The 142,911-nt window shown below is 53.0% G+C and overlaps 1 protein-coding gene across 1 annotated transcript; it reads right to left on the bottom strand.

Annotated features, from left to right (window-relative positions):
• Positions 42,514–132,323, bottom strand: NUP210 (nucleoporin 210). The gene is made up of 40 exons (XM_021069388.1): positions 132,032–132,323; positions 117,898–118,034; positions 115,750–115,881; positions 109,644–109,740; positions 107,834–107,984; positions 106,593–106,725; positions 100,897–101,055; positions 100,293–100,361; positions 98,720–98,826; positions 97,593–97,733; positions 96,581–96,718; positions 95,513–95,668; positions 93,696–93,894; positions 88,924–89,069; positions 84,879–85,100; positions 82,864–83,037; positions 79,249–79,441; positions 78,658–78,764; positions 77,042–77,146; positions 76,853–76,954; positions 69,758–69,886; positions 68,440–68,567; positions 68,205–68,340; positions 66,796–66,858; positions 66,453–66,632; positions 64,054–64,134; positions 63,031–63,162; positions 61,668–61,826; positions 59,038–59,129; positions 57,260–57,434; positions 55,443–55,618; positions 53,371–53,591; positions 52,076–52,212; positions 49,572–49,695; positions 48,541–48,687; positions 46,875–47,125; positions 45,793–46,009; positions 44,100–44,195; positions 43,934–44,017; positions 42,514–43,819 (listed from the first exon to the last, which is right to left on the bottom strand). Exons 1-40 carry the CDS (start codon positions 132,202–132,204, stop codon positions 43,716–43,718), a joined length of 5,673 nt encoding a protein of 1,890 aa, XP_020925047.1. The 5' UTR covers positions 132,205–132,323; the 3' UTR covers positions 42,514–43,715.

Here is a 142,911-nt window from a genome sequence, read left to right as displayed (position 1 = left end):
CAAGCCTCACCCTAGAGTCCCTGAGGGGCAGCTCTGCCCTGGGCATCCACCCCAGGGAAATGCTCCAGAGGGTCTCTGGGTGCCACGCAGGAGGATGCCATCCACCAAACATCCCCTGCAGTGGAGGCAGTTGGGCGTCCATCCCCGAGGGAGTGGGTGGTGGGGTAAGGGGTCGCCAACTCTAGAGCTCTGGAGGGTTCTGATCAGGGAGAAGCCACAGATGGGTGCCCCAAAGCGGGTTCTGGCAACAGAGGATGCTCTCAGGGCACCTTAAAGGAGGGGGGATGGGCAGGGACCACAGGGGTCTGCCCTGCTTGACCCATGGGGTCCAGAGAATGAACACGCCTCAGGGTACTACACTGGGGTCTGGGTGGGGTATGAGTCCTGAGCTCTCTGGGTGAGGGCCCCTCAACTGAGGCATCTCTCGGAGAAGCCAGCCCTGTGGCGGCAGCTGGTGACAAGGGGATCTGCCCACAGGAACCCTGCGTACAAATTACTGTGTGCACCAAGGAAGGACACAGAGTGACAAGGACCCGGACAGGCAGGGGAGGGCGGGGGAGGATGTGGGGCCGAGGAAGAAGTAAGCAGACAGAGCCAGCCAGAGGCCTTGGCTGGACGGCGATGATAAACACACCAGGACGCCCGGGTCTGATTAACTCACCACCTCACCCACACGGAAGCCAGGACAGGAGAGGGAGGCCATGCCAGGGCAGGGAACAGAGGTGGGGGTAGGGTCACACCCTGTACATGGCGGCAGGGTCACTGCGTTCGAGAAGCTTCCAACACAAATAGCACCCCGAGTCAGGAGCCACCAGGGCCCTCAGAAGTGGAGTTAATAACTAGAGCTCTAGACGGAGGTTCATCACTGTCAGCCTGAGTGCTGGACCCGTGGGCCAGGCATGGAGCCCCCAGGCAGCCCTGGGTGCCCAGAAAGGGGCTCCTCCATGGGGTGGCGGGGGAGTGGCAGGCAGGTCTAGGGGGCCCAGGAACAGCAGGAAAGGGAAGGAAGGCCAGTCACATGATATCCATCACTTGTGAGTACTTCCTGAGGGCCTACTGTGTGCCGGCCACTGGGGCTTCAAGGGGGAGATGACAGGCAGACCCTGCCCTCATGGAGCCCATGTGCCTAGGTGAGCAGAAAGGGCTGGGTGGGGACGTACACTAAGGAGAACCAGGCGGGAAGCATGGACTCCAGAGAGGGAGGGAGGGAGGCAGCCAGCCACATACCTCTGGGAGCCAGAGCCAGAATGCTGCCCTGCCACCAGCCCTCCCCTCACCCCCGCTCCTCTGGACAACCAGACACTAACACCCCCCAACCCGGGCTGGTTATTTGGGGGCTGAGTTCCTGTGTCTAAAGGTTTCCTGCTCATCAGTATAAGACCCAGCATTGCCACTTGCAGGTACACACCAAGAAGGACGGAGAGAGGGTCCCAAAGAGATATTTGTACATGCGTATTCATAGCACACTATTCACAGGAGCCAAGAGGCAGAAGCGAGCCCAGTGTCCACTGACAGACGGATGGACAAAGTGTGGTCCATTCCTACAACTGAATGTTAGCCTTAAAAAGGAAGGAATTTCAGACACGTGTGGCAACACGGGATGAACCTTGAGGACATTGTGCTCATGAAATAAGCCAGTCACAAAGGACAGATACACTATGATCCACTTATATGAGGTCCCTAGAGGAGTCAAATCCACAGGCCAGAGAGTAGATGGTGGGGTCAGGGGCTGGGGGTTAGTGGTTGATGCAGAGAGAGTTTTAGTTTGGGAAGATGAAAAAGTTCTGGAGATAGATGGTGGTGGTGGCTGCACAACAGTGTGAATATACTTAATGCCCCTGACCTTGACACTTAAAAATGGTTAAAATGGGAGTTCCCATTGTGACGGAGCAGAAACAAATCCAACTAGGAACCATAAGGTTGCAGGTTCAATCCCTGTCTCGCTCAGTGGGTTGAGGATCTGGTGTTGCCGTGAGCTGTGGTGTAGGTCGCAGATGCAGCTCAGATCCCGCGTTGCTGTGGCTGTGGTGTAGGCTGGCAGAGTTAGCTCTGATTAGACCCCTAGCCTGGGAACCTCCATGTGCTGCGGGTGCAGCCCTAAACAGCAAAAGCAAAAAAAAAAAAAAAAAGTTAAAATGGTAAATTTTATGTTATGCGCATTTACCAGAATTTTTAAAAATAAGGTAATGTCCTTTCAGGGAAAAAAGTACTTGCATACACAGTAAGTGCTCAACTAACACCTGTTTCCTGCCAGCCTCCCCCTCTCCCTCAGGATAGAGAATCAACTGCACAGAATTAGGGCATAGGCTCTGGCCTCACTAGTCAGTGACAGAGCTGAGCACTCAGCCGCCAAGCTGGGACACGGACCAGGGGTCCCTGTGGCCCAGCCCTTCCCTGGATTTGGCCCTTGTCCCTAAGCCGCTGGCCAGGGAGGCCTGCGTGCAGGAGCCAGCAGGACTCATGCTTTGAACAGGATCCCTGAGATCAGAAGATTTGCTGGAGTCGATATAAATAGCCCAAAGCTCCCGGCCTCTGCTGCTAAGCTGGTGGTGTGTGCCTGGCAGCCAGGGGGGACCCCACAAGCCTGGCTCCAAACTCACTTTCCTGGAGCCCCGCCCCACAGGCCCAGCACCCTGTGCTCTCCAGACCTTTAGTTCAGGTGGCCCACCCCACCTCCCTGCCCATCACGAGTTCTCTTTCCAAACTCAAATTGGTTTCTAAACCAAAGCAGACTCATCAGCAGGCTCCTGCCCTGGTTTGCTGTATAGGGACTTAAGGAGCCAAGTTGCAGAGGGGCGCACCAGGGTGGGTGCACCAGGGTGGGCACACCTGGGGTGCCGAGGGAGGGGCAGGGCTGGGCGCAAAATCTAGGAACACAGCCCAAGCCCCAGACGCGCTTTCACTGGATCCCGATCATGACTGTCATTAGCCTCAAAGTCAACCTGCAAATACAGCACCTTCAAAACACGGAACAGAGGCATTTCCTGAGGGTACAGAAGCTCCCCCTTTCCCCTCCCTCTCCTTCCCTCCACCTCTCTCCCATCAGATGGTCCCCCTGAGGGCTGACCTCCGCCTCTCTGCACCAGCATCCCCCAGCCACATGCTGGCACCTATGAGGCCTGGCAAGGGCTAGTCACATGAATGAACACCTGAAAGAATCAACGGCTAACTCAACACGCAGGAGAACGCGGAAAGATTAAATATGCACAGTCGCCACCAGTCTCTCAGTCTGTCTCTGTCTGTCTCTCCTGGTACCATCTTCTCTGTCATTGTCTCTGTCTCTCCCAGCCCTGCAGTGTGAGCAAGAGGACCAGAGGGCTGTCCCTTCTCCCCTGGGGAAGTCGTGGGAGCATCAATTCCAGTGCCTGAGGAGGGACGCAGGCCCAGAATGTCTTCCCCCTGTCCCCAACTGTCCCAAAGGCTGCCACCTGCCCCCTTCCTGGCCTGAGCAGCTAGAAGCCAGCCAGTCCATAGACTCTTCCCCAAGAGGACCCCGGGTCTCCGTGACACTCCAGGCGGTACCCTATCTGTCACCAGACTCCCACCATTCCCTGCGGGCCAGACCAGGGGGCTTGGTTTACCCTCCACCTCTGTATCTCACACTGTGAAGTAATTGCTCCTCATCAGCTGAGTGACTACATTTAGCATCTTTCCCAAGACAAGGGGCCTGGGGCCCACTCCACTCCCATTCATTCAAACACTGAGGACTCGGGCTCCCAGAGATGTGCTCAAACATTTTCAGGACCAAGAGGGATCAAAAGAAAACACAGTTGACCCTTGAATAACACAAGTTAGAGCTGTGTGGGCATGCTTCTAGGTGATTTTTTTAAAAAATAGCAAATACTACAGTACTACACAATCCACAGTTGGTTGAATTCATGGATGTAGAACTGCAGATATGGAGGGCTGATTGTACTTAGAACACAGATTTTCCAACTGTGGGGAGAGTTGGCACTCCCTAATTCCCACGTTGTTCAAGGGTCAGCCATACATTTACATGGACTTAAACACATGGTTTTATTCTCTCATGTAAGAGTCTGAAGGTGGGAAGTCCAGGCTGTATGGGGCAGTTCCCTCTAGGTTACCAAGAGCTACTTCCAGCTCACTACCCACCTATCCCTACGGTATGGCCATTGTCCTCACAATCCAAAATAGCTGCCTAAGCTCCAGCCATCACATTCTCATTCCAGCCAATAGGAAAGCCAACAGGTAGGAGAAGCAAAGGGCAAAGGACCCACCTCTTCCTTTTAAATACATTTCCTGGAAGCTATATGCCACACTTCTGCTTACCTCTCATTAGCCAGAGCAGTCACATGGCCATATCTAATGACCAGGAGGCTGGGAAAGCCAGTCTTTAACGTGTCTGGCATCATGGCCATATAACAAACAAGTTTTAGTTAAAGGAAAAAGGAAAGCAGATGTTGGGAGGCAGCTATCCGGGTCACACGTCCTCCCCACCCAGGCCAGGGATCATCCCCTTTCTATCTCCAAGACACCTTTACTATCTGCCCCAGAACCTCCCACATAATGATGTCTGAAAACTCCTGCATGTGCTGCTGACCAGCTCTGTCTCCATTCTTATGCCCACTGTCCAGGTGAGACTTGCCCAGCCTGCTAGGATGAGGCCAGACCCAAACCCAGACCTGCTTGCTCCCAGCTCAGCAATTTTTATTACTCAAACTGTGCTTGGCAAGCTGGGCCACGAGAGGCCCCTTGGCCCTGACCTCCTCATGGGATGGAGTCTGAAACACACCTGCCCTGGAGGGGACTTAACTGTGGATGTACCCCAGGGCATACCCCAGGATGCGGTGCAGGTCTGACTATACACCAAAGCTGGCCTTTCACAGAAAGAAAGCTGAGCTCCACCTGTGGTGTGGCTGGGCTGGCTGAGCTCACAGGCCCTGGAGGCCCAGACCCTGGCCAGGGTCCTTTGTCATTAAACTGCAGGCTCCAGGGTGCCCAGGTAAGGTGCACAGAGCAACCCCCCAGCGCGAGTGGAGGAGGGTGTGGTCTGCTGAAACCAAATGAAAGCAAAAGACAGCCACTCAAGGAGAAGAGTGTTGAGCTCCAAGCTCCAGCTGAAGTTGTCACCTTGAGAGAAATCAAAAGCCACCCCCTCCTAGAAGGACACAGGCAGAATCAGGATATGGGGCCCCCAAGGGCAGGCGAAAGGGGTCGTGCACCCACCTGGGGCTCCCTATCCTCCTCCCTGACACCTGCCTCTCCCTCTTCATGGGGACACAGGCCTGGAGGGATCTGCTTCGGCACGGGCCCCAGGGCCGCCCCAGCCCATAGACGCCCACATGTAAGGAAGCTTATAAGCTCTGCTGGATGGGGCCTGGAGTGCCAGCTCCATGGAGGGAAAAAAGCCACCAGCTTTACATACAAACAGTGCCCACAGAGCAGACGGGCGGACGTGCAGACACAATAAAAGCCTCCTTTCCCATCCCTCTGGCTCCTTCAACTGAGGGGGCGGGACTTTTAGCATCTGGCGAATGAAACTTGGGAAGATGGTGATGATCAGCCCCCACCCCAACCGCACCCTAAATGCCACCCTCGCCTTCAAGGACCAGCATCAGCATGTTTCTTAAACAGGGAGGCCACACCCCACAGAAGCCCGTCCTGCAGCTACTGTCCTCCAGATCCATCCCCGTGCTCTCCTCCAGCCTGGGGCTGGCAGGTGTCTGGGGGAAGAGAGAGAAGGGGCTTACTGAGTCCTACCTCTGGGGAAGGAGCCTTCGCCAACCTGGCTCAGACCTCTGCCAGCAGGACCACCCTCCCCAGAGGCCACAGAAACACAGAGGAAGCCAGCTCCCGTCACTGTCACTGCCCAGCCATAGGCAGAGCCCCAGAGCACAGGCAGCGGTGGGTCTTGGGAGCACAGACACGGAGCACAAAGGAGAGAACACGGGTTTGGGAGGCATACTAGGCCCAGTCATGTCAGGCCCTGCCACTTATGTACTGTGCAACCCCAAGCAAGTTGCTTCACCTCTCTGAGCCTCACTTTGTTCATCTGTAAAGTGGGGCCACACAGATTAAAGAAGGAATCAGCAAGCACACAGCACAGGCTCAACCAATGCTTACTTCTGCCCATCTCACAGTGGGGACCCCCGAGCCAAGAAAGCAGCTGCCTCAAGAAAAAAGCAGTGAAAACACAGCCATAGTTGAAGCACCAGCCTCCTAGGCTTTTAATGAGTCTTCCCTGACTGAGGAGAGTGTGGCTGCACATGCCCACAATAACCAGATCTGCCCGTACTTATTAATCATACGCAGGCACTACTGCACAAATGTCATGTGTATCACAAAAGAATCCAAGAAAAGACACTGAAGGATGAAACTAAATGATCAATGGAAACAGACTCCCACATTTTCCCCTGCACCTCAAAGGACAGCATCCTTTGCCCCAGGGATGTGGATACTCCATGGTGGAGATTCTGGAGTTGTCCACGTGACAATCATGTAATTATTTTAAAAATCTCATTTTACACTGGGGGCAGGGATAAAATGGAGGTTGGGGTTGGTTACACATACTACTATGTACCGAACAGGTAAGTAACAAGGACCTACTGTTAGCACAGGGAAATCTACTCAGTACTCCGTAGTGACCTATATGAGAAAAGGATCTGAAAAGGAATGGAAATACATGTATGTATAAATGATTCACCTTGCTGTGCACCTGAAACTAACACGACATTGTAAGTCAACTATATTCCAATAAAATTTTAAATAAAATATTGCATTTATTTTTTATAGAGTAGATTATTTTTTTAATTTTAATTTTTATTTCTTTATATATATATTTTTTCTACTGCACAGCATACTGACCCAGTTACACATATTGTATACATTCTTTTTCCTCACATTACATGTTCCATCATAATTGACTAGACAGAGTTCCCAGTTCTACACAGCAGGAACCCATTGCTGATCCATCCCGAAGGCAATATTCTGCATCTATTTACCCCAAGCTCCCAGTCCCTCCCACTCCCTCCCCTTCCCCCTCGGCAACCACAAGTCTATTCCCCATGTCCACGATTTTCTTTTCTGTGGAAAGGTTCCTTTGTGCCACATATTAGATTCCAGATGTAAGTGATATCACATGGTATTTGTCTTTTTCTGACTCACTTCACTCAAGATGAGAGTCTCTAGTTCCATCCATGTTGCTGCAAATGGCATTATTTTGTTCTTTTTTATGGCCGAGTAGTATTCCATTGTGTAGATATACCACATTTTCCTGATCCAATCATCTATCAGTGAACATCTGGGTGGATTCCATGTCTTGGCTATTGTGAATAGTGCTGCAGTGAACATGTGGGTGCATATATCTTTTTTAAGTAGAGTTTTGTCCAGATATATGCCCAAGAGTGGGACTGCTGGGTCATATGGTAGTTAAAATATTGCATTTTAAACGTAAGCAGTTTGCTAGGAGGGTACCCAAAGGGAGGTGGCACCTGGAGCTGCCAGATGATAGAGGGGAGAAGCAGGCACCCAGGCACAGCTAGTCAGACACCAGGCCCTGGGGGACTCAGTGCTGCAGCACAAATACAAAGAGGAGGTTCATGCCAGCGTGTATCCAAATCAAGAAAAGTTCCAAGAGGAGAATGGGTCCTTACAGGACATGTGGGGCTTTCAGAGGCAGGAGTGGAGGGGTGGGAAGGGTGTCCAGCCAGAGGGAACAGCATGAGCAAAGGCACAGAGTGTGAAAACCTCACATGGAGTGAGTGGCAGTGAGTGATGCAGCATGAATGGGGCCACCAGCCACCCCACCCAGGACAGGTTTCTGAGCAAGAGGGAACCTTCAGGAAATGCTGTGTCTGTGCCCAGACCACCTGAGAAGAGGCAGGAACAGAAAGAGGAGGAAGGACACACGCCTCCTTCTCTCGAGCAGCAAGCAGGGGCTCCGCACCACCCCCACCATGTCCACAGCCACCTGTGCAACAGCCCTGCCCCCTGCAGGCAGGAGCAAGTCTGTGGGATCCCCAGCCCCGGAGGATGGCTGCTCCCCAGGCAGGAGAGGCTGCTCAGAAGGCCCAGTGCAGGGGGAGTGGGCAGGCAGGTGCTCTTAATTACCGTGATCACTCAAAACACACCAGCAGCGATGACTTCCTCTAGACCCCTGTCCTGCTCCCTGGATGTTTTGGCTGTTTTGCCATGTGGCCAGAATTAAAACACAGCTCGGGGCAGGGGTGCTGCAGATGGGAGTGGGCAGGTCCCTGAGCAATGGGGAGTAGACTGGCCTGCTCCAGCCCCTCCCAGGCCCCTAGTCAGGCAGAAGGCCTGGGAAGCACTCTCACCCCCACTGCCAGGTTCCCGGTGGAAGAAGAACACCATTCAGGCACACAGCACCCATGGAGAATGACCCACCAGGGACAGGACAGGCTGCCACACCCTATGCAGAGAGAGGAGTGACACTTTTAGCAGCCTTAGATGGGGGAAGTGACAGTTCAGAGCCTGGGCACATGGAATGTGGGGGGCTGAAGGCTGAAAATCCTGGCTCCTCCTCCCACTGAGGGTGGGGGCCACTCCCCTCCCCTTGAACCTGGCCATGTAGCAGACGTGACCATGTGGGAGTCCCAAGGTCAAGCCACAAGAAGCCTCACATCTCCCACCTGGCCTTGGAGCACCAGCTCTGGAGTCCCTGGGCCACCATGTAAGAAGCCCCCTCTCCCTGGAGGCCCCGCGCCAGAGAGGCCACTCACAAACACTCTGGCCAAGCCTCCAGAGGCTCCACAAGTTCCCAGATACATGAGGAAAGATGTTTTGGACCCTCCAGACTACTCCATCCACTATTTGAATATCACTGACAACACAAGGAACAGAATGCCAAACCAGCTAAGCCCTGCCCTGAGCCTCTAGATTTCAGAGTAATTTGTACTCAGCCACAGATAACTAGAACATTGAGTCAGTCACTCACTCACTCCCTCACTCATTCATCCAACACATACTCATTACAACCTACCCTGAAGCAGGGCTCCTTACAAAAACAGTGGAGACAAATAACTCACTCCCCATGTGCTGAAGGGAACTTCTGGGCTGGTTCCCCAAGCCCACCCAGTTTGTCTGGGTCCACACCCATGTACCCCTCTCCCTGATCAGCAGCTCTCCCTCCTGGAACCCTCATTTCTGGGGTCACTGCCAACACTCCGCCGTCCAGTCCCCACCCTGCCTTCACTCTCTCTTGGTGAGAAGAGATACATAGGATGTTCGGCTTTGCAAGCAGGTTTATTTTTTTCTAAAAGGACTCCTAGATCCTAAAAGAAACAAAAGAATGAAAATGGTGCACCAGAAAATATCTAACACAAAAGAAGCTAGGACGGGAGGAATGGAGGAAGAAAAAAATGCATCATATACATAGAAAATAAAATTACAGAGGTAAATCCTGCTTTATCAATAATTATATTAAATATAAGTAGATAAAACACCCTAATTACCAGGCAGAGACTAGCAAAATGGATCATTAAAAGAACACATAATCCAGGAGTTCCCAATGTGGCTCTGCAGGTTATAAAACCAACTAGCATCCATGAGGATGCAGGTTCAATCCCTGGCCTCGCTGAGTGGGTCAAAGATCCAGCATTGCCATGAACCAAGGATGTGGCGTTGCTGTGCCTGTGGTGTAGGCCAGCAGCTGTAACTCAGATTCAGCCCTAGCCTGGGAACTTCCATATGCCATGAGTACAGCCCTAAAAAACACACACACACAAAAAAAAAGCAAAAAAAAAAAAAAACCCACACATAATCCAACCATATGGTATCTATAAGAGACTCACTTTAGATTCAAAGACACAAATAGGTTGAAAAGAAGATGATGAAAAAAATATTCCATGCAAGCAGTAACCAAAAGAGACCTGGAGTGGCTATACTACCAGACAAAATAGACTTTATGACAAAAATTACTAAAGACAAGGAAGGCTATTTTATGATGATAAAAGGGTCAATCCATCAAGAAAACATAATAACTAGAGTTCTCTTGTAGCTCAGCAGGTTAAGTATCTGATAATGTCACTGCAGCAGCTCAGGTTGCTACCATGGCATGGGTTTGATTCCTGGCCCAGAACTTCCACATGCCGTGGGCAAGGCCAAAAAAACATACTTTCATACCTGAAACTAATACAACATTGTAAATCAACTATACTCCAATAAAATTTAATTTTTTAAAAAAGACATAATAATTATAAACACATAAGTACCAAACAACAGAACCCCAAAATATACAAAGCAAAAACTGACAGAAATAAACAGAGAAAGAGACAATTCAAGAATAACAGGTGGAGATATCAACACCCCACCTTCAATAATAACAGAACAACCAGGCAGAAGATCAACAGGAAATTGAAGATGTGAGCAACACTATAAACCAACTAGACTCAACAGACACGGGCAGAACACTCCACCCAACCACAGCAGAACAGATGCACAGTCTTCTCAAGTCCATGCAACCTTCTCCAGGACAGATCATATTTTAGACATTAAAATGAGGCTCAATGCATTGAAAAGGATCAAAGCACACAAGAATGTTCTCTGAGCACACTGGGCTAGAATTTAGAGGGTCTCCTAGAATGTCTAGGTGACAGCTCTCGTAGGCTCATCCTTGCTCAAACCACGGCTTTCCCCCCACCTACCTCTGTGTGCCTCTGTTTCCCCACCTGTACAATCAGAATAGTAATGGTACCCACCCACAGAATGAACAAGTCAGGCATTAGTACTCATTACTGACAGAGAGTGGTAATAACAACCCCTTACATTCCATCCCTGGGTGAGGAGACATTCATTCACACAACAGGTTATGACTTTCAAAACACCTTCCCTCTCGGTATTTAACTTGGTCCTCACTGCAACCCTGCAGGGTCACCTGTTCATTGGGGAAAGCGGACAGGGGTGAAGCCCCAGTACAGTGGTGTCTATTGACAACAGGTGCCAGGGAAGATGCAGTTCAGTCTCTGGGGGGGGATCAAAAGGGGTGGTCAAAATGGCCCCAGACACTCCTTTCAGGTGGAGGATTTTACACACCTGGAAGTGTGAGGACGGCTAAGCTGGGTGATAGTTAGGCCTCCAAGTCCTGCCAGAGCTGGGAGCAGGCAATGGGCTGGGGGCAAGGTGGGGAAAACATTCCAGAGGGCTCTGCTTTGTTGTGGAGAGTCTTCCTTCTGTTTTAACAGCATTAAGTCTCCACAACTTTAATCCAAGTGAAGAGGCTGGAACTGAGGGCTACAGGGATTGTGATGGCACATCTTACAAAGTCAGTTACATGAGATGTGGAGAAGGTAGGCAGATAACAGAGAAATAAATGCCAAAACCCAAGTCACCTGATTCTAAATCTCATGACTCTTCTCTAACATCAGATTTCTTCTCGCCCTAGAAAGAGGGAGCAACAGTGATAAAAACTGGCAGGAACAAGAGGTACGCTGCATGTTAAAGATTTAAACCTCACAACCCCTCTCGGAGGAAGGTGATGCTTTCTAACCTCATTTTATGAGGCACAGAGAGGCTAAGAAACAGGGGCAGCACAGCCAGAACGTGGTGGAGGAAGTGTCCTGACCACTGCTCTGTCCATGTACTACATATGTACCCCGCCCAGGAGCCATCTGGAACCCAAGCCACCCCAGGGGAGGTGAGCAACCCTGCTGGGCTGCTCCTTTAGAGGGGGCATAGGTGGAAAGAGCAACAGAGACCAGGGAGAAGCTGGGGCACCCAGCCCCAGGAACAGCTTGGGTCTTAGCATAATTGGCGCATTTGAAGTCTAAGGGCCCAAAACACGGGTCTTCTGTCCTGTCCTTTGTGAATCTTGCCTCCTCCAAGGAAGGCTAAGCTTTTCACACCCAGATTTGTTCACCATGCTACCCCTACCCTGTAAGGTTGAAGTCAGCTCTAAGCAAGGGCCCTGGGCCGTCTGGGCCTCACCTGGCCCACTGTTCCCAACGACAGGCCTGGCACCGTCCCCAACAGCACCTCCCAATCCCAAACCCACCGTGTACCCGCCTCCCTGCCTCGGTGCTTCCACACATGCTGTCTGTCTACCTTGATTCCACCCTCCTCCTCCTTGCTCCTCAAGCCCTAGCTCAAACGTCACCTCCTCCAGGAAGCCACTGCCAACACCCAAGGGTGGGCATCTGCTTCCTGCTCGGGGATGCACACCACTTGGCCCCACTTCCTACCCCAGCCCAGGATCTCCACCAACTTCCACTTACAGGCTTCCATCCCTGTTCTTGTGCTTCCAAGAGGAGGCGGCGGGGGAGCTGCTGTTCAAGGGCAAGGATCAGGCGGGGCTGATGCCCCAGGAACAGTCAGTGAACAGAAGGAGATAGCGGGGGTGCCGCAGTGCCCAGCCTGGCTCCCAGGGCACACCAGGCGCTGTGTAAATGTCAGCTCCCCCCTCGACGTGGTTCCAACACCTCACGGATGGAGAGGCACGTAATAAATACTGCAAGACTTCACTGTAGAACTGGGGCCGGGGTGTGTGCTCTGCCTGGAACAGTTCTTTCAACTTGAAAATGTTCATAATAAAACGCTGGGGAAAAACGATCCTCAAGGTCACCCTGAATGCCCTTGTCCTCCCCAAGCCACCATTCAGGGTGTCCTGCAGTACCAGGCACCATGCGATCCCTTGTTCTGAGCAACCCCAGACAGGGCCGCCTCCCCACCTCACATGGGGACACACCTCGGGGACCCAGGGCAAAGCCTGCCTTACTTGGAGGGCCCTCCTGCTAGCAGGTGACTGAGGGTGACAGGATCCTGCAGACCCAGGCAGGGCTCAGCGGCTCAGGTATCATCTCAGGGCCACCTGGAGGGTCCCCACAAAGCTGGGGAAGTTGGGGTGGGGAAGGCATTTGAAAAACTCAAGGCTGCAGCTCTTTAAGGAATAAAAGATCAGCACTGAGCATGTGTAGTAACTAGTCTGGCATCTCCGCCAACATGTCACCCTGCTGAGGGGGAGCAATCTGACTCCAAAGGCCTCACTCACCTCCGAATTCCTGACAAGGCTGGCACCCCATGAAGCTTGGTTTGCAGTTGGGGCAATTTCTGCTGCAGCCTGGCCCTCATCTGCAAGGGGTGGGGGTGGGGGTAGCATGTTCGGGGACAACTGAATTCCAGGCCACCAGCATGGCCCTGGCCTGCCTCACGGCCTCATATGCAGCCTCTGCTCCATTGCAATGAGGTCAGTTCGCATCCCCTATTCCAGTTCCTGCCACACGCACGTCTGGCCGGTTTGTCTTTCTGCTGCTCTGAGGCAATTATATGGATAACACTTACCCTGACAAGCTCAGAACGGTGCCCTCCCCAAGTCAGGCAAGGCATGGCTCTTTCTTACAAAAAAAACAAAGAACCAAAAAATGAGATCAACTGTCAAAACAATGTCATAGACAAAACAGCTGACACTCAGCCACCAAGTTGACCAAAAGTGCTGATGCCCCCCGACTCCGGGGTGGCTCACGGAGTCCAAACGCTCCCTGGCACAGTCTCGGGGCGTGAGCACTCAGAGGAGGGCATGAGAGCAGGTCTTGACTCAGGTTCACACACCTCCTGCTCCCTGCTTTTCTCAAGCTGAGCGAGATAAAGACACAGTTCACGCTTTATTCTCCGGGTTGTAAAAGAATAATTCGCTTAGCTTGTCAGATGGCCAGGAGAGCTTCAGAGAAGTGCCTCCTCGTCCTTCTACGGACTCTACCATCTGCTGGAAAAATAACGGCTTGCCCTGCTCCTGTGGAGGTGAACATGTTTCGTCCAAGCAGGACGAGGCCCTCGAGCCTGATGTGCCCCATTCCCAAGCAGGGGATGTCCTCCCAGCACAGGACACTGGGCTCCATCTTGGCCGGGAGAAAAAGAGCATTATTTACCGAGGACACAAACACAGTGTCTCCCTCTGCCACCCCACTGCCCCTACCTGTGCAAATCAGACAAGCCCTCCCACCTCGCTTGGTCTCGGTGCCCCTGCTCCCTCTGCATGGGTCAGGGGAGACAGGAACAGAAGCGGCCAGGACCTCACACCCTGGACTGCAGGGCTGGGGAGCTGCTCTGAAGAAGCACGTGCTCAGAGGCTCCTGGCTGGGACCCACCCAAGGACAGCTGCTGGCGTCACTGCCTCTGGCCACCCCCTCTTCGCTGGCCACCCCTGGGCTTCCCTCGGAACTGACGCGCCCCCATCATGGTTAATGTCAGCACAGACCGGAGGAGGCTTGTTTGGAAAATCAACAGAATGTGAATGCCACTAGAAACTCCCCCAGAGTGAGTCACCAGCTCGGAGCTTCAGAAAAACGTCCTCTCCAGTGATGTGACAGCACTTGAGGGCTGGAGGGGACGAGAGCGTGACGGAGGCGGCTCCAAGGGGCCCCCTCCCCCCTCTCCAAGCTGGTGTTTACTTCCACCAGGAAACTCCAGAGGAGCAGAGGCTGAGAAGGTGCATCTCCTCTGGCCCCTGTCCGCTCCACAAGGCCACCTCAAGTGATGCCAAGGGACGACCAGGCCCAGATGACGAAGGCCTGCAAGACAGCACAAGGACCAGGCACGCTGGGTTTCCTCCAGTGTGGAAGGCTGGGAGTCATACAGGATCCCAGGAGGTCACCTCATCACCAGTTAGCACGAAGGCCAAGTGGCGGGGGGAGGGCAGGGGCCTGGACCAGACTCCGGAGCCCCGGTCCTGGCTCCACCACTGGCTAGGTGGCAGGGCTCAAGCCAGGCAAACAACCTGAGAGGCAGTTTTACATCAGCAGAATGGGAGAGGGCAATGGTTCCTGCCTTGTAGGACTGCAGGGGCCATGAAATGAGCTGGAAAATGCAAAGCCCTGGAACAGTGCAGGGCACACAGGACACCCTTGTGGCCAGAGCTTAACATGCTCACCCTGCCTCCCAGGCATCTGGTCTGCTGCTCGTTGATAGCAGCTGCATCTGCTGAAGTTCAAGCTGACTTTCTAAAGGAAGCACAAGGATCCTAATCAAGCCTTCCTGCCTTCGTCCACTCAACAATATCTACCGAGCACCTATTATGTGCCCAAACTGCTAGTGGGGCAGGAGGGGACAGTGCTAGAAACACCATTAGAATGCAGGTGACTCAACACTGGATATGAATTCTGATGTCGGAAAAAAAGTAATCAAATACCCAATGTAACCAAAGGCATCCTATTTCTTTCCTGTTATTACTATGTTTTCCCCAAAGCCAAGAAACTCATGCAAACAGGGGTTTAAAGATCTCTGGGCCCAGGAACCCTCCCAAGGACCCCTGCAAGGAACCTTGGGGAGGTGGCACAGATCAACTGTTGTCTCAGTGCTAGTTTATCCAATGGCATCTATCTGGACATACCCCAACAGGACACTGCACTTGCCAGGTACCCAGGGGTGCCCTGTCCAGTGGCCATGGGGCCAGGGGCTCCTGACTCAAGCTGAAGCATCAGAAGGCTACTTAGGAAAAGGGAAGCCAGGCCCAGCTTAGCGTGACAGGCTCACCAGACACTCACCCACAGGGGCTGCTGTCTGCAGGCAGGGGGCCTGGGAGAGGGTGCCTGCAGTCCCAGAATATGGGCGCACCAGCACTGGGGGAAAGTGGAGTGGAGTTGCCCAGCAGAAAGTGATCCCCATTCCATGGCCGTGCACTGACGGTCATCTCGAGAAACCCCCACACAGGGGGTCTTGTCTCCATGACAGGTGGCCAGCCCCTACCCCACTCCAACTTTTGGATGGTCATTCTCCAGGGTGCCAGCTCCCTACTCCATGTCTCCCATGTGGACACTGGGCCCCCAGAGGTCTCACTCAGGTTCAGGAAGTTCACTCACCTCCTCCTCCTACTTGTGCTCAACTGGCCCCAAAAAAATGAGAGCCTAGCTGACAAGAATCTGCCATGCATTAGGCATGTACTGTGTACAAGCTTCCTCCATGCCCATGATTTTCCCTTAATCCTCTGAAAAAGCATGGGAGGCAGCTATGATCATCACTGTTTTGTGCATGCAAAACCCTGGGGCAAGTGCAGAGCTGGCCCTGGGACCCGCTCATCTGCCCAAGTCCCTTGCTCTGTGTGGGCTGTGTGCTCGCTGCAAGTCTTCTCCATGCTCCTTTTTGGTCTCCAGCACATGGTTCCGCATACAGCAGACACTTCATAAAAACTGGCTGCCCTCAGGGCGCTGGTTACCTCATGCTCTTAGGCATAAATCACCTTGCTCCATGGATGGGCAAGGGCCCTCAAACCCAGGTTAGAAAAGCAGTCATCAGCTCATCCCCTCCAACTCTGCAGCAGCTTAAACCCCACAGATGTGAGAAGGCACGGGCGTGCCACCAGCCCCATGCAGGGGTCCTGGGGCAGGAGGGGGCTGGGTAAGGAAGCAGATGAGGGAAAGCAGCCCAAGTACTGTCTTGATGGGGCCCGCAGTTCTGTTAATACAGTGGTGTCCCACAGCCCTACTCCCAGGTCCGAGAGCCCCAGCACCACATCTCCCAAAACTTGTCAGAAACACAGGCCTCCAGCTGCCCCAGACCCACGGGCCCGGATCTGCATTTCAGCACAGTTCCCGGCACCCGAGTGCACACACAAGCCTGAGAAGTGCCTCTGAAGCCCGGGAGAATCTGCCACTGTTTCTCTTGAAAGGAATGCTATCCTAGAACTGAGGCCAGGCTGACACAGAGCCGGGGACTCAGGAAACGAGCCCCTAGCTCCCTCCAAGGCCACCATCGCCCCCAGCAGCCCCTCAGACTCTTCCCTCCCACACCTGGTCACCAGCGGTGACTTTGAAGGGAAAAAAGGAATCCATCCCCATGGTTGGTGCTGTGAGGCATCTGCCTACAGTGTGTCAATGTTCCCTAGGAAAGCGGGCAGCACGTCCCTGTCCTGGTATGTTGCCTCCCCGAGCAGCTGATGACCTCACCAGGGCTCTTCCCTAAGTCCTTGCCTGGGGAGTAAAGGCTCAGGCCCTGCAATTAGCACCAGATGACCCAAACTGCTGCGGAAGGGACTGAGTGATCAAGAGGGTCTCAGAGACACCAAAGAGCCAGAGGTGGAGCCACAGAGGCAGCAGCGGGGTCTCTCTCTCTGTGATGCCAGCTTCAGGAGTACCCCATGTCTCCCTTCTCTCTCCCAAGATAAAAAGAACACAGAAGCTTGTCACTGGCCTGCCCCCACAGAGCCACCAGCCTCACCCATGCCCTGACCCATCCTCAATACTCCTCCTCCAGGGCTCACCAGAGCCCAGAAGCACCCAAAGCAGGGCAGCAGGAGGACCCCAGCCCCTGCCCCCCAGGGACTCCCACCTTCCTTCCAGGACCACAGCCTGCACAGCCCAGTCTAGGTCACAGCTCTGCCTGGGGCACTGGAGGCATGGGGTCTCTACTGACCAGATGACCAGTTAACCACACCTGGACTCCTGGGAATCAGAACGCCCCCCTCCGGCAGGATTTTGGAGTCAAGTGCAACTTCTCCCCCATCATTTCTGAATCTTCAGGACATGACCTCGCCACCCCCGACCCAACCCACCCACGCCCACAGCTCTAATCCGTGAAGTGTGGGCTAGTTGGTCCCAAAGACACAGGGGACAAAGTGGGGAGGGGTTAGACGGGGCCCAGAGCACAGAGGAACCCCGTCCCAGCGGCCACTGGAGCCGTGGTACTCCCTGCCTCGCCCCACAGGGCGCCAGGACTTCTGCGGAGAGGGGCCGCGCACACTTCGGACCCACCAGAGGCGTACGGGCGGCCGGGACCGCGAGGCCAGCTCGGCTGGCCAGTCCCGTCCCATCCCATCCCCAGCTTAATCCCTGATCCGAAATAGCCCCGGGTAATCCTAGGGCGAGGCGGGAGGAACCCGGAGACGCGGAGACGCGAAGGAAGAGTCAGAGGCGTCCAGAAGGAGCAGAGCTCGGCGTGCCCGGGGCTGGAGGCAGCACGGAGTCCCTTGGGGAGGGATGCGACCCGCAAGTGACCCCGGCCCACTCGAGAGCGGGCTCTGCGCCTGCCGCGCCCCCTCTCCTCTGAGTCTTGGGGTCTCCCGGCCAGGAGTTCTGGCCCCGCTACCCAGAACCCCAGGGCTGCCTCCGGACAGTCCCTTGTGGCGGGTTGGACCCTGCATCCGAGCTCCTGGGTTGCAGGAACCTGAGTTCCGAGCCGGCCGGCAGCGGAAAGCCGGGCGGGCGGGAGCGCTGGGCAGCGCACCCGAGACCCTTTTCCTGAGAATTCAGTCCCCGGGAGACCGAGCCCCAAGTCGGGCCGCGACGCCGCGGGGGTACTCGGGGGCGCCAGGGATCTCCTAGCCGGCACCCTCCCCGCCCAGCCCCGAGGGGAGTGCCCCCCCCACAAGAAGTTGGCGCGCCTCCGACACGCCCGCCGCCCCCGGTCCCCACTTACTTGTCGCGGCGGCCGCCGAGTTCCGGGATGGCGCCGAGCGGCTGTTGGCCGGGGCCAGGGCCGGGGTCGGGGCGGCGGGCGCACGCGGCCAGGTGCCGCCGGTGCCGCTCCAGCAGGCCGGCGTTCTCGCGGCTCAGCCGCGCCACTTGGCGCTCCAGCTCCTCGATGCGTCGCCGCCGGCGCGCCAGTAGCTCCTGCTGCGCCGCGACGATCCGGGTCAGCTCCTGCAGGTACTCGGCCGCCTGGCCGGGGGGCTCGGCGGCGCTCGCCATGGTCCCCGCCTCAGGCGCGTGTGCGGCGGGGCGGCGGCGGCGCAGCCATGGCTGCGCGGCGGGGATGGCAGCTCTGCGCGGCGCGGCGCGGGGCTCTGCCCGGGGGGCGCGGCGCGCGGGGCCGACGCGGCCCCGCCTCGGCGCCCAGCTCCCGCCTCCGCCCGCACCCGCCCCTGGCGCCTCCGCGCCGCCCGATGCCCGCGGCCCTACGGACGCGCCAGGCCGGGTAGGGCGCGGAGCTGCGGCCGCCGCGGGCGGGCGAGGAGTTTGTAAAGTGCCGGCTGCGACGCGAAGGGAAGGGACGCCGGAGCTCTGGCGGCGGGCGCGGGAGGAGCGGGCAAGAGGAGGCGGCGGCGCAGGGAGGGCGCCGCCTACCGGCCCCGCGCGCCAGCCCCGCGCCCGCTCCCGCCTCCGGGGTGCGACTCTCGCCTCCGCACCTCCGTCTGAGCCGCTCAGATGCCCAAATTTCTCAAAGAAGAAATTTGGCAAAATATGGCTTCCTACTACACATTATCAGTCGACGACTGGGGTGTGAATAGGAAAATAACTCAAGAACATATAAGCACTTTGACACGTTTTCTGATCCAAGTCTCCTAAAAGGCAGGGTTCCTTTTGTCGCACCAGCAAGTTTCCCTGACTGTCCCTTCCGCTTTCTAAGCGGTCAGTGGCCCAGAGGCTTCATGATGTGTATGTGGACCGGCCGCCAAGGCCCAGGCAGGCACCTTCCACTCACACCCGACGTCTGGCCTGATCTGCCTGTAGGCCAAAGACCCAATTCAACACTGGCATTGAGACCTTCAACAGTTTATCTTGCCTCTGAGCCTCGGTTTCCTCAGCAATAGTATTTTCTATTTCTTGACTTTTAAGAATCTTTATCATTTTCATACTGCAAATTTCTTTAGGGCTAATCTTGTCATTTTTCTATCTTCTTGAAGAGTTCAGTTATTTCCATGGTTTCTTGTTCTCTAGCAAATCCATTTAAGGCTATAAATTTACCTCTGGATAAAGCTTTAGCTCCATCTTGTAAGTTTCTAACACTTTGTAACCATGTACCTTGGGATGATGTGGTGTCTCTTTGATAAGGCTGGCATCCCACTGGCTTTGATGAAACGTGGTATCCAGTACGCATGTTGGTTGATACCCCTTTACCTCTGAGGGAGGATGGATGGGCCTTGCATGGATAGACCTCCAGACCCTCTGGGGCCCAAATCCCTCTTTGAGTGGTCCCTGGGCAGGGCCTGTGAAGAGGGAGAGAATGGCAGTGTGGCTATTTAGAGGTCCTCAAATTCACAAAGCACTTTTACTGGGGTACTTGTGATATTCTATAAATTAATATTATTTTTTGGAGTTCTCATGGTAGTGCAGCAGAAACGAATCCAACTAGGAACCATGAGGTTGCTGGTTCGATCCCTGGTCTCGCTCAGTGGGTTAAGGGTCCAGCATTGCCATGAGCTGTGGTGTAGGTCACAGACACCAGTTGGATCTGGCATTGCTGTGGCTGTGATGTAGGCCGCCAGCTGTAGCTCTGATTAGACCCCTAGCCTGAGAACCTCCATATGCTGTGGGTATGGCCCTAAAAAGCAAAAAAAAATAAAATAAATATTATTTTTGTAAATCCTGTAATTATCGTGTGACGGGCACAATTATGTCATATCCTGGCTGTATGTCTAAAATGTGTTTATCTTTTCAGTTTATACATTGAACATATACCAGCATTTTTACAATCCTGTTCTAATATGTTCTAAATTTATAAAGGTACTAACAGCCTTCTCAAAGGTATATGGCCTTGGCTTCTCTTGCCTTATTTGGGAGACCTGACCCTGAAGTCAGGCAGGAGGTCTCTGCCAGTTCGGGAGTGAAGGAAATTCAGGTCTAAATATTAGATCACGTGAGTGAGGATCATGGAGTGAGAAGGTTATTGGGTAAGGAGGAGCAGCTCCCCCCGTTTGCCTGTCCCTCCGTCCTCGTGGATACTAGTCAGATTCATTTTCACTGAGCCACAAAGGGAACTCCATGCTATTTCTGTCTTTATCATCTTTTTTTTAATTTTTATTTTTATTTTTTTTGGCCACAGCCACAATATGCTGAAGTTTCCAGGCCAGGGATCAAACCAAGCCACATTAGTGACAATGTCAGGTCCTTAACCCACTGAGCCACCAGGGAACTCCATAATCTTAATTTTTAAACAAGGGGCTCCCATGTTCCTTTTCACTGGGCCTCCCACATCATGAGGCCAGTACTGGAGGAGTGCAATGTTGCGCCAGGAAGCAGCGAACCAGGAGAAAGCAGAGTCTGGATCACCTGCTAGTTCCCATGGTGTAAATGCTATCTGGGGACATGGGGGAACTCGGAGCTGGGAGGAGGTACAGACAAAGCAAATGCTCAGCCTGTTTGAGATTCAACATAAACCTGTAAGCATAATGCATCAGCAGAGAAAGAATTTGGCCTTTGGGTCAAAGAGTTTGAGAGCTGGAGGCAAAGGTACCCACCACAGAGGCCTCCACTCTTACCCTGCCCCATTCCAAATGCCCACACACCTCTGCCACACACATACCACTGCCACATGGGCCTGACTGTGGAAGATGATCCAGCAGGACCTGCCTTTCCCCAGCTCTGTGCCATGAACTTGAACCTCTGGCTTTGATCCCCACCCCTGGACCCCAGATGCAGTGAGCTGATTGGCCTCTTTCAGAACAAAGGACTGGACTCTGGACTCTTGGCCACCCAGATGTCACTTACGATCCCCCCGTGTAAGCCCATGATGTAAGGACACTGATGGGCAAGATGGCAGATCTGGACAGGGAGGAGCAATGCAGGGTGCTTTGACACAACTGCAAAACAAATCAGTGAAAACAGTGCTGTCCATTTTAGACACTGCCTCTTGTTTAGAGTCCCACAGGGTACAACAAAGGAGAACTCTGCAGTGGACACTGTGGTGGCCGCCTGTGTCCCCACTTCAGGACCAGCTCTCATCTCCTACGGCCAGATGATTCGGCATCTGATGGCTCAGAGCCATGTCCCTCTTGGGTAATTGCCCTGTGCCAATGTAATCTGCATCCCCCAAGGTTACACCCTGCTTCCCCGCGGACAGGCAGCACCTGGTCCATGCAGGGGTGCAAGGGCCTGGCCCCCTTGTCCCAACTTGGGCAATGGTGCAGGGTCATCCCAGCTCCAGAGTTCCCAGGGGGACCCACTGAAGCCTCAGCTGGGACTGGCCAAGTCCAGCTTCTCCCTGCCCAGCAGTGCTCCTTCATGCCTGTGCTGGTGTCGGTCCCCAGAGCTCCCCCAGTAAACCTCCTGCAACAGACCTCCTTCCTCTCTTCTCCCTACCCTGCCCACTACTCAGACCTGGTGGTGATTTACAGGGTTTATATGCTGTCCTGGAACTCTAGACAAAGTCTCCACGCTTTGTCTAAAGAGAGATTCTAAACCTGACAAACCAGTAATAGGCTTTTCCAATACTATTACCACATAAATACAAAGCCAAGGAGTTTAAATTGAACTGCAAGAAAAAAGATGTAGCTATGCCCGCGAAAGAAAGTAAAGGTAACAAAAACTTTTGAAGAGACAGAGGAAGGGGAGGCATATTATAATCATCTATTAAATTTTATTATTATTATCCCCACTCAGCTTCTCAGTAAGACCATCTATCTTTTTAATTGTACCATTCGTTGTGGAACAGTCGTTTTTCTTCTTAGAAACCTTCCTCTGTGGGCTCTCTGACTCATGGTTGTAATTTGGCCTGGCCGCCTCCTTGGCCTGCTACACAGCTATCATTGGAGATTTCTTGGCATTGCATTTCTGGATCAGGTCCACGCTTTCTTGGATCCCGTGTATTCTCTTTCTTAGATTCATTTTCTATTTTGCTGGGTACATCCTTTAGCAATTCTCCCAGAGACAGCCTGTAGGGAGGTCAGTGAGTCCTTATGTGTCTGAAATGATTTATTTGGCCCTCACACTTAATTGACAGTTTTGCTGGGTATAGAATTCTGGGTGAAAAATCAATTTCCTCAGAAGCTGAAAAGGGTTTGCTCCATTTTCCTCTATCACCTAGTGCTGCTGCTGCTAATCTTATATTTGTTCCTTTAAGGAATAGATTCTCTTGGTGGGGGGGGGGAGGGTACTGCACCCAATCAGGGCTTTTGTAAATATGGTAAGGGGCATATCATCGCAGTGATGGTTGGCACACTGGTATTCAGCAGGCGAGGGCCTGGGATACAGCATGCAGGGAAATCCCATCAAACAAAAATTGCCCCACTCAAACTGCTAAAGAAAAGAACAAAGTTGGAGGACACTGTGTGACTTCAGGACTTATAAAACAAGAGTCATCAAAACAAGCACTACTGGTGTAAATCTTGACCAAAAAGTCAAGAGAAGAGAGGTCAGAAATAGACCCACATATACTTGAACAATTGGGGGTTTTTTGCCACGCCCACAGCATGTGGAAGTTCCCAGACCAGGGATCAAACCTGAACCACAGTAGTAACAATATTGAGTCCTTAACCACAAGGCAACCAGGGAACTCCCAATTGATTTTAACAAAGATACCAAGCAGCCTTATGGGGAAACATAGTCTTTCAACAATCTTGCTGGCACAATTTGATGTGCACATGTAGAAGAATGAACTTCAATATGGACCTCATAATATCTACAACAATTAACTTGGAATAGAACATAGACCTGAGGAGCTTCCGTCATGGCTCAGTGGTTAAAAAATCTGGGTAGTATCCATGAGGACTTAGGTTTGATCCCTGGCCTTGTGCAGTAGGTTAAGGATCTGGCATTGCTGTGGCTGTGGCCGGCAGCTGTAGCTCCGATTAGACCCCTAGCCCGGGACCTCCATATGCCGCAGATGAGACCCTGAAAGGCAAAAAAAAAAAAAAAAAAGAAAGAAAAAATTGGACTTCATCATGATTGAAAAAAAAAAACAACTTGCTCTTCAAAAGATACTGTAAAGATAAGGAAAAGACAAGCCACAGTATGCAAAATGTACATTCAACAAAAGACTTGTATGTAGAGTGTATAAAGAACACTTACAATTTAATAACAAGACAAATAACCCAATTAAAAGAGGACAAGAGATGTGAACAGATATTTCACCTAAGAAGGTATACAAAATGGGAAATAAGCACACAAAAATATGTTCAACATCATTAGTCATTAGCGAAATGCAAATTAAAATCAAAACTACTTATATGTGACACCAAAACCATAAGGAACAAAAGTAAAACTAGATAAATGGGACATCAATGAAATTTAAAAACTTCTGTGCTTCAAAGGACATCAATCAAGAAACTGAAATGACAGCCCTCAGGGGAAAATGTTTGTGAATTGTACATTTGATGAGAACTTTGTTTCTAGAATATATAAAGAATTTTACGACTCATTACTTTAAAAAACAACCCATTGTAAAAAGGGCAAAGGATCTGAATAAACGTTTCTGAAAAAATATAAGAAACACAGGAAAAGATGGTTAACATCATTGGTGATCAAGGAAATGCAAACCCAAACCAATATGAGATATCACTTCACACCCACTAGGTTAACTAAAATTTAAAATACAGACAATAATAAGTGTTGGCAAGGACACAGGGAAAGTGCACCCTCATACGTTGAGAGTAGGAGTGGAAGAGGGTACAGCTACTTTGGAAAATAATCTGGCAATTCCTCGAACATTTAAGCATTTGTATCATATGACACAGAAATTCTGCTCCTAGGTATATAGCCAAGAGTCTCCAGGGTGAAGGTGCAGCCAAGGCAGCCTGCTGCTCCAGCTCAAGATGGGGAATGCTTCAGAAAAAGCACATACCAGCTGCCAGCATTTTAAGGGCAGGTGATTTCATACAAGAATCTAATTAAGGGTTCTCCTGGGACTGGCCCTTCCTGGCTGCAAGTGTCACAGGTGGATAGTGGCAGGGGTCCCTCCCGCAGACCGGGCTGTGGATTGTCAGGCATACCCTACAAATGAAGAAGCTGAAGCCAAAGAGGAAGGACTTGCCCAAGGCCACTCATGGTGGGCGGGGGTGGGTGGCAGTGGATCTTGACCTTGAATGCCAAGCTCTGTGTTGCTTCTCCCTACCCTGCCCCACTTCCAAAGGTTTGTAGATTTTTCCACAAAGCCTCACCCTGAGGTGAAGGCTAATTTCATACCCTGCAGAGAAGGTACAGAGGAGAAAGGTATGAAGACACACCACACAGCCCCTCACTCCTGGGCATCTGCGTCCCCTCCTCCACTCCACCCCTCTCTGCCCTTTTTTGCCTTGGACGCACCATGTGTTCCCACATCTCTGCACTTTTGTACATGTTGTTTCTTCTTCTAGATACTCCTTCCCCACACTGACAAACTCCTATGCGTCCTTCAAACCCACTCCAAGTGGCACCTCCCTCCGGGAGCCCTACCTGGCTCCTCCAGCCCATATTGGAGCTACTTTTAGCTCCAGGGGCTTTTCCTCCTATTGTTTTTAAAAGATGGCCTTCAGTTTGGTGGGACTGTGGGAAAATAAGCACTAACTGTCAGTCATGGCTGGGGTGACAATGGCATGTACTCCTCAGAAGACAAGTGGGGAATCGAACTGTCCTCCAGGTTTGAAACACACATACCTTTCTACCCAACAATTCTGAGTTAGGAATTTATTCCACAATAAACCCACTCTCTAGCTCCAAGGAATCATGGAAATTCCATTCTGCGGAAAATCTGCAGCCTCAGCCATGTGTGGTCTCTATGGACTGACAAGGGTGACCTTCAGGATAAAGGAAGTGATGAAAGTCAGGCACAAGATGGTCAGCGTGGGCTGCTCCTGGCAGTGAAAATGTGAAAAAACATGCAGGATTTTGTGCTTGAATGTGTACAGACAATTTTCAGAAGGATACACTCCAAATAATGCTAAAGGTGGGTACCTCTGGATTTTTATACCTCCTCGTGTATATTTTACCTTTTATAAAATAACAATAATCTAGGGGTGGAAAGAAAACTACCTTGGTAGGCTTTTGTAAAGTTCGGATTTGTTTTCCATACATATGTATTACTTTTCAAAATACAGCCGTAATAATAAGCACACTGAAAGGGAACAAATAACCTTGAAACGTGAGGTGTTCTATTCTCTCTGCACATCTTCCTCTCACCTCAGTGAGATTCTGAGGACCAGGACTGAGTCCCATTGATCCCTGACCCTCCAGTCCCAGGAACTGCCACCAGGAAGGGCTCAGGAAGTATCTGCTGAATGAGCAACTGAGAGGATCAGCACAGGTGTCCTCCCCAGAGCCTGAGGGCAAGAAGGCACATACCCAGGACTCTGCCATGCTCCTAGGCACGCTGAACCCTCACTGGCAGGAAGCAGAGGCCAGGTGACAACGGGGGGCTCTCCCCCAGCACATGCTCACCCCTACCTTGGTCTCACCCCTCCCCATGCTCCAGCTTACCTGGCCCTTTGTTGAGGAAGTACAGACAAGGGGTGGTAGTGGGGAACAGTACAGATAGATGGACACAAAAACCACATGATCTTCTCAATACATGCAGAAAAAGCATCTGACAAAATCCAACATCCATTCATGATAAAAACTCTTACCAAAGTGGGAATAGTGGGAACATACCTTAACATAATAAAAGCCATTTATGACAAATGCACAGCAAATACAATATTCAACAGAGGAAAGCTGAAAGACTTCCTGCTAAATCTGGAAGACAAGGATGCCCACTCTCCCCACTTTTACTCAATATAGTTTTGGAAGTCCTAGCCACAGCAATCAGATAAATAAAAGACATAAAAAGTATCCAAATTGGAAAAGAAGAGGTAAAATTGTCACTCTATGCAGATGACATGATCCTATATGCAGAAAATCCTAAGGATGCCACACAAAAATTACTTGAACTGATGAATGAATTCATCAAAATAGCAGGACACAAGATTAATGTTCAGAAATCAGTTGCAATTCTGTATGCTAACAATGAAATATTAGAAAAGGAATATAAAAAATACAGACAGATGGACAGACAGGCAAAAAAAATGGTGGAAAGAGCCAGGACTTAGAACTCCTGTTTGGCCACCAACTTGCTAATAAGCCTGAGCCACTCGCTGTCTTTGGCTCTTGAGCCCCACTTAACTCATCTGTAAATGGAGCCTTCTGTCCTGCCTGTTCTAAGGATAGATTGAATCATGCATGGCAACATGTAGGAAGTGCCTGGCACAGGCTAAGAGCACACAGCCTCATCCTACCTGTCTCAGACTCCCGGGTCCCTGCCACAGGGACTTATCAGCATTCACAAAGACCAAGTTAGAATATAGACACCATTAAACAGTAAACATTATTAGAAAACTAACTATGTGTGTTAAAAGTATAAAAGTTGCCACTATAAAAATAGAGACTGAAAGCATAATTTTCAAAGCAGTAGAGGGGGAAAAATAGAACAAGGATAATTTGATCAATTTAAAAATTAAACACAATGAAATTATGATTAATTAAAATAAGATGGCCAAGGAAACCCAAAGAGTTAAATAGTACAATAAAGATTAATGTCTTCCACTGCCTTATCAAAAGGCAGAGACTCTCCAAAGGCACTTCAGGATTCCCAGCAGCACAAGTTTACAAGAGTTAAGGGAATTCCCTTGGAGTTCCCATCGTGGCTCAGTGGTTAACAAATCCGACTAGGAACCATGAGGTTGGGGGTTCGATCCCTGGCCTTACTCAGTGGGTTGAGGATTCAGCGATGCCGTGAGCTGTGGTATAGGTTGCATATGTGGCTCGGATCCCGAGTTGCTGTGGCTCTAGCATAGGCCAGCAGCTACAGCTCTGATTAGACCCCTAGCCTGGGAATCTCCATATGCTGTGGGAGTGGCCCTAGAAATGGCAAAAAGAAAAAAAAAAAAAGAGTTAAGGGAATTCCCATGTGGCTTAGTGATAAAGAACATGACTAGGATCCATGAGGATGCAGGGCTGATCCCTGGCCCAACTCAGTGGTTAAGTTTGCATTCGCAGCTCAGATCCTGCCTGGCTGTGGCTGTGGCATAGGTTGGCAGCTGCAGCTCCAATTCAACCCCTAGCCTGAGAATTTCCATATGCCATGGTCAAAAAAAAAAAAAAAAAAAAAAAAAAAAAGCTCAGTGGTGGTTGCAGTTCCTGCCAGCCACCTCCAACCCACCTCACCTGTCTTTTTTTTTTTTTTTTTTTTTTGTCTTTTGTCTTTATAGGGCCACACCCGAGGCATATGGAGGTTCCCAGGCTGGGGGTCTAATTGGAGCTATAGCTGCTGGTCTACACGGCAGCCACAGCAACACAGGATCCAAGCCACATATGCAACCTGCACCACAGCTCACGGCAACACCAGATCCTTAACACACTGAGCAAGGCCAGGGATCGAACCTGCAACCTCATGGTTCCTAGTCGGATTTGTTAACCATTGCACCATGATGGGAACTCCTCAGGTGTCCCACTTTTTAGGAACAGGAAACTGGCCCTTCACTGGTTCTACAATATGGCTGCTTTCAGTGACTCTTACAGCAGCTGCACACAATCCCCCAGGGGACTGGAACCTGGTTTCTCGTCCTCAGGGCCAGGCTCCTGGAGCCTGTGTGCACAGAACATAATATCAGGACTCAGGCCTGTTCTAAGTGCTCTCGGTCTACTGCCTGCCAGACAAAAATGGAAGACAGTGATCTGCCCTTCGAAGAAGGGGAAGACAATCAGAAAAGGGAGTCTTCAGATGGTCAGCACTAGAACTTATCTGGGCTGACAATCCTTTTGACAAATGGGGAGGCTCAGAGAGGGGGAGTGATTTGTCTGAGGACACAGAGCATGTTAATAGCAGCCTATCACAATCCTGAATTTGGTCATTCAAATGCTGCTTTCATGAATTTTGCCATCACTGGGTATACACTAAACACATATTTAATTTTTATCTTTACCTTTTTAACAGAAATAGTTCTAGTTTAAAAGTTTTTTCTTTTGGTTTTTTTTTTTTTTTTTTTTTTGGTTTTTTTGTCTCTTTAGGGCCATACCTATGGCATATGGAGGTTCCTGGGCTAGGGGGCAAATCGGAGCTGTAGCCACCAGTCTACACCACAGCCATAGCAATGCCAGATCCCAGCCACATCTGTGACCTACACCACAGCTCACGGCAATGCTGAATACTTTAACCCACTGAGCGAGGCCAGGGATCGAACACACACCCTCATGGTTCCAGTCAGATTCATTTCTACTGCACCACGATGGGAACTCCTAATTTTAAATTTGCAGCAGACAGATAGTTGGGTGTAAGCAGAAAAAGCAGGACATGGGCCAGGAGGCAGGAAACCACACGTTTTGTAAACAGCAGGGGTCTGGGGAGACAAAGAAAAGCAGAAACTTCCAGACTGGCAAGAAACCACACATTTTGGTGGTAAGTGTCCTAGAGGCAGACAAAGAAAGGTAAGAAAAGGCGGGAATCTCCAGCCTCTGAATTTACCTGTTGCTCATTATGCTCTCATTACGGTAAAATTAGCCTTGCAGATAAGAAGTTCCCACGATGGAGGGACGCCAAAATACTTTCAATCAAGGCTAAGTACGGACACCTATGGGAAGGTGCATCGGGAATGAAAATCAGGGAATATGAACCCCAAACCCCTCCTTCCAATGAGTGTTCTGCCCATTCATTTGCATGCCCCTCAGAACCATCTGCCAATGACACGCAGGGCCGCTGCTAACATGTTGCTCCCCGCCCCCCCCCGGGGGGGCATATTCTCAATTAACTAAATCCTTGCTTTACTTTCTGCATCTGCCTGTCTCGTTTGTGAATTCCTTCTATCAAGAGACAAGAACCGGGAGTTCCCGTCGTGGCACAGTGGTTAACGAATCCGACTAGGAACCATGAGGTTGCGGGTTCGGTCCCTGCCCTTGCTCAGTGGGTTAACGATCCGGCGTTGCCGTGAGCTGTGGTGTAGGTTGCAGACGCGGCTTGGATCCTGCGTTGCTGTGGCTCTGGCGTAGGCCGGTGGCTGCAGCTCCGATTCAACCCCTAGCCTGGGAACCTCCATATGCCGCGGGAGCGGCCCAAGAAATGGCAACAACAACAAAAGACAAAAAAAAAAAAAAAAAAAGAGAGAGACAAGAACCTTTCACCAAGAACAAAATGAGGAGTTCCCGTGTGGCTCAGTGGTTAACGAACCTGACTAGTATTCATGAGGACTCAGGTTTGATCCCTGGCCCTGCTCAGTGGGGATCCGCATTGCCATGAGCTGTGGTGTAGGTTGCAGATGCGGCTTGGATCCCGTGTGGTTGTGGCTGTGGCTGTGGCCAGCAGCTGTAGCTCTGATTCGACCCCTAGCCTGGGAACCTCCATATGCTGTGGGTGCAACCCTAAAAAGACAAAAGACAAATAAATAAATAAATAAAACTTTGTTATCACTTGCCATAATTGCAAGGTAATCCATAAAATAAAATAGAATGAAAAAAAAATTATTTATACTTAGAAATTGCTGTCCTTCTACACTGTGAGTGTGGGGCCTGTTCTTCCCAGTCCTTCCTGGGATCAGGATCGAAGGGAAATGAACCCTCTGCCTCTCACCCCATGATGGTTAATGCACTTCTGTCCACACCCCCCAAACAACCCTGGAGACTTCGCCACAGGTGCATCAGGACCCCACTGGTCGGCCCTAACCCTCACAGCCTCTGCCTTTTCATCTGTAGAATGGGAATTAGAACATCTACCACTGATGGCAGAGGCCATGGGTTTCCATGTCAACCACCCAGCACAGCACCCTCCTATGAGAGCCTTGTAGTTATTGTCACTCCGCTGTCTGGGCAGTTGTGGTGGAGGGGTGGGGGGAGCTCTAACAACCATCCCCCTGGGAAGACCAGGCCCAGTGGGGTCATCTCATCCAACCTTCCCCTTTTACAGACGAGAGCCTGAGGTAGCATGTGCTGGGCCCATGAATGTGTTTGAGAGGGGAGTGGGGGAGGGAGGAAAAAGACACTCAGACGGATGTGTCAAAATGAATAAACGTTTGATTAAATATCCATGGAACATAACATTCATCAACTAGTCAATTGCATCTCAACTCAGCACCGTAAATTCTATTTAATGAGGCATGTGGGTACCTCTTAATGTGTTTGTGACGCAGTATGGATATGGCCAAACAGGGCCTGGTGGGAGGCTTAACATAGCCCTGCCACAAAGATGGAGCTATTGCCAAAGAGCCCTCCTTCCTTCCTTCTCTCTTTCTTTCAGTCATTCAACAAGCATGGAGTCTGTGAGGCCAGTGTGAAGGGCCTGATTCTGCAGAGGGGGGCACAGGGTCACCGTCTGCCTCTGAGATCCTGTCTGGAACTTGATTCCCCATCTACCACTACCCCCAGGGCAGGTCCCTCCTCCACATGGGGAAACGTAGGCCTGAGGAAGCAGGGCTGGCCAGCAGTCACAGACCTCTTTGTGGGTGGCAGAGCAGGGATGAGCACCCAGACTTCCTGGCTGTGCCTCCGCTGGAAGCAGGCAGGCCTGCATCCCCCAGGACCCTTGCCTGGCTGCTCATGAATATTTATGCTGCTGACCCCAGCCTCCCTCTTCCAGAAGTCTGCAAGGAAGCCCATTACAGATTTGTGTGGCTCTGACTGCATCTTTAATTAGGAGAACAGGGTTGTTCTAATTTTAACATCCCCCGTACTACCTCCACCGCTCCCCCCTCCCCCCCGCGTTTCTATAAGGGATGTTTTCTCCTCCAGGAGTGTGACGCAGCCCCGGCTCTCCTGTCTGGTACTTGGGCTGAGTCATCTTTTGGAGAATTCTCCATGATGTGGGTGACTCGAACCACTTGTTCTGGGGTTCCTGACAGACACTCTCCCCATTAAGCTAAAAGGCCCACCTGCTCAGCACCTGGACCAGGCTGGAGGCCTTGACCCTGTCAACCATGACCCTTACAGTGAAGTCCAGTGGCCTCCTGGGCTGGCCAAGCCTCTGCCAGGTGCTGACCCTTCCCCCAAGCCCCATCCGGCCTAAGACTGCCAGACAAAACAGATGTTCCCAGTTAAATCGGAATTTCAGGTAAACAATACAGGATTTTGTTTTTTGTTTTTTGTTAAAGGGCCTCACCCGAGGCATATGGAAATTCCCAGGCTAGGGTTTGAATCGGAGTTGCAGCTGCTGGCCTACAGCACAGCCACAGCAATACCAGATCCCAGCCCTATCTGCAACCTATACCACAACTCAGGGCAATGCCGGATTCTTAACCCACTGAGTGAGGCCAGGGATCAAACCTGCCTCCTCATGGGTACTAGTCGGGTTCTTAACCCACTTAGCCACAATGGGAACTCCTACATGACTTTTTATTTATTATTTGTTTATTGCCTTTTAGGGCCACACCTGCAGCATATGGAGGTTCCCAGGCTAGGGGTCGAATTGGAGCTACAGCTGCCAGCCTATACCACAGCTACAGCAATGCAGGATCTGAGCTGCATCTGTGACCTACACCACAGCTTATGGCAATGCTGGATCCTTAATCCACTGAGCGAGGCCAGGGATCGAATCTGCAACCTCATGGTTCCTAGTCGGATTCGTTTCCACTGCGCCACAATGGGAACTCCAGCTTTTTAGTACAAGTATGATCCATGCAACATTTGGAATATTCTCATACTAAAAAAAAAAAAAATTTTGCTCTTTATCTAAAGTTCTAATTTCAGCCATTTTAATGGCTGCCCTATATTTTTGTTTGCTAAAATCACAACCCTTCCCCAGCCACATTGCCCCCGTTCCACAGTCAGATCTGTGGCACTCCCACCTCAGAGCCTTTGTACATGCTGTTCCCTTGGCCTGGAATGCTCCTCCTGCCCCATCTTTGCTGACCCCTTGGCTCTGACATCTACACTCAAGTGTCGCTGCAGAAAAGTCTTTGGACCACTAAACTAAAGCAGCATCCCCTCCATCATCACTCTCCCTCTACCAGCTTGTTTTACGTTTCTTGTGGCACTTGGCACCACCTCCAAAACCGTGCTAGCTGTTTCTGTTCCCTTCTGTCTCCCCCACTGCAGCATCAGCTCCATGAGAGAAGCTGAGTCTGCCGGGCAGAGGCCCAGGCACATGCATGTCTGGCGGATGTTGTTGAATAGTTACAAGCACCCTGCAGATGTTTCTTCTGCCCACACTGTAGTGGAGGAAGCAGAGGATCAGAGCAGTGGGTGACCTGGCCTTGGTCTCCAGCTGGCCCTTTACAAGCCAGGAACTCTTCCCAGTACTTTCCATTAACTCATTGAATCTCACATCAGCCTCATTGATGAAGCACCAGTATTGCCTCCATTTCCCCATAAGGAAACTGAGGCACAGAGAGGTTCATCAACTTGCCCATGGTCACACAGCACATGAGAAATACAGTCAGAATTTGAAGCCAGGCCTTCTGTTTTCAGAGCCTGCACATAGAAAACAGTGACCTGGTCCAGCACCTCCTTTAGTTCATTTAAATATAAACAGAAGCCCTGCCCCAGCCACTCAACCTCCACCCTCCCCTCACCTTTGCTGCACCCCTCCCAGCTATGGTCACTGTCCACCCAACATACACACACAACTCCTTGTCCTCTCCCTGGTTGTCTTTGCAAGTGCCATTCCCTCTTCTTGGACCTTTCCTTCTTTCTCATGTCCACCAGAAAAACTGTTCACTATTCCACCAAGACTTCACAAGGGTCTCCTCCTCCAGGCAGCCCTTCCTGACCATCCTCTCTCCTACACTGGGCTGGGCCTCTTCCGAGCTCCCTGGGCACAGCTCCCCCTCTGGCCCTGGTCTGCCCATTGGACATGAGTCCTGGGAGTGCAGGGAGGGGTTGGAAGCCTCCTTGGGCCCAGCACCCAGTGCAGGCTGGGCTGAGAGGTTGAGCAAAGTTCACGGTTGTGAGACCCATCCCTCTCATCAGCAGGGAGCTTCAACTACATTTGTCCTTTCTGTCCTCAAAAGGACTTTGGTCCCCATCCTGGGCTGTGCCAGGCTGAGTGGAATGGACCCCAGTGGGGCAGGGATGCCACAGAGTCAGGGTGGATGGTATCAGAGATTAAACCTGGGTTAGGATTTTGGCTCCACCACTCTCACGACCCACCCAGAGAAAAGCGCATGCCCCTATCAAGGAAGCCACCCTAGGGAGACGAGCAGAGCTGTGGGCAGAGTTGTATGGCAAGGATGTTCACGTCAGTGTGGCTATAACACTGGCACACTGGACACAAGCTGAAGGCCACCCACTGGGGACGGGATTAGTGACCCATCTCTTCCAGGGAGCTGGCCTCTGCTGACATGGGCGGCTCCATGCTGCCTGTCCACATAGCCATTGCACACATGGTTCTGTCTGTCCTCATCACACTTCCTTCTCGTCCCTTAGATAAGCCAACCCAGGCATCACTGCCCTGCCCAGGACAAATCCCCCAGCAACACAGGGCTTGCAGGAACCCTTGTATTTGCAATGGTCCCTGTGCTGGTGTGTTTCTTGGTTTACCTTTTCCCCCATGTAGACTGAAAACGCCACAAAGGCAGGCATTGGCCTATTTTGTTCTCTCACGTAAACCCAGAGCCTAGCACAGAGCCTGACACTGCAGGTGTTTGGCTGGCTGGAGGTCTAAACAGCTAACTAATGGATACAGTGCAGTTCTTACTGGCATGAGAGGATGCCCTTGCTATATCTACATGCATGGAGAACACAGGCACATTGACATCTCAATAAGAAAACCAATGCCGTGTGTGTGTGTGTGTGTGTGGTGTGTGTGTGTGTGTGTACAGCCAGCCGGGACTTTGGTATCTCATGGTCCTAATTCCCCATGAATACAAGAGATGATTGGATAAAAAAAAAAAAAAAAAGCCTCGGGAAGAAAGAACAGCAAATTGAAAGCAGAGTTAGCAATCAGCAGAGTGGCTATAGGTGATGTTTCTTTTCTCATCTGTTTTCTACTTCAATTAACTCCGATTACTCTGTAATTAGAAAAGGGCATACAAGTCACCAGGGGGGGGTCTTGTTGAAATGCAGGTCCTAATCCTGCAGGTCTGCGGTGGGGCCTGGGCCTGCATTTCTAAGCAGCTCTCTGATGTCCACGCTGTTGACCTGAAGACCAGAGTTTGAGTAGTTAGGCTGTAGGGTGTTACAGGGAGAAGGAGGAGAGGGAGGAGGAGAGGAAGAAGAGAAATTGCTGAGGAGGTGAGATCTGTGCCCCGAGGGAGGAGGCAGGCAGGGGAAAGAGGGGGAAGAGACAAGCCAAAGGGCAGACCGCTGCAGCCACAGGGGCTGCGGAGAGCATCCCTGGCTCCAGTGAATGCGGGGTGTAGGAGGCAATGAGGCAGGCAGGGTGAGCCGGGACTGGAGTGGAGTAGCATTAGGAGCCCTCCTCTGACCGAACATCATGGTCTGTGGTCTCCTTAGGCCTAACTCCCACCTGTCTCAGATGTTCCCCATCAGGCAGAAAGGCGGGAGCTGCCCATCTGAGCCTCACATGCAAGCTGGTTCAATGGGCTGACTGCCTGCCCAGCTGGCTCAGCTATGGCTCCAAGGTTCAGCCTCGCTCCTGCCAAGAACAGGGAAGCCACGGGGGGTGGCAGCTGGGCTCCCCAAGGACTGGGCTCGCATTGGGTCTGCTCCCCCCCCCCGGGCCTTTGGGAGCCTGGGCACCTGGTCAGAACTGAGGGGGACGATGACGAGCCCCATGGAGGGGAGGAGATTGGCTGGATGGCCAGAACAGAAGCAGAAGCCAGATGTGGGGTGGGGGATGGGGGACAAGAGGTGGGGGTGGGGGCAGAGCCTGGTAAAAGGTCAAAGGGGCAGAGGCCAGGTGGAGGGCTATTTGCCCCAAATACAGCCTGGCACCTTTCCCTGGACAGGGCAGTCGTGCTGTCGGCTACCACCGAGGGGATTCAACTCACACTTGCCGCTAGAATAACCCCGGCCCGACTCCAACCCTCACAGTCCATGCAGGCCCCCTGCACGGCTCCCTATCCCCACAGGAGAGGTTTCACAACTTCTCGATTATTCCCTTGCAGAACTTTGGTAAAACGCTATTCCCCGCCCCCCCGCCATCCTTTCTACGTTGACATCTGTAGTTTTCAATCCTCTGTTTAAAGGGATACTTTTATTAATAGGAAGCAGAACATATTAAACATTTTACAGGCTGAAACAATGAAGTGGACCATAATTAGACGTTTATGACAGGACTTCACATAATAGAACTTAATCAAATTAAGTAATCTACCTAGAATCAGAAGTTACACATTTCACCGAATGGGTCTTATGCATTTCGTATTTTGAAATGTGAGAAACCTAGAGAAGAGTCTGGTTAGATGGGGAAGCGTGACCTTTGCTGACCTCTCGCTGGGTGTCCTGAGGAGGACAACCCAGCCTCATGGGTTGACAGGGGCATGGTCCAGGACTGGGAGAGATGGGAAAGCTGCTTTGAATGTACCGACCCCCAGTTGTCCCAAAGCAGCACTTCCCACAGCCCCTAGCTTGGGAGCTGAGAGCTTGTTGTCCCCAGAACAATGTGTCATAACTCTCCTCCAAGTGGGAGAGAATTCGAACCCAGGCCACCAACAGTTCCTCCCCGCCTCTGAGTACTGCCCCCACAGAAGCCTGGAAGTTTCAAACTGGCCCCTCCACTGAGATGGTTCTGATGCCCCCTCCTCCTGGGAGCCTCCTCCAACACCCCCCAAGATCCCTCTCCTGAGGCTGCAGTTCCTTCCACCCACAAAGGTGTTGGGAGTCTCAGCTCCCTCAGCACCTCCAGAGGCAAGCCCCGTCTGACTCACTGTTCTGCCCGCACCTGCCAGCTCCTGGGGAGGCAGGGCGTGGCGAAAGGATGCCAACCTCTCTTGGAGGCGATTACAGCAACTCACCCCTGCTGGCTTAGGCAACAACACTACTGACTTGGCAGCTGACATGAATCTGCCTGCAACTCAGGTGCCCAAGAAACAGCCCTTGATCCTTTTCCTCTGATTTACACCACGTGCATCCATTCCCACGGATGGGGAAGGTCATTTTTGTGGATCCTGAAACCTTGACAGAGTGGCTACACTTATACACGTAAACATCCTCCCTCTGCCCACCAATCCCTCACAGGCCGCCCCTGGACCCTGGGGGCAGTTGGGGCAGGTAGCTGGGGCTGCAGCATTTGCCAGCTTTTTCTACCTTTAAGATGCTTCAGTCCCAAACATACGCTTTGGAAGGGAAAAAAATAGACATTGTAGAGTTACAGCATCTTTTAACCACTCCTTCTGTCTGTCCATCTAATCTGTCCATCTTCTAATCTGTCTGTCCATCCTGGGCAAGTTGCCAGAGAAGTCAGTGTCTCCACAACTTTGGTTATGAGTGAAATAAACCCAGTCCTTTCCTGTCTCTAAAACAAGAGGCTTGGAGTAGATTAGGGGGTATGATACCAGCTGACTGGCTGAGGCTTCCCAGAATGCTGGACTGTAGAGAATCCTAAGGCAGAGTCCTGCCTGGGCAGCAAAGAGTGCTAGGAGCGATTAGCAATGTCTGTCAGGGCCAGAGGTGGGGGTGCATAGACACACGTGCCAGAATGTTACTATTTATGAAGAAATTCAGAGATTGGAACCCAGTGGCCTTAGGGCAGGTTTCTTGGGCCCACACTTTTTTTTTTTTAATGTTTTTAAACTTGAATTTTAATTTTATTATTTATAAAGTGGAAGGTTTTATCCCCCCAAAGCTAGAAGAATGGGTTCCACTGGGCTTGGTTCCTGCCTGGCAGCTGGAGGCCTTGCATTCAGATGGCCTGTGTCCACCTCCAGCCCCTTACACTTGGGACCACCTGTCTGGCCCATCATATTCTCATTTGTGAGCCTGGATTTGATGACTGATTTGCTTTAGTTGGCCTAGTGGGCGGTGATAGGGACTCCCAAGGAATATATCCTGGACCCCCAAGAGTAAGGACGGCTGCCTCCCTTCTCCAGGGAGAAAAGGGTAGAAAAGTTCACATTTATTGAGCACCGAGTGTTTGCTCACAACCATACCAGAGGTTTTTAATACAGCAGCTCATAAATCCACACAGCAAACCAACAGTGGAGGTCATGTGATAATTACCACTTTGCAGAGAGGTGATAGGACATGCTCATGGTCAACGTCCCCTGTCTGGGAAGTGGCAGAGGCAAAGGATCTACCTCTGTCCTTGGCCTCCTGACTTACCTGCTCTATGCAGAAGGACGGGGCAGTGGGGACACAGGGGGCACGCCCCAGGGCCATGATGCCTTAGCACAGGGAGCAAGGAAAAATGGCAAAACAGGATTTCTTTCTCCTAGATCAAATAATGGTCTTTGTTTGCTTTCAGTAAACACTCCCCCTATGCAAGTGCTCACCTGATGAGTCTGCTAATGAAATTCCCTCCAGAAGTTAATTTGCTAATTACATACAACATAAAACTTAACACAATGGTAGACGATCACCAAACCCACGGTCCTTGCACTTTCTTTTCTTCCTTTCTCTCTCTTTAACTGAGATTGCTCACTTTTTGTGAGATTGGAATTGTGGATCTTGGGAGTTCCCTGGTGATGCAAGTAAGGATCTGGTTGTCACCGCGGCAGCTTAGGTTGCTGCTGTGGCATGGTTTCAATCCCTGGCCTGGGAACTTTCATATGTCAAGGGCACAGCAAAAAAAAAAAAAAAAAGAGAGAGAGAAAGAAAGAAAGAGAGAGAGAAAAAGAAAGAAAGAAAGAAGAAAGAAAGAAAGAAAGAAAGAAAGAAAGAAAGAAAGAAAGAAAGAAAGAAAGAAAAATTGTGGATCTAAACAGGCTTCTGGAGAATTAACCACAGGTATTGACATGTCCTCATTACCTATGTCACTGCTCTGGGCAGGGGATCTTTATCAGCAGAAGAGTGAGGGCTTGGTGTGCTACTCAGGTGGCCCCTGCTAGTCCCTTCTCATCTCTGGACCTCAGTTTTCCCATCTGTACCATGAAGGAGCAGAACTGGATTCACGGATTTCAAATATTTCTTTTGGAAGTAAAATATCAATATATAAAATATCAACATATATCTTAAATAAAGAGCCACCATGGATCAATAAGAAAAAAGACCACCCATGATTGCTTTACAAGAATGACCTTGACTTTTGAAACCTCCTTTCACACCTGTGGCTTTGCAGCTGCTCCCAGCAAAGGTGGAGTCTCTTCCAGAGCCTTCTTTCTAGATTCAGACTTATGTCTTGTTTTGTCTGAGAGACTGGAGAGCCTGTGGCTGCGCAGCTGTCCCAGGCCAGCCCTCAGGGGGCTGTGTGTGCTCCCACCTGCTCTCACTCCTGGCTGTGACTAGGAGCAGAACATGTGTCACCCGGGCCACTGGGGCTTTGAGAGGATGAGAGATGTCTGGGCAGAACTGCTGCCAGCTGAGGCCAAACCCCTGAGCAGTGATTCATGTCGGCTGAGTTAAGCCCCTGAGATTGGGGTGGGTAGTTTGTTACACGGCAGTAGCCAAGTGATACACTGAAGGCAAAAGTGAGTGTATGATAGGTATTTTATAGGGGTGACAAAGAAAGAAGGAAAGAAAAGGGAAACATTTGGGTGGAGGACCCCCAATTCAGAAGGAAAATATGAATGGCCAGTAAACAAACAAAAGCTCTTTCTTGTGAGTAATCAAAGCATTTGAAGCAAATTTATAAAATGCTGTTTGCACTTACCAAACCAGCAAAAATAAATACACATGGATGACAGTATCATGTGTTGGCAAGGACAGGAGGAACAGAATCTCTCACAGCCGGCTGGTGGGTGTGACGATTGGAACAGTGCTTTGGAAATGAATTCAGCAGCATCCGATCACATTGGCAATGGGCCTGCCCTCGGCCCCAGCTCTGTCCCTTGGTGTCTACCTCTGGCCACTTTGGCTGCTAGGCCCACGGAAGCTCGGACAGGGCTGTTCACTGCAGTGCTGGTCAGTACAGCAAAAATTCTATGACGGGAGCAAAGAATTAAATAGAAATGCAGCTGTGTGCTAGGCTAGCACTTGACACCTAAGGGAGAAAAGCAAGGTGCTGAATGTGACAAAGGACCACCCGTTACTACATAAAATTATAAAAAAGTGGACAAAACCATCATGTCTTATTTACTGATTCTTATTAACAATAATATTGTTTTGGAAGGATGTGCTGCAAATCTCTAAAAGTAGTTGCCTCTGACAAGGAAGGGGGAGAGATCAAGTCCTATTTGTAGTTTTTTCACTTGTCTGCTTGTTTTGTTACAATACCACTGTACCACCACAGCCAGAGCCCAGCAGATGTGCTCACAGCTGCCCACATCCAATGGAAGGTGTGGGTGGGGGGCTTCTCCTATCATTCCTTGTACTTCCCCATATTGAATTTTTCTTAAGAAAAATAAAGCGACCTGAGACAGGCTGGAGCTCAGCTGCTCTGAGGGGCATGGGTGCAGCCGCTCCAGATGGCTTGGAGGGTGCTGGGGGGAGGGGCACTTGGGGTGAAATGGTGTTCAGTGGCCACCTGCCTCCCCCTGCCTGGCTCCTCCCCGCCTAAACCCACCCCTGTCCCCGGGCCTGAAGCTCAGGGTTCCCAGAGAACAAGAGCCCCAGGAAACCCACCTTCCCTGATTCCTTCATGGGACTCATTCTTGTTTTCTTTTTTTTTTTTTTTTTTTTTTTTTTTTTTTTTTGTCTTTTTGCCATTTCTTGGGCCACTCCTGCAGCATATGGAGGTTCCCAGGCTAGGGGTCCAATCAGAGCCAGCCTACACCAGAGCCACAACAACATGGGATCCAAGCCACATCTGCAACCTACACCACAGCTCACGACAATCCTTAACTCACTAAGCAAGGCCAGGGATCGAACCTGCAACCTCATGGTTCCTAGTCTGATTTGTCAACCACTGAGCCACAACGGGAACTCCATTCTTGTATTCATTTAACAAACCATCCTGAGGGCCTTCTTCCCTGTGTGGTCCCCACTGTGAGGGACACATAGAGGGTGAGGCCTCCTCCCAAGGTAGAGGAAACCAGAACTCAGGCCACAAAGGCCCAGCGTCATTCTCCGAGGCTGCTGCCTGAGTGCCTGGCCTGGGCTCTGAGCACTGGGTACCCTTCCAGCCTCTGCCAGGGCCATCAAGAAGCCCCTTCCAGCAGGATGGGCTGAAGGGGCAGATCTGGGCAGGACCCAGAACAGAACAGGCTGAAAGAAGGGGCCATGCAAGGCCACAGACACATCAATCAGACTTGGTGATGTGGCAGAAACCAGGGTTCAGCTGGAATGGAATGCACGCCACACTTTGTTTCAGTCGCCTACACCTGTAATAACACTGCCTAACAAACAGTCCCCAAAGTCAGTGGTTTGTAACAGCCATCATTTACTCTCATGGTCATGGATGTGCAGGTCAGTTAGTCCTTATTTATTCTGTCAATGGCAGAAATGCAGGAAGGGTGAGTGGACACTGACAAGGCCTTTTTAAACCCAGGCTCTGGACTGACACAAGGTCACTTCCACCCACATTCTGTTGGCCAAAGCAAGTCACATGACCACGGCCAGCCTCTGTGGGGGCAATGCAGCCTCGGGGGAGGCCCTGGGAAGAGGGTCCACTGATAAGAAGGCTGGGGGCTAGAGAAACATGCAGTCCTTCAGTCTTCCCCTGGAGCTGCTCGGGGGTGGCGGAGGAGCCAGAGGTCAGGATGGTGCAAAGGGATCCTGATTCCCCTCTCTCCCCAGATGGTGGGCCTGCCCCCGGCCCCTTCCCCTCTAAGCTGCATACCTTTCCCACCCACCTGGATGCCCAGGTGCTGGGGTGTCTCATGGCTGGTGTATCAGATTTTGAGATGTATGGCCCCTTCAACCCCCAAAACAGGCACAGAGAAACAGGGAGAGACAGAGTTATTTTTTAGCCAAACTTAGGAATTCTGGAGGAAAGAAAAAATCTATGTGCAATACTGTATTTTTAGCGCTAAATGGTGCTAAAAGCATTTTTTGGCACCCTTTAAAGAGTGAAAGTTGCTTGGTTAGTTTGGGAACAGCAAGCTGAGCGGCTGCGTGTCACTGGGCTTTGTCAACGCCCTCGCCCCTGGCCAGTCTGGCTGTTTCCAGCAGCACATGCTTGAAGATGATGGTGACATCTGGGGACAAGAAAGCCCAGACCTCTCACCTGTACCCCTGGGTACCTCTCCAGCCCTCTCAGGCCCCAGAGTATCTGAGATGGGTAAGGGAAGGGAGCAGTCATCAGGGCACCAGAGAACCAACTGAGCAGATGCTCAAACCTTCCATTTTCATGTGAAAGAAGCTGAAGGGGTTGACATCCTGACACCCAGGTGACCCTGAAGGATTAATGTATGTGGGCATTGTCACCTCCATGGGCTAGGAATGGCCATGAGAACCAACTCCAGCCACGGGTAAGGTGGGAGCTGTCTGCTGAGGAGCCTCCTGGGAAAGAAGTCCTTGGACCTTGGAAAGAGACAGGGAGAGCTTGTCCCTGCTCCTCTTCTGCTGGATCCTGCCACATCTGCTTATGCTGTGATGTCCGGCTCCTGGAAGTCCTCTTGTGTTGCTGAGGGGGGCTGCCTGAGGGCAATGCAGACAGACGTGTTTTGAGTGCTCATTGTGTGCCAGGTGGGCCCCGTGCTGAGCATACATCAGCCAGATGCTTCTAGGTCTTCTGGTACATGAGCTCTTGGAGACATACTAGAACCAGGCCTGTTCTCACCCTCAAAGAGGTCCCAGCCAGGGAGGTGCAGTGGGGCTGATGATGGCCACACAGCATGGGGAATGGCAACAGAGGTCTGGGCTGGGGGACCTCCCTCCTCCAGCCCACCTGCTATCTCTCCATCTCACTGTCTTGTGGGCAGACACCACGGCCACCTGCCAGTCCCTTGGAGGGAGGCCTGGGTGTCCAGCCAGAGAAGGGAGGCCAGCAGGACGAGCTGCTCCCCAAGCCCACACGATGAGAAGCAATGTCCCTAGACCTGGGTCAGTTCTGGGCAGGACAGATGTGATTCTGGCAATAATCACACTCATCTTAAGAAACTATATAGAGCTTTATTAAATAAATCAAGTAGAAATGCACCTATTTACATCCAAGTTGTCAGTGTGAGCTCAAGTATTACACAAGGCACAATTCTTCCTGTCTCCAGCTTTAAAAACGTAAACTGCATGACCCAGCCCCAAAGGACAGGGGTGAGTTCACACGGGCGGCTCAAGGTCAAGGCGGAGTCCCTACAATAGGGTCCGTGGGTCTGGGGAGGGCTCAGCTGCTGCATGGACAAGGGGCTGGGAAGGAGGGTATTTTCCAAGTCCTTCCTCCTTCCAACGCCTGGAAGCTGCCTGGTTTCTGTCCCACGGGCAGCAGAGGCTCAGATCTGCTGGTGCTTTGTACAGAAGGAGGGACAGCTAGCACGGGCTCTCTGCACCTGGGAGGGATGAGGCAGCTTCTCGGGACAAAGGAGCACAAGGAAGGGCCCTGTCCCCAGGCCAAGGACGTCCCCGAGCTGATAGTGGAGCTGGGACAGGGAGGACGAGCTGGGCCCCACAGACCGTTCCCCCAGGGCCGAGGGCAAGTCCATAGCTGGAAACAAAATGCCACGGGACAGCTGCCTGTTCGCCATGGCCCAAGCGGGGTGGGAGGCCCGGCTCCCAACTCCAGAGACGTCTCAGGTGCCTCAAGGCTGAGCTGGATGCCTGGCCGCGGTCCTGAGGGCCCCTGTGCAGCGATGGGGCAGCTGGACACTCATGTCTGCTCGCTGCCTTCATGTCCCAGCAGGAGCCAGGCTGGAGGAAAGCCAAGTTTCCAAGGAAAAGAACACACACAAGTAAAAATGTCGTGACAAAGTCCTTTCCCTGAGACCACTGCTGTCATGGCATCTACGATGAGTTCTCTGCAGAGCTCCTCGCTGTGCCAAGCCCTGAGAGGGAGGGATTCTAGACACTCCAAGAAAATAAAAGCCCAAGCGTGCATTGCCCAGAAACCCCAGACAGTTAAGTAAAGGAATGAGCCAAGGTCTTTGCCTTTGCAAGATTTTGAAGCAAAATAAAAAAAACAAAACCAACCCCCTAAACAACAAACGTTAACCCCTACATATAGGAATCAGCTAGCGAGCGGAGCCTGAACTGAGTCTACAGGATGAAGAAGGGAAGGCGGCTGGGAGCCGGGGCTCGCTCCAGGTTAGACCCAGCTGGCCTAGCCCCCTTGGTGGGGAGAGGCATCGGGGCTCAGCCACGCTGCTAGTGGGAGGGGTACGAGGGGCTCCACAGCCCCGATGGGGGGCTGGCTCGGCGTACAGGAGGCAGTGCGTTGAAAGGCGTTGGTGATGGCGAGGCAGCAAAATCTACGGTGGAAAGAGATGCAGTGAACAGCGGAGCTAAGGGGGCATTTGTGCAGGGCCAGGCCTTCTGAGACGTGGGGTCCACCCCCAGGACCCCTCTGCTGGGCGGCCACTCACAGTGGGGGCTGTGCCGAGGGCTGGCTTGTGGGGAGAGGGCCGGTGGCGCTGCAGGCTCCCGGGGCGTGCATACCGTGTGGTAGGCTGCAGGACGGAAAGATGGTGAGATGGGGGCTGGGGTTGGGGAGGAAGCTGGGGGCGGGGGGACAAGGCATGGCTGCCTCACCTATGATCATGACCGCAGTCCCGGCCAGCAGGGCGAAGAGTGTGAAGAACATGACTTGGTAGGAGTCCAGGAAGTGCTGGAAGAGGCCAGCGCCGTCTGCAGTCCGTGGAAAGACAGTTACCGAGACCACCGTGGAGCCCTCTCCAGCGTGTGGTCAGAGGGTGAGGGGCCCGGGTGAGAGGCCTGGTCACCATGGCTTCACCTCCTTCATCCCGGCCGCTTGAACCCACCCCATTTGGCCCAGGACCCGTGTCCATGGCAGGAATGCTCTCCTCCTGAACCCCTCCTCCGCTTGGCAGGGAGCCTTGGCTTCTTCCCAAGAAAGAAGGAAGGAAGGAAGGGGCCTGTCTGGGGGGCCTCTGGAGGCCAGGACTGCCCCCAAAAGCCAGGGCAGTGCTAAAAATGCCACGGTGAGTTAGAACCATGAAAAGGGAGGTCGAGGGTCAAAGTGGAGATGGGGACCCCACTGCTGTAGGAACTGAGGTCCTGCACTGAGGGAGCCCGGGGTCCTCTGCCTGGGGCTGCTCCCCTTGGAGCCCCCACCTCGGGGACGGCCAGGCCCCCTGCTTCCTCTTCCACCTCCCCCAGCCTCGCCAGGCTGTGCTGAGTCAGGATGCATGCTTGCTAGCAGGAAAGAGGTGGTGGCCCCCTCTGGCACTCTGACACTGGTCCCACTTGAGCCCACTCCCAACCAACCCCGGCCACTCACCTCCCTGTGCTCCGGAGGCCCAGGGTCCTCATGGCCCCTCAGAGCCCCGCCTCTCACCTCCACACACCTCACGGTCCTTGTGACCACACCCTCCCCCAGACCCAGTGGAAGCAGCCCCCGTGAACGGTCCCCTCCACCCAACAGAGGCCAAATCACCCCGATGTGCCCCCCACTTCCTCAGCCACATCTTCAGACCCGGTCCATCCTCAGTGAGCTTGTAATCTGTGCCCTCTTTGGGGGTGGGGGGTGGGGGGCCTCTCATGAATCTGCTTCACACAGGGTCAGGCACACAGCAGATGCAAAGATATGACTGCAGAATACAGGCTTGTGTTCACAATAAAGCACCTACTGTGTGTGAGGTGAGCCCTGTTCTAAGCACTGTCCTCACCTACCGAACACAGTTGGCAAGAGCAGCAGCAATCCTAATAATCACTCATATTAATTACGACACAGGCTGATAGTCGGCAATAGTGCTACGGAGAGAGGAAGAGGCAGGAGTGCAGGCGAGGGAGGCTTGAATTTCCCATGTTATGAGAAGGCAACGTTGGGGGAAGGTTTGGTGGAGGTGGGGTATTGGTTAGGGGCTCTCTGGGGAACAGCATCCCAGGCAGAGGGAACAGCTTGCTCTACGTGCCGAAACAAGGAAGGAGGCCAATGTGGCTAGAACAGAGTCTGCAAGGGGATCCAAGGGCCTTTGGGGACATTGGAGGGATTTGGCTTTGCCCCCCAAGGGAGGGGAGGGCCACGGCAGAGTGTTGAGTGGAGGAGGGGTGCAACTGGTCACATTTAACAGGACCCCCTCTGGCTGCCATGTGAGCATAGACAGGGGGACAATGCCTGCACGCCTGGGGATGGTGACTCACTCAGGGATGTTAGCATTTCTGCCCCTCCAGCCCTCAGACTCCCTGGTTTCCACTCCCAGATGGACCACTCCGCCCCTTCCTCCCACCAGGTCCCTCCCAGAGGCATCATCCCATGACTCACGAGGACCCGGCCCCCGGCGATCCATCACGAAGGCCACAGTGACTGGGATGGTGATGGCCTGGTTAGTGGTGGGGCTGGAGAAGGTCAGGGTGGTGGACAGAGGCCCCTGGCTGCCAGCTGCGGGGTCCGAGACACCAACTGTGTAGGTGATGAAGCTGGGCAGCCCCAGAGACTTCTCCTTCACGAAGGCCAGCACTGCAGGGGACCCCGATTTCACCTGGGAGAGACATCAGGGCTGGAGGAGGCACTGACAGCCTGCTGCCCCCCCACCCCACCCAGGGCTCACAGGAGGGTGGGGACCCTGCTAGGTGCTGCTTCCTAGGCTGGTCATGAGGTTTGGGCACTTCTAAGTGTCAGTGTGTTACACGCAAAGGCAGTGAAACACACTGTCTATACTGGGGTGCTTTTAAGGGAAGGACAAATCAATATCGAGGATTTCTAATTAAGAACTCCTTAAAAAATGCTACATGGATGCCAGTGATCCCCAAACACTGGCTTCCCAAGGAAGCAGTCAAGCCTGGGGCCAGGCAGACCCTGGGCCACCAACAGCCAACTCGTCCCTGTCTTGCTCTGAGGACGGTCAGCCACGTTTGCCGCAGGGAGACCAGAGGAGCTGGCGGAGCCGCTGGCGAGCCCTTCTCAGTCACCCTGCCAAGCCTCAGGATTGGGACGTCAGGCTCCCTCCACACAGTGGACGGAGGCCTGGGCCCAGAGATGAGACTGCAACTGTCCTGGGTTATGCAAAATCAGTACTAGGCTGGGGTTTGAGCTGCCCTTTCTGCCCCAGGTCCACGTGCCTCCCTGCACTGAGTTCATTCGGGGACACGTGACATGTCCGCTGGGCAGGTGCTCTGTGCTAAGTGCTGCCCCCACACCGCACTTCCTGCTGAGGAAGATCAAGAGCGATCATGAGCATTCACTCCATTTCAGAGGCTGACACACAGCTGCAGTGCTATGGAAACAAGGAAGGGGGAAGGTTTTGAACCTTTTTAAAGGTTTTAATTTTAAAGAGAGGTGCTCCAGGACCTCCACCTCCACCTGGTCCTCCCTGACCCCTTGGCTCCTGCGTGGACACCACTCACCTCCAGGTTCTCCAAAACCTCCATGGCACCAAAGACCTTGACCTCGGAGCTGGTGAAGTGGTTGCTCAAAAGGATTTCAGCTTGGTCAGCATAGAGCCCTGGGCTGAAGGGGACCTCAGCCCCAATCTGCTCTCCGGAGGAGGGGCTGCCCAGGATGGAGGCGGTGACCAGCAGTGCCGTCCTCCTCATGTTCAGGTGCTTCAGTTGCTTGTCTGTCAGCCTGAGCATCGTGATAGAGCACAGGTACCGGCCTGCAGAGACAAGGGCCTTGATCTGCCTGCTGCCCCACCCCCGGCCCTGATGCTGTTCCTTCTCTCTGCCTTTCTAATGGCAGGACTCCTACACATCCTACACAGCCCAGGTGAGCATCACCTCCTCCTCTTCCAAGAGCCTCCTGGGTTGTCTCTTTTCAATGCACTTGACCCACCTGGGACAAGCTTTCTGTGACCAGCACCCCCTGCCCCACCGTCTCAGAATCCTCCATTCCCCAGATTCCGGCTCCACTAATGTTTCCAGGGCAGGAACGCCTGGTCCAGCTCAGCATCTCAGGGTCCAGCCAGGCTGTCTCACAATCAGGGTGAGGAAGTGGTGAACAGGTGCCACAACCCTGTGCTGGCTGCACAGCGAGCAAGGCTGACCCCTGGTACACTAATGGCCGTGGGCATGGCAGGAAGTTCTGGGTTGGAACTACTCGAGGTCCTCCACTGACCCACAGAAGGTACATGAGCTCAATGAACACTATTGAGCAGAGCCTTGGAAAGCTCCGCAAGCCAGGAACCAAGATGCCATGTCCTGCCAGCCAGGGGCCCCTAGGTGAGATGGCTTCCTTTGCCAAGTGGGACCATTCAGGTGAATACACAGAGCCTGGGACCACCTGTGCCCACTCTGCATGAGCCCCAAGCTCAGGCCACCTGCAGCTGCCCTCAGGATGCACATCCTGTCTGGTAAGGATAAGCAGAGGGAAGGCTTCTCCTTGCAGCGGGAGTGCAGGCTGGGCTCCCGGTGAAGGCGGGGCTGCACCTTCTAAACAAAGAACGAGACAACATGCCAATTGCACATCCACTGTCATGCTCATGATGCCGGCATGATGCTGGCCATCCCATTAGGACGTGGTGTGAGCATGAGCTGAACCCTGCACTAAATAAGCATGTCACAGGGATTGTCCTGAGAGCTCACAGCGTTCTGCGAGCTGGTGACACTCAGGCCACTCCACTTGGCCACCTGCAGTGCCTGCCTCCAGTTCCCGGGTTCATGGAGCAGTTCCATCCCCCGCACACTGCATGGCCCTTGACTCCTGACAAAACACGAACCCTTCATTCCTCTCAGAGCCCTGTAGGCAGGCAGAGTAGGGCACTGTCCTGCCCATGTCACCTGCAGGCCTGAGCTGGGAAGGGTATGAAAGGCCTGGGACCAGGCTCTCCCACTCAGAATCCCGTCCTTTCTGCCAGGCATAGGGGGCTGCTGAGGAGGCAGCAGGACTGGGCATCCAAATGCCAACCCCTCCTGGCGACCACAGTGAACCCGAGACTAGGGTGATGACCTTAGTCCCTGGGCAGGGCTCCTGACAGACATAGCCCCTCTGGACAGACGGCCATCCTGAGCCACATGCACGGAAGACAAGCCCTCTGTGAAGGTCTGTGTTAATGCCCAAACCCTGCAGACTCACCCAGAGCAGCGTCAAACTCTGGTTCAGCAGTGAAAACCTCCCGTGCTGGGAAGTCGAAGACATCCTGCTCGAACTGCAGCTGGCAGCTGAGAAGGGATTCTGGGTGCAGGGCCGCAATGCCTCCCACCTGCGCTGGTGAGCACTCACCTAGAAACAGAGAGAGGAGATGCCTGTGGGCCGGGCCCTGCCCTGCCTGCAGTGCCCCAACACAAGGACACAAGCCGGCCACCATGGAGGCTGCCTGGCCAACCGGACCTGAGCTCGCATCCCTCCCAAAGCTTTTTGATGGTGTTGAAGTTATAAAGCTGAGGATGAATTTTACGGGGAGGGGCCCTTCGGAATCAGAGGCGATTTCAGCCTTTGTTCCCAAGCCGTGTCCAGCAGCATGGCAGATGGGTCAGGCCCACTAACACAGGGCGTCTGTTCTGTCAGCAAGGGCAATGGGCCATTTACTCCTGGACATCAGGAGGGCACCAGGTCCCCACTAATACCCTAAGCATCGTTCTGGCAGCTGCACAGTACTGTCTGCAGCCCTGGAGCGGGCAGAGAGGGGACCACAGGGCATGAAGCTGCAGCAGGACAGGAACAGTGTGTTTGATTCCAGCAGTTAAGTAGCTTTTTAAAAACAGCCTGTATTGATGGCTTCATTTCTGGCAGCTGCTGTCCTGGGCCGTGATGGGCAGGGGAGGAAGTCGAATGTTCTATGCATGACTTGGGAGAGGTAATTACGAAAATTAGAATTGGTGGCCAGGCCTGCTAAGCCATTATTTTCTGGGTGTGTGGTGGTCAGTGGCTTTCTTTACTCGGGGGCCCTAGGTCTGGCAGTGCAGTTTGTGGACCGGGCTCTTTCAGCTTCTGCTCCTGGAGACTCAAGTGTCTAAAGCGCTGGCAGGGGCAGGCCAGGTAGGGCTGAATGCTGTCTCCAGAGGGGGAGTAGGAAGAGTAGACAAAACCCATCAGAAGAGCCTGAGCTGCCTGCCCCGCTCCCAGCCTGGTCTGGGCCACCCAGGCCATCTGACCCCTGACCATACCTTTCAGGTTAGAGCTCCGCTCTCCCACGGTGATCATCACTTTGGAGGCCTCGCCCTCCTGGAAGCCAGTCTGGACAGGGCGGACGTATTGGGCCACAATCCTCTGTGAGGTGCTGACCACTATCTGGGGAGGAAGCCAAGCTTGAAGGCCCCGTGCCTGGGATGTGGGTGCTGCCTTTCCCAAGTTCAGGTGGCAAGATCCCAGGTCTGTATGACTTGCTTGGCTACGGCAGAGCTGGGCTAGACCCCAGGCTGGCCAGAGCACCCACCCCACACACCCAGCTGCTCCTCCCAGCAGCAGAGCAGGGCGAACAGTAGGCCTGAACTCAGGCAGTGGCCGGGGGCGGCCTCAGACTTGGCTGCCCTGACAGTTATGATCCTTTTTCTGTACATCAATAAGGCTAATTAATCTTTCAACAAAGAGAGAAGGATCTATTTTACCTTACTGTCATTTATTCAAAATAAACCAGCCCGACAATAATGCACACTCACAGTGCTGGAGGCCCCGCTCGTCTTCCCAGGTTCCTCCCTGCTCAGCCCTCCCACCTACCAGGCAGGATGAGCTGGCCTAAGCTGAGCACTCCTTCCGCCCTGCTGGTCCAGCTCCAGGCTGCCACCTCCAGCCGCAAGGCCGTCCTTGGCTCTGGGCAGGGACCAGGTCTTCAACAGCACGTGAGCCCCTCAGGAGCAGGGATGGAGTCTCACTCCTCCCCAAGCCCTGGCAGCTCCCTGGGCCATGGCTGACAGAGAACCGCTGGCAGGCTGGGGGGCCGGTCCCATCACTCTCCAGAATGACAGTGGGCACTCGTGCCCCTGCCCTGGTCCTTCCCATCATCTGTCTTCCCCCCGCCCCCACGACTTTCACTCTGCAGGCTCCTCCACGCCCTCCTTTCCCACCCCTGGGAGGACCCAGGGCCTTGACCCCATGCCCCCCTTGCTGTGGTCGGCCCTGGTTGCTCCTGCCACTCCCAGGGCTAAAGAACCAGGTCTGTGCTGCAGACCCCCTCTCTCCAACAGCTTTCAGCCCTGGAGCTCCAGACATGCCCGCCCAGCTGCGTCACCCCCCAGCCCCACCTGGAGGAGCAATAAATAACCATCTCAAACTCACCATCAGCCACCGCCCCCCACTGGCCCTTGCTTCTGGGACCCCCTCTCTGCAAAGGGCCATTCTCCCCCTCGTAGCGCAAGCCAGACCCACAGACACAGCCATAAGTCCTCCCTTTTCTTCAAGCCCTGCTTCCAAGCAGTGGCCAAGCTCTGAAGACCCTCCCTCCTGAATCTCCTCAGGGAGATTCTGCCCACTCAGAGCCCAGTTTTGTCTCCCAGCTGCTACCCTGCAGCCCCTCCCCCGCCCCAGGCACTTAGGTTCAGCTAGGCAGCAGTCGATTGACTTTTCCAAATACACTTCTGATTTATATCACTCTTTGCTTTAAAAAAAAAAACCCCAAAAACAAAAAATATCTGATGACTCCCTACTGCATCTGGCATAAGTTTCAACCTCCTACCTGAACAGGAGCAGAAGCGGCTAACACCTCCTATGCTATGTGCTGAGCACCTGTCTAAGTACTTCTCACATGTTCATACCTTGTTTAAGCTACACAACATTATCTCCATTTTATAGGTTATAAAACCCAGGCACAGAAAGGTTAAACAGCTCACCCAAGGTCACACAGCCCCTCAGTGGCCCAGCTGGGATTTGAACCCAGGCATCCTGGCCCCAGAGCTTAGCCATTCCACTGAGAATTAATCAGCCTTGAATGCATGTCGTGATCTGATTGCACAGCCAGCCTCTGCTCCCTGAGACCCTAGATGCCAGCCCCAGGGCTCAGCTCTCGAACCCCACACATCTCTGCTGTGCCATGCCCTCCTCTGCCAGCATCCCCCTGCAGGCCCTGCCTGACCACTCCCCAGGGCTTCTTCAGTTGGGGGTGCCGGGGTACTTAATTAGGCACAAGATGCCTCTACGTGCACTAGGCTCGCCCCAACTCCAGAGCCTCAGCACTAAACACGCAGGCTATTAGGTTAAACTGATGGATTCCATAGAGAACACGCTGGCTCTGAAAATGAGACCGTGGAACGCAGCCAGACTCTGTTCATTGATTCATTCTCCACTGGAGGTAAACAGAGAGAGCGGTTTTGTTCGCCTCCAGAAGGACTCAAAAGGTGACTTGCAGGGGGAGTTTAACTTTGCTGGTGATGCCAAGTGGCTCTGTGGGGCCGCCCACATCCACCACTCCCCGGGGTGCCCACAGCGGGCACTCCTGTCCTGGGGCTAGGCCAAGAGCAGAAGTGCATGGGTGCTGGGACCACCCCAGGAGGTGGCCTTCCTCCTCACACACTGTGAAGGGTTGGGGGGAGCCTGCCCCCAGGCAGGCACGTGACTCCCCCGTGTGACTGCCTCCCAAGATGCTGGGGCTTCTTTCTTAAAGAAAAGGGAATCATTCTGTATCAAAAGCCAAGGGTTTCACTCCAGAGTGTTGGCCACATGTGTCCCAAAGCCCCACCTCCTTGTAGGTTCTCAGGTGCCCGGCGACCTCGTAGTAAATGGTCACGGATCCTGCCTCCCGGGCCATGGCCACGCCTGTCTTAGGGTCGACGTGGAGGATGCTGCTGGCAGAAGAGCTCCAGATTCCAGGGACACCTGGGAGAGGAAACTGCATGTGACCCATCTTTCCCAGCCTGACACTCCAGCCAGCTCCATCTCACCTGGGGCACCTGGGTGGCATCTTTGCAGCCCCATCCCCACACTTCACTGCCCCTCCCTTCCTGCTCCTGGCCACAGCCATCTGGTGCCACCCATAGCTCCCAGGGCACCTGCTCTCTGCATAGCCACAGCCCTGCCAAGACTAGACCTCGGCCCCTGCCCGATACCTCCCTACTGGGAATCTCAGTCATTTCCCATCCTGGGATGACCTGGGTGCTGGCCCTCCAGTGGCAGCCCACTGCAGGCCTCCCTCACAGCACCACCCCTACCACCCACCCTGCTCAGCAATCCTTTTTGCACAACAAAGCAGGTAGCAGGCTCAGAGCTGTCACTAGACAGTAGTCCTTAGTGAAAAGCCAGCTTCATTATATAATAAATACAATAAAAGAATTCAACAGCTACGTGCTATCTGTAGCAAATTATATCTGCTTTTCTTTAAGGCAGTATTTAACTTCCTTTTAAAATGAGTTTAATTAGGTTTAAAAGAAGGAAGCCAATTTGAAAAATAATCAAGTAAATAACTATGCGTGGCTCATGGATATACGGGTGGTGTGGGAAATGCTCCCCCCTACCCCCACCCCCAATCCCACAGCTATGCTCAGCTCAGGTTCCCTCCCAGATGCCTGACATGGCAGCCCTGGCTAAGAAGCTGATCAAGACAAAACAGCTCCTCAACTGCACCAGCCACACCAGCCACACCAGCTACGTTTCTGGTGCTCCATGGCTTGTGGTTGCTGAGGACAACAGGGTCGATGCAGGGCATTTCCACAGGGCAGAAAACTCCTAGAGCAGAGGTGGCAACCTTCTCTATAAAAGCCAGATTGTAAAGATTTTGGGCTGTGTAAGCCTCGAGGTCTCTGATGCCACCACTCAGCCCAGCAGATCCAGCATGAAAATGGCCACTAACGACACAAAGGTGAAGGGGTGTGGCTGACTGCTAAAAAAATCCTATTTACAAAGAGGCTGCAGGCTGGATCTGGCCTGGGGACAGCGGTTTTCCAACTTCTGCTCTAGAATGTCCACCTGCCACCATGGGGCTGAGCACCCCAGGCCACCTCCCAACCAGAGGGTTCCCTCGGCCAGAATTTCTCTTACCTTCTGGGCTGACCAGAACTGTGGTCAGACAGAGGACATCCCCCACCACGACCGCTCCAGACAGCTCCGGGGAGATGGCCTGAAGGACGGGCAGTGGGACGAAGTCGGAGAGGCCTCCGTGCTCTGAGTCCCAGGCTCTGAGCAGAGTTAGGCCCACGCTGACCGTGCGGACTACACAGGTGTTGTTAGTGGCACCCTTCCCGATCTGCACAAACTCGTCCCTGTGCACAGGAGACATGGGCTCAGTCTTAGGAGGGGGTCCTGGCTCCAGGGGCAGAGCCAGTGGAGGTCCCCAGCTGGGCGATGGTCCTACTTCCTGTGCCCAAATGCCACCTGCTCCAGGTGGGGGACCTGCAGGCTACACTAACTGGACTCACCCATCACCTAGGACAACCCCACAGCCCAGCCAGGACAGCTGGGTCACCACGGCCATGTCGCGAGGGGAGGCCAAGGCCCAGAGGAAGGTGAGGTGCCCAGTGCTCCGAGCCCCCCGAGCAAGGAACCAAGACACTGGGGAAGCCTCCTGCACTGTCACTGGGACAAATGACAAGGCTCCTGCCTGCTTCCTCATTTGCTGACTGAGGCAGATAACATACCCATGACACAGGCTTGACAACCTGGCCAGCAGCTGCAGGGCGCTGAGCAGCCCCTGTGGGGAGAGGGCAGGCTGGCTGGGTGGGGGAGGGGCAGGGTCTCTGCTTTGCGGCCTCCTTCCACCACGCCTGAGCCCTGACCTGCCTCTTAGAGACAGATGCTCCTGCCATGGGGGTGGCTTCTGCAGGGATGAGAAGGAGCTGGGACAAGGCTCTGTTCCAACCTGGGTGGCAGACCCCCTGCTGTGTGCACAGAGTGCCACTGTTTGCCAGAGGCCCTCATAACCACAGCTTCAGTGGGTGGCCTAGGGGATTGAGCCACATTCCCCAGGTGACAGGCCTGCAGACAGAGGCCTGGAGGGGTGACCTGCCCGAGCTCATGGTGTCACAAAGGGAAGAGCCAGGCTTGAACCAGGCCCAACCCCAAACTCTGCTCTTCTGCTGTGCCCACACCAGTGTCCACCTGCTGCAGGCCTGGGGAGGCCCAAGGTGCAAGGGTCTCCAACACCCAGATGCAAAATTCTACCCCCAGGAGGCCTTTCTGGCGCCCCCAAGCCCTCTCCTGGTCTGAGGCTCCTCTCTCCTCCTCTTAGCAGGGTCTACACCCCCTGGGACAGTGGTTCTCAACCTTCAGAGTCACCTGAAGGCCTTGTTAAAACAGATTGTTGGGCCTGTGAATGTGCATTCATAAGGGTTCCCAGGTGGTGGTAGTGATGCTGGTCTGGGGTCCACACTTTGAGAACCACTGTGCTTGCAGACTCAGATGTCTCAGCAGGTCCAGCCTGAGGCCATAACTCTCTTCCTTGCTCTTCCACCCTCACTTTAGGCCTGAGGCTGCGGTTTTATCTCAGAAGAGTCAGCCAAAAAGAATTGCCCTTGGGACCTAATGGGACCAGGTATTCAAACCCCACTTCCTGACTGTGCGGCTGTATACAAGTGGCTTGACCTCTCTGGGCCTCTACAATTGGGTGACAGTGAGGAGTCAGACGGCACGTAGAAGGGTATGCACACAGCAGACGGTCAGGCTCCCTCCTCGCCAGCGCCTGCACATTGGAAGCTTTTTTTGACCAACTTTTGGAGAGGGTGTGACTGATGCTTTGGGTCCACTGACCACATGGCCAGGCCAGCAGCCAGAGTGGTCTGCATCTCCCTGTAGCCTAGCTTTCCAGGCTGCACAAAAGTCTTACTACAAACCTTCCAACCACAGAAGGTTTCTGTGTTTCACTATTAGGGGTCATCCCTGCTGAATTATTTCATGCCACATGGTAACAACACCTCTTGGCCATGTCTCCCTCGCTGCAGCCACCTGGCTGAGTCTGGCATGCCCTCTGTGGCCCTGCTAGTATGGAGGGATCCCTGCTCTGGGAAACCATAGGTAACAAACTCTTCTTTCAGTAGTGCTGGCCTCTTAGTCGCCTGCGGATCTGGGAGCGGTGGAGACATGACTTCTCCTAGGGAATGAGGGCACCTATATCCTACCTGTTAGTTGCAAAATTAAGGACGGAATTGTGAGCGTGGAAGACATCTCCTGAGTTGTCATGGAAGTGGACGGTGAAAGTCACGGTCACTCCCAAGGGCAGGGCCGCCAGAGCCTCCTTGTTCTGGGTGTGCAGGGCAGGGCCCATGGAGATCCTCAGGTAGGAAACAGGGGACACCTGGGGACAGCGGGCAGGTGTGGTGATGACTGTGCCAGGAACGGCTCCCCGAAGAGCCCCCTCCTGAGGGGCCTGCCTCAGCTGGCCCCCATCCTAGGAGGTGTTGGGGGGGTGGTGGAAAGAGTGAGCATCCTGGCCCTGTGACATTGTCCCACCTCCCCACACAGTGGCCAGCCTCACTCTGAGGAAACCTGACCCACAAGAGTCAAAATCCATGACTGTGAAAAATTAGATCATTATTCACATTGCAAAAATATCCCATGGGCTTTGACTGCTCAGTCTTTTTAGAGGACCTGGCTCTCTGGGCATTTAAAGGAGAAGCAATACCTGCTCAGCCACAGAGGTGCACTGCCTGGAGCCCCTGTACCCCCAGAGGCACCTGGGACAGGTGCCTCTGGGAGAGGGGAATGGGAATAGGAGGGCAGGTGGCTTTCAGGAGCCCAGGAACCCAAGTTCCTTAGAGAGTAGCCCTGGTCCTCTGACTCCAGGTAACATCTGTCCTGGCCAAAAATCCAGCCCCCAAAAGACCCAGTTTCTTTGATAAAGATCAATGGTGAGTGACCGGCACACAGCTGGTGCTCAATACACGTTTGTTGGCACAGGATGAGTAGTCAGTCACCATCGCTTACTCAAAAACTAGGGTGGAGGGTTCCCTGCTGGACACCCACCTTGAAACAAAAAGACATTAATAAGGAAATAGGCCTACAACCCAAGCAAAATCTGAGTATTAAAGTGGTCATGTAGTCTGTCACTGAGGATTAGAAAGTGGCTGTGATAAGATGTGTGAAGAAAATTTGGTTCAGGATAAACCCCAGGACTCGACCCAGGAACGCCCAAGGGTAAAGTCTTGTCACTAAGGAGCCCAGCATGGCAGGAGCACATGGGACACAAACCTGGGCCAGGCCGATGTGGGCTGCAACCCAGACCCTGGCCCTCAATCACTGCGTGACCTTGAGCAACTCACTTCCACCGAGTCTCAGTTTCCTTGCCTGTAGGATGGGTCACCTTGTTCTCTAAGGAGCCAGCTGCAGTGTAATGGTTTCTGAGTCAGGACAGCACACATATGCAATACTCTTGGTTGGCTGGGTAGCAGGCACTGCTGGCTGCTCAGGACACCAGGGTGCCAGTCCCAGCAAACCACAGACCTTTCTGGCCTCAGTATCCCCATCTAAGAAACAAGGTCCTGGAGTTCCCATCGTGGTGCAGTGGAAACAAATCCAACTAGGAACCATGAGGTGGTGGGTTCGATCCCTGGCCTCACTCAGTGGGTTAAGGATTCGGCATTGCCGTGAGCTGTGGTGTAGGTCACAGACACAGCTCAGATCTGGTGTTGCTGTGGCTGTGGTGTAAGCCGGCAGCTGCAGTTCCGATTGGACCCCTAGCCTGGGAACCTCCATGTGTTGAGGTTATGGCCCTAAAAAGACAGAAAAAACAAAAAGGAAAAAAAAGAAATGAGGTCCTTGCCATCAATCCTCTCTGGGGATCTTTGGCTCTGACAGCCAGAAGATGCTGTCGCTTCTTACCTGGGTCCTTAAATAAATTCTTACATATGATTTCTTGACTAGAAGGTGAGTATAATTCACCTGCATACCTGCAAAGGTTTTAGTGCTTTTATTACTCTAAAAAGAAGGCAGATCCTACCTTGACAGCCACGATGATGGTCTGGTTGGCCCCAAAAGCCTCTTGGGCTGTCACTTCAACTGTGGACGTCCCAATTAAGGACCCTGACACCAGGAAGCCCTTCTCGTCAATGTGCACAACGGGCACCTTCTCAGGCCCGTCCAGGATGCGGTAGCTCAGAGAGGCAGCGCCATCCCTTCAGGGAACAAAACAGACCTGTGCTCACAGAGGGCGAGGGGACTGAGATTCAGAGTGCCGCTGCCCCCCATGAGAAGAAAAGGCTGTTATCTTGGCCCCATTGTGAATCAGGACCACATGCAGCAGTCTGGCCAGGTCATCAGGTCGCTTTTGAGAAACCTAATTTGAAAAACCAAGAGTTCCAGAGAGAGCAGCACTTTTGTGGCCGGTAGATGGGAGGGGAGGGCGTGAGAGCCGAGGGTCCCATCAGCTGCACAGACACTTGCTGTAAAAAATTGTTTTGTTTGCTGCAATAAGGCAGCCATGCACAGTGGAAAGAGGATGGGGCTCTGGGCTGGACGGAACCCAAAGGCAGTCCCCATAGCCTGCAAACAGAGCGCCTTTAGGCACAAGTGCCCCTCTCTCAGCCTTGGTTTGCTCTCCTGTGAGATGGGAGCAATGGCCTGCCCTGTCCTATTTCCCAGGGCAGTAATGGAAAAAAATGGGCCACTTACTAAGAATATGGTTTGGAAAACTACTGATAAGATGCACTGCATAGATGACAAATTATGCAGTATTTTGTGCTCTTTTACATATTCATTGATGTTATAAAGAAAGAAAGGAAAGAAAAGCCTCCCAGGCCCAACCCCCCCACCCTCTCTCTACGCTGCAGCCCCACAGACCCTCTGCTGATGTCTTTAAGCAAATGTCACTGCTTCTGCTCCAAATTTCTCCCTCCTCATTGATCCCCTCCTCTGCACCTGCCAAACTTCTATGCATCCTGTGAGACCCAGCTCCAGCATGTCCATCAGGGGCATGCCCCTGCCCTGCCACCGACCCTCACATGGAGGGCCCTTCTCTGGGGTGTGACTTCATCACGATACTTCATCTCGTTATAGCCCTTCTCATGCTACACCCCCTCCTCTCCATCAGGCTCCTCAAGGGCACGGCTGGCATCCACCTCTGTTCCAGAGCCTGGCTTGGAGCCGGGTGGTGACACTTTGGGCTGCGTGCCCACTGCATGTACACATGTGTTTTTCCAAGGGTCCTTGCAGTGCCTGCCCTTGCATTTGCAGTTCACGTGACAGGCATTGCTACCCAAACCATCGCCTTAGAGTGCCAGGCAAGTCAGGTTTGCAGACAGGCTTCAAAACCTGCTTCTCAGGGTTCATGTGCATCCCCCCTACCCCTGAACTGGGAGGGGCCCAGATGAGATCTGCATTTTCACCCCCACCCCAGGTCATATGCACCCCCTCTTCCCGAACATGCCCCCAGGTGGTGCCCCAGCTCCAAGACTACACGTTGAGCAGTAAGTCTTAAAGACACAGGGGCCTTTGAAAACTTGGACACCTCCACACTGGCACTTTCCCTCTGTGAAGTGTCAGATTTCCATGAGAAGCGTTAAAGGCACTGGGCTACAGGGAGAAGTGGGACCCTCGGGGAGATGATGCAGGGACATCCTCCAGGACAAGGAGGAGGGAGAGGCCACCCCTGTTCCTAGCACCACACGGAAGGAGGCACAGCTCCCCTGGAGTCCCTATGGCTCCTGACAACTTGATGAACGAGCCTTAGGGTGTGATCGCCGCTTGGCAACCTGGCTGAGGCCTCACTGAGTCACGCACCTGTTTGTCTGGAGCTTTATAAATGAGTTGGGCGACATCAACACGTGCTCTGCTTCTATTTCAGGGTTCAGCAGCCGCAGCTTTTCAAACACCTGGAACAGAGGGCGAGTTTTCTTCCAGCGTCCAGTGTCTGCCAGCATCTCCCAGTGGCAGGAACTGGGGATGGGACTGCAAGGGCTGACTTTAAGAGGCCAAGGGCGTGAGGAGCAGAAGCAGCAGGTGCGCGTGGGCGAGGGCCTGCCCCTGCTCCCCACCCCCGAGCTCCCAGAGTGGGTGTGGAAGGTGGCGCACAGGGTGAGGGTCCAGGTCCTGCTAGGTGGCTCCTGCTGGGACTGAGTCTGAAGAGAGCTCTAAATTCCCCTTCTTTCAGCGAGACGTGCTCTCCTCATGTGACCATCCCAGGGCCACCCTGTGTCACTCCCCAACCCAAGCCTCGTGCCCTCTCTCTGGCCAGGCCCTGACAAGATCAGCACAAAACCAGGGCACCTGCTGACCTCAGGCTAGCAGCCGAGAAACCTGATGATGGCAGATGGACGCTGATGGTGCCACAGAGGCTGACCTTCCCTGGGACCCCGGACCGCTCTCTGTACACAGCCTGAAGCACTCACCATCCTTCTAAGTCCCTTCCGCAAGGACCCTCGGGGCTGTGGACAGACTTGGCATCCAGCCTGGAGGTCAAGCACAGCTTTGGGTGGCCCCTGTCCCCGCCCTAGGTTTTGATCTGACCAGACCAGCTGGCCACTGCTAAGGGCCTGTGGCTAAAATCTGAACTGACGGGTGATTTTCCAGAAGGAAACCAGCCTGACTTCCCTCCATCCCGGCACTGCTATGCTCTGACCATGTACTCAAGTTCACTTCCTCCTCTGTAAAAAGGGTCTAAGAGAAATCATCCTCGCCACGCTTGTCTCTCAGCGCTGGGGGATGGGTGTGACACCACAGAGTGGTAGTACTTCCTAATCATGCCCTGGGCCTGGCCTTTGTGGGCTGGACCGGGTGCTAGGGTCAGGGGAATCCTTCCACCAGGCAAGTGGCATCCGGAGTGAAGCTGTCTCCCTGATTTCCACTCAGATGCATGCATTGCGCAGGAAATACACACTCAGAGACAGGTCCCCTCCCTCTGTTCCAAGGTATGTACCTCCGTGGTCCCTCCTGAGATGGGGGTACAAAGGGCTCTCCCTCTCCTGTCAGTGTGACTGGCAGGAAAGCACCAGTACCCATGCCATGTGAATAGCCTCAGGGCTAGGGAGACTCTGGGGGGCTGTGAAAGTGGGGGGCATGGCTGCTTCCCTCCTCCTGCAGGTGTGGCCATGGGGTGTCACACTGTGCCCATGGGACCAGCAGCACACCAGACTTTCAGACAGAACCCTCCTATTCATAAATGTTGGTGCCAATACAAATTGTTTCAAAGCAACAAGTGAGAGAAATAAAACATCTCTGCAGGCTGGATCCGGGGTCTCTAAATTTCTGATTGCACTCAAAACCCATCCGCTGTCAGCCAGGGAAACCGAGGCACAGAGATGGTAAGTGACACAACTGAGGGCACAGAATTAGGAAGCCCTGACTTTAATTCTATGAGAGGTATCAGAAATTTCTTTATTTTGTATTTAGCTGGGAAGAACATGTATTTGTCCATGTCTACATGTCTGTGTGTGTGTGCACATCTGTGTATGTATGTCCCTGTGTGTCTATGTGTATATGTCTGTGTATTTGCGCGCCATTTGCGTGTGTGTATGTGCACGCGCGCCCCTGCAGGCAGGGGTAAGGGGGCTGGCAGACGGGCGTTTCTCTCTTTGAAATCTGCTTCTTGACCCAGAGTGGGGTGTGTACTTAGAAGTGGTTAGTGTCTTCCTGAGGAAGGGCTTGAACCTGCTTCTTTTCTCATGATATCCAGGGGCTACTCTCAGTTTTTCTTTGCAATTTAGCAGGATCTGACATTACAGAGTCCCAGATGAGCAGAATTGCGTCTCTGAAGCTAAAAATGCTCTTCAGAGGCAACTTGTCCCCTCCTTGCTTTTACAGAGGGTCCGGGAGGAGTAGGGAGGTAGAGGTGGGTATCAAGCCCTTGGGGGGACGGGGTGGCTGGGTTCCAGTCCTGCCCAGTGTGCCCTCATGGGGCTCTGAGCAGGCTGCCTCCATCTGTGAATGATGGGTGGCACCCTTGGTATCTCAGGACCCTCCTGTCCATTCACTGGGTCCTGTAGGGGCTTCACCCCCAGGACTACAGGCTTCACAGGAGCCAGCCAGGACATGGGGAGAGTGCGGCTACCCGTTAGTGCCCCAGAGCGCTTGCAAAATATATAGACAATTAGATGAATGCCCAGCTCAGTTGACATTCCAGCCTCTTCCTCCCAGAAGGCACTTGACTCCAAGCTCAGAACCATCTGCTATTCCGGGAGCATATCAAACTGTTTCAGACCTTCAGGCCTTTGCATGCGCCACACTGTCCACCCACCTGACCGCTGAACCCACCCCTCTGTGAAGCCCTGGGTCACCCCATCTCTGGGCTCCCATAGCACCTCAACCCCCCAGTCCAGACCCCTGCCCCATTTGCCACATCCCCTGGAGGAGCAGGGACACCGGGCTGGCTTTACCCTCCCGCTAATGGTGGTTTCTGTCCACCTGGCCTTTACCTGGATTTGGATCTCATCAGAGAGTTCTTTGGCGAGGCCCAGCAGCTGCCCAGCTGTGGGGTCCAGAGCCTTGACCACTACCCTCAGCCCCGTGCGGCCTTTGGCCCGGCCATGCACGTTCATGGCAAAGTTGTACTGGGATGGGAGCCGGAGTGACGCCTGTGATAGACAATAAACATGTCCTCAGGAAGAGCCGCTGGCCCCCACTCCCCCACAGGGCAGAGCCAGGCAGGAGCCCCTGACTCTGAGCTGTCTGTTCTCACACTGCTGCCTTCTTGACAAAGTCAGGGTCTGCTAACCCCAGGAGCCACAGCCTGAGGTCCCCCCAGCATGAGCACAGGGCACCTCGCACTGTGTTTCACGGGTACCTATGGAAGATGCTGGGCTAACCCACACCAGCTAGCATTCTCACGCAGGACTTGTCCGAGCCTTAACCATGCGGGAGTCTGTACGAATTACCAAGACACTAGGTTTGGGTGTTTCCCCACAGAGGCCCTGTTATGGGATATCTGTGAATAAGTCACATGCCAGGGTACCACAGGAACAGTCTGGGGAAGCCCCCCACCCCCACCCCTGCACTGGGGAGCAGATTCTGATCCCACTGGGTGGGGTGAGGGGGGGTACTCATTCTGCACCAGATGAGCTTCAGGCAGCCTCTAGGAGATGCCATCCTGTGTCCCACCCCCTCCCCAGGGCGTTATCCCCACAAGAAACCTCCTAAACCAAGCACACTCAGGTCCAGGGTTGTAGTGTGCAGTCCAGTCCCCATGGCCCATGCCCAGGCCCACAACCCCACTGGCTGGGTGAGCCCAAGCACGTCACTCCATGCATGGGCTCCAGATCAGACCTAGGGAGGGGCCAGGGACCGCCCCCCCCCCCCAAGAAGGCCTAAGGAGAAGTGAGTTGGGCCCTGGGAAAAACCTGGAGAAGACCCCAGGGCTGCCAGGTGTCATCTTAGAAAGGTGGTCAGAAAAAACAGACTGGGGACCCCGACCAAGACCCTGTGACATTCTGTGGCTTCCCTACGGCTGTCATTCTTGCTGCCTTCCAATGGCAAGTGACCTCTAAGCCCATCTGCTGTGGCGGGCCAACGAGCACATGCTTAAAAGAAGCTTGCAGCCTGCCCTGGGGAACCAGGAGAAGGGGAGCTGGGAGGCCGTGATCCTAGACACAGCAGGACTGCAGGTTGGGGGTACACTGGGGGATGGACAGTGTGGTTGCAGATTTGGGAGGAGACAGTGAGCCTCAAGGGGCAGGAAGCCTGGGTGTGAGGTGCAGACCTCATGGGCAGAGAAGAGGGGAGAATCCTCCCACCTTGACACCACCTGGGATGGAGGGTGCGGGGCTCAGGGGAGATGGGTACCTCGTGGTGCCGCCCCCGGATGTCCAGGATATCGCGCTTGGTGACAGACCAGTGGAAGGTCAGACCCGGTACAGCATTGCCAAAGGAGAAAGGGTTCTGGTTGTTGGTGATCCCGGTGACATAGACGGGCATCTGTGGGGAAAAGTGGGCCTGTGACCACCAGAGACCTGCAGCCGGAGATCCCCTGGATGCCTGGGGCACCACCTGGACTGCCTCTCCACTGGCCGGTACATCCCCATCTCTGAGGGACAACAGGAGCTGGTCATGCCCTAACCAAGGCCAAACGCGGCACAGGTCGGGGGCGGGAGGGGGGTCTGATGAAGCAGCAGAGGATAGAGCAGAAGACAGTGCCAGCCCCTCCCTCCAGTCCCTCTGGGGCCTTGGCTGAGACCCTAGCCCTGAAATGACCCCCTAGAGCTCTGGCCTGCAGCTCCCCAGCGAGTCTGCTCCCCTCTTTCCCAGGATGGTAGGGGCCCCTGATCATGAGGGGTGGGCATGGGTGGATCCAGTCTCCTACAGTCTGATGTGGCAAAAGGCAGGGATGGACTCTGCCAGGCTGTGAGTCAGCACCCAGTCCCTTGAGTACTAACTGGTGACCTCGGCAGGAGCCCTAAGCCTGCCGCGTGATACAGTGACACGGAGGTCCCGAGTCCCTGGAGGGGCTATTATGCACACTGGGTGGAGTAACACACAGAAAGCACTAAGGAGAGGACGTGCACAGAGCATTCCCTCCTTGAGGGCCCAGGAGCTATCCTAGGTGTGTGGAGGTGACAGATGATGCAGATGCAGGCATCACAGGCATAAGAATGACAGGGAGCCTGTGCTCTGGGAAGGAGAACAGGGAAGTGAAGACCCCGCAGGGAAACAGGGTTAAGCAGGAGGAGGGGGTGGAGACTGATCCAGCAGAGGAACAACATCCGGGGAACAGCATCCTGGCAGCAGCTCCAAGCCCATCTTCAATCAGAACTCAGAGCCTGACACCTGGCAAGAGGCCGCCCAGAGAGCACGAGGTTCCCGCCTCACCTGGGTCCCCGTCCTCATGCGGGTGATGGGGGCGCGGATCCTCACCGCCTGAAGACGCAGCACCTCCACCTCCACGAGATCCTAGGTAAAGGGCTTGAGGGCTCAGGCTGGCTGCAGAGAGGGGCCCCTCCAAGGAAGGGGGCTCCTGCAGAGGCCAGCTCAGGTTTACGTGAGAAAGCACTTGTGACTCCTTCCCAGGAGGCCTGGCTTTGTGGCTGGCTCTTCCCCTGTGGACCTGGCTGCTGCCTCTCCCCTGCCCCAGGGAGAGCCAGCCCGGGCCTCTGAGTCTACAGACCTGTTCAATCCGGATGCTCTAGGTCAGCACTTTGGGGACTTGGAGACACTGACCAGGGATTGTACTTCTCTAGGCTGGGATGCCCTCATAGGATAAGTCTCCAAACTGTCCCAATCCCAAATCCAGTCTGTCTCTGACTGAGTAGGGTACAGGGACAAAGATAGGAACCAGGTAGAGTGTGATTAGAACAGACCTTATACCCTCCCTCATTCTGAACTCTATGCTCCTGTTAATCTGGCCAAAGACTAACTTTACTGGCTTCCTCGTAGTGCTGCTGACTCATACTGAACCTAAGCTACTAAAACCCTCAAGCCCTCTTTACATGAACTCATGTGAGCCCACCTCCTGTGCCTTGTGATCTGCGCTAACCCTGGCACATAGTAGGTGCTAAGTAAGCATCTGTTCCCTTCCTTCCCTTCATCCGTCTCACTGCTCAGCCTCCTCCTGGCAGTCCTGGACTACCCTCTGGCCTTGGGAGCCGATTTTCAGGGCGACCTGGACTGGACAAATGGAACTGTGAGCTTCTGACCAGCGTCGCATAACTGTGGACACATGGACCTCAGGGCCCCAAGCTGAGCCTCTGCCTGCTTGGCAGGAGACACCTTTCAGATGCAGCTGGTGGTGCTGCCTCTCCAACTGCCAGGGGCGCCAGGGCCTGCCCTGGGCCCTCCCCCAGCCTGCCAGATGGGAGAGGCAGGAAGAGGTAGCCCAGCAAGATCAGCCAGGAGGGAAGCAGTGGCCAGGAGGGACTGCGTGGCTGTGTCCCTTGAGCCGAATTTCTAGCCAGTTGCCATTTCAGCCACATGGCTCCATTTCTGAGGCTGCAACCCTTTCTTTAGAGAGAAGCAAAGCAGGGTCTCCTTGGTCTGTAATTCTGGAGAGGGAAAAGGAGCAAATCAATGAACTCAATGTTGGATCAAAGTCAGGCTCCTTCCCCAGGGCAGAACAGCGGGCGTTCCCTGGTATGTGTGTTCAAATGCTCCGAACTCAGCAGCGCTCCAGGACAACTCTCAGGGGCCCAATCCTGGATGAGCAATGGGATGGCTGGTCTCTGAAAACTTCCTGTCCAGTCACATCACACAGAACAAAATACCCTTCTTAGAGCCAGGGCTCCAGCCTGGCCTGACCACCAAGCAGGTGCTCCAGTAAGTTAGCGCTGGTCAAGGACCCAGGGTGGAATCCAGGCACCCTGAGCCCTGCCCACGCTCTGCCTAGAGGCCCAGAGATGTGCTCGTCCCGGGAAAGAAGGAAACCATCAGACTGAAAGACACGCCCTTTCCTCCTGCTTGCAGTCAGTGCCACCAATGTGAGGCTGAGGACCTCCTTGGAGAGGGCTCCCCTGACTCGGACCCTGGAAACTCTGCTGACCTGGAGAAGTGGTTAGGAAATGGGCCCTGCTCCAGCAAGGAGCCTCAGGAGATCACATCCTATAACTGAGCAAAGATACTAGCGGATGACTCAGGTTTTCTTTTTCTCCAGGAAATATAAATCCACAACTGAAATACTACCAGTGTCCAATTATCCGTATTCAAGGCAGCCAAGCCAACGCATGCCTCCAAAACCACATACTGATATCCAGGGTGTCAGAGCCATAATACCCCATCTCTTCTAAGAGAACATCTCCAAGCCCTGCTTGCCATGAATGAACTGAAGGGGAAGGGCTCTAAAGTCAGCAATGTTAGGCCAGGGCGGGGGATAGCCACATGGTGGCCGTGGCCATGGATCACCCCATGGGCCCACCATCCGCACCCTGGGCGGAGTGGAGCATGCGAGGACTCAAGGAGGCACGTGTAGGGTGGACATGGTCACCGTTACCCTGCACTGGGATGTCCCTAGGGTGGGGGCCTCAGCCTGGAGAAGGGCAACCTCAGGGTATGAACGCAGGGCTGGCCCTGGTGGCTGAGGGAGGCAACAGGCAGGACCTTCAGACTCTGAGGGCACGAGCAAGACCCACAGAGAGGGGTGGTCCCGGCAGCAGGGCCCAAGCCCTCCCGTCATGGTGGACCAGCCCCGGCAGCCACTTGAGGAGCAGCGCTCCATCACAGGAGGGCTGGTGTCGGGGAACTCAGAAGGCACCTATCCTCAGTGCAGCCCATGCAGTTACCTGTGACACGATGACAAGCTTGCCGGTCTCAGCGTCCACGGCCTGCACGACCCCTGACACAGTGCCATTGCCCACGGCGAGCCCCCGCACCAGCCCGGCGCCGGTCACCACTGCAACACTCTCATTGCTGACGGCGAAGAGAATGTTGGACTGAGGCTGGGGGCCGCCCTCGGAGGTGATCTGTTGGGAGAAGCAGCAGGTGGTCTGCCCACACCCCACCCTCATAGGCAAGGGCGCCAACACCCTGGAACACTCCTCCTCATCTCCTGGAGCCCATGGCAGGGGCGTGGCCAGCTGTGGCCATGGGTGGGCGTGGGGCAAGGACTCAGCCTGTGGCTCCTACCTGCATTGTGGCCCCAATGATCAGCGTCACCTTCCTGGGTATCAACCTAAACGGGGGAAAGACCTGGGTGTGGAGACACAAGAGAGAAAGGGGATCGTTGTGCTCCAAGCTCACACAGCTGAGCAGAGTCACAATTAATTCCAGGCGAGGGACATGGTGCATGGACATCACCCCTCTGACGAAGGCCTGGGGTCCCAGCTGACTCTGGGCAAGCCCACTCAGCCTCTTTGAGACCTTGTCACACCGCTGGGTCCCCGGTCTGGGTTCTCGGGGGTGTGTCCTGCTGTTGGAGACAGACCTGCTCCCCAGCCTGCCCCACACTGTGGTCAGAGGTGGGATCCGGCAATGTGTTTTAATCCACCTCCACGAGATCCTGGCCCATGTCAAAGTGTCCAACCCACCACCTCTGAGATCTCCTGTCTCCTCTTGGAAGGCTGCCTCTTTCACAAAATGTCTCCAGGTTCTACTGACAGACTGCCTTAGAAGAGCTCTCTACTTCAGTGGCCTCAGCACTTTCTGGATGAGGAAGGCAGGGAGCGGGGGGCAGGGATGAGGACACCCCAAGTCTGCAGCAGAGCCAAGTCCCTGCGTCCTCCTCCTGTACCTCCACGGTGCCCACTTTGTCCGAAGACGTGCCACCCGGCCAAGAGCCGCTCTGTGCGTAAGCACTAGTCTCTGTAGGATTGTGCAATTTATAGACAGAAATGACCTTCTCTCAGCAGGAGAAGAAGGTGCATTTCATCTAGAGGCACAACCTGCATCCCCTGACATGAAGTCCACCATCCCCAGGGGCTGAGACTGCAGCAGACGCAGCAGGAACAGTCTAGAGCTACTCCTGAAGGATAAACTAGGACATGACCTCTTGGCCAGAGCAGGATCGCCCCTGGTGACTATGGGGCTCCTGTCAAAACCCAAGGCCACGGAGGCACGAGTTACACGCTGAGACAGAGCTGGGTCCCCAGAGCTTCCTCATCTGGGAACTGCCCCTGGAGCTCTAGCAAGGAGCCCCCACTTCCAAGGCGCTGACCATCAGCACATGCTTCTACACACAGGCCCACATCACCTGCAGCTCCTACCCAGCCATTGCTTTCCAGTCCTTCAAGGGTTTAAGGAATGTTCTGCCACCTCCTGGTATCTGACAGGTCCTTTGAGCCACACTATGAGCCTATGTCCCAGAGAGTAAAGTAGCCCAGCCCCTCCCTCCTGCTGCCCCCCCAAGATCCCCGGAGCCAGTGAAGACCCTCTTTCAGTCAGAGGATACTAGGGTAGAGTTTAACATGGCCTCTCCAGGTGGCTTCCTGGGCCACCCCCAAAACTCCCAGCCTGTCACGGGAAAGCCATATGTCCCCCGCCCTGACATGCAACGGGGCTGGGCTGGTCCCACCATGCGTGAAGAGGAACAGCTTTACCTCAATCTGCTGTGGGGCTGAGTTGATTCTCTGCCCGGCTTTATCGGTCACAGATGCAGTGAGGCTGGTCTGGCCAATGGCCACGCCGTGGACACGGAACGTGGCAGTGTAGTCGTCTGGGGCCTCGTCAAGGGCCCTGGAACAGAGGGAGGGGCTGGGACTTCTCCCCAAGACAGACCCGTTGGTGCTGCCCCCAGATACCCTCCTCCAACCCCTGACCCCAGAGAGGACTCACACCAATGTGACTATCTGGGAGGCTGCCCGGAGCTTCAGGTCCATGAAGGCCAAGTACTTGGCCAGGAAAGGCTTCTTGTGAAAGTCCAGGACACGGACATATGCCTTGACCATCTTCCCAATCTCCACCTACATGGCAGGGGACAGAGACTCAGGGCTGATTTCTGAATAACCAGCCCAACACCTGTGGTACCCACGGCTCTCTGCAAAAGCATCAGCAGCCTCAGACCCACAGACTCTGGCTGACCTCCAGCCCATCAGTGAAAGAAAACCAGTGAAGTGCTTTCTGTATCCAAGGGGCTTCTGCAATACTTAGATGCACACATGGCACATCCCACTCTTAAAGCACTAACAATCAGGGGTATAGGATTAACAAATACACATGACTACACAGAAAATATATAAACACCAAGGATTTACTATGTAGCACAGGGAACTCTATTCAGTATCTTGTAATAATGTGTAATGGGAAAGAAGCTGAAAAAGACTATAATTATATATGTATAACTGAATCACTTTGCTCTACACCAGAAACTAACACACTGTAAATCAACTATGCTGCAATAAAGAACTAACAATCTAGTTAGAGAGAGATAGTCCACAGCTCAGAAGAGCAACAGGCATACAGTCGGGGTTTGATAAGTGTTCACCGACGCAGCAGTTCACAGCTGGCCGCAGAGAATATGCACAGTGAGAACTTTAGGAACTGCTTCGTGAAAGAACGGAAGTCTGGAAGCAAAACACCAGTGGAAGTATCTGCGGCTAAGAGAACATTGAATTCTGAGTTGCCTAAGCTGCTTGAATGCCCTGCCCCCCTTTAATCAGCAACCACTGTCTCCCCCCAGGAAGACAGGACCCTGACAGCATGCTTTGCAAGCCTCACTGCAGTTACTCCAGGTATTAGGAGTCATAAAAATCTCTCTTGACATTCAAGAAAAGCCTAGCTCTATTATGTACTCATTTGGCAAAAGCACTTGGCATTAGTTCATTTTATTCATTTGCCACTGAAATTCCTGAGAATCTAAAACCTACATCCTGGGGAGAAAATTCACTTTAAGCAAGGTGTGTGCCGGGCTGGTTAGTGACCTGTACCAGCCAGAGGACAGGAGTTCCCAAGCTGGTGCTAACATGGGGACAGTGGGATTAACAGCCAGGTTTTACTGGTGTCAGCTGAGATGAGGACATACGCCTTGGAGGCTGCTCTGCACCACACCCAGAGCGCAGGGTGAAGCTGCACAGTGAGCTGCGGAGGACCTGAGGAAGACACCTCCCAGACTCCCTGTCTCCCAGCTTCTGCACATCAGGGAGCTGACACTGACCTTGTCCACTACGCGGATGTACAGCTCCTGAATGTCCGAGATGTAAACAGCAGCTTTTGCTGGGGCCGGGAAGGCGAGGCACAAGTCGTGGATCATGATGGTCGTGGTGCCCGGGAGTAGTGGGTGTACCTGCAAGGCCAGAGGTGAGTGCGGTTACGGGGCCGCTCTCAGCAGCAACCTATCGCCCACAGGACGCCACCTCCCAGAGACCCCGGGGCCAGGGCTGGGAAAACCCTAACCCTGTGAACCTGCAAGCCCAGCGCTGACAGCGTGTGAGACGGTTGCATTCCAGGTGGCGCTCTCACTGAGGGGCACTAGTCTGAACTTCCAGAACCTCAGAACCTGGGTCGGCCGGCAGAGGCAACGGTGTCTTCAGGGTGAGCTCCCTGAGTCTCATTCACCTCAGCATTCATCTCCAGCTCTGCTGTGTTTGAAGCAGAGCCCTTGCAAAAGGTTCCGAGTGAATGAACTCATCCAAGCTCCTATTTCTCCAGTCTTTCACTGGCAATGACCCCTTTCTAAGTCCTCTTCTCGCTCTACCTCCTTCCAGGGATCCCAGCTTCAAAAGGTTCTCTCTCCCTAGACAACCTGCATCACAATCATGATCACACCATGGACGGACTCACAATAACTTGTCGTATCGCTTACTCACGCATCTCAACTGGGTGATCTGGGAGGCTGGGCAGACGGAGGTTAGTCAAACCTAGTGGATGGGCCCCACAGCTATCTCTCATCTCTGCCTGGCCCCAGCTATGCTGCCTGCGGTTTGTGGTCTTATATTCACGAGGGGTAGATATAGCCCACATAGCCCACCTTGGAGATCTATGCTCCTCCTCCATGTCCACCTGCTGGCTCCCAAGCACACTCAGCCCCATTCAAGCACCCCTTCTCAGTAAAGTTTCCCTTGATCTGGAGGGGCAGGACCTTCACCCCTCTGCTCACTTCTCCTGGTGCAGCCGCGCCCTGGTGCACTCTTCCCTCGGTCTTGAGGGAGACTTTCCTCTTGCAGCCCCGGGACTGAGCCCAGAGTCAGGCCCAGACTCGACCCCATCACCCCTGTGTCAAGTAGACTGAGCCCAGGCTCACGGCTCTGAGTTGAGGGGTAACAGAAGGAGACCTATACTTCTGCTCACTCAACTACAGTCCTGGCTTCATCAGGATTTGGGCATTAGGAAAAAAGGTTGCACACCGCAGGTACCCTCTCTATCTGGAAAGTGCTGATTCTGGTCTAAGTCCTTCAATGGACATACGGGGACACCAGGCCATCCAGGGTGGGAACCCAGCCTTGAAAGGATAGCATGGGGGAAGGGACACAGTGCCAGAGCACCCAGTTAAGGCTCATCCCACACTCAGCCACTTTCCATGGCCAGATACCACCAGCAGCCAGAAAGGAACTGTTGGGCAGGGGAAGGGAGGGCTAGCAGGGTGGCCAAGGTGAGAGCCCTGTCAATGGCACTGGTAAGGGTACATCTAAGATGTATGGTGCCCAGGGCATTCCACACAATGACTCAGATCACTTAATAAAGATCCTAGAGTGAGAAGCATGCTAGCACTCCTAGTGATGACTGTGTAGTTTGAGTCACGGCCGCACCAGCCTGGTATGAAATGTGCCCAGAGCTAGGGGCCAGGGCCACCAGGTCTCCAGTTTTATGAAGGACCAGTCACCTGCTTATTAATGTGCCCCAGAGAGAACTCTTAAAAATCACAGAGACAAGTGAGAGCTTTCTCTGAGAACATGATTTCAAGCTCCAATCTGATCCTCCTACAAAAATTACCACTGCCGGGAGTTGCACGTCCTTCACAACACAAAAACTATGCGTTTGCTGCACTAACTGGGGATAGACCCGGACGGGGTGCAGGAGGGGTTTTCTCTTCTTTTTCTCTCCTCCAGAATAACCATTTCACACATTTTAAACAAGGACATAAATAACTGTGAGGAAATCAATTCCTCTTCCACTTGATTTCCCAGTAGCTGGACATCAAGCTGCCTTCCGGATGGCACAGCAGACGACAGCTCCAGGCGGCCACTGGAAGAGGGGCCGTGTCAGCTCCCTCCAGCCACTCTGGAGACAAACCGCTCTGGAGGAAGCAAGGGGACATGCCAGCCAGCAGGTGGCACAGGGGACCTGCATCACACCCTACTGGGCATGTGTCACACCTCCCGCTTCTCTGGGTTCCAGACCCACTTGCTTCTTGACAGATGTACAAGGAACTCGTGAGCAGGGGGGGCAAACCCACACTCAAAATGAATTCTGGTTCCAAAATGGTGGCAGTGTCCCCTGAGAGCCAAAGGGAAAGTCATGTCTTCTCTTTGGACTCAGGGGACATATTGCTGCTCATCAAGACACCGCGCATGGAGCCAGAAGCAGCTCCATTCGTGCTGTCCACCTGTGCCCACCAGGCCCCGAGGTGCCGCCACATCATCACAGCTCCTCATTCCTGGGGCCCCATCACACTTCACACTTGTCCCTTGACAGGTGGCATTTGTAGAAGAGGAAGGACCCTGCAGGTATTTCTGAATGTCACCAGCACCATCAGCTTCCACTTCCTGGGCATACCTTGTCAGCATCTGGCGGGGGCCAGATGGTGAGAAGGTGGGGGTCCATGCCCCCAGCGGACATCCTCCAGGTGGGGGACGTCTAGGATCACACCAAAATCACAGGCACTGAGATGAGAATCCATCCAAGGTCCCAGTCAGCCCAGAGGCTTCCCACAGGCCAGGCTAGGACCAGTTCCTTTCTCCACCGTCATTCTCAGGGAAAAAGTGGACACAGCTGAGTTCACGCCCATCTCGAGGAATGACCACCCACTTCCTGTGTGAATGTGACCATGACCAGCCACCCATCCAAGAACCAGGAGATGGGCCAGCTCCTCAGAGCAGAGGCCTTGCCCGACGGCTCATGGCTGAACCCGCGGAGCCTGGACTAGGCCCAGCACGGGACAGGCAGCTATCTTTGCAGGGTGGATGCATTAATGTGCACAGTAGGCTCCTTCCCCAGCTCTTATAATCACATGGCTTCTGTCTGGAGGACTTGTTTTGAAATGTAAAGAACCAGTGAGAAGAAAGAAACCCTGAGTTTAAGTCAGGTAAACACTCCATGGGTCAGCCAGCCAAAAAGGAAAGAGAGGAGCCTTGCAGAGGTCTGGGGCTGTGTGAGCAGAACCAGCCTGGCCCCACACAGCCCTGGGCACCCTGGATAGGAGAATCAGACCTATGACATGCCTGACCCCCAGGCTCCTTTCCAGATGCTCTGAAGCCAACACACACAAAAACCCAGGAGCCATTTTTGCAGCTGAATGGGCATCGATAAGAAAGACAGAAACATTTTCTCTGAGCTAACTGGAGAACCATCGTGGACTTCCTTGTCTCTGTGATTAAGGGAAATGAGAATGCTCCTAATTAGCAGCTGGAAAATGCCAAAGAAATGTGTAAACATCCTTCAGAAATAGCCCTTTGAGAGAAGCTGCTAGAACCTGTCACCGGCTGTCAACACTTCCTGAAAAATCCCTCCTGCACACAACTGAAGAGGCAGAGGCAATTCCACCTGGAGCCACAGGCGAGGGGAGGGGACGCAGAGACCTCAGTGGCCAAGGCACCTCTAGGATACATTCTGGGCAAAAGCAAGCCTGCGGGGCCTGCCATGTCCCACATTCAGTGCAAACTTGTCCTGGGGTCGTGTCTGCCGTGGGGCACTCAGCCCCACTCAACAAGAGCCATGGAGGAGGAGACATGCAGGCAATGGCCAGTCCACAACCTGGACAAAGAACTGCTAGGGCTCTTTGGGACCATCTGTAAACTGGAGATATGATGCTTGCCTTGTTAGGGACAATCCTAGAGTCTGCTACTGACAGGTACTGTAACTGTAGGACACTGTAGGACTGAGCAGGGGTTCCTAGGTCTGGAGAAACTTGACTCTGATGCTGAATCCCATCTTGAGGCTAGAAAAGCATCTCAACTTCTGTTTGAATGCCTTCAGAGACAGGGAGCTCACTACCTACGGTGGCAGCCTAATCCATCACAGACTTAGAAGCTCTTGTTCTTGGAGGTAGGGTCTCTCTCAGGCTGCAGGTCTACCCTCAGGACTTATTCAAAATGTGTGGTGCAAGGTAAATGTGAATAAAAGGGTGCCCAGGTTTTGTTGGCACCTGGAACTTCCCTCTCCTACATAACAGGGGAGCTATTTTTCACCTCCAGAACTAAAGCAAAGCGAGCACTTGGAATTATTCACAATTTGAGGTTTTCCCTTAAATGTGAAGGATTTGAAGGTGAACACTCACAAGGAAAAGGAATGGGTGGGGAATTCTTTCTTTTATAAAAGAAATAAAAATGCTGGGGGAGAGCATCTTATGATCTCAAGCATCTAGCTGTGCCCAAGGTCCTTCTAACAACACACATTTGTTCACAGCTGCCAAGAGATGGCTTTTTCCTGCTCTGATTTATGGCAATAAACCCAAGAGGTACTGACACCTTCAACTGTGACTCTGAGAAAAACAGTAACACCATGACGTGTTTCCTCATCCTTCACAGGGCTGCACTGTGTGTGAGAAAGCATCTTCTCCACAAGACAGCTAACGACCAAGGTCACTCACTGGAGGAAGGTAAGAAAATGTTAGAAAAACAAAAGAACGAAAGAACTGGATCATCCCAGAAAGACACATGCTACCAAAACTGACTCAAAGAGAAACAGACAACCTGAATAGTCCTGTGAGAGGTGAAAAGATTGAATTCATATCAAAAACTACCCACAAGAAAAGCCTGTCACCAGATGGCTTGACTGATTAATTCCACCAAACATTCCAAGAGTCATGGTTACCTATGCTACACAAACTCTTCCAGAAGTTAGAAGAGGAAACACTCCCAAGTCATTCCATGAGACTGACTGTACCGTGATACCCAAGCCAGACAAAGAAACCACAGAAAAGAAAACCACAGAGCAATAACTCTTATGGATATAAACACAAGGAAATACCAGCAAACTACATCCAGGTACATGTAAAAAGAATTATATATCAGGTAGCATTTATCCCAGAATGCAAGGTTAGTTTAATATCTGAAAGTCAATTAATGTAATCATAACAATAGAATTAAAAAAAAAACAACAACAACAAAATCCATGATTATTTCAAGAGACACAGAAAAAGCATTTGACAAAATCCAATACCTTTTTGAATGTGTGTGTGTGTGTGTGTGTGTGTGTGTGTAAGAATAGGGAGATGATTACTAAAGTGTTGCTTTTTTTGAGGTAATAAAAACACTCTCAAACTGACTTTGGTGATGGTTGTGTATATCTATTAATATACTAAAAGACAATGAATTATGCACTTTGAATGAATTGTCTGGTATGTGAATTACAGCTCAATAAAGCTGCTATTAAAAATAACCAAAGTTGGTGAGAGGTGGTAGCAGCTGTCCCCTAGACCCTGTCTCTGAACCCTAGTTTACCCCAGTCCCCACCATGCCCTAGTACCCTCTGACTCTGAAGCTGAGATCCAGGTGCCATGTAGCACAGCTTTTCATATGTTCCTTGCACCTGCTCATTGGACTTATTGACTTTATATCTGCCCCCCATTCAGAGGCAACTGATGTTGTGACCCCTAAGTCAAGACCATCAGTGGATGCAAATAGTCAGAGAAAGGGATCTGCGAGGAGTTATGGCTGAAAGCCCTGCAGAAAGTGAGGTGACATTCCCCTGATTCCCAGTGAGGACATGAACTTACTGCACAACCCCGGCCAAGGTGCCTGGGTGCACTTCTGAAAGGAGATGTGGGGACCAGGCCTCTGTGAAGGCTAATTCTGACCTCAGCCTTCCCTGGAAGATGCATTTTATGCTGTTGCCAGCCGGCGAGGGCTGGCCTGCATGGATATCAGGACAGCTCGCGGGCAGGTAAGGCCTGACCCCGGCCTCCTGTGCTGCACCACCTGAATTCCCACCATGAGCCAAGCACTGAGTCAGCCCAGGCCTCTCAGAGAGAAAGTCTCATTTGGTGCTGGGACGACTCTAAAACCCCGCAAACACTTGGCAACCAGCCTCAACCAGGGGAAAGCAGGCCTCAGGCTCTGAGCGGTCCAGAGGCCATGGCAGAGCTGTGATGTAAGCTATGTGGGTGCAGAGGTCTTTTGATCCTTGGCTGCCTGACACGGGGACTCAACGGCAGTGGACTGACACATTCCGCTGTCAGAGCTTCCTTTGAAAGAAAGCTCTGTTTTCAGGATTGTGTTTTTTTGTTTGTTTGTTTGTTTGTTTTGTTTTGTTTTGTTTGTTTTGCTATTTCTTGGGCTGCTCCCGCGGCATATGGAGGTTCCCAGGCTAGGGGTCCAATCGGAGCTGTAGTCTCTGGCCTACGCCAGAGCCACAGCAACGCGAGATCCAAGCCGCGTCTGCAACCTACACCACAGCTCATGGCAACGCCAGATCGTTAACCCACTGAGCAGGGCAGGGACCGAACCCGCAACCTCATGGTTCCTAGTCGGATTCGTTAACCACTGCGCCACGACGGGAACTCCCGTTTTCAGGATTGTGTAACTCGCTGTGCTGAGACACGGACACCTAGGACCTTGGTGTCTGTTTCCTTTCACTCTTTGCGCTTTGTTATAACTATCAGGCTGTTTTTAAAAATAATATCTAAACAACACAAGTGTTCCACAAGGGGAGAATGGTGAGTACAAGTGAGTGCATGAAAACACTCAGCCAGACTACAGAGTGACACGGAGAGAAACACTTAGGATCAAAGCACTGAAATGAGCAGAGTGCTCAGGGCTTCCAAGTCACAGGCGCAGGGAGGGAACGTCGGGAAAGGGACGCAGAGAAACAGAAAAGCTGATCCGTCTTCTAAAGCAATTTTCCTTATGATTATTAGAGTGGCACTTACGTAATAGGAATTTATTCTCAACTGAAAAGCCAAATGAAAGGACACCCGTAGCTACTTAAGTGTGTGAGTAGGCGCGGAGATGGACAAAACCACAAAGGGAGATGCGAGTTTCAGGGAATCAGAAAATCTAAAGACCCTGCTCGTCATACCCGATGCGAGTAAGGGCCAGCTTCTGAAACAGTCCATCCATTCAATGAGCAGGAAGGCGAAGGGAAGCACACTCACCATGGCGACGCCCCTGGCCTCTTGGTAGGCCACCCTGATGACGTCTGCGCTGCTGGTGTTGAGGAAGAAGTAGCCAGAGCCTTCTCGGATGTGCAGCTCCACCTGTGGGAGGGGCCAGGAGAGGTCAAGCAAGAGTCCCTGGGGTCCTGTCCAGGCCGTGTGTGTTGGGGGGGCTGGAGGGAACTGTACCTGCACACCCGGGTGGTTGTAGATGGTCACCTCTTCTGGGCTCACCCTCACGTCCTCCACCAGGATAAGCTCGATAGAGGCTGACACAGGCAGGAGAGGGTCATGCTGAAGCGGCAAGGCAGCACTGTCAGATCCAGGAGGCTGGGGGCCACCCCAGGCCAGCCCACAGGCCTCCCCCTGGCAGAACAGGGCTAGTGCCCCCCGCCCCTGAAGCCCAGTCAGGCCACACCCCTGGGATGCCTCCGGTAGTCCTGCCAAGGTGGGTGCTCCCTGCCCCCACTACCAGGCCCCGTGGGAAAGTGGGAACACACAGCCAATGACAGCTGCGGTGCTGGGTGCGAGAGGATGAGCCTGCGCCAACAGCAAAGGCACCACAGCCCTGGAGCAAGGATGTGGCACTGGAGGTGCCCTCACAGCAGCTCTCGGGAGAGCAAGCACAGGCATCCCCCCATGGGCATGCACCCATGTGCATCTCTTACTCCTGCCCCACGTCAGTCCAGGGCACTGCTGGACCCACTCTCATAGTCACATATTTGCATACATGGCACTGGGCTGGGCCTAGGGGGCCCAACAACTGCCATCAGGCAGGTGATACAAGTTTACTCGAATGCAAGGACTAAAAAGGGGAAGTAAGTGCATGGCTGAGAGATGAAGCACAGTGTGGGGGGTGAAGCCAATGAAGGGAAACGAAGAGGAAGGGAGAGGGGCTGGAGGGGGGTCTCCCAGGTGAGCACAGGCCCCAGGATGTTGAGCACAAGCAACAACAGAAAAAAGCTCGCAGGTCAAAGTGAGTGCAGAACCTTGAGGGGGCCCAGTTGGGAGGCCATGCAGCCACCACATGTCAGGGGGTAAGGGGTTAGGGGGCACCTGAGCAGCTGTGCTCCTTCAGGGCCACCTCCTCCGGGCAGCCTCATGGCTGCTCCCCGAGATCCACGTCCTTCTCCCAGCTCTCCACTACCCAGGAGACAACCGAAGCCCCTCGACCTGGCATTTAGTCCCAGTTCCAGCTGTCACTGCTGCCTCCACCCCATTCAGGACATGAGCTGCGGCCCCTCCCCTGTGTGGGCGGGTGTTCAGGCATAGCTCTTCCTGGGGGTCTTTCCCACTCCCACACATACGTCCTCATTTGCCACCCTGCTAGCAGTGCCTCTGCCTGGCCGAGGGGCAGCGCAAGAGGCTCTGAGACCCGCAGCAGAAGCAGCTGCTCTGTGGGCAGGGTTCAGGCTGGGACTAAGAGGACAGAAGTTCCTGGTAGAGACATGAAGGAGCAAGGGGATGAGGGGACAAGGGGATGACATTCCCGGTGGTGGGGGCTCTGGCTCAAGGCATGGCAGCCTGACCCACCCGGGCACATTCAGGTGGGGATGTAAGTCAGACAAAGGGGGAGAAGGCATGGCTGACAGTATGGACAGCTGCGGCCCAAGGCCTGAGGAACCCCGAGGTCTGAGCAGAGCCATCAGGGGCAGCCCCCCTGCCTTTTGGCTGGGACCCCCAACACCTCCAGTCAGGGAACAGAGCGGTGATTGGGGTGTGGCCCTGGGCAGGGGATTCAGACCCAAGGACATCGGGCAGGAGAAGCAGGAGGACTCCCCGCCACCCAGGGGCCCGGTTGGTACCGGCTGTCTCACTCCGGCTGCATCCAGGTGGGACTGCTGGTAGCCAGTTGCGGTGGCAGAGATGGCAGTGGTGCCCGAGGCCTCATGAACTGAAATGGCCTGCAAACCTGCGTGCAGGAAGAGAAACCAACAATGGATTTTGGCCCCATTGGTGCCTGGAACACAGCCCCTCATTCCCTGTCTCATCTGTAGCTTTAACTCTCTCTCAGCCCTGAAAATAGGTGACTGAGTTTGTTCACACTGTGTGCACCCTAAGAGTTAACGGGCCCTGAGCAAGGTTCCAGAGAGCAGCTTAGAGGAGATGGAGGACAGCCCTGGCTCCCGGCTCCCGGCTCTCGGGGACCTGGGCTGGCTGCACAGCTCAGAGCAGCCGGATCTACGTGCGAGGCTGAACTGTAAGCAAGGTGCAGATGGAGACTCACCCCCGACACTCCCTGAGCCTGTTCCCCCAATCTGAAACAGAATGTATGAGGATTACCGGAGAGTTGTCCTGCACAGAGGGGGTCCTGCACAAAAGCCTCCTGCACAAAGCCCCCTGCACATCTGTTCTCCATGCCCCTACTCTGGGCCTGAGCCTGCTGCCCTGCTCACCATGCCCCTTCTTCTGGCCACTTCCATCATCCCGGGACACCAGCTGCAAGGGTAAGTCGAGTTCAACGCTGGCCAGCGATGGCCTGGAGGACTCCCACTGGATGCTCAGAGAGCTGAAGTTGTCAAACCTGCGGCCCTGCTGGTCATAGGCAGCCAGGTCCAGCAGGGGGTTGCGGTGGCTGGAGACTGGAACCTGCAAGGAGCCAAAGTCACAGACCAGTGCCAGCTACTGCCGGGCATCAAGGTGACCCCTGCCTCCACCTGGCCTCTTCCTCCTGCCTCAGTCCTCAATGGGGACCTTGGTGACATCTGAGAGCATTTTTAGCTGTCACAACTTCAGGGGGTGAAGTGGCATCTAGTGGGCAGAGGCTGGGGTGCTGCCGAATGCCCTGCAGTACATGGGATGGTCTCCCAAGAAAGGAGGATCTGGCACAAAATGTCAGCAGTGCCAGGACTGGGGGACCTGCCCTTGGCCTCCCACCCAGGCCCAGCTGCTCTCCTTGCTCTCTGCCCTCACCTCTCCACATCCTCGCCACCTCCACCTTGCCCAAGCCCACCTCTGCCTCTCCAGGATGTCCAACTGTGGCCTAACAGCAATGCCAATTACACCCCCAAAGTGTCCCAGAGCCACTCAGAAGGCAAAGCCCTTTCAGAGCTGAATTCTCACCCAGGCTTAACTATCCAAGTGATGGGGGAGCTGTCTGCACACTGACAGGTGAGGACGGGCCCCAGGGAAGGGAAGGAACAGAGTCCTCGGTGGCTGAGAGGCAGGCATTGGGAACTCTGCTCCAAACCCCAGGTCCTGCTGCTCTGTCGTCACCTCTGCTCCTGGAGCAACTCGGCTCCTCACTCCCCCCAGACCTTGGTCCGCCCCTCTGCCCACCAGGTGAATGGACGCCTGGGGCCACATCCTGGCCTCAAACCCCAACTATGCCTCTCGCTGCCCAGGCAAGTATCTGCTTTCTGGAGTTCCTCCATGTATGGTAAGAATCACACAGAGGCCTCCCCCAGGGCTCTGTGTTAAATAAGGGCCACATGAGAGCATTTTAAGGAGCTGGGTTTGTGTCACTAACACTCAGGCAGGGACCCTGGGCTCAACAGTGTCCAGGTCCAGGAGGAAGGACTGTGCTTCTCTGGCCCTTGCAGTCTAGAGTGACAGCGCCACCCCCTCTGGCTGGTGAAATGTGACAAGTGACTCATGAGTTTCAGGGGCAGAAGCTCTAAGGGTCAGCGCCTGATCTGCAGCTGTCCTTGTCCACACAGAGCAGCTGCCTGCATTCTCCTTGGTGGCTCTCACCGTCCATGCCTCGGAAGGAAGATGATGACAAAGTAGGAACCCCAGCCCCCATGATGCTCACGTGGCCTTGAGAGAGAAGCTAGCCCATGCAGTGTGGGTGTTCCTGCCACCCAGCCCACCTGGCCCACCGGAGGCAGTCACCAAACTCCCTCCCTGGGGGCTCCTGCCCACGTCCTCCCAGCTCTCTTCACCCCAAAGGATTCTAGACCAAAGCAGGCCCCAAACTCTAAATACACAATCACCTGGGGACCCCAAGGGTTTTACAAATACTCTGGATGCCATGGGGAGCTGTGACTGTGGGCGGGGACAACAAGGCACATAGTCTAGAGGTCCAACTCCATCTTCTAGATGCAGCCTGGTGGAAAACTAACACCCTTTCCTTCCGTTCTGCTCCCTGCAAGGGTCAGGACACTGCATCAAGCATGCTTGCAGGTTCACTGGTCCATCCACAGCATCAACACTATCCCCAACTTACACACGGGGAGGCTGAGGCTCAGGGATGCTAAGTCACTTGCTCAAGGCACACAGGCTCAGGGGTGGAACTCTGCCACCTGATTTTAAAGCCCTCGGGCTTCCCAGCCCCAGCTGTGCAGCCCCAGCTCATCACCTCCTGGCAGTGAGCTACGTGCTGGGTGACCAGCTCGGAGGACCAGGGTCAGGCTGGAGTGCAGTCCCACTCTGTCACTCCAACAGGTCAGCCCTGTCTGGCCTCGCCAGTAATTTACTCTGCAAACACATCCTGGGTGGCCTCTGGCTCTGAAGAGGTATGAAGGGAAATTGATGCTGCACCAGGATGCATGGCAGGAAAATGTCTTCCTCAAGGACCCCAGGGACACCCTAAATCACACGGGCCGTGCCTGACTGGATCACAGCTGTGGAATCCCAGGGCTGACGGATCACGAGGTAATGCCATGTTCCAGCAAGACCTACAACACGAGAGCCAATTCAGAGCTGCCATCTTTCTGCTAAGTGACAACCCTGGGCTGACCCCGAGGTCACAACCAACAGATGGCCAGACCTGCCTTATTGGGTGAGCAGCAGTGAAGCTCACTGTAGATTCCCAGAGCAGCAGGAGGAAAAGTTGAACTAGACCACCCAGGACAGGTGGCCCAGACTCCCACATTGTTTCCTAGTCTCAGACACTGGAGTCTAGTGCCATCCCAGGGCTTCAAAGGGATGCGTTTTGACCCAAGAGTAGTGGGTGGGAGAGGCTGTAGGAAGGTTCCCTCAGCTGCCTGGAGGCTCCACACTGAGCTGCAGGAGGAGGGATCAGAGACGTGGCTCCAAGAGACACAAGCACCTGGGGCGGCCGGACAGACGCAGGTGGACACACTTTGAGCCTGACCACAGGCTGGGACTGAGAGAAGAGAAGCAGTGGGACCCCTGACCTTGGAGCTGGACAGACATGGTTTCTGTCTGTGGGCCTGGCCCCAGGGACATGGAACAGGGCACACACAATGATTCTGATCACTGTGGGGGCTACAGGCTCGCAGAGACCCCAGGCTGGCCCTGGGGCCTTTGCACTTGCTTCTACCCACCCTTAGCTTGGCCCCTCTTGGCTGGCACCCTGACCATGGGCCTGGACTGGTATGCCCTCCTCAGAGGCCTCTCCACTCCATCTGAAGTGGCCTCTGCTGCCTCACACCTGCTCTGTCCATCCAATGTCCATCCATTGTGTCTGCTGGGGGCCTCCTGTCAGCTCCAGGCCAGGAGCCTTGCCCTGCTGGGTACTCTATGTTCCAGAACCCAACTGTGCCTGGCACCAGGAGTGAGGGTCCAGCAAATGTATGTGGAGGGAGAGGGGGAAAAAGCCTGGCCACCCTCTGAGAGGGGCGGGAGTGGAGCTGGCCAGCAGGGCTTGTGCACACCTGAGCCTGATCTGAGGCCTCTAAATTCTCCACGTCCGTCTGGTCTCGAGGGTCTCAGGGGTGAGGCTGGACTTGGTGTCATCTCCCCAGGGACATCCTTCCCTCTCCCCATGGTGACACTGAAAACAGCCTACGGCCTCCAGGCTGGGGAGCAGGCAGCGGCCGGTCACCTCCCTGGCAGCCTCTGCTCTGAACACAAGCCCTGCCCACACAAGAGCCCTGCCCACCACCCTCATGCCACAGAGAACAAGAATGAGATTTTTGCAAACTGTCAAGTGCCACGCAGAGAGGTGGCTCAATCTGGGTTCAGGAGGCCCACTTTTGCCCAGCACTGTCACCAGCTGCCATGACTCCAGGAGCCCCCTCTCCTTCCAGGTGCCCCCTCCATGTGCAGGGCAAGTGTGGGGAGGGGACGCATGCTCCTACCTTCCCCCCATGAAGACCACTCACCACTTGCTTGTTCTGCTGCAGCAGCGGGCATGACAGGTCCAGCTGGGGGCTGGCGTAGACGGGTGTGAGCGTCAGCCTGGAGGGTGGCGCACACACGAACTTCACCACGGCGGGCTCCAGTGCAGGGAAGGGGTTCGTGATGCTGGGCTTGTTCCCCACCGTGAGCGCGATGACCTGGCAGAGAGAAGTAGCTGTCGTACACCCCACGTTTGAGTCCCGAGGGCCTCTGGGAAGTGGCGAGTCCTTCTGTGGAAAAGGGATGGTGGTGTCCCACCATCCCAGGGGCTGGAACGGTCCAGGGAGGATCACAGGAAAGAGGGCTCCTGGGACAGGCAAGGGAACTTTGACAGGGCCCTGGAGTCCTCTACAAACAGAAGGGAATGACTGCCTGCCCTGGGCCTGGGGTAAGGGGATCGGGGGGACACCTGTGGCCTCACAGGAGCCTGTGAAAACCCCAAGGCTGACTAGCAAATCGATGAGTTTGGGGGTTGAATGAGGAACCCATGCTGCCTTGAGGACTATCCCAAAGAGGTGCAGGTGTGGGAGAGGGTACTCCATGGACCCAGGCCCGCGGCGGGGCCAGCCCAGGGGCATGGAGGGTGGGGCAGTGGGCAGGTGCTACAGCAGAGGGTGGAGAAGCTGAGGTCCAGGCTGCAGAGATGGAGGTCTGTCTGTGCTCAGAGCTGGGACCTCAGAAATCCCAGTCCAGCCTCACTGTACAAGCAGCACAGTTTGTAGCCCCACATGGGGTTGGGGGGCCTGGCCCTTTAATGACACTCACTCTGTAGGACAGAATGGTCTGGCCCAGGAGCCCCTAACCCTGCCTGACCACAGGGTAGGACAGAGGGCAGTTTCCTTGCTAACCCCTGACACCCCAGGAAGTGATCACAGAGCATCAGGTAGGAGGTGCCCAGGGGGGGACCCCGCTGGGGGCCCAACTCCTCCAGCTCGGGTGGGAGGGACACAGTTGACTGAGCTAAGTCAGGGATAAGAAACATCCCTAACTTGATTTTTGACTAAGTTTACTTCTTGTGGCATTATTATTATTACGTACTTGTTTTTCTTATTCTTTAATTCTTGTTTTAAGAAAAAAACAAAGCCAGTGGAAAGTGGGCTTCTCACTGTGCATATTTTCTGCTCACATCAGGCCAGTCTCAGTGTGGCCGGCTTCGTAAGGGCCCCTGGCGGGCTTGTGTTTAACATCAACTGATGTGCTTTGCACTAATTATTAAATAAACACACAAGGTCTTCATTTCCACCAAGAAAAGGCGTCCTCCTATCCTTCTTGGTTCGTGCTGGCCCCGCCCCTTTGCTTTTTGTGCCTTGGCACCCCCAGAATGGAGGGTTTCACCCCTACTGCTATGCAAGTGTGCAGCCCTGGGCCTGGGTTTGCTGGGCCCGGGGACCAGCCGACACCAGTCCTGCAGTGATCTAGGTCACAGACGTACTGTGCTTAGTCCGACCAGGCTTTTTTTTTTTTTTTCAGCATTAAAAAAAAAAAAAAAAAGAAAAAGATATTTTAGATACCTGAAATTAATATAATATTGTAAATCAACTATACTTGAATTTAAAAAAAAGATTTGGGGATTCTCAGTTTATTCTGAAACACACAAAAAAAAGATCTGCCCATCCTAGACCTGCCATCTCCCTTACTTACCACCCCTGTGTGACTCTGGAGGCACCTGTCTGCCATCCCCACCTTGTCCCACACCCAACTTGACACCTGCAGCCAGAGGAGGTCACCCCACTGTGGAAAGGGAGCTGGGAGCAGCCAGCTCTGTGGGCCTCCTAACTGAGGCACCCCGCTCAACCCACCTGCTGCTCTCTCAGTCCTCCCACCACCCCCATCCTAAGGCTGCCTGTCTGTGAAATGGGTACAAAAGCCGACGCTGTGTCTCACGGCCCCCTTGAGGATTAGGTAAAACAATGCTATGAGGCACAGCAGGATACTCATGAACCTGACCTTCTGCCCCTCTTTCTAGGTAAAGTGGGTCTGGGGGTGGCCAGCCCCTCACCTGCTCGCCTAAGACCTGGCAGGTCACCAGGATCCAGTGCTGCTGGTAATTCCGGGAGGCAGGTGGCCCAAAGAGAGCCAGACTGATGCTCTCCTTGTCCTCAGAGGTGACATTGCGGAAGAACTTAGAAGGCTCCAAGACCCAGGGCCTGGGTCCCCCCTCGAACAGCATCTCCTTTGAGGAACCGAGGGTCACCAAGGCAACAGCGGAGGGGTCCACAGCCTGTAGGGGAAGAGAGACGAAGAGTCAGGGTCGCTGGGAGGAGCGGGCCTGCTGGGGCGGTGGGGCTCCCTCTCCGGTTCTCATGTTACTTGGTGCCCACTGTCCTGCCAGGAAATGACCTATCTGGGTGCCTGTCTCCCTGATGGGCCTGCAGGCTCATTAAAAGGGCGTGCCTCTCTCCTCCTGCACCCGCAGTGTGATCTCAGCCTCATGAGAAACAAAACCATATGATAAAATAAAAATATTCTAAAAAGAGGAAATTACAGCTACCCTGTGATCCTATTTCTCAGCCATCCACTTAGCAAAAAGCCAAAATTGAGCATATACACTGCTGGTGAGTATGAGGGAAAACTCTGTTACAAAATTAATTAACTTGTTTTTCTAAGATATAATTGAGAAATAACACATTGGTTTCATTAGTACAACATAATGATTTGATATTAGTATGTACTGCAAAATGATCACCACAGTAAGTCTAGTTAACATCTACCACCACGCAGTGTTACAATTTTTTGCTCTTGTGATGAGAATTTTCAAATATGCAATACAGCACAGTTGAGAAATATGTTCTCATATCCTGCTGGGAAGACAGAAAAATGGTGCAACTCCAATGCAGGGGAATTTGGTAATACTTACTAAAATTACAGGCTGATTCATCCCTTGTCCAAGCAATAGTCCTTCTAGGAATGGACACTAGAAGACATGTGTCCACGCATATATAAAACAGAGGCACAGAGCTATGCATTGCAGGATTATTTTCAAGAGCAAAAGCTTGGGAAAATACCCATCCACGAGGGACTGGTTAGGTAAACTGTGATCTGTCCACACAACGGAATATCAATCCAAGATCTTCCCATGTGGACGTGGAGAGACTTTCAGGATATTTCCTTTATTTTCCAAGTAAAGAAGCAACATGCAGAACAGCATATACAGCACACCACCTTTGGAGTGAGAGAGGAACAGGCAGCGCCCAAGAAAATGGAAGCGTTCTTGCAAATGGAAGTGTTGGTGCAAAAAGAGACACAAAAAATAAATCAGAAATTAATCAAAATGGTTCTTGATAAGAAGCAGGGAAGGGAATGAAGAGAGACTTCTGGGTCTACTTTCAGTGTAGGTTTAACTTTGGAGCCATATAAACAACATACACATACACAGAATAAAGTTTAAAAAAGCAAATCCTAAGACTGAAAAGAGATGGAAACAAGTGATTCTGTGACAGAATGTTGACGTCAGTGCTGGGAAGACCAAGCCCACGCCCGGCCCCTCTTCTTGGATTAATTGATTCCTTAACCTCTGCTTCCCAATATCTTCTAGGCCAAGAGGTGCAAACACCTGTAAGCTCAAAGCACTAACTCTGCCTGGTATCAGCTAAAGGGGGGTGGGATGTGTGCTTATGCCTGAATCAGCGCTTGGCAATAAAGACAGACAGGATTGATTAGCCATGTCTGCAGTGTCCTGTCTGAATAAGCACTTGGCATAAAAGCAGCCAGAAACAATTAGCAATGTCTGCAGTGCACACGGCTGGGTACAAGCAGGTGCCTAACTGCATCAGACCAGAGTCCACAAAGGCAGGGCAACTTCTGATTCAGAAGAGCTGGTGTGCTATGCACAAGGAGGCTACTAGGAACACATCGAGTGAGTCTTTGACAGCTTAGCACTGGGACAGAGTACTTGACAGTTCTGCCCCGAGCCCTACTTACCTGGACCCTTAAAGCCATAAGTGCTCATGCTGCTCATGCAAAATGTCCCATCTCAGACCCTCTGCAGCAGAGACCCTCTGTGATGTCATGAGCCTGGGGTGAACCACAGCATCCCTCGCCCAGCCAGTGCTAGTCTCCTCTGCTTCCTCCATTTTGGTCCAGTGGGTATGCCAGCCTGCTGCTATGGTCATCTCTGCTGACCTGCCCACCAGAGCCCCTGACTCTCCACTCAGCATCCTCTGTGCCCTCACCCCAAGGGGCTGCATCCTAATTCCCCAACTGGAATAGCCTGATGCCCTCACAAGTACAGACTGATAACCACTCAGCCTGCCCTGCAATCCTGGGCCTGGGGCAGTGCCCCAGCAAGCGGCACCTCAATACGGAGGGGGATCTCACCAAGTGACAGCTGTGAGAGGCATGAACCCTTGAGGAGGGAGGTGGGTGGGGGCAGGAGGATGATCTGCTGTGGGGCTCAGGATCCCTTGGTTGGATGCTTACACCAAACCCTTAGCAAAGAAAGGGCATCACTTGTCAATGAGAATTCTGTTCTTTTGATTTTTTTTTTGAAGTTTCTTTAATGATTTTTTTTTTTTTCCATTACAGATGGTTTACAGTGTTCTGTCAATTTTCTACTGCACAGCAAGGTGACCCAGTCACAGACTTTTTTTTTTTGCACTTTGAACACTTTTCTGAATATGCTACCCATTACCAGCTCTCCAGGAACCCTGCCTTGTCCAGATGTGCACAGGTGTGTATGCACACACAATTCTGAGTGAGCCCATCTGCAGACCCTGTCTTGCTCCATGCCCACCAGAGAAGCCATCAAAAGGGCCCTTTTCTGCATGTGATCAGGGCCTTAGGCCCTTCCTCCCTGGACCTCCCTTCCCTCCTCAAGACAGTCACATGACCTGCTCCTGTGCTTCACTGGGGACTCAGCGCAAACCTCCTCAGGGAAGTCTTCTGGGATCCCCTGTCCAAGGCAGGACCTCCCATCACCTGCTACCGCCCTTTGTAGATGGACCACCCTTCTCACCACTTGCTGTCACTTTCTGTATGTTCATAAATGTATTTGCTTCTCTGCCCCCACAACTAGAACGGAGCTGTCATGCGGCTGCATGACCTTAAGTAGGTTAAACCTCTATAAGACTCAGTGTCCCCACCCTGTAAAATGGATCCACTGAGAACCCCTAGCTCACTGGGTTACCATACAGATTCAAGGGAATGTGAATAGAAGCCAAGAACACAGGCCTACCAATGCTCAGTAAATAAATGGCCCCACCATTGTTAACTGTCATTATCGTCAACTGTCATCCCCAAGTTACAGAGGGAAAGCATGAATCCAGCAGGACAGGCAACCTGTCTGAGTCCACCCAGCTGGTGTGCCCAGGGCTTAGCTGTGTCTCATTGCACAACCAGAAAAACTCTGCTACGGACATAGCAGGACATGGTAAACCTTGTTGGAGGATTTTTTTTTTTCACCACTACCCCGACAGGAAAGACTATGCAAAAGCACTGCATTTCTCATAATTAAAGCTGGAGCATGATCAATTATCACCTTCCCGCGTAATTCTCTTCTCATTCAGGCATAAAAGTGTCACCGCATCCTGTGCCAGAGAGACAGGTTAACAATCAACACAGCTAATGAAGGACGCTCGTAAATCGTAAATCGTACAGCTCCTCAGGGTGTCAAAGCACAGATGCTGGAGGAGGGAGAGGAGGGGCCCCGAGTCGCAGACCAGTCCTTCTCCTCTTGGGGGCTGTTTCCTGGTTTGCACAACAGGAGGGCAAGTCTGGTCAAGAGGCCTGAGCGCTGGCACTCTCTGTTCCTAGGTGGGATCCATGTGCCTTGGTCCAGGATCTGTACCACACTCGGGGGCCGCTACTCCCCCAGGGTTCTGTGGAGACCCCGCCGGGTAACTCCGGAGTGGACCAGGAGGCCCCTTTTATCACTCACATTTGTCATCAAGGTGGCCCAGCTCCTTCTACAACTTCCTGATTTCAGCTCAAAAATCCCATGGACGGGGGAGCTGTTCCAAAAGCTATTCTGAACACGTTTTAACACAGACTCACCAGAGCAAATGAGAAATTTGGGCAGGGAAGGAGGGGCGAGGCTGGGGGCTCACCTTGAGGGGCAGGTAGGCAGCAATGGTGATGCGGGCGCTCAGGTGGATGTGGCCGTGCTTGTAGGTCACAAGGAGCGTGGTGTGGCCTTGGGCCTCCGCCCTCACGGTGACGCCACTGCAGTGCTCAGGCCCCGGCCGCAGCCTCCCTGCAAGAGAGCCACCAGGTGCCATGAACGGAACAGAAACTTGCCTCTGCCAGCAAAGAGGGGACAGGCTGACAGCCCTCTTTCATTCTGGGCGTGAAACAAAATTGAATGTTTTTCACTATTTTTAAGCATAATTCTCATACCAAAAAGCACAGACAATTCACGATGATTTTCCCCCACAGACTGAACACACCCTGTATCCAGGATGGGGATCGAGAAACAGTATGACCTACACCACCTGACACTGCCCCCCATCTCCTGTGGACCCTTCTGGGTGAGAGCAGTGCAGGAAGGCCACACTGTGTACACAGGGAAACCCGGGGAAGGGGACTTGGCCCAGTGGAAACAGGGAGTGTTCTCTGCATGGAATTCAGAAAGCATCATATCCAGCAGCCTGGTGAGCAGCGGACAGCCTGGAACCACCTGGGGAACGAGAGGAGATGCTGCCCTGGCTGTGGGTCCAGCCCTTGGGCCTCCAGGGGCACCTCCCCCAACTGCTCTTCTTCTGTGTGGGGGAGGGGACGGTTCCCCGCAAGTACTTGGTTCTTCCAAACCTTGACGAAGAACCTTGACATGAACTTGGTGCTCCAGAAAGCTGCACCCAGAAGCTCTGTCCTGCATCGTCCACACACAGGAGGATGTGTGAGAAGCACGGGGACATGGTACTTGGAGTCACCAGAACTGAACAGAATGACGAACTGTCCCAGTACCTCCCAACAGCCCCATGTGTGGTTCTGAAGGGAAAAGGCTGAGCCACACTCAGGACAGACGTGCAGACCCTGGGCACTGCCTGCCCACACTCATGGTCCCCAAGGTCATGAGGGGCCGAGGGGAACAGGTGTCCTTCGGCCTATGTTAATGATGCCCAAGAGTCCACGACAGAATAGCAAAGCCCCACAAGGCAGCCTATTGGGGGGGAGGGGTCAGAGGAGAGGGGGTGGTCCCCCAGGGAGGCTTAGGGTCACTTCCTGTGCAGCCAAGTTCCCTGACTATCACACGGGAGTGGGGGGTGGTCCCCTTTCCCTGTCCAGGAAGGAAATGGAGAGCAGGTATCTGGGCAGAATGGATCAGGGGTGTCGGGCACACATAGGACAGAAATGACAGGACATTTCCAGGACCACGCCCCCAAGCACAGTGCTCTGTGTCTCCACTGAAACACCCCCTGTCAGGGCCTGGAAGCGTCAGCTCTGACGCAGGACCCTCTGCTCACAGGGCTGTCCTTCTGTGAGCTCCAGGCCTCGGCTGGTGGGGCCCCGGCCACCTCTTCCCCATTAAGCCAGGCTCAGGTCCTTGGACCGCACAAGGCTGCAGTCAGTTTTCTATCCAACACAGGAGACAGAAATAACGTATCTGTGAATTTCACTACCAGCTTCTGGGGACTCGCCATTCCAAGGCAATGCAGAAAATCGTCTCCTGTAGCCAAACGGGGGTGGGACTCAGACTTCACGAAGGATGTCAGAACAACAGGGACGTGGATGTTGGTCAGAGAAGTAAACCCTCCAGACCTGCTATGTCCCTCTTAGATCCCGAGAGAGTCCCAAGGACACACAAATAAAGATGCTTTCTCAAGTCCTTGTAGAGTAAGTGTCCCATTGGAGAACACTGTGGACAAGCAGGCTGTTAGAGGTGGTGCCCCACTCATCTCACCCCACTCTGTCCTATGGACCATGCACAGGCTGCCCCGGGGGCCTGCTCCCCTGCACCTTGGCTCTACCAGCCACAGGCGGTGCTGTGTCCTCAGGCAAATCACTTACCCTCAGGAGTTCCCACTGTGGCACAGAAGAAACAAATCTGACTGGTAACCCCGAGGTGGCAGGTTCGATCCCTGGCCTCACCCAGTGGGTTAAGGATCCCATGTTGCCATGAGTTTTGGTGTAGGGCAGATGTGGCTTGAATCCTGCGTTGCAGGTGCTGTGGTGTAGGGCGGCAGCTGCAGCTCCGATTCAACCCCTAGTCTGGGAACCTCCATATGCCGCTAGCGTGGCCCTAAAAAGCCAAAGGAAAAAAAAAAAACCCAAAAAATGACTTACCCTCTCTGGTTTGCATTTTCCTCATGCGGAAAGTGGTGGTCATAATAGATATAACAGTACTTGGTGCACAGTGTGTGTCTGATGAATAGTGTTACCTAAATCCCTACCACAGAGGCAAAGAGCTAAGCAGTTAGCGCCCTTTCCTCTGTTCCTGAAAATGCACATATAAATTGTCTAATTATAAAAGTCATGTGGGTTTACGGTGAAAAGCTTGGGCAGAGAAAGCAGTGACAGGTAATGCTGAGTACTGACTGCACACGAGGGACTCCACCTATGAATTCTGCAATAGTCCTAGGAGGAGGGTCTTGTTATTCCCACTTTACAGACATGAAAACCAAGGCTCAGAGAGGTTGAGTCATTGACCTAAGTTGCCACAGCTGGGAAGCAGCAGAGGTGGAACTCACACCCAGCTGCTCTGGTTTGGGGGCCCCTACTTTTCTCTGTGATGTGACTGATCCCTGAAGGACACCCAGAAACCCCCATAGTCCCTTCACACGATCGCTGTTCACGCTTCACATTTCTTTAGAGTCTCTTTTCTGTTGTGCAGATACACACACACAAGGAAAAATGCACACACGTGTTCAGAGACACACCGACTTTGCAGCTGCTTCAGTGTAAAGTGTGCAGGTGTGCGGTACACAGGCCATTTGGTAACCACTGCTGGGTACTGAGGCCCAGAGTTTAATGGCCTCACATAGCGGCCACCTGCTCTGTGCTGGTGGCTCTGCAGCTCATGGGGCATGCGACCAGACAGAGGCCCACGCAGCTGTGTATGAACCTCTGGGCTGCTGGTGGTATGGAGCCAGGATGGCTGCCTTGTGCTGCTTGGGGCTCGTGCAGCATTTCCTCTGGGGGACTGTCAGGTCAGTCCCAGGAGGAAGGGATATCCCCTCTGGCCCTCACCTCCTTGGAGTGCTCACATTCAGCTTTTGTTCCCCTTTGGTCATTTTTATTAGCTATCTTTCCCTAAACAGCTGCATCAAGTCACACTGCTACCAGGCACTGTGTTAGGTCCTGCCCATACTTGGCATTTTCCACATTTAAAAAAGCCATTCTGGTGGCATTTTATAGTTTTCTTTGTCCCTGAGATCCTACAGCTAACATGTGGCTGTTTCTCTGCTGCACACCTGCCCACACCCACGCATGCCCTTTCCCACCCATCAGTCCATCTTATGCTTCAGTGAATCCAAAAGGAAGCCGCAGGTCTTGGTACACTTCATCCTAGATGCTCTAGTACACACGTGATTACCTACAGGCAACTTTCCTTTAGGGCTGTTTTCTTCTCAAGGGCAGATTTACATACAGTGAAACACACAGATATGGAGCGGGTCCGGCTGTGAGTTCCAGCCAACGGAGCGCTGGGACCCAGGACTGTGGAAGTCGAATTCCGTCCTCTCCTGGGGCCGCCTGGCTGCAGCCACATCCAGGAGGCACATGAGGGCGGTGCAGGCAGCGGCTCTTCTCCTGCCATCAGTGCGCTTCCCTTTTTCAGGCTGATGTTTTCCACCATAAAGTCTGGTTTCTCCTAGATGATCAGTGGGGCTGCAGCAGCACCTCTGGGGGAGGATGTGAACTTGATGATGTTTGGTGATGTTCTGTGATGCTCCAAGAAGCTTCATGTTCAAACAGGTCCATGAGGGACCACAACCACAGCAGTGGCATGGAAAGCTGCTTGGCCCCTCAGGCGAGCCTACAGACACCTCTGCCCGTCAAACTTCCTAAACTCTGCCAGGGCTAAGTGGTCACTCCTCTGCTCAAAAACCACTGGTGGCCCCCACTCTGGATCCTGAGGTCCACGCTCCCCCAAGGATTTGACAGGTTCTTCCACCCCAGGTCACCGTGCACGCACACACCCGTGCACACCCCGTGCATGCACCCGTGCCTGTGAACGCTCTTCTCTGTTTCCTCTGACCCTGCCTGAGGCTCATCCATCATCAGCCTGTGGTTTTTGTCATCTGCACCTGGAGGGGACTCTCCAGGCCCACCCCCCAGGGAGGCCCCATTTCCCAGGGACTAAGACCTGGGGTCAGGGTCAGACACAGCTGGCTCTATATCCTACCCCACCTGGACCCTTGTGGGCCCTTGAGCAGCCATGCAGCTTTGGTCCCTTTGTCCGACATGGGGACTGACCACAGTCCCTCCTCCCACAGCAGACATAAAGCCTGGTGAGGCCACGCACCAAGTGCACACACCACATCTGGCAGGGTGACAAGCAGCTCTGCCATCAATATCACTGCCCAGCCCTGAAGGGGTGCCCGGCATTGATGGCCCTGGAGGGGAGGACCATGTAGGCACAAAGTTGTTACAATCCTGTCACTCATACCTCCTACGAATGGTGTATTCTGAGGACCTACTGCGTTCCAAGCCCTGCAACAAGCGCAGTGACATTTGACTCTAGGAAGACACCCATTCTAGAGATGTGAAAACAGATTCAGAAAGCCAAGTGACAAGGCAGCCACCCAGTAGTAAGATCCAAACCATTGCTGATGGTGGACAAGCAAACAAATGCCACTGCTCACCCTATGACTGCCCAAGCCCCCATTTAGGAACCTGGGGTGGTTCACGCTGAGAGCCCAGGCTCACGGCGCTGGCTTACCCGGGAGTGGCTGGAACACGCCCTGGTTCTCCACCTCAACTGCCAAGTCGAAGTGGGAGCAGTCACTCAGGGTGACCACCTCGTCGGCCCCACCAGGCATGAGGCCACTGATCCTCAGGGGCAGCTCCAGGGTCTGGCCCACGCGGGCCTCCACGGGGCAGGGGGCGAACTCCATGCCGCTGGGCTCGATCACATATACCTGAGGGCGGGGCATGCATGGTCAGAAGGGCTGCTGCGTGTGGACACTGAGCATGTGTCAGGGAGAAGCCTGCTCTCTGGGGCATGAGGGGTATGCTGGGGGCTGGGGGACAGCCTTCGGGGAAGGCCTCTGAGGAGGTGACAGAGGAGCTGAGATCTGGGGGCCATGTCAGAGGCAGCCAGATGAAGGTCTGGAGGAAAGCACTCTGGGAAGAGGAGACGGTCTATGCAAAGGTCCTGAGGCACATCCAGCTCAGCTCGAAGAACATAAAGAAGGCAAGTATGGAGTTCTCGTTGTGGCTCTGTGGAAACCAATCTGACTAGCATCCATGAGGACACAGGTTGGATCCCTGGCCTTGCTCAGTGGGTAAGGAACTGGCTTTGCCGTGAGCTGTGGTGTAGGTCACAGACGCCACTCAGATCCTGTGTTGCTGTGGCTATGGTTTAGGCCAGCCCCTACAGCTCTGATTCGACCCCTGGTCTGGGAACCTCCATGTGCTGCAGGTGTGGCCCTAAAAAAGACCAAAAAAAAGAAGAAGGTGAGTGTGCAGAGTGAGAAGTATAGCAGCACCATCCACAGCCAGGACTTACACCAACAAATCCCCAACACCAGGCTCTGTTTTGAGCCTCCTTGGTAAGAAGGTTCTATCACCAACCTTTTACCTGTCAGGAACCAGGTACAGGAGGTTCAGAACTTGCCCAGCTGAAGCACAGTGGCATGGGAGCCAGGCAGACTGGCCCTGGGAGCCAGGCTCTGACTGTCACACACTGAGGAACTGTCCTCAGGCTTTGGCTGAGCTACCAGGTGCAAGGTCACATTTACTGAGATGAAGATGGCTGAGGGAGGGGCAGGCCAAGCTGGTCACAATTTATCCAAATACTTGATGACTAGGCGGCAGCTGAGTGCGCTGCGTTACAAGCCTCCTCACAGCCAAGCAGACTGCTCTTTCAGCAGGTGTGTGGGGATCAAAATAAAAAGCCTAGAACGAGTTGTCCGTCAGCATCCCAAACAGCGTCAGAGCAGGTTGGGATCGGATGCGCTATATATGGAGGTTCGATTTCTGTCCTAAATGAGGTAATGGAAGGGGATGAGCTCAGGGTTGGGAGGGTAGGAGAGAGCTGGGGTCAGGAGGCACCAGGTGGGGCTGGCGGAGGCTCACCTGCAGGAGGCCACCCCACCTCTGGCCTTTGCTAGTACATTAGTCCCACATCACTTGGGACAAACGCCAGATATAGGGCCCATATGCAGATCTGAACAGAAGTCAGGAAAGGAGTAGCCAGCCTGGTGAGGTTTGTAGCTCTCCTTTCACAATAAATTTGCAGCCCCACCCCCAGGGGCCCTTCGGACCTGGAGAATCATAGCTTTCAGGATGGGGAATCTTCTGGAATGACTCCTGTGAGTCTCTTGTGCTTCTGTGTCCTCTGGTCTCCCTTCTGGAAACCCTTCTGGCCCCATCCCATGCCTGGTTTTGGGTGGCAAGGCCACCTCCCTGACCTGGCCACAAGCTTCTCAAGGGCAGGGCTGGGCCCGACACCCAACACACTGGCCGCCACCAACACCAAGTACAAGACTGAAGGCTAAATGCTGTTTCTGAAGTAAGCCTGAGGCTGGTGCTCACCTTCATCTCACCGAAATGTAGTGGGTTCTGCACATCATGGGCCTGGATCACACTGAGTCCAATGTCACTGCCAGTGGTCATCACGCCCTTGACGGTGACCGTGGCCACCATGGAGCTCGAGGAAGACCAGGTAAAGTTTCCACTCCCACCATGGGCCTGGGGAGGGAAGGCATCAGGTCAGTCCACCTGCCCACCTGTCCTTTTCTCTTCCATACCCTTGGCATCATGCAACCATGTGGAGAAATGTAGCATCAGCCAACATCTGGCCAGTGCTGCCTCTGCCTTCGCTCTCTCCCACTGTCCCTTTCTGGTCCTCAAGTTCTGCAGACCTTGTGGCAGATATGTACATATGCAGTGCCCACAACGTTGGCCCCAGGACCCAGGAGCACCTCCCAAACTCAGGCTAGAGTGGGAAGACCCTCGCCATGGAGCTGGGTGCAGGACGTGGCCTCCCTGCCCACTCTCAGTACAGACCCCTGCTAGATCTGAGTCATCTGCCATGAAGTAAAGGACAGCCCAGCAGCCTCAGATCAGAGGCCACCACCCCAGAACCCTAGAGGGGCCAGGAAGGTGACACACTTGAGTGAAGGGGCAGCAGGTCTCAGTGTACAACTGCTGCTGGGGGACAGTGACAGGGACTGATGGGACTGGGTGGGCCACACAGGCACCACACCCTGACAACTAACACCAGGTGGGCAAGTGGAGACCAAGAACATGTGACATGGGGCAGTGTGGGGGATCTCTTCCCCTCGAATTTCAAATTTTTCTTTAAAGATACTTACGTGCTTTCAGAAATAGTTTTTTACAAAAACAAACGTGTGGCAGTTAAATCCATGTCCCAGGCTTTCTTTATCATGTTTTCTTTCCTATTTGTCAGGGTTTTTCCCTAATTACCAAAATACATTGCTGTGATAGAAACCTCAGAAAAGACTGAATGCTTAAAAGACACTGATTTAAAATTCTCTCCAGCCACTAAAAGGTAATAGTGACAGAAACAGAATGGACAAAAAGCCCCAACCCCATGGAAACACCCAAAGGAATGCACCCAGATGGGGGTCTCATGGTTACCTTTATTGTGTACTGATAGGCGCCTGTCTTTGGTTGCCATGGAAACGTCAAGATGCTGGGATACAGGGTGATGGGGACGTGGATTTCCACCTCCTGCTGATTCCACATGGGCACTCGTAGCGTGTGGACCCCTCCATCCTGCGAGGGGTGAGTGTGCCACATGCCACCATGACAATGAGGTCAGCACCCAAGCAGCCCCCACCCTCCCTGGGGATCAGGTACCAAGGGCAGATTTTGCGAGTGTGGGGGAGTAAGAAGGAAGTTGCCAGGTTCCCTGGGGCCTTCTCCATCTCCATGGGAACGGCTTTTTGTGGCTCTGTAACTGCCACTCAAGTAAACGCTACTTGACTGCATCCTCACGGCACCCCTGACAGGATGTGCATGCTTATCCCCACTTTACCGACAGGGAAACTGAGGCGTGGGGCATGTAAGTGACTCACCTGAAGCCCCCAGAGTGAAAGTGGTAACTGTGGTGGGAACTGCCACCTAGTCCCCGGGGCATTTCGTCCTCAGGCAGGCCTGGGAGAGGTTTGCATGGGGTGGGAATGTAAGAACATCCACGCCACGCTCCCAATCAGCAAAATCTACTCCCACCGAAACTGACTGGCCTTTTAAATATGAGGGAAAACTGAAAAACGCTGATGGATTTGAGCAGCCAAAACAGCCAAAGAGATGCATGATGGTCCTGGTCAGTGCACCACTGGACACATGGGCCCAACACTGTTCCCTAGTGAGGAGTTCCTGCCTTAGTCCCGGTGGGCGCTGGCTCACCATTACAGTGGCCAGCAGAGGGCAGAGCAAGGGGGACTCTGGACCAGCACAGGGACAGGGACAGGGTCAGGGAAGGTGGAAAACCCCATCCCAGAAACCACTGTGAGCCCAGAGTAGGAGGGACCCCCTGTACCCACCACAGCAGCAGTCAGTGGCCGCTGACTCCCATGGGCTCATGTCCAACCTGGGTGGACATTTCTACCACAGCAGCCCCAGGGTGGAAAAGGTGGTACCAACTTGCCTGGTCCACCACGGAGGTGAGGGCTGCCTCGATGGCTGTCTGTCCCTTCTTGGTCGCCCTGACATGATGGTGTGACCCATTCTGGGAAGAAGCCAGCACCTCGAAGAATTCTGCAGGAAGGGTGGTTTCGATGCGGATGTTCTGGAAGGCAGGGTAGGAAGGTGAGAGGTGAGCATCTGGGACAACACAGGGAAGTAAGAACTTGGAAAAAAAGCAGTGTGACTCTGAATCAGAAGCCAAGCCAAGTCCAGGGGCCTGTGAGGCTCAGCAGCCTCTAAAAGCTGGCAAAGAAGCCACACAAAGGCCTGGAAATGAGCTCTGAATGCTCTGACCCCTGACCCCTCCCAGGCCACCCTCCCTGCATCATCCAATGACCCAGTGCCCAGGGGAACGCAAAGCCTACCATCAGCTTGCTTGGACCCTGAGTCCCAACGAGGAAACCACCAAATATAAAAGAAGAACATCAAAAATCCTTAGCGCTAATTTCCCCCCAAAATAGTGATCGACTGTATCTCTGTTCAGTGCTACAAGGAAAACAGTGACTTCTGTGAAGAGCCTTAGGGAAACCTTGCCTCCTCCTTAAAGCCTGAGACTCCCACAAGGAAGGTCTTGTATGTTCTGATGAACCTGAGAATTCTCACAAAGGACCAGACATGGCAGGGACTCCACTCTATCTCCCATTTGTGGGATGCTCTTCCCAGGGCTGGGAGCCCCCTGAGCCGGGCCTCAGTCTGGACAGGGTGCAGGGACTCCTGGCCCCATTGCCCTGCAGGGCAGAAGAGCAGGGATTCTCAGTGCCATGAGGACCCTGTGCTCATGAGTGAATAGGAGGGCAGCTGGCAGGCGCCACCTCCCCCATCACCGCCTCCGTGAGCCCTGCCTCCCCTCCCCATGCCAGTCCTGAAGGGACCAGTGCCTGGGGTGCAGACTCACAGGCTGCCAGGGTCCTGGGATGCCCAAGGGACCCTACAACTCTCTCCTGGAGACCCAGCAGCGCCTCTAGGAAGCACCCAAACTCAGTCTGCCTGCACAGGGTCGGGGAGAGGTCTGTGCTTCGAGGGCTGCTCATTAGGCAGCTGCTCCACGAGAGGCACCCAATCTACCCCCCAGGCCCAAGGGGCACTCACGTCCGACAGGTAGATCTTGTTGCCAGATTTGTCTAGCACTTCGACAGTGACTTCATACAGGCGACCAGTCTCCAGCACCCACCTGCCACCAGGCTGGACAGTGAAACCTACAAAACAGGCAGGTGCAAAACCTCACACTGAGGCTATAGGGGCCTGCAGCCGAGAAAGAGGATGGGCCCAGGCACCATCAGTACCCTGGGCCCTGCAGCACTCACTTGCACTCATCCAGGGGAAAGGACCAGCCACCAAGGATGGTGAGATCTAAAACCCACATCAGCTCTGAGCCCTCAGGTGCCCCAGGATGAAGCTTGACACATGCCCCTGTGACTGCTCCAGGACATTTGAACCTGATCCTGTTCAGAGTGGGTCTAGCTCTGCCCCATAGTGAGTTAACACTCTGAGCTCACAGGAGGTCTACATTGAATCTATAGTAGGTCTACACTCTGAACCTACAGTAGGTCTATATCCTGAATCAACAGTAGGTCTACACCCTGAATTCACCATGAGTCTATACTCTGAACCCACAGAAGGTCTACACCCTGAACCCATAGTAGGTCTACACTCTGAGCCCTCTCCCTATGAGCTGGCCCTGCCGTCCCAGACCTCTGGCTCTGTTTCCATACATGTCACCCAGCTGCTTGCTGACCCTGGCGATGCCATGTGCTTCTCACCTCCACATCATCGCCAGGATGACAGCCCCACAAAAGAGGGGCTGAGAAAACCCCTTCTCAAATACCACCTCCCAGAAGCTCTTCCCTTGCTGACTCTACCACTGTCCTGTCACCTCGTGTTTGCACTGGCCTCTCCCCACAAACTAAGTACCACGAGCCTGCTTCCCTCCTCCAGACCCCAGTGCCCAGCACAGGCCAGACAGATGGAAGGTACCAAGGAATCTGAGTAGATGGAGCTGAGAGCCATGGAGCCACCTGCTTAGGGACACTACATTGTCATTGTGGGTCCCACCCAGCAGCAGCTTCACAGGGCAGCGGACAAGAGGACCTGGGGCTGCCAGACATCAGCCAAACCCCCTCACCTGAACCACCTCAGTGTCCTCAATAGGTGAGTCAGCTCAGACCAAAGGAGGTCTGGCTTCTGTGGCCCAGGTGACTTGTGTGTCCAGGCATCTTTCCAGAGGTCCTTCCTCCAGAAGCTCCCGGCCCTGGCTGTGCCGCTCTGTGTCTGCCAGGGCTGTGGACTTCGCCCTTCTCGATCAGCCTAAAGCCTCCCCTCCCCCACCTTCCCCACAGAGACGTCTACCAAACGTCCACAGCCTTGGTCAGGTCTGGGCAGGGCCCCGTGTAAAACCAGGAGACAAAGCCCTCCCCCCACCTTGTCTCGTTTCTCTCCCTGCAGAGCTGACCACCCACCTGACCTCCGTCTATCTTCTGCTGTTCTAGGCCTGGACAGGGCAAGGGTGGGGGCGCAGCCCCCCAAAGGGCGGGCTGTGTGCTGGTGGCCCAGGCCCCCCAGCTGGCAGAGCTGGCAAGAACGAAGCATTTACTGGGAGGCTGCTGCTTTGATTTTAGTTTTTGGACTCCTATAATCACAAAGGACCCAGGATGCCCACACTCACCCAGGTATCCAGGTTCAACCACGTAGACAGTACTGTTGGGTAACCGGGAAGCTCCCTGCATGCGGATACCTGACATCTTCATTAAGGAGCGCAACACAAGGCAGCAGGTGACCTGGCTGGCAGCCCTCAGCCTCACTGAGGGTGACATCACTGCAGTACAAGAGGGGGTAGGCAGGCCCATGCCTGAGGCCATGTGGAGCACAGCCCTCATGCAGAATCAGAGGCCACAGGGTACTGCCTCCACTCACAAGGGGACACTAAAGACCACTGGGGGACACGTGCACAGGCCTGGAACAGGATGATCCACACATTGGTGTGTAAACAGCCTTGGCCAGGCTGCCCAGCTGAGACCAGAGAAGGTCCTGGAAGCGGGGATGGGGCCACTGCCTCCCACCTCGGAGCCTCTCCAGTGAGTCACCCACAGAGGTGAGCGATTCCGCCCAGCCATGGTGCTATTTTGGTTCTTTCTGATTTTCAGACCTTCAGGGAAAAGAGAGCTATTTTCAGCTTCACTAAGCTTTCAGGGAGAATGGTGATTGGATTCCAATGAGCTGCTCTCCTGTGCAGGATGCACACAAGCCAGCACGTTGCCTGAAAAGGATATTCTTGTGGCCGAGGACCAGGCTGCTCTGTCCCAGCTGCACTGCCGTGACCGTCGACGTGTCCTGGGCCAAGACGGCCACGGGCCGGCCCGGGTCTCCCTCAGGGCCCCAGACGTTGTCCTGAAGCTGCAGCTCATACTGGTCGGAAGGCATTGAGAGCTCTGGCCGCCCAAAAACAGGAGGAATGAGGTGGGGAGAGACAGAAAAGCAGGAAATGTGAGAAGCCAGTGTCACCTTCCTCCCTCCAACCCTGGACCCTGCTGTCAGTACAGCTGCTTGATTTTTTTATTTTTTGCTTAATTTCTTCCCGACATTTTCAATTTTAATATTATCTTCCATGCCTGTGGACAAGCTGCCACTCTGCATGCATTTTCAGAGGCAAAATCAGTTATTTTGTGGATGCCATGAGTGGCTTTTTTTTTTCTTTTTAAATTAAGCACAGCCTCTGACTCAAACCACCAGCTGTTGGCAGGATACCAGCATCAGACTTTTTTCTGCTCACCACAGAAGTGAGCTCTACTTCCATCCTGAGGGGTCCAGGTGGGGCTCCCTGGACCTGTGCATCCTCTGGGGGCTTCCAAAAAGGCACTGGTCTGTGGCCTCCCATTGGATTTTGAGAGCTGGGTCTACAATCTGCAAAGAATCCTCTCTGTTGCTGTCCTTACCACCTATGGGTGCTTCCCTGCTCTGTGTCCCACTGAGGAAGAGACCTTGCCCAGTCTGGGGTAGGATGGAAAACCATTTCCCCTGGGGAATAATGGGTTCTCCAAACCCACTGCCTCTGCATCTGTCTGCACCCTGTTCCCTAAAGCCCAGCAGCACTGAGAATTAAAACGAGAAACCAAGATGTGGCAGGACTGTGCGACGTGTTTCTGATGCACTTCACCTGTTTTACCAACAGCAACCCTTCAAACAGGCACCAATGATGCTCCCTCCCAAGAGATGAGGGAACTGTGGGAACTAAGACCAGAGTTCCCACTGCTCAGGCCCTGCAGCAGTGCAAAGCAGAGCCGGGATTCAGAGGAAACAGAGCAGAACTGTGTGGACATACCCCCTCCCCAATCTGCAGGATTTCCTATCAAATGACCCTGTCACTGGGCCTATGGGGGTGGCCCTATCCCATCCCTGTTGCATGAAGGATGGACAGAATGCTAGGACTATAGACAGCTTCCCCCACTCGCACCTGGGGCCCAGGCAGGGACTGCCACGGGAAGTGCCCAGGACATGGATTCCGGAGGAGTTTCAGCCAGAGCATCCTTGGAACTCCCAGGAATGCTAAAAGGGAGGCAACCTGCCTATTTCCTGTCTGGGGGTATCTGTTGTGTGTTCCTTTAGGTCCTCAAGAATTTGACCTGGAGCAGAGGGTTCTCCAGGTCCCTGGACCATCAGCATGACCTGGGAAACTGCCAGTAACTGGCCCCTCCCAGACCTGCTGAATCAAACAGATGGGGCCTGGTGGGAGCACCCAGCACAATTCTTTTGCACAGGCCTGCAGGAGATCCCGTGCCACGTGCATGCTGGAATCAGGAAGCCCACTCAAGGAAGCCCACTTCCTGTGTAGACGGGGAAGCCCAGCAGAGCTGGGCTGAAACCCTTGCATGTGATGTGCCCAGTGCTCAGGTGCATGGAGGATACACATCACAGTAAAATGATAGCGTAACGCTCCAGTTCCAGAGCGAGGGATTCCTGCGGCTGCTGCACCACGCACTGGCTTCCTCCCTTGCTGAACGTTCTCTGAACAAAGAATGCCCTTTGGGGAAATAAATACACTGACTCTCAAAAGAGCCTGCACAACACAGATGTAACCCTATTCACAAAACCCTAAGACAATGAAAACCAGAGGCATATCTGATGGCTCCTTAATCACCTTAATCTCCTGAATCACCTCTCATTTTGCAGAACTCACTACTTGTAAGAGGCACTGAATACAGAAGGCTTTATGGATCATTAACATGTTAATGATTGCTGTCAGTCCACAGAGCTGAGGCTGCTCAGTCTGGGTCCCAGACCAGCCCTGGGACCACCTGCTGAGTGAGGATTAAAGGGCCATCCCCATGGCCGCCCTTCAGTTCTAAAAGACTCAATCTCTGACCCTCCAGATGTACCTCTGATTGTCAGAACCATCTGACCACGGAGCTCCTGGGGAGGTGGGTCTGAGGCCAGATGACAAGGAGCCCACTACTCCCCAGCCTGTGACCCAGCCCAGCAGGCAGCCCTGCATGCACTGGCTCCAAGAAGACATGGCTCAGAGCTGCGCTGGGTCCCTAGTCCTTCGACACCTGAGTCTGACACAGGAACCTCTGTCCAACACCATCCCTGCAGCTGGTTTTGTAAACCTCAGGGTAATTCAACCCAGGAATCCCCAGCACTCCCATCACTCTGCTTTTCAGACACCAACTTCCTCAGCCAGCGTGTTCTTCCCACATCTCATTCTAGTAATTTGGTTTCTGTGCCAGGCATGTCTGTAACCCCAGCAAAGCGGGCTGAGGACTGAGGGGAGAGGCCTGTGCCCCCTCCAGGAACCGTGCCCCATGGCATCACAGATGCCCCTCTGTAAAGCTCCCCTCCACCCTCACCTGCCCCACCCAGGGGTGTCTGCAGGGCCATTGCGAGACCGACAGTTCCCCCACCCACTGGGCTGTGAGCTCCAGGCGGGCAGGGACTGGAAAACCTCCTGACCTCTGTACCCCAGCAGCGGCCGCAGCACAGCAGGGGCGCCGTCAACGGGCTTGCGAGAAAGCAAGCCACCACTCCAAGGAAGGAAGGCAAATGCCAGGAAGCAAAAGCACAAAGGGAAAGAAGAAGGAAGAAAGACTGAAGGGAAACCGGAGAACTAATTTGGGGTAACCGCCTGCTGACCTGTGACTCTGAGAACTGCCTCTAGGCGCAGTGGTTAACGAATCCGACTAGGAACCATGAGGTTGCAGGTTCAGTCCCTGCGCTTGCTCAGTGGGTTGACGATCCGGCATTGCCTTGAGCTGTGGTGTAGGTTGTAGACGCAGCTTGGATCCTGTGTTGCTGTGGCTCTGGCGTAGGCCGGTGGCTACAGCTCTGATTGGACCCCTAGCCTGGGAACCTCCATATGCCGCGGGAGTGGCCCAAAGAAATAGCAAAAAGACAAAAAAAAAAAAAAAAAAAAGAACTGCCTCTAGGACGCCATGCAAGACAGGCTTGGGAAATTCACACCCCTTGTTAAAGACACCACTCCCCTGACTTTTCTCTCCAGTGGCCTGTTGAAAGTGATCGTGATATGAATTATATCCCAATTTTTAATAACCCATCTACAAAAATGGACAGTGAGTGTCCACCTGGAAGTCTTGTTCATGCTGGATCTTCACTGGCTCCTCCCACCTGTTCTCCCAAAGCATCTGTCTGGAATCCACTCCAGCCCCGCAGCACTGATACCACCCATCCACCACACAGGTGTGCTTATTTTTGGAGGAATTTTCCATCTCAGTACCTACAGATGCCAGGGAGGCAGCTTCCCTATTTCCTGTCCAGGGTACCTTTCCTGTGCTCCATTCTTTGACTTCTCCATCAGTCAGTGACAAACCCGAAAGTTCTCTGCCTGTCTTGGGGTGCACTGTTCCTATGGTCCGCGACACCAAACTGATTTAGGGTAAGCCCTTAGGCCCTATTAATCCCCCCTAACCTCCCTAGTCCGGGCACAGCTCTCCACCCTCATAAGCCCCTACACCAAGGGGCCCCAAGCTGCCCTGGGAAAATGGAAGGTGGTTCTTGTGCTCCTTTGGGGCACAGGACTGCTTAATCCCACAGGAGTGATTAAGGCCAAGGACCTGTCAGCTCTGTGCTGTCGGGCGTTCTGTACCTCAGTTTTCTCATCTGTAAACGGGGTATTCATGAGATCCACCTCCCAGGGCTGTTGGGTCATCCCACCTAGAAAACACTCATCACAGTCAGATGTTTCCAGACCATCCTCAGGTCAGAACGTGCCTGGCGATGGTGCTCAGGTGTGAGATGGCATTTCCTGGCAGCCCCTGTGAGCACCCGCTGGCCTTTCCACTGTACCCACTGCACTCCCCCGAGGGCACTGGGCCAGGGTCCAGAGAGCTCCACCTCGGAGCCGGGTCCCCTTTAAGAGTCTGGGAAAGCCCCACCCATCCATCCCTGTGCTTCTAGAACCTGCTTCCCTAAAGTCTGGGCTACATGCCAGGCTCTGGACAGGACCCTCAGCTTGGCTTCGAACACACCCCGCCTGCATGATGACATGTGCAGAAGAGCTGGACACTGCTCCCAGTAAAAAAGGATGCTCGGGATCCTCCTGCTGCTCGGCAGCAGGACACCCCATGTGGAAGAGCTGAGCCCCCAGGCAGAAGGGGCCTTCTGAGGCCTGCCCAAGACACAGCACTGCCACACGTAGTGACTGACCAGAACCACTGCCTGCAGAAGCTCAAGCCCATCTATGGAGCAACCCCAAGCCACCCAGAGGCTGAGGCATCTTCACACTTTTTTTTTTTTTTTTGGTCTTTTTGCCTTTTTGAGGGCCGCTCCCGCGGCATATGGAGTTTCTCAGGCTAGGGGCTGAATCGGAGCTGTAGACACCGGCCTACGCCAGAGCCCCAGCAATGCAGGATCCGAACTGCGTCTGCAACCTACACCACACTCATGGCAACGCCGGGTCCTTAACCCACTGAGCAAGACCAGGGATCGAACCCGCAACCTCATGGTTCCTAGTCAGATTCCTTAACCACTGCGCCACAACAGCAACTCCTCTTCACACTCTTAAGCTGACGTCCAGCATCACAGGCGGAATGGCCTATGACCTGGGGGCACCTGCCTAGGCCTGTATCCAAGTCCTCTGGCCTTGAGGGCGACTCGAAACCTTGCTGCCCTGCTCCCGACCATGAAACCCTGAGCTAAATAAAACGCTGCTGCTGCTGCCCCTCAGGAGGCCTGGTGCTGCTCTACAAAGAACACTCACCATAGAGAACACTCCAGCATGCACAGCACTTCAGAGCTTCCAGAACAAGTCCAAACCCATTAACTCAACCTGCCCTCAGCACGACAGAAAAACCAAGCTCCAGGGGTGGCAGCAGTGGCTGCCAAGGCTACCGAGGAAATCCCAGTCCCACGTGAAGCTCACAGCTTGCTGATACTCTTAAAACAAAGGGATGCAGACCCAAAAGGATTGAAAGCAGGGCCTTAAAGAGATATATGTACACCTAGGCTCACGGGAGCACTATTTACAGTGGTCACGAGGTGGAAGCAACCCAACTCATTGATGCATAGTGCACAAAATGTGGTCTATTCAGACACTGGAACATCACTCAGCCTGAAAAAGGGAGGACACTGGGACACCTGCTGCAATATGGGGCAAACCTTGAGGACACTGTGCTCAGCGAAAGAAACCAGATACAAAAGGACAAACTGATTCCACTTCTATGAGGTCCGAGAGAAGTCAGATTTGTAGGAAAGAAAGTAGAGGGTGGGGCCAGGAGCCGGGGTGGTGGGTGGTGGTGGGGGAGTTAGTGATTAATGGGGACTGGGTTTCAGTTGGGGAAGATGAGAAAGTTCTGGAGACAGATGGTGGTGGTGGTTGCACAACGATGTAAATGTAATCAACATCACTAAAAATCAGTACCTAAAAAGAGCTGAAATGGTCACCTTTACGTAATGCCGATTTCCCCCAATAAAAAGGGGAGCCTTGCCACGAGCACAGAGCTGAGCTGGGACCCACCTGCAATCTTCCCTTGCCTGATCTTCTGCACCTTGTAGCGGATGGATGTCCCCACCATGAGGTAGACGTCGTAAGCGGGGTTCAGAAGGATGTTCTCTAGAATCAGCAGCCTCACCTCCGCGGGCGGTACGTTCTGAGCATAAGGAAGAGAAAAGGAAAGGTGAGTGCAGTCAGGCATGGGGGTCAGGGTGGGCAACAAAAAGATCTTTACAACTTTTCAGTCCATTCACAAGGGCCCAGAGAAGTTAGGGTGAAAACCACCTCTGGACACCCTGAAGCCCAGGGAAGCCTTGTGGTATGGCCGGCGGGCACTCAGGGTCACGGCCCAACTGTACCCAGCACATCACTGTACAAGACGTAGGGGGCTGCTCAAGTTAAAATAATACTAAGTGAGCAGGAAGGAAAGCACAGAGCCAGGGTGACAGTGATGGGTAGAGAAGCTGCCAAGGGCTTGGAGGCTCCACCCACAAAAGTCCCAAAGGCTGAGGAGGTGGGGAACCCATAGGCACACGTGAAACAGAGGAGAGGCCCACAATGCAGGTGAGCCTCAGCGCCTGCTGCTCGGCCTGCCCTGCCCACGTCCCACCCCAACACCCACCCCCACCGAGACCTCCCTCAGGGTGTTCCCTGAGGGATTCTGACATGGGGGTGCTGGCCAGGGCACCCCTCACCATCACACTCCACAGGGGCCTGTACCTTCCAGAGCCTTGGCGAAACCCACTCCTCGCTGTCCTGTCCTGCCCTCTGCCAAAGTGGGGGTCTGATGGAGAAGCAGGTGCTGCTGAGGTTGGGTGACGTGGGGGTGGGAGCCCTAGCCCTCCACTTGTGGTACCAGGCAACCAGTGTCAGGGCTCAGACAGGCACAGGGTAAGGTGGCTGGGGGACACTGGGCGCCCCAAATGCTCGATGTGCCCCTATACCAGGACAGGGTGCTCGCTGAAAACAAGCTTAGTCATTAACACCAGACCCACTGCTCCAGGACCTCCCTGGCAACTGACAAGGGAGAGAATGCTTGTGACTGCAGAAGACAGCTGGGGAGCCCCGGTCACCTCTCACTAGGCCACCTCTCCTGAAGCCAGAGCTCACGCCAAGCAGATAAACATGCAGCATCACACTCTGGAGGTCCCGCTGCATGAAAGAGAAATGCTCACCGTAGGAGGGCATCTCTCCACTACAAAATGTGTGAGTGGACCCGTCAATCCAGATCTGCCCAGAGCCCAGTCGTCCCGCCGCATACCCACCTTGTAGACAGCCTCCTGGATGCGTGCCTTGAGCTTGGAGCTCCCCGTCTTCATCCCAGACACCAGGATGGTATCCCCCTGCTTGGCCGCCTTCTCCATCTCGGAGATGTAGGAAGGAGGTATGTAGGTGGACTCCAAGAAAGGCAGGATTCTGGAAAAGGAACATGAGGTCAGACCTGATGCGTGGAGCCCAGGAACCACACGCATTCACACAGTGCAGCTCCTCTGAGGGCTGCCAGATGCCAAATTAATAAGTCATGCTCCCCACCAGTGCTGCTTAGAAACCTGGCCCCAAAACTTCCTATATCAGAGCTGCCAGAACTGCCCACAGTGGAACATGCAGATTCTTGGCCCCTGGCCAGCCCTGGGTCTGCATGAAGCCTGGGGATCTGCATTTATAAAAATCCAAATGTGATGAGGATATAAGGCAGGCACTGAAATTTGAGGACTACCCCTTAGTGGAAATGCTTTGGTCTCACAGATGCCAAAGGTGAGGCTCGTGGAAGTTGCAAGCAGGCCCAGGATCTCAGGCCCAGCTGGGCTCCCCAGGGCACCTGCTAGTCCAGCCCCCTCCCTAGCCAGCTCGGCGTCTAGCAAACAGCTCAGTGACCACCCCACAAGGAATAGGGGATCACATCACATCCTACCTTCCCTGGGGTTGGGCTGTGGGGAGAAGGGAGGGAGAACTCGGGGTGGGCCCTCACCAGAGCACAGGCCAGTGAACACGGCCAGCTTGAGGGACTCTTTAGATTCAGTCCTTCTCTGGCAGCCCGCGATTCACAAATAGGCCCCCCATCCCACCTGAGCAAGAGCCATCAGCTGGATATGCTTTCACTCTCCCTAAGAACTGCCAGGCACTATATCACACCGTAATCTGTTTCCATGCCCAGTTTTACAAGGTGTGACATGCTGAATTTAATGAAAACTCAGGCCCTTGGTTCCAGCACGTCTCAGCACAGACCTTGGCGGTCAGCATTCAGCTCACATGCTGGTGCCTGGACAATCAGGGGGATGTCACAGCAGGAAACAGGCCTGGCTGTGTGCAGGGTGCAGGCTCCAACATCCCCTAAATATCCAGAGAGAGGCTCTCACCCTCATCAACACGCCTGCTCGCCCCACCGCCCTCAGAGGTGATGACAGTTCTTGAGGACAGGCACAGGCAGGACATGATAACGACCAGGGCCAGAATCCAGGTCTCTCACCTGAAGCCTGTACTCCCAGCTTCCTGAGACACCAGAGATCCCAGAACCCACCCAGGAGGTAGAAGCTGACAGCACAGCCCCCAGAAAAGCTGTGGGCATGAGGGCATCCCAGCCTGCACACAGCCAGGGCATGAGGGCATCAACACACACACACACACACACATATACACATACACCCTGTGCTGGGGAAGGCAGCCTCCTGTGCCTGGAGGACTGTCACAGCTAGAAGCTCTCCCAGTCCCAAGGGTCACCCCATTAACTCACCCCAATGGGAGGGGTCAGGACCACCCCCCAAACCCCCCACACCCCCAACCGCCACCCGTGACAGCTCGTTTTCTGGGACGAGCCTTCTCTTCCACAGCGGGGCAGCCCAGCTTCTTTGATAATGTCCCGCGGAAGACCCCTGGTGGGCTGCACAGGTGGCAAGATGCCTGCACACCACGAGCCAAAGGCTTTTCATCCCAGGGAACGTCAGCTGGCACCCAGGAATCGGCTGGGCTCCTTGCTGGCAGAGAAGATGATGGTGAGGATGGTGCTGGAAGCCCTGGGCCCACGTGGAGCCCAGTGCCACCCCTGCCCGCCTCCCTTCAAAGGCAGGCACTCCTTACCGAAGTGCATTGTGGGTGTCTGAGTACCCGTCGGCCTCTGTGTCCTTCACGATCGTCCAGTCAAAGACCAGCCCAGCCAGGGTGCTGAACGTGTTTCCTGTGGGAGCAGAGCGGGGATGGGGGGTTAACTCCCCAGGGCCTCAGGCTGGGACGTGCACTCTGCACCACCCCCTGCAAAGCAGGGGAACCAAAGTGGAAAGGACCAGGGTCAGGTGACCACAAGGGGCCTCCCAGGTGCCCGCTGTACCCTTCCCACTGCCCTCCTGTCTGTGCGCACCCACCACCCCTCATGTGGGTGAATCCTTTACAGGTTAGACAGGCCTCCTGAGGCTGAGTCCCTCACGCCCCCTTCCACCTCCCTGTCTGGTTTCACACGCCCACCCTGGTCTCTTCCCCAAGATGCTGGGAGCCGGGGTCCAGGGTAGAGGAAGCCCTGGCGGGCCCTCTGCAAGCCTTGGACCAGATATCAGCACAGGCAGAGCCCAGCAGGTGACAGGACTCGGGCTGGGTCTGAAACCCTCCATTAACACCTTCTCGGGGCGAGTGTGATGCCCAGTTCCACGTGCACACCCTGAAACAGGGCAGGAGATGGAAACTGGGGGCTCAAAGGCCTGATCTGCCAGGAACTACAGTTTGCTTTTTACCCAGATATTGATTTTACAGTTTTTAGCTGATCCCCATAGTTTCAAATTAAGAAATGCAATATACAAATCCAACTTCAAGTTCAAAAGTCCAAAGATCCAGCTGCCTGGTCCCTCTTCCCTCTGGTGAGGGCTGCTGGCTCAGCCTCTCCAGGCATTTTGCCACATTCTATCACCCCACACCCACTCCACGGCTATCCATCATCTTCCCTGCCTGGCCAGCCCCCAAAACAGAGCATCAAGATGAAGCCTAGAAAAACTCTTTCACAGGGCAAAGGGCAAGGCATTTAGAGTCAGCAGGACTGGGATCCTGTCCAACCCCACCTTTCAGGGCTCAGTGTTGTTGAGAAGATTAAACAGAGAAAGTGCCCCCAGTGAGGTGCCCAGGGGTGCCGCCAGCCCAGGGGCAAAAGCAGTTCACCATGGCCTTCTGAGGACAAGGAGACTGAGGCCAGGGGAGGCCTGCCTGGGTCTCCAAACCTGGGAAAGGCAACAAGAAATCCTGTTTTCACAAATTTCAGGGGCTACAATTGTAGCTATGTTTTGGGATCTTTGCTGCTGCCCCCAGCTCATAACTTCTGCACGTCTGCCTTGTTCAGACGTGAAGGGAGAGACAAACGTGGCATCGTGCCCAGACCAGAAAGCATCCTTGGGCTTCCAGAAGTTTCACCTACGTGGGCAACTGCACATGTAGAACTAGCTGCAGGATTTGCAGGACTCCATGCAAAGGAAAACTGGGGGCCCCTCATTCCCAAGGCAAGGAAATTCCAGAAGAAGGCATGTCAGGTAAGACAGCTGGAAGGAGACAGAGGCAGCCCCAGAGACGGGGGGTAGGGATGCTCCAGGCTGAGTGCAGACCCTTAGAGACCCCTGGAGGACCTGCCCTACAAATAGGGCCTGCCAGTTACTGGGGTCCCCTCCTGCTGGCCACTGGACTGACACACCGTGTGCACCCCAGCTGAAGCAGGATCTGGGAAAACCGAGTCAGGCAGCTCTCTCCCCCCCACACACTCCGCTGGCCCCCACACTAAGCCTCTGGAAGCCTGCACGCAGAATGTGCTAGGAGGCCAGATTAGGATAAGAGGCTCCCTCTGGCCAAATGGAGCCTCTGGACCAGACGTACCCTGGGACAGGGGTGGCTACCACCACGCTTCACCCCAGCACATCCTGGGGTGCATGCACCCATCACAGGCCCCCACTGGGGATGGAAGGTGGCCATAGTCACGGGGCAAGGACAGGGAAGGAGAAGCCAGGCAGGACCCAGAACGTGTGGGGACAGGGCGTGGGTGGCCAAGAACCCATCCCAGGAGGCAGGGAGGTGGCAGGGAAGCAGGATCTCAAATCACTGAGGCTCTAAATCCCCAGCACCTGCTAGGACTCCCATGGGACCTAAGTCCAAAGATGAGGTGATGAAAATTTTAAGACAGCAGCAGCAAAGTGTTAAACCAAGCGTGGGGTGCTTTGGAGTGTGAGGCCCTGCATGAAGGGGGCCCTGATTTCCGGGTGACAGAATAAAACCACAGGAGATGCACGCAGCCCCTCACTGTAGCTTCTCAGAGCAGATGGTGAGTGGGAGCCCCTCCCAGCAACAGACTCCAAGACCCATACATTCAGCAGGAATTTGCAGACTTGGGGGAGAGTTAGAGTTAGGGTTCAGGAGCTGCTGCCCGACCCATTGGAAAAGCAGCTGTTAGACCTACTGTGTGCCAGGTGCTCATATTAGCAAGGAAAACCCAGGGTCCAGCCTCCGGAGGCTGCACCTCTGCCCTGGCCCCAGGAGGCCAGTGGGAAAATATTAAGCAATTCAACTTAACAAATATTTACTGGGTGCCCACTGGGCCCAAAGTCCAGCATCAAGCAAAGAACGAGGTGATCCCAATTCTGCCCAAGCACAGAGCATGACAATGCAGAGTAGAAAGTGCCCCGCACCTCGAGGCAGGGCCAGTGGACCACTGAGGGATTTCAGGAGCAGGGGACAAACGTCACCTCAGGCCAGTGGGGAGCACCCTGGAGGAGACTATGTGAAGGGCTGCCCAGAAGGCCAAGCTTCTGAAAGCAAAGAACGGGAGGGTCTGAAAGGTGCCCTGACCAAGACCTGGCATCAGGACAGGGAGGAGGGACACCTGAGAGACCAGAGCCCACCGAGGGTTGCGTGAGGTCCCATGGGATCGAAGGACTCTGACAACATGAACTCAAGCAGGCACCCCACTGACGACCTCAGATCAAAACAGTACAGCCCAGCCCCTTGAGCAGACCCCCCTGCCCAGGAAATCACAGAAGCGGGAGAGAGTTAGTGTGGCCTTGGGGACAAGAGCTCAGGCAATGGACTCAGACAGCAGCCGCCCCGACTTCCAGCCCATGCTCTGCCGCCCACAAGCTGTGTGACCCTGGGTGAGAGGCTGGAGCTCTCTGGGCTTCGGCACCCTTGTCTGCACAATGCACTAATGTGTTATTACCATCCACGCTCACAGGGTAGAAGACTGCACTTGTACTGGGCAGAGAGTGCCAAGCATGCAGGGCACCTAATGAGGTTTGCTGAGCCACAAGCAGGGACTCTGACAAACAGCCAATAACCTAGATAAGGTACATCTCCTGAGACGACAGGGTCGTCCAAGGTTACAAAGGTCAAGTTCATCTTTACAGAAGAGACTGACACAGGCTTGGGACAGAGAAAGCAGGAATTTCTAAGGTATTAGTCTAAGCACTTCTGGCCGGGGAGTGAGCCACCTGGAGCTACAAAGGGAGGGCCCTCGATCAGGGCTCTTCCTGAAAGGCCAGTGTGTGCAGGTGAGCCTGGCTTCCACCCTGCAAATGGTCACATGTGCCACCGAGACCTAAGGGTGGGAAGGGTCATCCCCGAGGGTCGCTGGGCACCTGTTCCGCACAGGAATGCCAGGGCAGCCACCTTCCTGCTCCTGACACGTCCACCAACTGCCCGAGGGAAAAGGACGCAGGCCAAGGAAAATGAATGTGACCGAAAATGACTGAACAATAACAAAAATGACAGACGGTAACAGGTGTTGGCGAGGATATGGGGAAACGGGAACCCTCGTGCCTCAATGGTGGGGATGTGAAAATGGTACAGCAGCTATAGAAACACACGCTGGCTGCTCCTCAAAAAAGGTACATATAGTGTGGCCTTCCTATCATGGCTCAGCGGGTTATGAACCCGATTAGCATCCATGAGGATGCAGGATCAGTCCCTGGCCTCGCTCACTGTTAAGGATCTGGCGTTGCTGTGAGCTGTGGTTTAGGTCACAGATGTGGCTCGGATCCTGCATTGCTGCAGCGGTGGTATAAGCTGGCAGTTGTAGCTCTGACAGGACCCCTAGCCTGGGAACTTTCATATGCCCTGGGTACAGCCGTTAAAAAAAAAAAAAAAAAAAGGTACATATAGAGTCCCCATTTGACCTAGCAACTCCACCTCTGGGTGTAGACTCAAAGAAAGTGAAAGCCTGTGTCACACAGAGACTCGAACCCATGTTCACAGCAGCACTATGCACAACAGCCAAAAGCTGGAAGCAACCCAGTGGTCCATCAGTGGATGGGTGGATAAACAAATGTGGCCCAGCCCTACAGTGGAAGATCATTTGGCCACAAAAAGGAATGGAGCACTGACAGAGGCTACAGCATGGTGAACCTGGACAGCATGTGTCCAGTGAAAGATGGCAGATACAGAAAGTCGCATGTTGTATTATTCCACATATACAAATGCCCAGCACAGACAAGTCTGAACAGGAGTTCCTGCCGTGGCACAGCATAAACAAATACAACTAGGAATTATGAGTTGAGGGTTCGATCCCTGGCCTCGATCAGTGAGTTAAGGATCTGGCGTTGCCGTGAGCTGTGGTGTAGGTGACAGACGCAGCTTGGATCTGATGTTGCTGTGGCTGTGGTGTAGGCTGGCAGCTGTAGCTGATTGGACCCCTAATCTGGGAACCTCCATATGCCATGGATGCGGCTCTAAAAAAAAAAAAAAAACCACTGAGGGGTTTCCATCATGGTGTAATGGATCAGCAGTGTCTGGAACACTAGGACACAGGTTCAATCCCCAGCCCCACACAGTGGGTTAAGGATCCAGCATTGCTGCAAGCTGCAGCACAGGTCACAACTGTGGCTCGGATCTGATCCCTGGCCTGGGGACTCCATACGTCGAGGGGCAGCCAAAAAAAAGAAAAAACAACAACACCACTGATGCGTACGCTTTAGAAAGGTGAATTTCATGGCATACAAATCTCAATAAAAATAAAACTTTTTAAAAAGTGACCCAAGACAGTGAATAGAACAGAGTGATCAAGAGCAGGGCTGGCAAACTGTGGCCCCTGGGCCAAACCTAGTGCCGCACCAGTCCCTGGGAATAAAGTTTTGTGAGGACACAGCCACGCCCACTCTTGAGGCAACTGCTTAGAGCCACACTGACAAAGCTGAGTAGCTGCCAGAGAGACAGTCTGGCCAGCAACACCTAAAACAGTGAGGACCCTGCCCATTGCAGAAAACATATGCAGATGCCTGGCCAATAGTGAACTCTGGGACGTGACCTAGCCTGGAGCTCAGGTCTGGCTCTGCTGTGTACCAAGCGTGTGTCTGTGTGTGTGTATATCTGTGTGTCTGTGTGTACCTGCGCATATGCATGTATGTGTCTAGGTATATATCTGAGTGTGTATCTGTGTGTGCGTGTATCTATGTGCATGTATGTGTGTATTCATGTATGTATATCTGCACATGTGTGTATGTTATCTGAGTGTATGTGTGTATCTGTGTGTGTGTGTGTGTGTATTCCCCACCTGCACATGAAATGCGTCAGGACGTGTGAGGTGCTCAGACAGTGCCTAGCACAGTATGGCCTCGAACGTGAAACTTTGGTTCCAAGAACAGTGCAAACTCTAGCAGTAAGCTCCCATTAGCTCAGAGCTTGGGGAGAACCTTCATCTGAAAGATGTCTCTTGTCTAACCCACCTTCTTCCACAGAACCTTAACCTCCACATCTTCCCTCTGTTCTTCCACCGAGAGGTCAGGCTACAGTCAAAGCAGTGTGCCCACCTGCTAAACAGACCTTCCAAGAAGACCCCCCAGCCCAGGGCAGACGCTGCTCTGTTAGGAAGTAAAGGATGGTGCCCCCACTCCATGTACACACACACACACACATATTCTGGGCCAGAAGCCAACCCCAGCCCTCGGACTTCTGCTGTCTCAGCACAGTGACCCAGTGAGGCCTCCCAGCTCCCATGGTGCCCAGACACCCCGTTGGCTTCCCAAAGACGTGCTCTTCCCAGTGAGCCCCCTGCACAAGCACGGCCTCCAGGCCCCATGTGTGGCCAAGCCAGTGCACACAAAAGTGGCCTTGGCCTGGCTGCCACCGGGGCCTGACATCCACTCAGAGGTAGTCCAGACCTCTTCCACGAGGCCCTCCTGGCTGGAGCAGCCCCCAGGGGAGGGAAGCGAGCCTGCCAAGCAGGCAGCCTGACCTTCAGAGTCCAGGGCCTGGACCTTCAGTTCCAGTGGCGAGTCCTCCAGGTAGAGCTCACGGGTGGTAGAGACGATCTGGATGCCATGGATGAGGTCAACGATGGCGTCGCAGCGCAGGACCTGGCCAGTGGCTAGAGGGGGAGGGACGGGGTCAGTAGGAGGGCAGGCCCCAGCTCCAGCACCTCAACCCTGGGGAGCCCAGCCTGAGCCACACACGGTCTGGGAGTCAGCACATGTCCAGAAAGCAAGGCTTCATGGCACTCGCATGGCCCATCCCCAGCATCTAAAGCTATGTGCAACACTCCTCCGGGAATCCCTGGATTTGCCCAGGGTGTAACCACTGAGCCAAAAGACAAGGACTCTGGCAAGAAGCGTCAGCTTCCAAAAGGACAGCACTGTTCTCAAGGCTGGTCCCTGCACTGAGATTAGGAAATACACCCAGGGTGCGTGTGTGTGTTTATACTGTTTCTTTATTTCTTTTTTGCTTTTTAGGGCCACACTAGTGGCATATGGAGGTTCCCAGGCTAGGAGTCTAATTGGAGCTATGGCTGCCAGCCTACACCACAGCTCACAGCAATGCCGGATCCTTAACCCACTGAGCGAGGCCAGGGATCGAACCCACAACCTCCTGGTTCCTCGTCAGTTTTGTTTCTGCTGCACCATGACGGGAACTCCTAAACTGTTTCTTATAAAACTATCAACTGTGATATAGCATAAAAGAGTGTGTGCACACACACACAGATTTTTACTTGCTCCATCAAGATATACAAATGGCATTACCTGGAGAATCATCTAGTATAATGATAACCACATGTGACAAAGACTCATTCTGACCTTTCTCCAAGCATCACATAAAACCCCACATACCCGTAACTTTGTGAGAGCAATTCAGCCCCATTAAGCAAAAGCCTTAAAATTATTCAGGAGCGTATAATACAGCGGTTCTCATTGCTGGAGCTAGGGTGTTCATCACAGCTGCAGCTCAGATTGGATCCCTGGCCCGAGAACTTCCAAATGCCGTGGGTATAGCCAAAAAGAAAGAAAAAAAAAATTCATATGCAGTCAAGCTGAAAATCTTTCTTTGGCAGGAAATAACCTAAAAGAACCCAAAATTGTTCTCTATATAAAAGTATTTATTTTCCTATATAGAAACAAACATTTGAAAACAATCTGAATGTCCAATATAAGGGAATGCTTATAGCACGATCTCTTGTTAAAAATATTATGCAGGGAGTTCCTGTCGTGGCACAGCGGAAACATATCTGACTAGGAACCGTGAGGTTGCAGGTTCAATCTCTGGCCTCGCTCAGTGGGTTAAGGATTTGGTGTTGCCATGAGTTCTGTGGTGTAGGTCACAGACACGGCTCAGATCTAGTGTTGCTGTGGCTGTGGTAGGCTGGCAGCTGTAGCTCTGATTGGACCCCTAGCCTGGGAACCTCCATATGCTGTGGGCATGGCCCTAAAAAGCAAAAAAAAAAAAAAGAATATTATTTGTCCATTAAAAATAATTCTATAATGGAATTCCCGTCATGGCTCAGTGGTTAGCGAACCCTACTAGCATCCATGAGGATGTGGGTTCAATCCCTGGCCTCGCTAAGTGGATTAGGGATCTGAGGTTTCCGTGAGCCGAGATGTAGGTCACAGACACAGCTCGGATCCCATGCATAGGCCGGCAGCTGTAGCTCTGATTAGACCCTAGCCCAGGAATCTCCATATGCTGTGAGTGCAGCCCTAAAAAGACAAAAAGACCAAAATAATAATAATAATTCTTAACGAAATGGGAAATCTTTCAGATCATGTGAGGTAGCAGGAAATCATGATAGAAGACCAATTGTTTTTCTAAGCATTTATGACATAATATGGTCAATGAAATATGGCAAGTGGAAGACTGCATCACTTTCTTTATTTTGAAGCAATGCCTGTCAAGAGTTGTCTGTGTAACAAGTAATAACTTGGAAATGAAAACCAGCCTCCACTTCAATGGAGGAGCAGCAAGAGGTGCTGGCAGGAGGAACCAGGCTGCGCTGCTTGTGTGGTGGCCCCTCCTATGGACGTGGCCATGGGCTCTGCAGGCCCCAGGCCCGAGGCCTCAGTGGGCTGTTCCTCATTCCCCGCCCTGTCCCTGCCAGGGACCAGAGGGCCCTTACTGATGTCCTCCGCGAAGATGATACTGGTCAGGCGGGCAGGCTGGGACAGGCGGGCCTGCACCACTGCCTTCTGGGAGCACTGCTGCTCCTCCAGGCCCAGCGGCTCGATGCCGGCCACCTCCGGCCGGGTCGATGACCTGTGGAGAGAGGACAAGAATTTATTCTCTGGAGCCGCCCAGAGAGGCGGGGCTGGGATCAGAAGCACAGTTGCCCCAGACGCAGGATGGAGGGGGCTGACTCCATCAGCTTCAAGCCCAGCAGAGACGGCCGGGCCCAGGCCCTCCTTGCACACAGCCCTGTTCAGCACCTCAAACAGGAGCCTGGACATGGAAACAACACCATGATCAACAGTAACTTCCAAGACTATTCTACAGAACTGGAAATAACGATGGGAGAAGCCTGCCTGTGGTTCCAGGGAGGAGAGGCCATGTACCTGCTGACCGCTAGGCAGACCTGGAACACGGCAGCCTGTGGGCATTAAGCATCTGTCCCCAACAGGCTTGACAAAGCCCAGAGCTCACCAACGGGACAGCAACAGCCATGTGGCCCAGTGCACAGGGACAGCTGTCATTGGGAAAGTGGGTGGAGGGCAGATGGATCTGCACATCCATGAGATGACTTCCCAAGGGGACCCGGCCTTGGAATAACCAGACGAAGGGACAAGGGACGGTGTGACAGGAGGCATGTGGGTCAGGGCCATGGCTTCTCATCTACACACAAGATGATAACAGCGCCTGGCACAGTGAGATGGATGAGTGGGGACCAACAAAGCGGCCACTGCCCTGAAGCGCTGGGTGAGCAGAGGCCACCAGCATCACTGCAGACAGTACCTCTCCCAGGGCAGACTCCAGGTACCACCACACAAAGATCGGTGCTGCGGGGGGCCCTGGGTGGGGAGCTACCGGTGGGCTCCAAGAACAGAGGTAGGGTCATCTGTGCCCTGGGACCCAAGGAGATGGGTGCTGTGGTTGGGGAGGCACTGGAAAGCCACAGTAAGGAGCTTAGGACTTAATCCGAGGGCAACGACCAGCTCCTGGGCCATGGAGCTGGTAAACAATCTAACCCGATGCCCACTTGACAGAGCAGAGGCGGTGCTGACATCAGTGAGTTCTGGGTGGGGAGGTCCCCAGAAGGGCACCCAAGCTCCCAGGGCTGCACTCAGCCAGTGTCCAGCCTGGGGCAGGCTCTTGGGAGGCAGGGCTGCCGCCCCCTCCCTTTTCAACTCACGAGAACATTAACGTTCTGGGTTATTCAGAAGAAAACGTGTAAAAATGGCCTGGTGCTAAAAAGCAGTTGGTGTGAAACAGCCAAAGAGACATCTCCAAGTCAACGCTGACTGTCCCCAAGGCCAGGCAGGCACAGCGGGCTCTGCCAGCTCACCAAGGACACTGGGATGGCACAAACCCAAGGGTACACACCTCTACCCTGGAAATAAACCTCACCCATGGCTGAGGAGAGAAATGTAAGCCCCCAGGGAAATGCACGTGTGGTTCCCCCACGGAGGGACCCCCCCTCCTCAAGGAAAGAGCATTTCAGAGACCACAGGAGGCCACACAGGGCAGGAACGGGCACCCAAACAGGGAGGTGAGGCAGCCCCCTGGGCACCTCTCACCCGGCCATGCAGCTGTCACAGCTTGGTCACTTCCAAGGGGGTCAGAGCTCCCCATGTGTGCACGCGCGTGCACACACACAACAGAGCCAACATGTAAATGAGGGCAAAAATAGAAAACACACAGATCAGACTAAAGAGACGAACACGGTAGAGGACCCTGGCTTGGATACAGGAACAGAAAAGGAAGCTCGGTGGATTAACTGACAATCCAAGTGGTCCCGGGTTTAGGTAAGTCATGTACCAGTGCTCATTTTTTCCTTTTCACAACCTTCCTGGTTTTGAAGGATGTCAACTTGAGGGCAAGCTGAGTGAAGGGTATAAAGGAACTCTCTGGATTATCTTTGCAACCTTCCTATAAATCTAAAATCATTCCCAATTTTTAAAAAATGTTTAAATGACAGGGGAGTGATGAGTGAAGCCAAGCAAAGGATTTTTAGGGCTTTGAGACTATGCTGTATGATACCCTAACAATGTTACAACTTATTACACGTGTCTACATTGGAAGACTGATACCAACTATGAATAGTGTGGACCCTGGATGATAACAATATGTCGGTGTAGGTTCACTGTTTTTTAACAAATACACCATCTGCGGAGGTGGGGGATGCTGAAGGTGGGGAATGCCAGGGCAGGTAGGGTACAATAGTGGAAATTGCTGTAACTTGGCTCAATTTTTTAATAAATCTAAAACTGCCTAAAAATAAAGACCATCTTAAAAAATAAGACACGTCATCATTTCCTGCTTCTACTTTTGAGAAACAGTGTCTTGTTCATGTGGCCCCTGGGAGCCAGGGACCTGAGCACCCAGTCTGGGCCCTAAATTCCACCCCCACTGAATCTCAGTTTCCTCAAGAATAGAACACTGATGACAAGCTCTTTTCTCACTCCTTCAGGGCAGTGAATTAATCTTGGACAGAATCCCAATAAAGAAATCAATGCAGATAAGAGCAGACTGTCCTAGTTCAAGTCAGAGAAGCCTGAAGTCCCCCTGCCATGCCCAGGCCTTCCTTGAGCTGCCCGAGACACCTGTAGCCCTTGCATCCTGGCAGGAAGCACAGCACCCCTCACTTGGCACCTCTGGGGCTGCAAGGTTATGGCCCTAAGCTGCCCTGTCTGATAGAAACACATGGTGGGTGACATTTAAAGTTTCCTAATTGCAGGAGTTCCCCTCGTGGCCCAGCAATTAATGAACCCGACCAGCATCCATGAGGATTCGGGTTCGATCCCTGGCCTCGCTCAGTGGGTTAAAGATCCAACGTTGCTGTGGGCTGTGATATAGGTCAAAGACACAGCTTGGATCCCATGTTGCTGTGGCTGTGGTGGAGGCCGGCAGCTATAGTTCTGATTGGACCCCTAAACTAGGAACCGCCAGATTCCCTGGGTGCGGCAAGGACGAAAAAAATAAAATAAAATTTCCTAACTGCCTTATTAAAAAGTATCAGGTGAGGAGTTCCCTCCCAGCCCAGCATGTTAAGGACTCAGCTCTGGTACAGCTGTGGTGTAGGTTCAAACCCTGGCCTGGGAATTTCCTCATGCCGAGGGCATGGCCAAAAAAAGTAACAAGTGTAATGAAAAGACTTTATTTTTTAGAGCGGTTTTAGGCTCTCAGCAAAACTGAGTGGAAAGGGCAGAGAGTTCCCATACACCCTCTACCACCCCAACATGAAGTATCCATATCCCCCATCATATGGTGCATTGTCACAACTCATGAACCCACACTGAACTGTCACCACCAGAGTCCACAGTTCACACGAGGGCTCACTCTTGGGGCTGCACATTCCACTGGTTTGGACAAAAGTATAATGACACATGTCCACCATCAATGTCACCCCAAGTACTGTCACTGCCCTAAGAACCCTCTGTGCTCTGCTGAGACACTTTTTTTTTTTTTTTTTTTTTTTTTTTTTTTGCTTTTTATGGCCACATCTGCAGCATATGGAACTTCCAGGGCTAGAGGCATACAGAGGTTCCCGGGCTAGGGGTCTAATTGGAGCTGCAGCTGCCGGCCTACACCACAGCCATGGCAACACCAGATCCTTAACCCACTAAGCAAGGCCAGGGATTGAACCCACATCCTCATGGATACTAGTCAGGTTCTTAACCCACTGAGCCACAACAGGAACTACCTGAGGCATCCTTAAGTTCACATTGCAGAAAAGTACCAGGTGAAGCTAATTTTAATTCCACTTATTTACCTAGCCCAATGCAGCCCAAACATCATCTTTCAGACACATTGCCCCAGCTGCAGCTCGGCCACTGAGTTCCATGCGGTGAGTGGCCACGGGTTGGGCCTGCAGGTGGACAGCCAGGTGGGCAAGCAGCCCTCCCAGTTCTCCTCCTTGGGGTGACTTTAATTGCTGCCAGGGCCTGAGTGCTCTCAGCAGCTCTTAAGAAAGTCGCTGCTCTTCACACTGAGGGCAGATGCAAGGGCACTAAGTGCAGTGTGAAGATAAGACAGAGCAGCCAAGGCGGCAGCCTGGGACCCACGCCCCTGGGCCTGCAGCAAGATCCAGCCAGAAAACGGGGCCCCCCAAGGGGACACGGCCTCTGCTCCAGCATGGCCTGGATGCCTGCACCTGCTCACCTCAGTTAAGCACCGTGCAAGGAAGCCAGGCTCCACCTTCATGGGCAGCTGGGAAAACTGGAAAGCTTCGGAAGAAAGGCTAAAGTGCTGAGGGCGGCAGCAGATGAGGCTGAGGGCCAGGACTGGGCAGACCATGGGGCGTTCCCCCCACTACCCCTCTCACTAGGACCCGCGCTTGATAGGGAGGGCTCATAGCAACTGTCTCCAAAGGCTTTAAGACAGTCTGGGTGGTGTTTCCATTACCAGCAGAGGATTATTTTCAGTCATCTGACTCCATCTGGGACACTCTGAGGCCCTGTGTGCTTTGGCTGTGCCTTTAAGAGCAGCAGTCACCTGCCCTTGGGCGGTGTCTGGTGTCCCTGTCATGGTACAGTTCAGAAAACACTGGGTGAAAAAGCACATCCGAAGGTGTTTGTCAGGGATTATAATGGGAAAGTAAACACTTTCTCAAACTCAGAATAGAGACTGCGGAGGGTGGGGCAGGGAGAACTGGGCGGGGCAGCAAAGGGGCTGAAGCTTTACCCTTAATTTTTATTTCTTACCCCCAAAAAGCCAGGTTGGAAACAGCACATTAACAACGGCTAATTCTTTTTTTTTTTTTTTTAAGAGCTGCATCCGTGGCATACAGAGGTTCCCATGCTAGGGGTCTAATTGGAGCTACAGCTGCCCGCCTACACCACAGCACCAGCAACGCAGGATCCGAGCCTCATCTGTGACCTACACCACAGCTCACGGCAACGCCGGATCTGTAACCCACTGAGCAAGGCCAGGGATTGAACCTGTAACCTCGTGGTTCCTAGTTGGATTCGTTTCCACTGTGCCACGACGGGAACTCCGACAACAGCTAATTTTGATGGTGGGAATGCAGGTATTCACTATACTCTGCCTTGTCTGTATTACTCTAACTTCTGAATAAAAGACTTCCCTCTAACACTGGATGTAACTTAGAGGACAGCTGTGCCCTCATTTCACAGGTAAGTAAACTGAGGCTCAAAAGGAAGAAAGGGATGGTTTAGGGCCACTCTGAGGGCCAGAGTCAGGACACAGGTGTCCCAAGCCCAACCTCAACATTTCCTACTTTTCAAACCACTTCTTGGCCCTGCAGAAGCACTGAGGCTGCACCTCACAGCTCTGAAACTGCAAGTACTGGCCCAGGGTCTGAGGCAGCTCTCCTGGTGGCGGGGGGCGGGGGTTGGGGGGAGCTGGCCTCCATGTGCAGTTCTGGAAGGTTTCTGCTGCAGCATCCAGCAAGAGGAGTATCACCTTCTCCACTGAGGGAGGATGGGTCACTCTTCACAGACATGATGGTTATCCACCCCACAGGCCCACATCAGGCAGACCCAGATGGAGGGCAGGGAGGAGATAAGAGGGGCTGACAGGCAGCAGCACCTCATGCCTGGCAAACATGGAAAGACCCAGAGACCACAACTACAAGACAGAAGGGTGCTGGGCGAGTGTGATGAATAATTTGTTATCATTCTTTTTTGGCCAGGGAGTTCCCAGGCCAGGGATCAGATCCTAGTCATAGTTTTGACCTAAGCCACAGCTATGGCAATGCTGGATCCTTAACCCACTGTGCCAGGTCAGGGATTGAACCTGCATCCCAGTGCTCCCAAGACACTGCCAATCCCATTGTGCCACAGCAGGAACTCCATAATGGTTGATTTTTGTGTGTCAACCTGGCTGGGCCAAGGAGCCCAGCTACTTGGTCAAATGTTACTCTGCATGTGTCTGAGGGTGTTTGGGCTTGACAGTATTTAAAACAGCAGACTGAGTAAAGCAGACTGCCCCCCAATGTGCTGGGCCTCACACAATCAGCTGAGGCCTGAATAGAACAAAAAGGCTGCCCCATCTGCCAGTGAGAGTCCCTCCTGCCTGACAGCCTTCAAACCTGAACTGAAACATCACTGCATCCTGGGTCTTGAGCCTGCCAGCCTGTGCGTCTCCAGCTGGCCCACTCACGATGCAGATCTCAGGACTTGCCAGCCTCCATGATCACGTGACACGATTCTTTGTAATATACTTTTCTCCCCCTCCATCTATATATACACATATATGGGGGGTAGGTACACACACATATGGCCTACATTGGAAAACCAAACAGGCTCTAAGAGGTTGAGTAACTTCCCCAAAGCCACATAGCTGTAAGTGGCAGGGCCAGTGCTCACAGCCAGGTCTGTGTGACTCCTCCCACCACATGAGTGTTTTCCCCAGGATACAGAACACACAACAGCAGAGAGCAGTGACACCTCCCTCTGTCCCATTTAAATGAACTGCCACCCCACAGAAAGGATGCATGCTAGCTATTCCCTGCATCTCAACTGGCAGTCAGCACTCTGCCTGTCTGCCCCAAGGCCCAGAGGAGGGGCTTCAGGGCTTCCCCAGGCCCCTGGCACACCGGGTGAGGGCGACAAGGTCTTGACATGGCTCATGTCTGCTGGAAGGTGACAGCCCAAGATGGCAAAGTCACTGGGCACTCACCGGCTGTACGACCTTGAGCAAACAACTTCACCTCCCCGGGTCTCTGTTTTCTTATCTGCTCAATGGGAAGAAAAATGGTGCTTGCTACAAAGGGCTGGGTAGATCGGATAGATGACAAACATAAAGTTCTAATCAGGGACTCACACACAGTAAGCCCTCAAGTTCGGGACCAGGAGGAGGGGTCCAGAGGAAGGGCTTCTGGCCTTGAGGTGCTTGGCAAGATCCTGACCACAAGAACTGTGCTTTTTATTTATTTATTTTTATTTTCATTTATTTATTTATTTATTTGTCTTTTTGCTATTTCTTAGGCCGCTCCCGCGGCATGTGGAGATTCCCAGGCTAGGGGTCCAATCGGAGCTGTAGCCACTGGCCTACACCAGAGCCACAGCAACGCGGGATCCAAGCCGCGTCTGCGACCTACACCACAGCTCATGGCAACGCCGGATCGTTAACCCACTGAGCAAGGGCAGGGATCGAACCTGCAACCTCATGGTTCCTAGTCGGATTCGTTAACCACTGAGCCACGACGGGAACTCCAGAACTGTGCTTTTTATTTTATTTATTTTATTTTTTGTCTTTTTAGGGCCACACCTGCGAAATATGGAGGTTCCCAGGCTAGTGGTCTAATCAGAGCTGTAGCCACCAGCCTACACCGCAGCCACAACAACACCAGTTCTGAGCAGCGTCTGCGACCTACACCACAGCTCACAGCAATGCCGGATCCTTAACCCACTTAGCGAGGCCAGGGATTGAACCCGAAACCTCATGGTTCCTAGTCGGATTCGTTTCCACGGTGCCACAATGGGAACTCCAAGAACTGTGCTTTTTAAAGAAAGGAAGAAATCCTGAGTCCCTCTAGATTGTGATCATTTATGCTTGACCTGTCCACCCCTTCCCTGTGTGAAGCCTGACCTCAGCCCTGTTGTCAGGGCACCACCCAACCCGTGGATCCAAGGCCCTGTCCATGTGTCAGGAGAGTCTGGACAGGTGAAACCTGCTGACTGAATCCTTCAAGACTTGCTGCCTTATTTCATTCAAACTACTGGTACTATATTTAAAAACACATAAACTGGAGCTCCCATTGTGGCTCAATGGTAACAAACCCAACTAGTATCCATGAGGACACAGGTTTGATCCTGGCCCTGCTCCGTGGGTTAAGGATCAGGCATTGCTGGGGTGAGCTGTGGTGTAAGTTGCAGATGCAGCTCGGATCCCATGTTGCTGTGGCTGTGGTGAAGGCCAGCAGCTGTAGTTCTGATTCAACCCCTAGCCTGGGAACTTCCATGTGTTACGGGTGCGGTCCTAAAAAGCAAAAAAAAAAAAAAAAATTAAAAAATAAAGAAATAAATAAAGACACATAAACAAACAACAACAATCTGTCATTTATTATGTGCTTATTATGTGTCAGGCACAGAACAAAACACATCACAAGTATTCCATGCACCTCCCCGCAATCCCATTGAAGCCCCCATCTGATACATGAGGAAACCCTTGCTTGGATATGAAGTAACCAGCCCAAGGTTACAGTCCTGGAAAACACTTCAGCCAGGCCTGGCTCTAGACCCCTGGTCCAGACACTGCCCCCCATGCACCCAGATTGTTGAAAACAGAGCCAGCAGCCTCCCCCTACCCGGGGGTGCCCATAGGAGAGCAAGGTCCAGGCTGCCAAACCTAACCTCCGCCTCCCCCCCGCCCCCGCCCCCTGCCACGAAAGATGGCTCATCTCCTCTTTCATCACCCCCTGCCCCACATGCACCCTTAATGCTGCTTCTTAACTGCCACTGACTTCCCTAAACCTACTGAAGGAAGCTGGGTGAGGCAGCTGCAATGTGCAGGGCTACCACATTCCTCTGTGTGTCTCAGTCTGAGCTGGCTCTAGTCTGCCACCTGGTTTTGAATAGGGCTCTGCCACTACTCAGCTTGGAAGCTCCAGGTGAAAAGGTGTTTTGTTTTGCTTTTAGGATTGAGTTGGGGGGAAAGCATGCAAAATATGCAAAGGAATTAGCAGAAAAACTGGTTCTGCTATTTGGTTCCCTCCACCCCCACCTGCAACATTCAAAGTCCCCATCTCTGGATTTGCAGCTCTGGCCACCAGTCCCACCTTCCCACTGGGACAGCTGCCTAGACACTTGCATGTCCACCAGGCCTTCCCCACGGGTTATATCCAAGTAACCTTTGTATCTTATTCTTACTTTTGCTTTTTATTTATTTGTTGTTGTTGTTGTTGTCTTTTTCGTCTCTTTAGGGCTGTGCCCATGGCATATGGAGGTTCTACTTCTGCTTTTTAAATTGATTCTTCTTTATTGAAAAAGTATTTTTAAAGGAAAGCTTCTAACACTAGTGTAACTAGAAAACCTCTCATCCAAGGTAACCACAAAACAAACATGGATCGAAACAGTGTTACCAGATTCTGGGGGTAAGGGGGACAGTGTTGCCTGCAACAGAAACTGGCAGATATTACAGAGCATAAGGAAAGCAGAATGTGGGTTTAGGGGCTGGGGGAGGGGAGAGGGGTTAGTGGTTATTGGAAAGATGAAAAAATTATGTGATAGACAGTGGTGATGATTGTAAGACAGCGTGAATCGACTTAATGACACTGAAGTAGACACTTCAAATGCTTATGGTAGTTAATTTTATAATACGTACATTTTACCACCATTTAAAATAAAATGTAAACAACATATGGGCCCCAGAGATGACCTTTTATCCTAAAAGTCTCTAATGGGCAGACTGAATTTTGAAATTCCAGTGGACACACAGTCTGTGCTCTGGGAGGCACTGCTTCGGGGGAGTTGCTCCCCATTGTTTTCAAATGGGAACAGGGGAGCCCAAGGACCTGGAGGGTCAGGCCAGAAGGTGACAGAGGAAAAAGGAGAAGTGACAGCTGAGCGAAGAAGGGGTGGGTGGGGCAGAGGAAGATGCAGCCTCCCTCCCCCACCTATGGTCCAGCCCAGGGGGCAGAGGCAGGGTCAGAGGCAGGGCCCATGGGGTGGAACCTCCTCCAGGGCCAGAGCATTACCCCCCACCTCGCTCCCACCCCCTCAAAGGAAGCAAAGAAAACCACTCAGTCAACACACACTTCCTGTCACCTCCCTCTGCAGATGGAGGGGGTGGGTAGGCAGGGGCGAGGCCCCACCAACCATGCAAGGCCTGTGCAGAGGGGAGAGCCAGGCCCAGGCTACCTCCTTCCTGTCACCTTTTCCAAAAAGGCACGCCCCCTGCAGTCCTTATCACAGCATGCTGCTTTCACAGAATCCTATCACAGGAAATGCAGGCATTTCATTGTGGCTTACCGTTTACTCCCACAATCCACTACAAGTTCCATGAAAGCAGGGCCTTCCCTGCCTGCTGACCACCCCAAGCCCCATGAGCCGGCTCATCGGAAAAGTCACAAATATTCCACGCCTAGTGGTGAGCCCCAGTCCTTGCCTGTGACATCCCTGTAGGTCAGGGCTTATCCCCAGGCACTGGCAGGACAGCCCTTCACAGTGAGCACTGCAGGGGCTTTGGTGTCTCTGTCCAAACCTCTAACTGCCAGAAATGATGCCAAATAGGACCTCCACCTGACCTGAGGCCCCTGGCCAAGCAAGGAGAGGTTTGATCCTGCTGTGTTAAGACACATGGAGCCCCCAAATGGGCTGTCAAAGACAGATGCTCTAGACTGGGGGGCAGAAGAACTGGTTTGGGGCAGACAGGCCAAATGAATGGGGTGCAGAACACTAGGCCTCTGGTTGCACTGAAGCCCTTTTTGTTGTGCTCCCACATCGCAAACTTTTCATTTTCATTCAGAACTGCTTCTCCAGCCTCCCTCAGCTCCGACTGCCTTCCCTGCCCAGGACCCGCTCACCCACTTCTACCCTGCAGGCTCTGAGCAGAAAGCAGCTGGGCTGGATAGCGCACCGGGCCAGGTGCAAAGGGCTTTAAAGAGGCCCCAGAGGAAACCCTTCGCCTCACCTCTTCTCCCAGCTTCCCTGGCTGGGGTCAGGAAGGGGGTCCTGGGACACTCTTGGCCTTAGGTCTCCCGCAGTTATGTGTCAGCAGGGACAGAGGGACTGTGGGATCTCACTGCCCACTGACTCTCCGAAGGTGCCCTGAGCTGCCCAGCACATGGCCTGCTCCATGGAGGAGTCCCTCTATGTGGGGCCCAGGCAGCAGGGAGGGCCCTTATACCCCTACAAGCACCCAGCTCATGGTGAGAGCAGGCACCCTGGCTTCAGAACAAGCCTGGCTGACGTATCAGACAGCTGCAGGGTACCCAGGGGAGATTTTCAGGCCCAGGAGAGCAGGATGAGGCATCTGGGCAGAGTTCAATACAGTGGGCTCTGGCTGCCTGTGCCCTGCCAGAGGCTCTTCACCAGGCAGGTCTGCCCACCCCCACCCCAGCTGGGGTTGCAGCTCAAAGTTTACACCTATAACTTTATTCAGGCAAACACCCTTGGCCAACAGGGGTGCTTCACCCAGAGGCTGGGGGGCTGCATTTGCCCCCCCCCACCCCACTTCATCAACAGGGGGCTAGCCAGTGGCTGAGTGACAATGGGGGAAAAAATTCAAAAGCTGGGTCTCGGACTTGAACCAGGGAAGGCCAACCAGCAGAATCAGCCCAGGGCTGGACTTTCTCTGTGACCACATCCTTGCTCCCTCTCCTCTCCTTTCTCACCTCCCAGCAGACCACCCTCTCCATAAGGCAAGGCCTGTCTGACTCTCTCCAGGGCAGGGCAGCCCCCTGCAGAATCCACAACACCCTGGGCCTCAACCAAAGCTGATAACAGTGCTCAGACACTGAAAACCTAAGATCATGAAGCAGCATAGGAAAACAGTTGGGCTTTAACGGTCACTGGTGATGGCAGAGAAGGGGTTCCCCAGTGGCCTGAACACCAAATTTGAGCTCTGAGGGGAAAAATAAGTGACCGAAAGGAAAACAAAAGGGTGACTGGGTTACAAAGGATTAAGGTCTACTTCTCTGTTTCTCCCTTCCCTTTTTCCAACTTTCTCTGTTGTGTCATTCCGTGTGAAAAGGATACCTTAAAAAGAAGCTAAAAACATACTTTGGACTACTTTCAATAACACAAAATATCAAAAAAGAATCAGGAACGTGTCCCCTAACCAGCGATGCTGGGTGTGATGGAAGGGAGGCTGCAAGTCCCTGAAAGGAGGAGGACAGGGGGCACGCCCCCTCCCAGGGTTCTTGCTCAACTCGAGCACTTCCCTTTCTGGGACTCAGGGCCTTAAAACTGCCTGATTAGTTGATGCTATAAAATCAAGAAACAGGAAAAGTAAACCTAAAGCCACTGGCTCAGGCACACAGTGATTCCAATAAATGAGAGTGTGGCTATAAATTCAAAGGATGAGCAAGAATTCTCCAAGGTCCAGGAGGGTTTTAATTTTCTCTGTTCTCCTACTCACAGACTCAACAATGAACTGCTTGGGTGAAGAGGCTATTTTCCTCCCAGGTGTCCATGAGTGTGGAGCCATGGCTTGTCTGCAAGCCCACTCTTCAAACCTCCAGAGACTCTTCAAAAACTAAAAAATGCAGGAACTGAACTAGGAAGAGCATGCTAAAAATAAAGAAAATATTTTCGATGCTTGATCGACAAAAGATTTTCCTGTGAAGTTAAGGGGGGAAATCACAACCACTAAACACCTTGGAGAGACACTTAAGAGAAGCAGTCACACATTTGCAATGAAAACCATGGATCTGATTCAAGACAAATTATAAGGTACTGAGCACTCCTCTGATGCATCAGAGATTGAAATTTTTTTTTCCCTTCCTCCTAAGAATCTATACAAGTAAATTAACATCCATCAGCTCTTTTGAGAAAAGAAAATGCAGTTAGGAAAAAAAAGAAAATACCACTACAGAATCTTAGAGGAAGTAGCATACAAATCCATCCAAAGGATACAATTGAAGCCAGCTGTTTTTAATAGCCAGCTTCCTTTTTCTTGCCCCCATATCAAGAAAATAGATAATGTCCACCAGAGAATGAGCACATCCATCCCCTGCAAAGTATGGACCAGACAGGGCCCAGTACATGGATACAGAAAACTTAAAGAGGAGATCAGCTTGTGATATCAAGCCAGAAATAGGACCCTCCAGGTGCACAAGGCACTAAACCCAAAGCATCTGGCTGACATGGACTGTCCTTATTTCAGGAGGCTCATGATCAGAAAACAAATAGGTACTAGCAATGCAAGTATGAAAGAAGGCTGTCAGCTCTGGGCACCACCAGGCTTGCGGATGTGCACAGACTACTATCCCAACAGACAATGCAATTCATCTTGCTGATGTAAGCACACCTTAAACAGGGACTAGCCTTGAAACAAGCAAGAGTGTGGCACGCGGGTAGGGGCACGGGGACCCTCCTTTCCATCTCAAGCAAGGTGGCCTGTGAGGTAGGGTAGGGCCTCATGACACCCAGGCCGTCGTCTGCCCTGCTAGGAGTGAGCCTACCGGGATGGAAGCCTGGAGGCCACTTTAGGCCCTTTCCTCTTGGTATGAAGGACGGCACATCACCCTGCCCGGCTACCTTGGAGGGTGGGGAACGTGGAGGACCTCTGGTTTCCTTAGTTCCTGGGGTTCCCAGATCACATCCTCAGAGATGGGTGGAGAACTCCCGAGTTCCCCCAGGAGGTTAGGGATCTAGACCGGCCCTGCTCTCTAGGCAACTTGGGCTGAATCACAAACCATTCCCTTGCCTCTCTCATCTGTAAAAACCTCGGGCTTCCTTTGAGAAATCTTTCATCAAAGGTTGACGTTCCTTCCAAAGAGGCGGAACGCCAGGATTCAACTCCCACACACACCTTCTCCATTTCGCCACAAGCCAATTCCCACGACCAGTCCGGCGCCAAGGATGAGTCGCTGTCACCAAACTCCAGAAAGCTGCGTCCCCAGACCAGGTTCTGCAGAGCCCTGACCACCTCTCCCTGCCTAGACAGTAGTGAGACCACGTGGACGCGCAGCCCCGGCCGGGCGGCTCTGGCGCGACCCTCTCCCTCGAGCATAAGGTCCCTCCCGAAGCCCCAGGCCCGAACACGGCCTTCCTCCGCGCCCTCCCCTCTGCCCCCTATACCAAGTCCAGCCACCGCTAGGCCCCGGTCCGCACACCCACCCGCCAACTCTCCACAACCTCCCTCCCGCCGGAACATGCAGAGGCCGGGGAGGCGCCATGCGCAGTGGCGGCGGCGACCTGAGCGCACGCCGCCGGGTCACGCGCGACCAGCCGCCGGGCCGGCGGCCGGCCGGCAGCCAACCCGGCGCCCGGGAGCGCGCGTCGGCGCACCTGCCGCGCGGGCCTGGTGGGGGCGGCCGCCGGGCCACTAGGCCGCGCGCCGCGGGCCCCGCCGGAGTCGCTCGGGGCCGCGGCCTCTTCACCGTGCCCGCGCACCTGCAGCATGCCCGGCTAGCCGCCCACGCCCGAGGCCCGCCTCCCGCCCCCGCCCCGCGCCGGGCCGCGCCTCACCAGCGGTAGCAGCCCTCCGAGGCCTCCAGCGTGAAGTTCACGCGCGTGGCCCGCGTGAAGGGCAGCAGCACCTTGGGGATGTTGAGCTTGGCCGCCGGCACGCTGGGGCCCAGCGCCAGCAGCCCCGAGAGCACGAGCAGCAGCGGCCACAGCCCCCGGGCTCGCGCCGCCATCCTCGCCGAGCTTCACCTCCCGCGACCCGGCACCCGGCCGCCCGCGCGCTCCCCGCGAGCCCTCCGTCCCCGCCCGCGCGCGCCGGGCCAGCAGGTGATAAGCGCGGGAGGGAGGGGGCGGGGCGAGGGCCGAGGCCTCGGGCTACTTCCTGGGACCCGGAGGGGCCGAGCGCGGGAAATGAGGGGGCCGGGCTCGCAGCGACCCCACCCCCACCCCGGGCCCCGCGGGGTGGGGGGAGGGGCTGGGGAGCGCGCCCGGGGCCACGCGGGTGTGGGTGCGAAGGGGCGCGCGCCCGAGCCACGGTGGGCGGACGAGAAGGGATGGGGCGCTCGTCCGCAGGGCACCCTTTAACCACGCGGGAAGTGCCGGACTCTTTTCTGGCCTCCACATTCGAATTCGTGGTTTCAAACTCTCAGGCGGTGCTGCACGCCGATCTGGAGCCTCTCGGCCACCCGCAGCCATTCATTCTAGTCATTCATTTAGCCCTGTCCAGGGCCCACCGAACAAGTCAGCCAGGCTTCCGAAACCTGGAGTTCAGTCGGGGAAAACCGACCACTCCCAAAGGGACAGGCCCCCAGGATATCTGTAATGCCCAGACTTTCCAGAAGAGGGGCCCCGGTTCTGCGAGGGCAAGCAACCTGCTAAAACCCTGAGGACCCTATGGGTCCTCCCTTCCCCTTCCTCCTCCCAGCGTTGTCCTGGAGCCGTAATGACCCTCCACTTCTCCAGGAGAAGGGCTAAGTGGCCTGAAGACCATTCAGCCAGGAAGCGCAATGCTGAGGCTCTCAGATCCCAAGGCCCTTGCTCTCTGCGTTGCACCCGCTGTCTTCCGGAAGCCATGTGGAGGTTACCCAAAGGGCAGATTTCGGGCACAACTACTGCCAGAGCACACCCTACCCAGCAAGAGAGAGAGACAGAGAGAACCACTCTGAACCACTGAATTCTGCGGGCTCAAATCTTAGATCTTTAATTCAATCTGCTGGCTGTGCTCTTCGCAGTTGAGTTAGAGGAGGGAATGTGCTCAGCGGGTACCCTGAGCACCAGTGCCCTTAAGATGTGAAGTGAATCTGCTTAGGGGAGGGCCCAGCCTAGTGGGATGTCAGGAAAAAGGCGGGGCAAGTGCACACAGGCCCAGCCCCTCTGAAGGGTCCAGGAAGTGTGCCCTGAATTGCAGCCAGGGAGGGAGAAGCTGAATTTCAACCAGGCTGGGAAAGGCTTCTTAGAGGAATGGCCCCTGGGCTGGGCATAGAGGCCTCATTGGGCTTCAGAGAGGCCCAGATGGTCTGAGCCTGCCCCTAGGGGTCACCAGGCTTATGGATCCCATCCAGCAAGAAGTCACCACTGGGAGGAACTGTGAAGAGGGCCAGTGGGCTCTCTATATTATTTCTTAAAACTGCAGGTGAACCTGTGATTATCTGAAAAGAAAAAGTGTTTAATTACACAAACAAAAAAGCAAACATACAAACAGACCTAACAGAATAATCTGGGTGGACACAGCTTGCTGACCACCTATATGCTTAATTTAAAGCAGTCAGGAAATTTCCCCAGCAGAAAACAACCAACCAACTGGAGGAAACAAAATGATAGATAGAACAATTTCCCATTTGAGCTGTTTCCCTTTATATTGTCCTTAATCCTGTCCCCCTCTCCTGTTTTCAGGAGCCCATGAACCTGGTAAGTGGCACTGTCTGGGCTCCATGGTCTATGCAGTGGACCTGCCTTCTCTGTGAGTTCTGTTTTCACTCTCTGCCTTTGGGCCCCTTCTCTGGGTATCAAGTGCTTTATCTGAGATTCAGGGAGATAGAAGGTGATGGCCCAAGCAGACCATGCTGCCCCAGGCAGAGACCCTCTGGAATGGGAGGAACCCCAGATTTGTCTATCTGATAACAGAAACAGGAAAATGACTATCAATGTCTTCCAACCTTGTTATTTCCTACCACCCTGAAAAACCTTACAGTATCTGAGTACCACCTGTACTGTTATTTCCTATTTCTCTTTAAATCAAAGTGTTGACATATATTTAAGAAGGAAACTTTGTCACTTCTGTAAATAGAAAACCACAATCAGTTGCCAGAATAGAAGTAGCCATAAAATAAATACAGTGAAACAAAGGGATGCCCTTAGGTTACAAGGAGACACTGTTTCCTGCCAAAGGCTCAGAGCCCAAAGCTGCTCTCACAGTTTGGTGGGAGAGGACAAAGCATAGGACAGTCTGGGCCTTTCTTGGTGAGCAAATGAGGGTTGAGAGAGACTTTTCAAGGTAAAGAACTCTTTCCCAGTGGCTTGTTACCATGTTAGAACCTATCTACCTTTTTTTTTTTTTAACAAGTGTATTTTTTAAATTTTACAATGAAGAAGCTCATTCGCAGTAGTTGATAGAATAGTCTAATGAAACCCCAGGCATGACCATCCAGTCCTGTGACCACAGTCCAAGGCCAGTCCCTCTCCTTCTACAGCCAGCCCCGTCCCAGCCCCCACCATCATTTAAAAAAATCCAAGACATCCTATCATTTCCTCTGCATCTCAGTGTGTGTACCTCTAAAAGATAAGGACCTTATATGTACACTATAACCACAATACTATTATCACACACAAAAAAAGTGTAATAATTCCTCAGCCGTAAGATATCCAGAGTTCGAACCCCCAACTGACTCATAAATGTCATAGCTTTTTTCCCCCCTGCAGTTTGTGTCTTCAGAAATAGGGTCCAGGTAAGATTCACACATTGCAATGGGTTGAAATGAGCTTTTAATCCATAGGTCCCCCTCTCCTGCTCACTTTCAATCCTGGCATTGTCTGTGTTGCCCTTTTCTCTTAGAGTAAAAGTTTTCCTTAGGGCATCTTCATGACACACCTGCCCCCATCCTAAACACTTGCAGACCTAGCGCAGCTGCATAGTTCCCTGATGTGTGAATCTGCAGCCGCCTTCTGGTCATGATCCCTGGGGACTGAGGAATGAGGTACCCAACGTGGGCCTTCAGCACAATCTCTGAGCTGGAAAATGCAACTTTTGGGGAAATAAAAAATAATAGAAAGAGTAAGAGCATTGGAGCAGCTTCAGCCTTTGCAAAATGCTTTCCAAAACTCCATCCTGTGTAAGATAATGGTGCCACTTAATTACAGATATTGCTGCTTTTTATCAAAGCCCAGATATGCAGCCTGCCCACAAGATCTAGTTTCTATTTGTACATTAACTCTCATTCCAGATGGTTTTCTCATGCTAGCCCAATGTTGGTCTCTGCCAGGGTGAGTGAATGCTCACTGCCCCCATCCCCTGCCCCCTGGGGGCTCTAAACCTCTCATCCTCAGCGCCCACTCCCTTTGTCCCTAAAGGCATCGATATGGGCCAGTGGCTGCAGAGTAAGTCAGTTGGAGCTTTACATCATCAGGCCCCTCAGAAGATCTAGCCCATGTATTGTCCCAGCCATCTTAGCCTGACACTGTCACCCCTTGAGGGAAACACAGGAAGTGCACAGACATCGCCAGGCCACTGACAATGGAGGCAGGTATGTTCTGCTGAAACTGACAGCAATAACGGCCTGAACCTAGTCAGAACACAGATTGGGACTTGAACCAACGTTCTGGGACTCGAACCTGGCCTAAACCCAGATTGCAACTTAAACCCACGGTTTTACATTCGAATCACTCACCCTGTGTCTGGACTCACTGAGGTTCAGGTTCTTCATATCTCCGCGCAGAAGGAATTCAGTGAGAGACAAAATAGATTTATTAAGATAGAACGCTTATGAGAGATGCAAGCAGGCAGGCACGGAAGCTCTGCCCTGAGGATTGGTGGGCTACAGTTTTATCCTCCAAGGGGAGTGAGGGTTGGAAAAGCCTGCCTCTTCCTTTCTGGGAGTAGTAACTCCTCCTTAGTGTCCAGTAAGGTGTGTATTCAAATCCCCAGAAGGGTAGTCCTCAAACTCCTGCCCTTGGTCTGAATATGAATGCAGGCCTCATCCCAACCTCCACCCAATGGCAATTCTCAAGGCTCCACTAATGAAGCAAGTCTGCCTTGAGCTGGTGGTTTTCTTGAGGAATTTATTAACTTATGGATGGTCTCCCAATGTCCCCTAAGTTTCCCTCTCTAAATATGGTCCTTTATTCGGACTTTTACAACTACCTGTGCCTACTCCATCCCTATCACTGCTCCCTGCTTCCCAGAATGGGCCCGCCTACCAGGCAGCTCACATTGGTGCCAGAGTAGCCTGCACAGATCACAGCACATGGCTGCCTGGCCAGCCCTCCAGAGCCTCCCAGGTGCTGTTGACAGAAGAGTCCGGGAAGTTCCCTGGTGGCCTATCAGGTGGAGAATTCAGCGTTGTTTGTTGTTGCTGTGACGTGGATTCGATATCTGACCTGGGAATTTCTGCCTGCCGTAGGAACAGTGACCCCTACCCCCCCCCACCCCGACCCTCCCCAGAAAAGAAGACTCCAGACTCCTTGCCGCGGTCCTCAGGCCCTTCCTGTTTGTCCCTCTCCCTTCTGCCTCCCAGACCCTCTTCCCCAGTCTGGATACACCTGAGTATTCCATACCTGAAGGAGCACTCCTAACACACCGAACCCCCTGGGGGCGGGGGTAGAAGACTCTTTAAAAAATACTCCTGGAGTTCCCGTCGTGGCGCAGTGGTTAACGAATCCGACTAGGAACCATGAGGTTGCGGGTTTGATCCCTGCCCTTGCTCAGTGGGTTAAGGATCCGGCATTGCCGTGAGCTGTGGTGTAGGTTGCAGACGCGGCTAGGATCCCAAGTTGCTGTGGCTCTGGCATAGGCTGGCAGCTACAGCTCTGATTAGATCCCTAGCCTGGGAAACTCCATATGCCGTGGGAGCGGCCCAAGAAATAGCAAAAAGACAAAAAATAAAAATAAAAAAAATTTAAAAATAAAAATAAATAAAAAATACTCCTTATAAGATAAAATTATTTTCCATAATAAACCTTAAATGCAACATAAGGGAGTTTCTGTCATGACTCAGTGGTTAACGAATCTGACAAGGAACCATGAGGTTGTGGGTTCAATCCCTGGCCTCGCTCAGTGGGTTGGGGATCCAGGGTTGCCGTGAGCTGTGGTGTAGGTCGCAGACAGCTCCAATCCCACCTTGCTGTGGCTGTGGTGTAGGCTGGTGGCTACAGCTCTGATTAGACCCCTAGCTTGGGAACCTCCATATGCCACGGGTGCGGCCCTAGAAAAGACCAAAAAATTAAAAAATAAATAAAATAAATGCAACCTAAGAATGGCTGGGAAAAAATAACTTTTTTTTTTTCTTTTCAGGGCAGCACCCATGGCATGTGGAGGTTCCCAGGCTAGGGTTCTAATTGGAGCTACAGCTGCTGGCCTACACCACAGCCACAGCAATGAGAGATCCAAGCCACATCTGTGACCTAAACCACAGCTCTCAGCAATGCCAGATCCTTAACCCACTGATCGAGGCCCAGGATTGAACCTGCAATTTCATTGTTACTGGTCAGATTTGTTTCCGTTGAGCCACGAGGAATGCCCAAAAAACAACTTTTTAAAACTTAAGCTTTGTATGCACAAGGAAGCCAGCAAAACAAGTTTTTAATTAAAAATAATTACAGCCAAAAATGGAAGACTAATGGATTAATAATATTAATTGCATTAATGTATTTTTTAAAAATTTATATTTACATATTGGTCTGTTGCAATAATAAAGAACTTGAGAGTGTACTGGTCCATTTAATAAAGAAGAATAGAAATAAAAAAGAAATTTGGGAGTTCCCATTGTGGCGCAGTGGTTAACGAATCCGACTAGGAACCATGAGGTTGCGGGTTCGATCCCTGCCCTTGCTCAGTGGGTTGACGATCCGGCGTTGCCGTGAGCTGTGGTATAGGTTACAGACTCGGCTCGGATCCCGCGTTGCTGTGGCTCTGGTGTAGGCCGGTGGCTATGGCTCCAATTCGACCCCTAGCCTGGGAACCTCTATATGCCGCAGGGGCGGCCCAAGAAATAGCAAAAAGACAAAAAAAAAAAAAAAAAAAAAAAAAAAAAAGAAAAATTTGTTTCTAACCTAATATGAAAATTGAGAAAAAAATGTCCAAGTATAAGGTAAGAGTTACTTAGCCAAACAAAAACATTACTCTTTCACTGTTCTAAAATTTAAGCCAAGTAAGAATCGTAAGTAGGCGTGTAAGATAGCTGAATAGGAATAACTCAAATTGTTTTCTTTGTCTTTACAATCATGGTGCCATCATTGATGATTTCAAGTCTACTATTTAGGCACAGAAGTGTATACAGCTGTGGGATTTGGAGACAAGAACTGTGTCTGAAGCAAATTCACAGGATTTCAAAAGTTACAGACTTACCCTGGAAACAAACACATGAGCTAAATCCATATGTTTGGGTGGACAGACCTTGTAAATAGGTGTTTTCAGAATTAACACCCATGTATAATACATTGTGTATTAGAGCATGTATTTTAAAAGTGTGTTATTTTAACACTTGTATGTTATTAAAATTCAACAGTGCACAGGCAACAAAAGTAAAAAATAAATTTGGAGTTCCCTGGAAGCCTAGCACTTGAGGATCTGACATTGTCACTGCTGTGGTGAGGTTTTGATCCCCGGCCTGGGAACTTTCACATGCCGTGAAACAAAACAAAACAAAAGCTTTAAAATGTCTTTGCCTCAAAGGATACATCAATAGAATTAGAAGGCCATCTATGGGATTCAAGAAAACATTTGCAGGTGGCATATCTGATAAGGGGCTAATATTCAGAATATAGAAAGAACTCCTACAACTCTACAACAACATAATGGACAAAGGAATTGAATAGACATTTCTCCAAAGAAGATATACAAATGGCCAACAGGTATGCCAAAAGTATGAGGTGACAGGTATGAGTCACTTCATACCCATGATGATGGCTACTATTTAAAAAAGAAAAACCTGGTGTTCCTGTCATGGCTCAGTGGTTAATGAACCCAACTAGCATCCATGAGGATGTGGGTTTGATCCCTGGCCTCGCTCAATGGGTTAGGGACCCGGTGTGCCATGGGGCTGTGGTGTAGGTCACAGACATGGCTTGGATCCTGTGCTGTGACTGTGGTGTAGGCTGGCAGCTATAGTTCTGATTGGACCCCCTAGCCTGGGAACCTCCATATGCTGAGGGTGCAGCCCTAAAAAAGACAAAAAGAAAAAAAAGAAAAACCTGATAACATGTTGATGAAAATGTGCAGAAATTAGAACACTTTTTTTTTTTTTTTTTTGGTGGGAATGTAATGGTACAGCCATTATGGAAAAGAGTATGGAGATTCCTCAAAAAAATAAATATGTAATTATCAGATGGTCCAGCAATTCCACTTATGATACTCCAACAAATGAAAGCAGAGTCTCAAAAAGACAGATTTGCACACCCAGGTTCAAAGCAGCTCTTTTAACTACAGCCAGAAGATGGAAGCTACCAAGTGTCCATCAGCAGATGAATGGATAAGCAAAATGTGGTCCATCCATACAACAGAATGTCATTCAGCCTTAAAGAAGGAAGTACTGGGAGTTCCCATTGTGGCTCAGTGGTAGCAAACCCAACTAGTATCCATGAGGATGCGGGTTTGATCCCTGGCCTCACTCAGTGGGTTAAGGATCCAGCCTTGCTATGAGCTGGGGCGTAGGTTGCAGACACAGCTGGATCTAATCTGGCATTGCTGGAACTTCCATATGCCTCAGGTGCAGCCCTAAAAAGACAAAAAAAAAAAAGAAGATGAAGAAGGAAGTACTGACACATGACATAATAGAGGACACAGATGAAACTTGAGGATGTTGTGCTCAGTGAAATTAGCCAGACAGAAAAGGACAAAGAGCATAAGAATCCACCTATTTGAGGGCCTGAGAGATTAGATTCATAGAGCAGGGAGTCAGATGGTGGCTGTGATGAGGGGCAGAGGATGCCACCCCAAAATGTGCCATTCTGGCATGTGGATTATATTGAGCTGAAGATCCTCAGGGTCCAAAGACTCAGGAAGAGCTGTTTACCTTCCCCCATAGCTGCCTATAAGAATTTAGAGAGCAGCCTTCAGAGATAAGCACGGAATGTGAGTTGGCCTGGTGAATGGGGGAGGGGAGGAGGGTCGACAGGACCTGGTGGTCCAAGTTGCCTCCTCAACCATCGTCCTGCAGGTATGACAGACATTCGTTCTTCCCAGCTTTCTCCCTGGGAGTCCCAGAGCCTTCTCCTGAGCTCAGAGGGCACACAGCCTCAGCTGCCCATCTGCCCTGGAAACCCTCATGTCTGTGTGACGCTTCCATAAGTATGGAAATAAATTTGTTTTTCTCCTGTTCATCTGTCATGCATCAATTTAATTAACAGACAGCCAAAAGAACCTAGAAGGGTAGAGAATTTTTCATCCCCTACAGTTGCCAGGGGCTGGATTCTTCTTGCCAGGATTGAGAAAGGCAGAGTCTGGAGGGGAATTTCCCCTCTACCCCACCCCACCCTGCCCCCAGCCCTTGAGTTCCTAATGAAATCGACACAAGATACATTAACAGAAGAAAAAGAAACAAATTTCAACTCCTGCGCATGGAAGTCCCATAGAAATGGCCAAAGAGAGCAGATTTTACATTTTTTAGACCAAGAACACATTTGTGAGGAATTAAGACGACAATAAGACTTAGGCTTTGGGTATTTAGGAAAGACTCTCAACAGAGTTTAGGTTTTAAGCAGATACAAGGGGATCTTGTTCTCTTCTTTCTGGCCAGTAAAAATCTCCTAGAGAAGATATTTATGGCAGCCTCACTTCTACAACTTTCCATCTTTAATAAAATAAAGGAAGTTCTAAAAAGTCTCTTTCTGCAGCTGTGAATCCCAAATGCCTCTGGTGTAAAATAATCTTCATATCAACCCTGGAGGTCTAAGTGGGCTCCCACAGGACCCTCACACAGTGCTGATGAGGATGTAAAATGGTGCAGGTGCTTTGGACAACAGTCTGGTAGCTCCGCAAAAGTTAAACATCGAGCTGCCCTATGATCCAACAAATCTGCTCGTCCATATATATCCCCCAAGAAATGGAACCATACCTCTCCACAAACATTCATATGCAAATGTTCATAAACTTATTCACAATAACCAAAAACTGGGAAAAACCCAACTGTCCATCAGCTGATGAGTGGACAAACAAGTGTGATCGATCCATACAATGGAATATGATTTGACAAAAAAAGGAAGTGCTGACACATGCTACAACATGGGTACACCTTGAAAGCATTGTGCTGAGTGAAAGAAGCCTATCACAAAATACCACATATTGTATGATTCCATTTATGTGAAATAAATGCCCAGAATCCATAGAAGCAGAAAAATAGATCGGTAGTAGCTTGGCACTGGGGGTGGGGGGTGAAGAGCAGGAATGGGGAGCAATGATAGTGGTCCTAAGGTTTGTTTTGGGGGCTATTAGAATGTTTTAAAATTAGAGAGGGACAATGGTTGCACAACTCTGTGAAACAGCACAAAACCCTGAACTTTAAATCCATGGGTTTTACGATATACAAAATCTATCTTGATTAAAGTTTAGTTGAAACCCCTTATGTTGATTTCTCAACCCTCTAATAGGTTATGACCCACAGTCTGACATGCTGGCTGTGAGAAAATCTCACATGTATACAAGGAGACATGAAGAAGTGAGAGAATGGATGGTAAACTATGGTATCATTGTGGGATGAAACTCTATACAACAGCTAAAAAGGAGGATCCAGACCTACAGACTGTCACCGTTAGGTCACCAAATCACAGTGTTGGGAGAAGCAGCCACGTCATCAGGGAATACTGGGGATTTCTGATGTCAGGAATGTTCTTTATCTTAACCAGAGAGCCGGTCCCCCCTCAGTGTTCATTTTACAACCTTTTGTGAAAATGAACACTTTTCTGTATCTGTATAATTTATAATTAATTTAAATTAAAAAAAAAAAAGGAGTTCCCGTCATGGCACAGTGGTTAACGAATCCAACTAGGAACCATGAGGTTGCGGGTTCGGTCCCTGCCATTGCTCAGTGGGTTAACGATCCGGCATTGCCATGAGCTGTGGCATAGGTTGCAGACACGGCTTGGATCCCGAGTTGCTGTGGCTCTGGCGTAGGCTGGTGGCTACAGCTCCGATTGGACCCCTAGCCTGGGAACCTCCACATGCCACGGGAGCAGCCCAAAGAAATAGCAAAAAGACAAAAAAAAAAAAAAAAAAAAAAAGGATCAGCCACGGCACAATGGATCAGCATGTCTCTGGAGCACTGGGATGCAGGTGTTTTTTGGTTTTTGTTTTGTTTTTTTTTTTTTGTCTTTTCTAGGGCCACACCCGTGGCATATGGAGGTTCCCAAGCTAGAGGTCTAATCAGAGCTGTAGTTGCCGGCCACAGCCACAGCCACAGCAACTTGGGATCCAAGCCAAGTCTGCAACCTACACCACAGCTCACGGCAACGCTGGATCCTTGACCCACTGAGTGAGCCCAGGGATCAAACCTAAAACCTCATGGTTCCTAGTCGGATTCGTTAACCACTGAGCTATGACGGGAACTCCTGGGATGCAGGTTTGATCCCCGTCCTGGCACAGTGGGTTAAGGATCTGGCATTGCCACAGCTGTGGTGTAGGTGGAAACTGCAGCTCAGATCTCATCCCTGGCCAAGGAACTCCATATGCTGTGGGGAGGTGAAAAAAGAAAAAAAATTAATAAAAAAGGAAATGCACAATGTTCTGTCCAGTT

This window comes from Sus scrofa, chromosome 13 (assembly GCF_000003025.6).
Source record: "Sus scrofa isolate TJ Tabasco breed Duroc chromosome 13, Sscrofa11.1, whole genome shotgun sequence".
NCBI classification, from domain to species: Eukaryota; Metazoa; Chordata; class Mammalia; order Artiodactyla; family Suidae; genus Sus; species Sus scrofa.
The sequence above is the reverse complement of the archived record's forward strand: the minus strand, read 5'-3'. Positions and strand labels throughout refer to the sequence as shown.

Bases quoted from the DNA above. Each gene is read 5' to 3' on its own strand.
- NUP210 (XM_021069388.1), bottom strand. From the start codon at position 132,204: ATGGCGGCGCGAGCCCGGGGGCTGTGGCCGCTGCTGCTCGTGCTCTCG. The intron at 100,362-100,896 runs ATATCCTTTTCA...TGAAGATGTCAG, and splicing joins CCTGGTCCTCGGCCACAAGA to GTATCCGCATGCAGGGAGCT. The intron at 89,070-93,695 runs GTAAGCCAGCGC...GCTCTCTTGCAG, and splicing joins CGTGTTCCAGCCACTCCCGG to GGAGGCTGCGGCCGGGGCCT.